Below are 144179 nucleotides of genomic sequence, written 5' to 3'. Positions count from 1 at the left end.
CTATGTACACAGAATGATAAGCAAGAGCAATAGTAAATAACTACGTACACAATGATAAGCAAGAGCAATAGTAGATAGCTACGTACACAGAATGATAAGCAAGAGCAATAGTAGATAGCTACGTACACAGAATGATAAGCAAGAGCAATAGTAAATAGCTACGTACACAGAATGATAAGCAAGAGCAATAGTAGATAGCTACGTACACAGAATGATAAGCAAGAGCAATAGTAAATAGCTACGTACACAGAATGATAAGCAAGAGCAATAGTAGATAGCTACGTACACAGAATGATAAGCAAGATCAATAGTAGATAGCTACGTACACAGAATGATAAGCAAGGACAATAGTAGATAGCTACGTACACAGAATGATAAGCAAGGACAATAGTAGATAGCTATGTACACAGAATGATAAGCAAGGACAATAGTAGATAGCTATGTACACAGAATGATAAGCAAGATCAATAGTAGATAGCTATGTACACAGAATGATAAGCAAGATCAATAGTAGATAGCTATGTACACAGAATGATAAGCAAGAGCAATAGTAAATAACTACGTACACATAATGATAAGCAAGAGCAATAGTAGATAGCTACGTACACAGAATGATAAGCAAGAGCAATAGTAGATAGCTACGTACACAGAATGATAAGCAAGAGCAATAGTAAATAGCTACGTACACAGAATGATAAGCAAGAGCAATAGTAGATAGCTACGTACACAGAATGATAAGCAAGAGCAATAGTAAATAGCTACGTACACAGAATGATAAGCAAGGACAATAGTAGATAGCTACGTACACAGAATGATAAGCAAGAGCAATAGTAGATAGCTACGTACACAGAATGATAAGCAAGGACAATAGTAGATAGCTATGTACACAGAATGATAAGCAAGAGCAATAGTAGATAGCTATGTACACAGAATGATAAGCAAGGACAATAGTAGATAGCTACGTACACAGAATGATAAGCAAGAGCAATAGTAGATAGCTACGTACACAGAATGATAAGCAAGCTCAATAGTAGATAGCTATGTACACAGAATGATAAGCAAGGACAATAGTAGATAGCTACGTACACAGAATGATAAGCAAGAGCAATAGTAGATAGCTACGTACACAGAATGATAAGCAAGGACAATAGTAGATAGCTACGTACACAGAATGATAAGCAAGAGCAATAGTAGATAGCTATGTACACAGAATGATAAGCAAGAGCAATAGTAGATAGCTATGTACACAGAATGATAAGCAAGGACAATAGTAGATAGCTACGTACACAGAATGATAAGCAAGAGCAATAGTAGATAGCTACGTACACAGAATGATAAGCAAGAGCAATAGTAGATAGCTACGTACACAGAATGATAAGCAAGAGCAATAGTAGATAGCTACGTACACAGAATGATAAGCAAGAGCAATAGTAGATAGCTACGTACACAGAATGATAAGCAAGAGCAATAGTAGATAGCTACGTACACAGAATGATAAGCAAGAGCAATAGTAGATAGCTACGTACACAGAATGATAAGCAAGAGCAATAGTAGATAGCTACGTACACAGAATGATAAGCAAGAGCAATAGTAGATAGCTACGTACACAGAATGATAAGCAAGAGCAATAGTAGATAGCTACGTACACAGAATGATAAGCAAGAGCAATAGTAAATAGCTACGTACACAGAATGATAAGCAAGAGCAATAGTAGATAGCTACGTACACAGAATGATAAGCAAGAGCAATAGTAAATAGCTACGTACACAGAATGATAAGCAAGGACAATAGTAGATAGCTACGTACACAGAATGATAAGCAAGAGCAATAGTAGATAGCTACGTACACAGAATGATAAGCAAGGACAATAGTAGATAGCTATGTACACAGAATGATAAGCAAGAGCAATAGTAGATAGCTACGTACACAGAATGATAAGCAAGGACAATAGTAGATAGCTACGTACACAGAATGATAAGCAAGAGCAATAGTAGATAGCTATGTACACAGAATGATAAGCAAGATCAATAGTAGATAGCTATGTACACAGAATGATAAGCAAGGACAATAGTAGATAGCTATGTACACAGAATGATAAGCAAGAGCAATAGTAGATAGCTATGTACACAGAATGATAAGCAAGGACAATAGTAGATAGCTACGTACACAGAATGATAAGCAAGAGCAATAGTAGATAGCTATGTACACAGAATGATAAGCAAGATCAATAGTAGATAGCTATGTACACAGAATGATAAGCAAGGACAATAGTAGATAGCTACGTACACAGAATGATAAGCAAGGACAATAGTAGATAGCTACGTACACAGAATGATAAGCAAGGACATACAGTAGTTAGGCAGATTCCTAGAATGATAAGGAAGAACACTACTAGATAGGCACATACATAGAATGATAAGCACGAACAGTATACCTTTCCACTTGTACATTGATTTCCACGGTATCGTTTATATTGAGGGTTGATGACTAATGATGGAAAGTTCACTAACATACCGCCAGAAACAAAGCTAAGTGGCCTCAGGTAAACAACATGTAATGTTTCATTTATTTACAGTCACTGAATTGATATTGTTCACTGTTTAATTAAATGGCACACCTTTCATCTTCGTTGCATGTTTTAAATTACTTTCTGCTTCTTTTGTCATAATCACTCCGTTACGTGGTCTGATAGAAACAATTTTCTACCACAGAGTTATTACATTTTGCTTGAAATACTACCTGATACCGACAGCGATAAGAATAATGAAGCCGGCTATTTGTGACTGTTTTGTTGCCAGCCGTCATTATCAGAAACTGGATTGTCTCGTTTCTTTAGTATGCCTGATACTGAGTGAGATAAACAGACCTACAGACTCAGAGACCCAGACACATACACACAGACACACAGCCCTGACACACATTGACACGCACATACTTAGGCACAAACACAAACACAGACACATGCATTCAGAGAAACACACACAGGCCAAGACAGAGGCACATACACACATAGACCCAGACAGAGACACATGCAGATCCAGACAGACAAGCATATACACAGACACTCAGACCCAGATTAAGGCACATACAGACAGGCAGAGACGCATACACATGGAGACTCATACACGGAGATTCACACAGACCCAGACAGAGACACATACACACAGAGACACATATACATAGAGACATATGCATAGAGACACAAACAGAAACCCAGACAGAAACACATACAGAGAAACACGAAGACACAGACAGAGACACAGACAGACAGAGACACATACACATAGACACATAGAGACAGAGACTCATACATACACACAGACACACTAATATACAGAGATACATATACATAGAGACATACGCACAGAGACGCAAACAGAAACCCAGACAGAGACACATACACATAGAGACACGCACACCCAGCCAGAGACACGCACATATACACAGACACGCACACATAAATCTAGACACACAGACCAAGACACACACATACACATACATAGATACACACAGTTACAGACACACACACACACACACAGACCCAGACACATACACACAGAGAATAAATATGCAATGAATAAATATAAGCCTTACGAGGACGTCGGAATCCACTAGTAATAAGTGGTACCGTTGCAATCCATCATATCAGTTTAATTCCACAAGTCGTAAAGATTCAATATGTTAGGTTTATTTCTAATGATATAACATCATGCGCAAAAAACATGCAGTTACCATAGAAATAGTGCTTACTCTACGGCACATGCTGTTCCATATGAAGTAATCTGACACATGTTTGATGAAAGTTCAATATACCGGGTCTGCAGTGACATACGACTCACCTCAGGTTGATTGTTAAGGCTTGAAACATCGTCCACGGCAAGGAAATTCTCCTGTGACACTGTTGAATGTAGGCCTTCTGATTTCCGAGACACAACATAGAGATGCACGAAATGCTTTAGAATTACTTCCATGTCTCCAAACTGGAATTAAGAATTCGGATAAGTAGCAGCCTGACATGGTTGGAGACACATGACATATTCATTGACTTTAATAGAGAATGATGAATGAGTTTGGTTTTACATCGCTTTTAGCAAGATTCCAGCAAGATTCCAGCAATATCATGGCGAGACACACGAAAAATGGGCGTCAGACATTGTACCCATGTGGGGAGTCAAACAGGGGTCCTCTGTGTAAAGGGTGAACGCTTTAACCACTAGGCAACTCACCGTCTGCAATAGAAAACAAATTTACCCAAACATGTTGATATAGACTCTCTCACCCAACCCTCCCAAACATAAACCTAAACGTCTAACTGCCACACATTTGAGAGTGTAAATCTACTAATTCATAAATGTCACTGTGACCATCGTTATCTTAGATGGGTGAATTTAGAAGCTGACGTACAAAAGAAAAATTCCTTCAGGAACCTTAGGATTTCCCCCCTAAAATACACGTAATTTTTAAATGCGACTTTATTGTAACAACGAAGTGTGACTTTAAACATATTCATTCATTCATTCATTCATTCATTCATTCATTCATTAACTGGCGGTGGGGTTGCCTAATGGCTAAAGCGTTGGTTGAAGACAAAACATGTTAAGTTTGTTATTTAAACAATTATACTCCTCCACTGGGATTCGACTGCAACTTGGAATTCGATTATCTCAGTCGTGATACCAATGCTAGGAAAGCAACCACGAGAGTATGGAATGATAGCAGACATTTGGAGGACATGCACATATTTCATATCACTGACAAAGCTGATTCAGGATGCATTCACTATGTTGACCTGTATCCTACGTGTTTGTACAGGCGAATAATTGACTAGCAGGTGCGTGTGTTTATGAAAATGAAAAACACTTGATGTCATCATTATTTGATACAGAAACACACTCACTTGAAATCTCTATCTGCTCTGGTCAGTGGTTCCTTGTTGATTTTGTCCTCTATATACCAGACCTCAGGTGCCCATTGCCGGTCATCAGAAGACTATCGACCACGCTGGTTGTGATGGGAAGTGTCTCGGCAGTCAGTGGACTCCCAACAGTGGTCCTAGCGGCCCCTATCCCGTCTGTCCCTTTCATCACGGGGTCCGGAGTGTGGACGGGAGCAATGGTATGTAAACATTCCATGTCGGGTGTGAAGCTCTTTCCAGGTGTATTTCGTGATGTTGCTGGAATATTGCTAAAAGCGGCGTAAAACCATGCTCACTCACTTCAATGTCGGATATATTTACAAACTATTAAATTAAATCTACAGTAGACAACAGTTATAATGGTTCAAATTGACCATGGATTTTGTAATAACCGTACTTCTTTTCGAATGCTTTTCGACAAAATTATACAAGTAGCCTAGCCTAAGTAGAGTACGTTATAAGCGTACTTGTGTTAAAATGTGGCTTACTATACATGAGTAAGTGCGCTTCTATTCGTGATTAGCGGGTGATTAAAACAAGGGGTGTTTGTCAAACGTTGATTCGAATCCAAATTTTCCACTTTCGTAAATTTCGGGGTGTGTTTCGATATTGTATAGTCTGTGATTTGGAGACCCGTGAAGGTCACGGGGTAGAACTGTCAGCAACCCATGCTTGCCGCAAAAGGCCACTATGCTTGTCGTATGAGGCGACTAATGGGATCGGGTGGTCAGACTCGCTGACTTGGCTGACACATGTCATCAATTCACAATCGATGCTCGTGTTGTTGATCACTGGATTGTCTGGTTCAGACTCGTTCATTTACAGACCTCCCCCATATATCTGAAGTATTGTTGAGTGCGGCGTAAAAGTAAACTCACTCACTGTGATTTGGCACACTCTGGAATTTCCCAAAACCATAACTTTCAACACACTGACGAAAAAGGAATTGTGTTCAAACAGATGTAAATGCATTTTATTACTGTAACTATTATAAGTGTGGTCATCCTCGGCACTTCAGGGTATTGTATACAGATACTATGCTGCGGCGCGCCATTCCGAAAGAAATGTATTTCAGGGATGCCATGTAATGCGTTGACATGCCAACTCCTCACTGCGTTAAGCGTCGAAGGGTCAGTTGATATTTTCTCACATACAGCTTATCCCCCAGAGTGTTGTTAAATACGGCCAGTGCTGACCAAGTCTGCATGTGACGGAACTACTCGTGTTCTTATCCACTCAGCGCTACCTCACAAGGCTATCTCAGCGCTGAGGCAGTTTAAGCGCGGCAGTTACGATATTCCTAGCGCTGAGATCACTTACGGGAAAGAGGAAAGGTTTCTTCCAGCGTTGAGGATGCTCTTAAAATAATGAGGGACGATGTGGATGGTCTCAGTTTTATTGGTTGCAGGTTATTTACTGTTAAGTGTGTTTGCGGAAGCTGCAATGAAACTAACTGTGATGGCAGTTATGGGACACGCAGGATGGTGCTGTAGGGTGAGATACAAGTTCCTACAGATGAACCGGAAATTTTAATCGGACTACTACTACTACTACTGCTGCTGCTTCTACGACTGCCACTACTACGACTACAACTGCTGGTCTACTACTACTGTTACTAATATTGTTACTACTACTACTACTGCTGCTGCTGCTGCTGCTGCTGCTGCTGCTGCTGCTGCTACTACTACTACTACTACTATAGCTACTACTATAGCTACTGCTGCTGCTATTACTGCTACTGCTATTACTACTACTACTACTGCTACAACTACTACTACTACTGTTGCTACTACTACCACCACCACCACCACTACTACTACTACTACTGCTGCTGCTGCTTCTACTACTATTACTGCTATCACTATTGCTGCAACTACTACTGTTGCTACGACTACCACCACCACCACTACTACTACTGCTTCTGCTACTACTACTGCAACTACTACTGCTGCTACCACTACTGTTGCTACTCATACTACTACTATTGCTGCTGCTGCAGCTGCTATAATTGGTACTGCTGCTGCAGTACTACTACTAATGTTGCTACTACTTCTATTGCTGCTGCAGCTGCTACTACTACTACTGCTGTTGCTACTACTACTACTACTGATACTGCTACTACAGCTGCTACTGCTACTGCTATTACTACCACTGCTGCTGCTACGTCGGGTGCGATCTGACTCCAGGTCAGCCACAATTACAATCGATTATCAAAGGTCATAATACCCTGGACGTGTGAGATTCGGAAAGGATATAGAACGCCACGGTGTAATTAGTTTCTTGGTGGTACGATCCTATCTATAAAGTGGCTCCTTGTCTACAAATGAATAATAAACATCTCGTACTACCGCGTATCGTGTAGAATAATTACTTTTTTCAGCTTGGCAAACATCCAACTGATCTTAATGGCGCACATTAGACGCCATTGACATTATATGGCACTGATGGTTTTTCGGTTAGCTCGTTAAGGGTCAATATGAATTTATAGAACAAACACATGAAGAATAAGTGAGTTTAGTTTTACGCCCTTTTAGTATTAATATTCCAGCAATATCGTGGCTGGGAACAACAGAAATGAGCATCAAACATTGGGAATCGAAAAAGGTCTTCGGCGTGACAAGCGAACACATTACCACTTGGCTACCCTACTGCCTCCTGTTTCGGGTTAGATTTAGTAAATGAAATATATCAATGGTGTTTTACGGCGTGGTCAGCATTCACTATTACGATGACCCGTGGCCTTGTTGAAGTTTCTTGAATTTTCAACGTCAACTCATGTGCATGTCTTTATTGCCTTCTGTGTATTGTTTTATTCATATAACATTTATAGCAAGAGACGACGAATACGGTGAGGCCCAATGGCGCATGTCATTCTATTTCTACTGCATTGAGGGTCGATGCTCATGATGTTGATTAGCGAACTGTTGTGTCTAGACTCAATCATTCACAGACTGCCGTCATTTAACTGTGTGTCGCGGTAGTTACATCCCCAAAATACACCCGAAACAAATAAACGAACAAATCCATCAACAGTAGCTCAAAGGAGGCAGACGGTTCTGCAGAGATATAACACCATATGTTTTCAAGTAGTCAACCACACAGACCCTGAAGTAAACAAACGCAATGTAGCCCATGAAAGTCTAGAATGTTTGGCAAGTTTAGATTTCCACAGCTTTTTTTTCTGAAAATGGAGAAAGTATCTGGTCTCTGTTTTTTGAATTACATTTAATTTGTAAACTTGTTTTTTTTATATAACATATGTTCATATTGGAGAGAGTTAATCTAGTTTCTTGTTAGCAATATTACAGTATCACCTCGGAGAGGGACATCAGAAATGGGCTCCAAACATAGTCCCTATGTGGGGAAAAGAAGCCAGGTATTCGGCATAACGTGCGAACGCGTTTACCACGGTGCTACCTCTTGACGGCTGTCATTACGTTTATTATCCAGACAGTCGCGGGCAGAAGAAAACGTTGTGTAACGAGAATATCGTAATTGGTATATGATGTCTTTGTAACGATTGCTTGTTTTTGTTTTGTAGGTAATTGTTGTGGGGGTTTTAGGGCTGGAGCTCGCCAAGGAAGCAATGAAGGAAAGGTCGAGGAAGCTGAAGTGGCTGGTAAGCGAGAAAGATCTTGTGGCAACGGTTGTATCGTATTGGATGAACATCGTTAAGGTTGTTTGCCTTCTCTGTGAGTGAGTGAGTAAGTGAGTGAGTGAGTGAGTGAGTGAACTGCAGAGGTTGGCCTCGTTAAAGCGTTACTCACCCAATAAAACGAGACAATGTTTCCTCACTGTAATGTTATATGGCTTGACAACTTACAGAATTAACATGTTGAACATTTACAGCGATCTTTTTATCGTTCAGCTTATCGAACATCAAATCTACGTGAGACACAAATCACCATTAAAAGCATTGCCAGCTTATCTCTTCATTTCCAAATCCGACTAACAAAGATGTGAAACAATTATTGATCTCTGACATGACCAGGGGACGCAACTCTGAACAGCTAATTGCGGGGCCTCCCACGACCGGTCCACCTGGGTACCAGTAGGGTTTTAGTAAATCTTGAAGGTCACGAAAAGCTCATTTCAATCAGTGTACGTAGAGACACTTAATGACCTTGGCAACATGAGTAAGTGAAATTTTAATCTGAGTTCAACTTGACCTTTAGAGTTCCCGTTACCATCGATAATATTCCATTCTGAAAAGCCAGGCACAAGAAGAATAGAGTCACTTTGGCCCGATCCAAGTTATATATAGATATTATAATCTTCAGCTCTTCAAAAGAATAAAATGCAGGGAACCTGAATTTCTATTTGGATAGGAAGTATAAGCATTAACATTTTTTCAAAGAGAGACATGTTATGAACGCACCACCATTTCTCTTTATCACACCTCTAAATAAAACCCATGGATGCACGTGCTCAACGTAGTAGCCTCGTACACATGCATTGGCGGTCATTCTTTGGACGATTTTCAAAAACAAAAGTCTTCACTGTAGACCATTAATTTTGACAATCATCTTGCATCAAAAAGTGTTAGTTTCTTGCTGTGTTTTTATCTTGGTTTGAAAATGAAAATCGTACACATACAAACTTCTCGTCATACACATTACTGTAAACCCAACTACAGTTATAGGAAAGCGCAAAGGAAAGTGGTGATGCACTCTGAAAACGTTCATTAACATCGTATCAATTTTGTACCAATCCGATATAACTCGCAATTTTATTTCAATCTTAAATCAAATATGAAGGTTTCCTAATTTTTAGGAAGAATATATCATTATCATTATGACTGACATTGAAGCCCAAAGTGAATATCACGATAAGAAAATAACAAAACAAAAATCCCCAACCCATTGTGTATTAACTTGGATGTTAGCTTGTAGCAGAACTCAGTGTGTTTATTACTCAGGTGCATCGGCTGTTGAGTCGTACAAGTTTGTCTTGTCAGATATTTAATATGCTCGTAACTTTAATTTCCGGTTCTGTTTCTAGTTTTCTTCGCTCTATATCCTACTACAAGACCTGCATTCCCCTCGTGAAACACCACATATAACTTAAATGATATTCTTAGCGGCATTTTAACCCAAGTTCAGTCACAAATAATTCAGATGTCATGTTTTGATAATGTTTATGTCTGCAATGTCCAGACTTCGTAGACATCAGATGAAAGTATTCTGGAGCTGATTAATGGCTTTGACAGTTGTTTCCATAGTAGCGACGTCTGAAAACGCATCTCCACCACAGTCAATTGTATCGTAATTCCAGGTCAATGGAGATCACGAATGTTAGAAATCCACTATCCTAGAGGTATCCGTACATGGCCAAACATGTCACACAGTGCTGGAAAGTAGGGTAGCCTAGTGGTTAAAGCGTTCACTCGTCACGCAAAAGACCTGGGTTCGATTGACCACATGTGTACAATGTGTGAAGCCCATTTCTGGTGTCTCCAGCCTTTATCTTGCTGGAATATGGCAAAAAGTTCAGTACCACTCGCCTTGTGTAGCTGTTTCTAAAGTAAACTCATAAATGCATGCACATAAATTTGACCTGATTATTCTATCAAACCAAATACACGAAAAACAGCCCCAAAAATAATGGTCTGAAAAAGATTTTCGTCCAATCAGAGAGTTTCTAAACGACACGCCTCCATTCTGTGGGGGCCGATGTCGGCCAATTATGCCTTGATTGTGCCGAGTCGACTGCTAATTGTTATTTCATAGTAACAAAGAACTGATAGGTACCACGTATTGGAATTGAATAATTACCAAAGCCAACGTAGATTTGCCAGTTTTCTTTAGATAAGTCTATGTACTTACGGTCATGTCTGTAGATATATCTGAAGTGCATTTCTAGCATTTGTGACATTCAAATATTTGGGAGTATTCAATATTCAGTCAGCGATTCTAGAGCCTGTGGCGTTTCTAATTGTTTTGTTATTAGTCTGGGCGAAAATAACTGGACACTTTAATGACGTTTTTCATAACATCATTTTGTACCCAATCAAAGCACACGTGAACATGGCGACATTTCCGTATGGGGACTAATTCAAAGATCCTGGCGCCCTGGAGTTCAAGCAAAGTAATCGAATATTTTCATCCGCTTTCTCAAAGTAATCATACAATTAGACTGTTGGGTGAATTGCAAATAGCCCTTGAATGAAAGGAATTAGAAATACATATAACCCCCTGTATGTAACCCTGGAGATTGGTCAACATGATTAAATTTGATGACGTTTTATTGGAAATTATAATATATTTTTCTTTAGATGTCTTGAACTAATAAAGTTGAGTGAAATGTGATGAAAATTATTTAGTGGGTTTTTCTATCCCCATGGTGTTTCTGCTTATTACATTGATGTTTCTTTAATTTACAGCGTATAAATACAGTAACGACAAAACAATGTCTAATTTCCGATGATTTTTCCAGGCTATTGCAGTGCAGGTTACATCAATTTTCACCACCCAGTTCGTTCTGCTCCACACAGCATGGAGTGTTTGGGGCCTAGTAGCATGTGTCACCAACCCAGACCCTGGTGCTCACTTCGCGGCGCAGTGCAACATCAACAACGCAGGCATCACCGTCCAAGCCGCATATGGCGTTATCATCGGAATTGGAATGGTAGTCGCTTGTGTACTGACATCCATCTGTTCCTCAGCTGTAGTGAAGGCCATAAAATGTACAGAACGGGAGGAAAGAACGGAAGTCGTCGTGTAATGAGGGGTCATCTCAAACTGTATCAGCATTTATGAACTGTATCAGCAAAAGGCTGCACAGCTTCTCTCTTGATTGATATCATGAGAAAAATCAATTGGTTTTCAGTGCGTGCGTGTGCGTGAGTGTGGGTGCGCGTGTTATGTTCATGTCTGTCCTCGCATTCAAAATGCGAAGATTCGTGCTCTTTTGTGACCATCACCGGGTTGTCTGGTCCGATCTACTATGATGCTGCCAACGACTAGCATAGGTTGCTGAGCAGCAATCCAAACCTGGAAACCATATGCAGCGTATTTGTGGTAATCAAGGGAGATAATTCTATTGCTCGTGTCTATCATTTAATGGATAAATTGACTCCATTATAATTAGTAAGGGCATGTAAATGCACAAACGCCACTTGTTTGTATATTTATTGTTTAATAACCTTACTCATAAATATTCCGGATATAAATAATCGAATCTGAAACAGACAATCCACTGATCGACACCATGAGCGTTGATCTACGCAACTGAGATACGATGACATGTGTCAACCACATCAGATCTTGTTATAGTCGTGTGAAACTTCAATGCCTTCAGCATGCACTAGTGCGTGGATATATGCGCTATATGAATATATTATATCTATCCTATATCTAAACTACGGAAATCTAAACTTGCCACACATTCTAGACTTGCACGGGTTTTCTTGGAAATATTTACTTCAGGGTCTCTATGTCAGACAAGACAAGCTTGGACTGCTTAACTCCCATTCTAACCTAGTTTTTTTTTCTTAAAATTAATCCCGAGCAAATTAAAATTAGCAAGTTAATCAGTTGCGACAAGAAGTAATCGTTCATAAGTAATGAAAAATATAAATTTGTATATGGTCACAAAGCACGCAGACTACAACATTGTGTTGCAAGAGCTCAAGTTGTTAAGTGAGATAAGGCGCGTGTTTATTGAATATTTTCTAAACATATTTCCATTTAGTTTCCGTTTTGATTTGTAATCAGAGCTGATAGACTTATGAACGAGTTTCAAAATAACATACATTCATAAACAACTAATCAACCTTTGTCTTGAGCTTGTAATATGGAGCTTATATTTCACTTCGTTTTAGATATAGCCGTAAATATTTCAATCTATGTAACAAATTGTTATACCTCGAAAGCGTACATGTGCGGCGCCTGCAAGATAAATGTAATAACAGCCAAGTTATTATAGTATTAATATGTATACTTTAGTTATACTTTGTCACAAACCAGCTATAAAATTGATTAAAAGAACCCAGGAAATGATGGCACAAAACGAATTCTACATTTTGTGAATTTCTTAACATATGTACTTCTATGGAATCCTAGAAGGGACATTGTCGCGTTGTCGACCTTACACAAACAAACCAAAAGCGGCAATATTGACTAAATTGTGAGTGCTACAACGCTATAATGTACCCCCTAGGATTCCATATACTACTGTACACTATTGCACTTCGATTCTTCACATAAAATAAAACCCCGCAAACATCCATCCACCCCACCCGTCACCTATTCTTGCATAACCCAGTGGCAGTGGGGTAGCGTAGTGGTTAAGGCGTTCGCTCGTCACGCCGAAGACCGGGTTCGATTCCCCACATGGGTACAATGTGTGAAGCCCATTTTCTGGTGATCCCCGCCGTGATATTGCTGGAATATTGCTAAAAGCGGCGTAAAACTTAATTCACTCACTCTTGCATGACCCATGGTCCTGCATTTATACGGGCCAGACGCTTATGTTTTAAAAATGATCTTGAGATTATTCCTTGATTTTAATTCTAAATGTGTAACTAGTAAAGGTAGCTCACGTAATAGATATAGCAATACATGCTGACAAAATTGGAAAATATTTGACACTTGTACTTCTTCTTGTATTAACAAATGTGTACCTTAAAAAACTTTGGAACTTATTCCACCTGAAAAATATTATTTTATTTGATGTTTGAATTTCAAAAATCGCATTTGCGATTCTTAGATGTCTCTGAAATTTGAAGGCGTTAATTTAAACTGGCATTGTTACTATTTTTGAGCTTTAAAATCATGTTTAGAAATATACATTTGAGAAGAAAGCATAAACAGCTTAAAATACCTCAACAGATAATGTTTTCAACAATTTATTATTTACTTTATTATACGTTATATAGTTTAATTCTTTGTGCGTGTGCTTGTTTAATGGCAATGGCCACTGGAATTGAACTGAAACAGAGTTATCGTTCTTGTCTAAAGTAGTTCTAGTCTTCCTACGCCGACATGAAATCCTGCATTTGACTGACACAACCAGTTCCGGACTAACACGAATGTGGGGCAATATGGCTGTATTCAAAGAGATGAGTTTTGTATTGGAGATCGCATTAACAAAGTTTACGATTCCTAAATTTAAGTAACTGTATGTCCAAATTTCTAACAGACGGACTAAAAGTTCCTTTGTACGCATTCTGGGACTGAAAGTCCAATTGTATCTTACGAAGGTCCCTGGATATATCAAATCAAAGTTTATGACTATGATTGTGAAGCTATGATTGAGATACATCAAGAACCCAGCAAGAAGCCTAACGGAATGTACACACATTCTAACGATGCTGGTTTGCTTCATGGACTATTTTGTCCCACGGTGGAATATGTCTCTGCTGTGGTTGTGTAGTCTGGTCTATCCCGCGGTCTTACATTAGTCTTCCAGTCACCGAGCTCATCTCTTTCCTCTGGCACTGAACGAAAATATAACGTACATTTGTATATCTGAAAAACACACGCTCCTAAAAGTATCAGGCATTCCAATCACGCTGTTTCTAATGAGTGAGTGAGTGAGTTTAGATTTACGCCGCACTCGGCAATATTCCAGCTATATGGAGGCGGTCTGTAAATAATCGAGTCTGGACCAGACAATCCAGTGATCAAGAACATGAGCATCGATCTGCGCAATTGGGAACCGATGACATGTGCCAACCAAGTCAGCGAACCTGACCACCCGATCCCGTTGGTCGCCTCTTACGACAAGCATAATCGCCTTTTATGGCAAGCATGGGTTGCTGAAGGCCTGTTCTACCCCGGGACCTTCACGGGTCATGTTGATAATGCGTTTCAGCGATCATTATGAGTTTGTTATAAAAACAGCTGTCGAGTTGTTTCTAAAACCCTGCAGTTCCTTTCCAATTTTGAATATCGCTGTGTATTTTTCAAATTGTCAAACATATATATGCTGTTGCTGTTTTTCAAATTTCCAATTGTAATTTGACAGAAAATCGAAACTGTATTCCTGTGGAAATTGTGCTGCCTTATTTGGCAACTAACTTGCTACTATACTCCAGCTACAGCGTATTTCCTGGCGATATCGTTGTGTACGTATTCTTGTGAAATACATATGTTATCGCTTTATGTAATAAACACGCTTTTGGCCGCTGGGTAATAATATGCATTGTTTGTCAGTAGCTTCATAGGACATGTCTTGCTATGAGCGACTAATTATTCATACCATCATAAATGACGGTGATTTTAACCATAATGCTTTTGGTTCATCCAAAACCCAGGCAGCCATGACATTAAACACTGATTATATCCATCGTGTTTATTGGCTGAAAGTTCAAACTGCGGTCCTATTAGGGTTTTAAACGTAAATGTTTGCTTTGAAAGGTTTTATTCCTTTGGCGTGCCAGGATGTAATGATTGTGGGTTTGAATATCGCAATCGCTCGGCTCGGTTTCGGTCTGGCAAACGCTTCCATCGTTTTGACCACCAGTGAATAAACTGCACACTTTATACTCAGTTGACCTCTATAAATTACTTTGCGTATGGCTAACCTGGTGATTTTATTCCCATTTAAAGCTTTCAATAATTTTGCCGTCCATTCTCGCACGAAGTCAAGCAACATGCCCGGAAGGAAACAAATCTCAGGTACAATCCAGCACCGAATAGTCGGCTGAGTCTCCGACTGGGCAGCGTGTGCTATTACTAGAAGCCATAACAAATCCACGTGGCAAATTTCCCATCTCTTTTCGCGTGCAACTATATTATCTTAGTCTTGGTATTGTCTCAGCTAAAAATCACTGGGTTCACACAGGCAGAACCGAGTTATATCCATTTTTATAACAAAGCAGTATTTAGGTCGATGTTCGTATTTAGAGAGGTTTCACAAACATGACTATATAGCAGAGGGCCTGGTCGATCAGATAACGGAATGGTTTGAGGTTTCGTATGTGACAAATATACGTGCATGCAACATGACATATTACCTCAGTTCAGATAACTATGAGTAAGTGAGTGAGTTCAGATGTGTGGTCACATCGGCAATATTACAACGATTTCGTGACTTAAAATGTTATTAATTGATATCAGTGGAATGGAATTGTAAAAACCTGTTATCACTAGGTTGTGACAGATAGAAACGTAAAACCAGTAATCACATCTAAAACAGTTTAACTGTAGAGTAAAACACAAAATAATAGGTTATTGCCAACAACTGAAGGTAAAGTACAGTCGGAAATAAAAAAAAATGTTTTAGGCTGTTACTCTGTATCCCTAAACTTTATACAACTGCAAATAGGATAAGTCGAAGTAACTCAGTTTGGTCTAACTGGCATTCAGTGGGATGCGTAAGATGTTATCCAGAAAAGCATGTTTTCGCGAATAGTCGGGAACAAATACAACTGCTGAAAACAATAGATCAGACTGCAGATTGCAATTAGGTCGCAGAGACAATCTTACGTGTGTCAAGCGACATTGCTCATGGCGGCAACATGAAACGATAACAGGATCTTGTAGCTCTGTCATTGCGATAGGTCGTTCGGCCGTTTGAATTACAGAGATCAATGAGTGATTTTAGTCTTCCGCCGCTCTCAGCAATATTCCAGCTCTATCAACGATCTGTAAATAATCGAGTCTGGACCAGACAATCCCGTGATCAACAGCATAAGCTGTTTGTTGATTTTGTTGATTTTTTATTGCACTCATTGTATACTGTTTGTCATTTAGAATAATATCGATGGTATAGTGTGGTAGCATGGGAACAAGGTAAATACACAGACCTGTAGTCAGTGTAACACTACACCCAATTATTAGTCAAGTCATTTGAAGTTTAAAAGTTTTATCTTTGAATGTTAATGGGTATGCCGATATTTCCAAGGCAGACATAACACTGGTTCATATAAATAATTGAACAAAACATTCTGCAAACATATCACAAATAAGAGGCAACAGATAAAGACTTATCTACATCTACCTACAAAAGTCACAGTTACAGCAAACCCAAACGCTTTGAGAACCAGTAAGGATGGCGATGGCCCCATGCCTGTAGGTGAGCCATCACTTCCTATGGTACTTCGTTAACACCAGTCAAAACGCGACTCATGTATTCTGTAAAGTTAATCGCGGTTAAACAATTTAGTCTGCAGCGCAATGCCTCACGCTGTGACGCCAGGCCATCTAAACTGTGGTGCATTAAACTTAAATGAAATTACTTTTAATTAAACTTGATTGTGTCGGTGGTGTGTAAATAGTCTGGACCGGACAATCCAGTGATCAACAGCATGAGCATCGATCTACGCAAATGGGATACGCTGACGTGTCAACCAAGTCAGCGAGCCTTACCATCCGATCCCGTTAGTCGCCTCGTACGGCAAGCATGGGTTGTTGTAGACCAATTATAACCAGAATCTTCTCGGGACAAGATACGTTATGTGAAGCTGACTACTAAGTCACCACCACTCCGATATTAGTATTAACGCTTCAGACGCTGATTCTAACCCGGGTCTAACCAGTGTATGAAACTCCTACAAAAAGGCAGGAATCCCGCAGTGCTGATAACTTAAAAATGTTGCCGGCCCCGTTACCATGTAACCAGCCCTGTATTGAATACAGGAAATTGAGATATTGTGTTAAAACAAAGGAATTAATGAATGACTTGTAGTGAGGTAAACCTAACCATGTGCAAAATCAAATTTGATAAAACCATTACTTGGTGGTCACTGTTAATTCATTTTGTGTCACTGCCATCAGAAAAGAACAACATTATTCATTGGCTGAAAGCATTCTCTAGACCCGTCACATGTAGTGTTAGATAAACGGGTAGGTTGGTCTGTGGAAGTTACAGTTTGATTGATCATGAACTATAAAGACATTATCTAGTTACCACAATTGTAAATTATTTTCGAAATATTTCCAGTAGTCAATGACATGGTCAAATATATACCCTTGGAAACAAGCAAGCAGCGGGCCGCCGGTCAGACGCTATTTCATGCACTCATCTAACCCGGTCATAGATTCGGGTAGCTATTATTGGTTTGTATTATAAGAGGATATGCACATTAAATGAAACACTGATACGTTAACACTCATCACGTTTCGCACGTGCGTTCCTTTCAATGTTCCAAGTACTGCGGAAACTTTGTGAGAGGCAAGTGCCCCTTCACAGACTGACCACAGCAGTGCAGATTGACAGCTTTGATGTTACTATATAGGGCGCAGACACATTTAAATTGATTTTCATTCCGATATATTGTCTGTTGACACAAAGGATCTCCTTAACTTGTAACATTTTGACCAGTATTCCCTTGGCGTTTCCTACAGGACTATTATTGCTTATATAATCGTCAAGTACAAATTCACGCAGACATTTCCGTCAGTGGGGATGTGAGACAGCTCATGGTGAAGATTCAGGTTGATAATAAAGGTCCCTTCCCCTTCCCTACACCCACCCTTATTTTGCCGTAAGCTAGGAAAACAATGAACCGGGTGTTTAGGATCGGGTCATTGTGTATCACCAATACAGAACGGTGTTCATGATGTCAGTCACTGTATCAGGTTACACAATCGTGCAGTCAAGCAGATTAGCATTGACGTAAATTGTCGAAACAATCTGCTTGTCAAGTAATAAGTGAGTTAAATTTACCGTCACCTTGGTAATATTTCAGCCATATAGTGAAGAAAAAAGGTTTTACATACACAATAAGTATAAGTAGTTAAATAATCAGCCATCGAAGGACTGTAAAATTAGAGTATCAACGATGGTGTCAAACTAGTTAGTAAAAGTAAAACTATTCTATTTACGAAGACAATACATTATGCAAATGGGCTATAGGTCACCAGCAACTGAAGGGACATATAACTTACAGTGCGTTTGACTACCTGTATGGACTGCTCACAAAAAAAATCAAAGTAGCACCATATAGCCTATATCTTATACGTTTCAGAACAATTGTCAGTCACAGATTCGTTCAGAGCTTGTTCAGACATATTCTACACAATTAGTGTTATATACGTTGTTTCAACTTCGGTGGTCAGAAAATGAATCTCAACCAAACCGGTGACTGACAGCTTGAGAAAACATCCCAGAATACAATGTTTTTGCTACATACTAATTCCCTTATTGTTCCTGTACCTTTCTCTGCGGGGATTCTCACTCTCTAAGTTACAGAGTGTGGCATGCCACTGAGCATAGACGGTTCTGATCCTAATGGGAACAATTATATACTGTCGTTACGTTGATAAATATTTATGGATAATCACTCATGTATTCACACGAGATTACAGAGATTTGACACTGGTAAAATACTGTTTAACGAAAAACCTCACAATTCAATTTCACGTCGAATCTTCCAGACCCGAAAATATTTTTACAACTTTCAGATATCATTCCACGAGTGCCCGGGGTCCTTGTAACTTCCTTAATCGTGACCTGATTAAATACGCAAATGTCAACAGTATTTTGGTAGACAATATAAATATTTGCATTTTAGTATATTTCACAGTTTCCCAAGTCGTGTCTCAAACCTAACACCTACAGATCCCACAGCGTCACCGTTATACAACGGATTTTCAACTTCTGTGTGAACTGATGTATTTAGAGATAAGTGAACGCAGAAATGGAAGCATTAATATGCGATCGTTTGTGAGTCAATTAGATGCAAGCATTGTCTGGAATCAGCAATATTAATTGACAGTTGACAATGCAGTTTTCCGATTCTCGTAGGAAACAATTTAGCTATTTTGGAACACTTCACAGGTGATATTCTACTAAAGTGCATGATTTTATAGCATTTAATTAAAAACCGTCAACCGAAAGGAATAATCAACATCGATTATCTCCCGATGCAGACTCCATGGGGCTATAACGCTAAATGGTGATGAAAGTAGGACCGTCCCCGTACAGACAAGCCAGACCCGACTTGCCACTGCAATTCAAGTTCGGTACATCCGGGTGCTACAGGTGCGTGATCGTTCTGTCACGGGTGAAAGCGCAGCAGGCAGGATGCATGGACTTCAAAGGATATCAGGTCAAACTGCACGGAACAGAGACAGGAAACCGACGTCGGGGTCGTGCTACGTCGCCACCATGGCGCTCACCATCTCGGTTATCTAAAACTATCCACTTGGTTGTATAGACATTACTTTCTTCTAAACCGGTGTAAAATTTCAAGCACTAGCGTCTATCTGCGAACGAGTTGAAAAGACAACATTTTCGCAACACATTTCTCGTCTATGCGTTTCTTTTTTTGGATAGTATCCATCAATGACATGTCATCATCTTTATCATTATCATCATCTTTATTTCCTCCACTAGGAGATTATTACGGAGATATTTACAGATGTGGACAGACGACAGACATTTACATGTTTTCAAAAGAGGTGTTAATAATTAAAGATTGGGTTTGGTTAGGAATTGCGGAACAGAGTGAAACACATGTATATGATATCATGTATCTGTTATAGGTCATACGTGTATGACATCTGCATGACGCCTGTCACTGTTCGTAGTTATGAATGGAAAGCTCTTTTTTTGATAGTATCCATCAGTGACATGTAATACAGATTCAATAAACAACTAGTACAGTACATACAGAACCTGACCTTTGTTTCTTAGTTTGAAGAATACTGTCTTTGAAGGGTATTTAGAAGTGATACACATAAAGACAAGAGTTTTTTACGGATGATAGCTTCTTTATTGTGAAGAGTCACGGCGTTTCGAAGTATGTTCTAACTTCTTCATCAGGCGAATGGAGCAAGAACATACTACGAAACGTCGTGACTCTTCACAATAAAGAAGCTGTCATCCATAAAAGTTCTTAAAGAATACTGTCATCGACGTAAATGGTTCATTTCACCTACTTCATACACGGCGATACAGCAAAAAATGGTATTAGCTGAACTATTAGGATGTTATTACATCTTTTTATGTTATTAATGGCGTGTATTGGTTCAGTGATCATGTATGTGTCTGATATGATCATTTAATCTGTTACGTAGATATCCGTTCGTTGTATCATAGTGTAGCGTATACTCAAATAAAGACTTAGGTGGAATCTTAAAGCTGAAGCAAATACAAGCGACAAAAAACTTTGAACATCCGTAAGAAATATCTGCCTAAGAAATGTCTGCACATTTGTGACTACAGTCTGTCTGCAAGGAAAACATACCGATTAATTTCACTTTAAACAAAATCGTAAACCAAATATAGTCAAAATAAGATTGCGAATCCTCATAATGTGACCTTCCCGACTGAAAATTTAAGTCAAAGAATTTTAGATGATTTGCACTCCTAATTTCACTTTATTCGATTTACTTTTTTGTTTAAACACCGTGCCATGTTCGGTTGCCCCCAGTACATTTAAATGATTTACTGAAAACTGAGAATTCAATCGATGTATACTCATTCTCTCAAGAGGATCATCCTGAGCTGTCTGCAGGAGCTAATGAGGTATGGAGGATATGTTACAGAATCACACAAAAATTACTGTCATCGAGTCCATTATCATCCGTGTAATAACTTATTACAGGACATGACAAGGTCCTGGAGAGCAGGACTTCATATTCAGATATTCCAGTTTACAGAAAGAAAATACATAAAAGTACATTTCAAGTGTAAGTGATTTTGTGTGATGTTTCATATGATGACATGGGCAGGTTATAAATATAATACATATAATACAATGCCATTTAGAAAGTGGTCAAATATGGAAGACGCGGTGTCTGAGCGGGTTAGGCGGCTGACTTTGTGTGCTGACGATTAGGTGCCTGACTTTGAGGCTGTGGGTTCGAATCCCGGATGGGACTCAACTCAAAAAAGTACTAGAATTTGTACTTTATACAAAGAAAGGGTAATCCCAACTATAACACATGTTACAAGTGCTGTGGTGCTTGTAATTGTTAACCATACCGCTATGCCAGGTCAAACAATATTAGCTTTTGCCACCATCCACATGGATACAATGGTGTGAAACTCATTTCTGATGTGACATACTGGATTGTTACTACAAGCGGTGTAAAACCTGACCCACCAACCAGGTTTTAGACGTGCATAGTGTTAAGCAGTGGAAGACTTAAAAATGATTCAACAAATATAGTGTTCCTGGCACCGTATCCTGGCCCTTATCTGACCACGAAAGCTTCCATGTGCTCTCACTGAAGGCTTTTTTTTTATTTTAAACAATTGTGCCCTGATTTGGTACTGATGGAGACGGCCAACGGCAGTGTGGACGTTCTCTGCCGAAACGCAAAGAAATCTGACCAGTTCAGAGAGTCCTTGTGCATGCTGCTCATGATTCACCGTTTTCCAGTGGTCCCTTCGCACGAATTTGTAATCAAACATAATTATGATACAGGAAAATATTTTCGTCACCATACTCATGCTCCTCGTCGACTTGGAAACAGAAGATAAAGATGAATCTGATTCAGATGCCAAGTCATTCGTAACTACTCGGGTCATTCAGGAATGCAGGTTACGGAAAGAGGCGAGTAGTTACGAATGATGTCAAGTATGAAATCAACCTTTCGTCATGGGCTCAAAAGGCACGTCCAATCAAAAGGAGAACCTTGAACATGATTTTAGTAATTAGTAGTGATGATCTTAAATTGTTTGAGTTTCATTTAAATGATAGATGCACGTACATTGCTTTTTCTTCGAGCAAAATTGTTTTATAATTATCGTAATTTACTGTTTTCGTACCTCAGTTGACACTACACAGATCATAATGAAATGATCATGTATGACCATCACAGATGACAATGAAATTGGATGACCATCACAGATGACACTTATTTCAAACCTTTTCATAAGATGTAGATGTTCTTGGTTGTCATCAATTACATCATAAGGAGGTATGCGTTCAGATATTTTCATAAGCATATGTCACTGATCGACAGCATGAGCACCGATGGGATACGATGACATCAGTCAACCAAGTCAGCGAGCCTGACCACCCGATCCTGTTTGTTGCGAGTCTTACAACTTATCACTGGTTGATGAAGAAACGCTTTGAGGAGATCCCACGTCAAATAATACTGGAAATGCATACCCAATAAATCCGCTTAATAAATGTTTCTTTAGGCTTGTTTAACGAGTCCTTTTAGGGCTTTAATCAAATGACACATTTGGTAAATAATACGTTTCATTATCTACATTAAGTTATCAGAGCATGATTAGACACAGACAAAGCCAGTGGAAACTTGTCACAATGTGATGATGACGTTTGATAAGCCACAGTGCCTATGTGCTCAGATTCTCTTTAATGGCGCAGTCGTGAGGTCATTAAGTTGAAAGCAAACTCCTGCATGAACGCCTCTCTCAAAATAGTCACACATAAAATTATATTATATACCTCACAGACTGAGAACTATTACTGTTATCAGCACCTGCTATGTTTGGTTGTCTGCTGGGGATGGTGTTTCATTACAGTGACGTACGTCGCTGAGTGTAATTAGGTCTGCATTTGTTGCCATCAGGTAACTGTGACTGTAAGAAGTAGTGCGCGCTAATGCTTTTGCTATCCATAACTACAAGACCCGTGACCCACGATTTAGATTCGGTCTTCAGCAACCCATGCTCTCCGTATCAGACGATTAACGGGATCGGGTGATCAGATTTGCTGACTTGGTTGATACATGTAATCATATCGCTGCTGAGTAGATGCAAGGAATGTTGCCTCCGATTATTTATGTACAGTGAGTTACATTTCACCCCGCGCTCAGCAATATTTCAGCAATACGACGGCGGTCTGTATATGTTCGTGTCTGCACCAGACAATCCAGTGATCGACATCATGAACATCGATCTTGGTGATATTGAACCAAGTCCGTGAGTTTTATTTAGAGACCGCCATCATATAGCTGAACTACTGCTGATGGTGGCATTAAATATACACAGAATACAATCGATGACTGACCATTCAGTCTCTAGTCTACTAGTCCAGCTTATATGGTAGCCAAGTGGATAAAGCATTAGCTCGTCAAGGACCACGGTTCGATTCCCAAGATGGGATGTGAGCCCCGCTCATGATGTTGACCATTATGATAATATAGTGAGATTGTCCAATATCTCGACTTGCACAGCAGTGTCGGCTACCCAGTGGTCAAAATCTGTCACGTGCCGCAGATATGTATTCCTATGTTAGTTTGGTTGCCTTAAAAGGCGACGGATCGGGTGGTCAGGCTCGCTTTGGCTGACACGCCACCGGTTCCCAATTCCGCAGATGCTCATGATGTTGATCACTGGACTGTCTGGTCCAGACTCGATTATTTACAGACCGCCGCCATATACATCTGGAATATTGCTAAGTGCGGCGTAAAACTAAACTCACTCACTGGTACCATATAATACGGCGTAAAAGCATACTCATTCATTTTACAGCTCGAAGAAGAAATACTTGTTTCTTCTGGCTGTCGTTCTGGAAACACGTATCTGACTATCGTTTCGTAAACCAGTAGCACTCTTGCTGCTCCTCGTGTTTTTTTCTGAAACCAATTTCACAAAAAACACCAGAACTTTAATGATGTAGAAATGTCCCAATCTCCATTTATCACCACCCAAAGCATAATGGTGTATTCAAATACCCTTAATTAGCCGAATGCCATTTGTCTGGCGAGTCTTCTTAGTGCTTGATAATGATCCATATCCCGAAGCTGAACACAAGTCCTCATAAACGCTGATTAAAGTGAGTCATTACATGGGGGAGCCGTGGAATGTATTGTCACACAATCTCGAAACAAATAATTGCAATACAGATCAGTGAAATTCTGTAATACCTTACAATCCGGGGGATTATGGCTCCTGAAAATGAAGAAATCTCAGATTAATATATTTTATTATGGAAGTGAAAGAACCGTTTCTTTTCTGTGAAATATGTCTCTTTCGGAGACTGTTGGGTTAATAAATTCTCCTGATTCACTGGGAGGGCTCTTAGTTGATTTAACTGCTTTTTTTGCATATTTCATATCTTTGTTTGTTTTTAGTTTTCAGGGTTTTTTTTATTGTTTTTTTTATTATTATTCATCATTTTTACATAGTAATAATAGGTGTTCGCGGAAGGTGAGTGTCTCCTGTCGCACAGGTCAAAAACACAGGTAAGTCAAATTGCACACCTGATGCGTTATCTGGGACAAATGAAAATGGGGGCACGTGACGGTTACGTCAGTTTGGGCATTTTCTACAACATGTGTACCATACAAATCTTTCTAAGACATTGATTTTTTTAACCTTGACCAAACCAGTTCTGAGAATAAATAAAACGAGACACTTTGAAATGACACCGCCTGCATGTGTAACAACTCGTGACATATTCCTGGTGGGAAAGATCCATCGAACGCCCTCGATTTCGTAACCATTCGCTTCTGTCTGGTTATTTCAAAAATGGGCGCGTGATGACGCACGCAATGGAATGTAGATAACGAGTGATTTTACGATTAATATGAAAGAGGTCGAAGTTTTTTAGACTAGTTTCTATGTCCTAGAGCGCTTGCGCTCATCGCCTCGCTTCCTGCAGCCATAAGAAAGCCAGTCAAAAAGTTTTTAAGGGAAGTAACTCTAATTTATTTACGCGCTCGACTATTTATTTATGACGAGGCATTTTTTACCATCTTAGTCAAAGAACATAACGGAAGTGTATATTTGACATTTAAGGCTTACTTTATGACAGTCTAGTGTACTGTCATCTTGTTGCTTTGGCGCATTTATTGAGGATTGACTTCCGTGACTTCCTGTTAAGTTCAGGGATCAGGTTCGGTGGTAGTAACAGGTGAGTAACTTTACTGAAATCTTCAGTAACGCTAAGGTTGAGCAAAGAGGCATAGTACGGTTTTTTGTGTTTAAGGTGGAACAGTGACAAGTGATACTTTCAATTTTATCCGGTCAATCATTGTGATAATGTGGAATACGGGTGTTGACATGACAGTCGAAACGCCTTTTTTCATACAGTATATTTAATGACAATTTAAGGGGATGGGGATGGATGGGGTGGGATGATGATGATGATGATGATTGTTATGGAGAAGCATGTAGAGCAGTACCATGTGAATGATCCTCCCTGAAATTCATATGCAACATAAGTGACACGTCCTTGCTTGTCATGTATAGTTTCAATGGACCCAGGCTTGCTGTAAGTTTTGACCATCTGTCGGAAATCTAGCATGTCTTGGGCAGTCGGATGGGCTTTATTTCACACACTGATATAATCCTGTTTTCTGTCTTACCCATAATTACTTCACAAAGATACAAGAACCTATATCGAAACATCGCATCACCTGAACATGCTGAATAAAGAAGTTGTTCATCCATAAAGTTTCTCCTTATGTATACTGTAAGAATCTTAAACTGACTAATATTACTGCCGATTTTTTGCTGCCGAACACAACTGCACATATCCAACCCATGGATGCAGGAATCATACGGCAAACATTGACTTCACATCAGGTGAGATCTCACATTGAAGATCTGATTTATCACTTTGAAAATGCCAGCGACATCACAAATCTGGAACTGTTGTTCAAATTTCAAGCAGCAAATAATAACTCTGCTGTCCACCAACAGTCATCAATCAAACCAAAGTGTTCGGATAAACAAAGTCTGACGGTACTTGCATAATATGCTGTGACAAACATGAGATTAACATTGATTATTTGTAATCATGTAATTGAAAAGCAAAGTGGAACGTAATTTTATGAAGCCAGGTGGTGGTAAGAACAACAAAACAGCATGGGCAAGGAAGTCAATGAGTAGGATGGATTAGGGTTTCTCCTAGTGGATGATTTTGTATGAGTGAGTTTAGTTTTACACTGCATAATGAGCAACATATGTCATATTTGGGATTTCACTTTCTTAGTAAAGTACAAATTCTAGTACTTTTTTTCGGTTGAGTCCCATCCGGGATTTGAACCCGCACCCTCAGAGTCAGGCACCTAATCGCCAGCACACAAAGTCAGCCGCCTAGCCCACTCAGCCACCGCGACTTACTAAGAAAGTGAAATCCCAAATATGACATATGTTGCATTTGACCACTTTCTAAATGGCATCGTGTAATCATGCATAATGAGCAATTTACCCATTGTACACGTTTCGAACTGAACCTATGTCTTTGGCATGATGAGTGAAGCTCTTTAAAAGATAAAATACTTTGAAACTGTAGCTTAAATGTTCAGCATCCGTATATAGGATGACATTATAGGAGCATAAATCAAAGAATGTGACATCTCATGACAATGGTAGTCGTCATGTATGCGACTTCTCGTGACAATGGTGGTTGTCATGACTGTGACACCTCATGACAATGGTAGTTGTCATTAATGTGACTTTTCATGACATCATTCGTCATCACAAATGTGACTTTCCATGACAATGGTAGTTGTCATGAATGTAACTTTCATGACATTGATAGTCATCGTGAGTTTGATTATACATGACATTGGTAATTGTCATGAATGACACGACTTGTGACATGGTAAATCAATGCTGCAGGGTGAAATGAAAAGAATATCTAAGAAAAAATTTAAGTTATATTACTAGTACTCCTAATCCAATCATCATTATCACATTAGTGCACCCTGGTATCAGTTTAACATGCAAAGCAGTTTACTGTTATTAGCTGTTACATTGAACAGTAGGGCAGTGGGGTTGTCTACTGGTTAATGTGTTTACTTGTCCCGCCAAAGGCCTAGGTTCAATTCTACACATGGTTACAATGTATATAATGTTTTACTTTTGAAAACACTTACAATCTTTTCTTTTCTCATAAGAAAGGTAAGATAGACAAGTTATGTATCAGTACTTCCAAAACTTTAATTTATGAGCCAACTTAATGCCACATATAGTATATAATATTATACACATATTAAGTTACTTTAATATAACAGGTAGCATTTAGTATGACATTTAAATGCAATAACACATTGTATGAATATACCAAAACTTATTAAAAGAAACAAATACAGTGCTTACAACATGTCATTGGTTGGAGTGTGTGCAGGCGGAGTATTTGCAGTGTCCAGAACTGCCTATCTGGCATTTTTTTACATATTTTGTATGATTTTTTATCATTAAATATGATTAGATGCTCACACAGCAGATTGTATGCCAATCGTGTTATATTGGTCAAAGGATAGTTTCATTCCACACTGTAGTTCAACCATCATTAGTGTTAGCATTTACTGTTAGTATTACCCATAATTGAGAATGTCCTTTTCTGTTCTTTCAATATTGTTTATCAATGCCATCATCACACATACCCGAGTCCTACCAATATATTCTGATTGCTTACAAATGGCACCAGCATGGCTGACAAAGTCATTGACAACCCTCCAGATTTGAAAATCCAAAATTTATTGAAAGTTTATTGAGAATTACACTTCCATCCCCGGAATAAGCAGGTCAACTGAAGGAGCCAAGTATTTGTATTGTACATATTACTGTGCAGACATTAATATGGCGCATTCAGGATCCAAATTATTTTGTTTATGAGATTATACACTTTTACATGTCAAAATACACTTTTTACACCATGAATAGACTTTTAAGGCATGTGGGGTAGGCAGGTCTGAATATGAAGCAAGGGTAACTCGGAGTTACAGCTTTACTGGACAGTTAGTCAGTCATGTCTTGGCTTGGGTTTAAAAATCATTTAAATTATACTGTCAACTTAATTATACATACAGAATAGGAGACAGTGAAGCATGATAAATATGGAGCAGAGTCATATCAGTCAAAGAGTGGTTTTATGTTGATTGTAGCAATATTCCTGCACTATAATGGCAAGGGATACCCAGTCTAAGTAAACTTCGTCTCATTGTATTTCAGTACACTCCACCACTGAGTGGTGGAGTGTAACGAAAAGTACCGAGGATAAGTTTACTTAGACTGAAGGGATACCAGAAGTGGCTTCACCTATATGTGGGGAATAGAACCCAGGCCTTCTGCATGATGAGTGAACAGTTTAACCAATAGCTTCCCTACCTAACTTCATCTACCACCAAAACAGAGTAATTGGTTTGTTGAATAATGCTTGTCAAAAACAGTAATCAGTGACTCTACTCATTTGTTTCTTGTGAAACCTTTAAGAATCAACATCCAGATGTATGTGAAATTTTTTCATCAAGATTTAAAGAAAAGGTATTAAGCTGAAAATGGGATGATGGGTTAGCCAATTCATTAAAGCTTTTGCTTGTCATGCCAAAGTCCATGGTTTGATTCTCCTCATGGGTACAATCTGTAAAGTCCATTTATGGTGATATTGCTGTAATGTTGCTTAAAGCTGCGATAAGCCCAACTAGCTCCCTCCCTCCCTCCCTCCCTCCCTCACTCACTCACTTGTTCGCTGGGTCATGTTTCAATTCATGAAGGTACTAAGGATATATGATATGTTAATCGTTGTTTTATGTTTTCAAATAATTAGAGTGTTTGCTATCCATGTGCATCGCTCTGTGTTTTAGTGATACCACAGTATGTCGGAGGGTGTGTCCAGCAACATGATGGGAGTGTACTCCTCTCTCAGCCAGACAGTGACATGGAGCTCGCTTCTCGTCTATGGAGTCATATTCGGACTGTCATATGGGTTCTACAAGATCATCCTGATGCCACATTTAACACCACTCCGAAAGGTAATGACTGGCAGGTTGTGTCTGCAGTTGACACAGATCATAGAGATTGATAGTCGTTCATTATATGTCGATAGATTATAGATAAACATCAGAGACATAACTTTGAGCAAACATGCCCAAAATATCTAAAGTAAATGAATATAATTTGCATTACTTTTAACAGGTAACACATTTTTGCATGGATTATGAACAATACAACTTCCTGAACATAATTTAGAAGCGAGCAATGAATTAAGTCCTAAAATTGCATATTGTTTGAGAAAATAAAACTTTATGTCTATCACAAAATGTAGATGCGATAATATTGATGACAATTTTCACACAGATGATCATTAATAATTTTCCCTATCAACAATGTTTCCTATTATCCTTTATTTTAGCCATTCCCATTGGCAAATGGGTTTTTGTGACACTTTTTGCAACAGCGTGTATATTAAAGGTCAAGGTTACCCTATTTGCAGCACCTGATGCTGAAGGAAACACAGTTTATATTTTGATGGATCAGAAATAATGAAAATATGAAATTGTAGGCTCAAAGTTTGTGTATATTTTCTTAAAGTTTAGTGTTTCCTTATCAACATGTATTCTTTCCAGACCTATGAGGATCACGATTAGAAATGGTCCTCATCAACACAAGCTTGTCATAACTGGCATTGGTTTGTCTGGCTCACTGTTAACGTATAGCTGGAATATTGCCGAGTCAGCACAGGAGTGTTAGACAACAAAGAAACAAACAATATCTATTGTTTTCAGGTACCTGGACGACCGTTTGGCAACATCATATTTGGAAATTTACAAGAGATATTTGGTGGTGAAAGCATTGATCCCTATGCCAAGTAAGTAACATTCAAGTCTGTAAGAGTGAGTGAATGATTTTAAAATGTCTCTTTGCCAAAACTGATACAATAGTAATATGACAGCAGTCTAAAAATGATTGAATCTACCCCAACTAATCAAGTGTTTGACATCATAAGCATTGACCTGTGTAATTGGGAGACGATGACTTGAACTGACCAAGTCAGCAAGCATGACCTTCCAATCCTGTCAGTCACCTTTTATGAAAGGCATGGATTGTGGGTTACCTCCTCTGGTCCTGGATCTTCTCTTGTGTCCGTCTTGCATGGGACATTTGGTTTCTTAGTTACTGACTGGGGGAGATCTGGGTTAAAATTGGTCTTCAGTAATCCATGTTTGTCAACAGGGGAAACCGGATGGGGTGGTCAGGATGGGATGACACACGTCTTCAGATCTCAGATGCATAGATCGATGCTTATGATGTTGATTGCTGGATTGTCTGGAACTGACTAGATTATTCATATATGGTTGAATATTGCTGACTGAGGCATTAAGCAACAAACAACTTATGGTCCTGGGCCCCGTTTCACAAAACTCTTATAAGCCTAAGGTCTCGTAACTTTTCTCGTAACATTCCTACTTCCTATGTTACAGTATAGGAGGTACAAATGCTACGAGAAAAGTTACGAGACCTTAGGCTTATGAGAGTTTTGTGAAAGGGGCCCCTGGTACTCGGTACCAGCTTATGGTCATGGTACTCAGCAGAATGAAGACAGACCAAGGATCTCAATAAAAAATGATAGAATTTGCATTTGGACTTGTTTGACTGGACTGGTTTTAGATTTATCATTCCAAGGATGTAATATGTTTTTGTTTAAGATGGGTGAAGGAGATGAACACAGGCATGATCAGGTACCACCACATTCTGGGTGAGCAGAGGGTGATGGTGGCAGACGCTGACGCCATGAAGCACATCATGGTCACTCACAGCAAGAACTATGTCAAGCCAACATTCCTTTTCAGGTCAGTGTGTCCTGAATCCATAATTATTCACAAATAACTTATGTTTGTGGATGAATGGTGAATGGCATAATCAACATGGACTTGATCTATCAAGAGTTAAATCCATTAATCGGCTGAATTCCATTGCATATTACAGCTAAGGTTGGATATTGCCATGATTGTCATGTTGTGATATATTGCAGTAATTTGACAGATATTGCAATGTATATTGTGATATATTGACTGGAATGTTTCTGTCCAAGTGCATGCATCATAATTTGATAATAGCTGTCTGTTTGTGATGTCATCTTCTTTGTTATTGTTACATCATGCTTTTTTCTCCTGTCTCCATTGTGCATGGCTGTGTGCCAGTAGTTTACAGATAAATTTGGAGGAGCCTTAATATGGAATGTTTTATTGAAGTATTGCTAAAACATTTAGCGAAAATAATGATACACATGTGTTTCATAGTCACCATTGTTTGCTCAACAGAACGTACTTCAATACAGTATGTTGTTATTGTTACTGTATGTCAGTGATTCATTCAGATTCAACTTCAATAGGAACACGTTAACTGTTGCAAAATAAAACAAAATCATGATTTATGTGAACAACTTGAGTTAAAAATCTCATATCACCTCCATTAACTGAGATCGATGACTAAAGTGTCCATGTATTGCATTCACCTTGTTTGCCTGCCAGATTCCTTATTAGTATGTGTTTGACAAATTTTTGAACAGTTTAATAATTTGGCAAGGCCATCCATGGCAATCTTGGACTGTCAAGTTTTGCTCATTCAGTCCCCTTACATTCTCTCACATCTGTCCCATTTTGTCCCCATTTCATAGCGTGAAAATGGGGCTGCCATGGCACATACTGTGACCCTAGCATTAGAATTGATCTTCAGCAACCCATGCTTGTCATAAGAGGCAACTAATGAGAGAGGGTGGTCAGGCTTGTGGACTCTGTTCACTCATATCATCACATACCAGTCACTTAGATCAATGCTCATGTTGTTAATCACTGGATTATCTGACCTCAATTATTTACAGACCGCCACCATTTCACATTCTAATCATTAATCTCACCAACTCACATTCTAATCATTAATCTCACCAGTTCACATTCCAATGATTAACCTCAGTAGATCACATTCCAATCATTAATTTCACCAGTACACATTCCAATGAGTAATTTCACCAGTCCACATTCCAATGGTTAATCTCACCAGTTCACATTCTAATCATTAATTTCACCAGTTCACATTCCAGTCATTAATCTCACCAGTTCACATTCTAATCATTAATCTCACCAGTTCACATTCTAATCATTAATGTCACCAGTTCACATTCTAATCATTAATCTCACCAGTTCATATTCCAGTCATTAAATCTTAACAGTTCACATTCTATTCCATTCCATTATCATTAAGTCTCACCAGTTTAAAGACATATTTGTCAACTATTCTCAGTATGGCACATTCCACACACTAAGTCTCCATAGTTAATATTCCTCTGATCAAGTCTCACTGAAACATTTTACTAAGCCTCACAAAAGAACCATCAAGTACCTTGATTATTTCTCAGTTTCCAAGTCTCCTGAGCATTGTGTCCTGAATATATGGACACAATATTTTCTCAATTGATGTAGGCACAATGCATTATTCTTACTGTGCAGACACAACATGGTGTTCAGATGGTCACACAAGAAGTGCATCTTTGTTTTAACACAACATGTTGTCTTGCAGACTGTTCACAAGAGTCACTGGTGATGGTTTGATCAGCTTGAATGGCGAACAGCATCTAGCTCAGAGAAAACTCTGCCTAGGAGCATTCAAGAGTTCATTTCTGAAAAGTAAGTATCAGGGACTTTGTGTCTAGTGAGATTGCCTCACGAACACTGCAGACTCTGCAGGGAAGGAGGCCATCAGACTGAGGGGATCTAATGGGTTTTATATGCTCTTACTGGCAGCTAATTTAGCCTGTGATGGCAATACAGTACTTTCAGAGATACATCTTTTTTCTTTCTTGGGCCATTGTTAAAAAAATGTTGGTTAATTTTGTCATACATGTGTATTTTTAAGAAGTGTTGCTTGATATAACTGTTAATTCTTTTCCATAATCGTAAGAGTACACTGCTAAATGTATGGTTCAGTGTATGGTTCCAACTATACTCAACTGAATTAAAAACTTGACATTTGTTTAAGAGAATATCACAATGGAAGTAGAGGAACAGAGGTCAGTAATGAGAGTGAGACCTTGGGGACAGGCAGTGACAGCAACACATCTCATCCTGGACAGGTGAACCTGTTGACAGGAAGTCATGACCATTGGTCAATGAGTACTTGACCACGTCCTCCCACTGTATGTGGTCTTGCAAACAATGTTGCTCTTTCAGACATGATTCCGGCTATACAGAAACATGGTGAGGAGCTGGTGGACTTCTGGGCCCAGAAGTTGAGTGAAGATGACGATACAGATCTGGACATTGGGGATGACATGAGCAGAATGGTGAGTCCTGGATATTGTAGCATAGTTCAGTAGAACAACAATATTTAAATAGTGAAGCACAGTTCTGTGGAAGACAGTATTTAGTTATTTAAGCACAGTTTGTATTGAAATGATTTAGCACAATTCAGTAGAAGAAAAGCGTTTAGGTGTTGCAGCTTAGTTCAGTAGAACAAAGGTTTCTAAAACTGAAGCACGGTTCAGTGGAATAACTGAGTATCTAAACATTGAAACACACTTCAGTAGAGTGAGTGAGTGAGTTAAGTACTCAGTAATATTCCAGCTATATGGCGGAGGTCTGTAAATAATTGAGTCTGGACCAGACAATACAGGGATGAACAACATGAGCATTGATCTGCGCAATTGGGAACCGATGACATGTGTCAAGCAAGTCAGCGAGCCTGACCACCTGATCCCGTTTGTCGGCTCTTGCTACAGGCATTGTCGTCTTTTATGGCAAGCATGGGTTGCTGACAGTTCAGTAGAAGACGCGTTATAGTTTCAGTTGGACATTTGTGTGATACACTGTAGGTGCACGTGCATCCAGATTCCTTCAGTAGACATGTCATGGCTACAGACTATTGCATGACATGGGGGTAAATGAGATAACACTGTGTTAATCTTGCACTGCGACCTTGTTGTTGACAGACATTGGACATCATATCAGAGTGCGGATTTGGATACAACACTGAAGCACTTCACAAACCAGAGCAGAAGGGATGCCGAGCCTTCACAGATCTGCTGTATGGCTTCAAACCAAAGTGAGTAGACATCTTGACAGCCTCTGTCATGTAGTGCATAGAGTGCCTGACTGGAGAGTGCAGTGTTTGTGGTTCAGTCCTGTAATTGTGGTTAACTGGACAGAGTGTCTGAAGGTGAGTGTGGTCAGTGGTTTGATCTCAGTTCTGTATTTGGGGCGTGCAAGTGAGTGTATGCCCAGCGACTGATGGTTTTTCTGGATGCATCTCAGTGGCAGAGCACTATGGAACTACTCGCACACACTTACAGTCTCACACAAACTGTCTCGCTCTCAGACTTAGACATGCAGAGATTTTGACACACATTAACACACACAGACTTACAAACATAGGGTTGGTGGGTAGCCTATGGGTTAAGGCATTTGCTTGTCACGCTGAAGATCCAGTTTGACTCCCCATTTCTCTTGTCTTCTGATGTGATAATGCTGGAATATTGCTAAAACCCACCTTGCTTAACTGCAGTGTGACTTTAGCTCCATGCACAAGACCACGGATAAGTAGCTATAGATCATCACATGTTGCAGAACTATCAGAGCCAAAAGCAATTCTTTATTTAATATCTTATATCACTGTACACGTGGTAAAATATGCCACTATAAAATATCAACTTTAATTTAAATATTTTTATTTTTTATTCAGCGTTTTGCGGATTTTTTGGCCTTGGTTAAGCCGTCATCTGCCATCTGAAGAAAACAGAAAGTTTGCCAAGAATCTGTCTGTGACAAACAAAATGATCCAGGATGTCATTAGCAACAAGCAGAAGGCCTTAGAGGAGTGCTCAGGTGATGACAGGTTACATTAGCTGGAGCATCAGGTGTCTGACCCATTGATAGTATGTTCTTTGTTGCTTTCGGTGCTTGAAAGCTATTGTCCTGATAGTTTATTGTTTGCTGATGGAGACACCAATCTTCGAGTTATATTATGGCAGCCTGTAACTTTTTGAGCCAGGACCCATCCTCGAAAATCTCCAGGATATACATTGTGATAAATCCCAACTAATCCCTTGGCTGGCTTTATATTCAGTTAGGTGTCTATACTCTGAAGCTGAGTGTATCAATCACAACTCACTTTCGTCTCTTGAATTATCAAACTGATAATTTGCAGCACAAACGATGCAGAGGTACTTTGAAAGAGGTAGAAAGAGCTTTTACATACAGTTTTGGACCTCTCAATTTGTCTGTGTGATTTTCCTCAAAATCTGAGGTGCACTGCAAACAAATCTTTGCAACTGTGGCCACTATCTTTGTTGACACTGGCAAGTTCAGTTGTAACAGCAGCTTAGCTCCACTGTGGGAATGCAGAGCCAGCCAAGGGAGGTAAAAAATTATTGGGATGCATCCAGGGTATAGTGGAATTTTATGGTAACATATACCCTGAGGAGATTATCGAGGATGGCCTGGACTAGGCAATCCAGTGATTATATGACAGTGATTAATGCTGTTGGGATAGGATAACAAGCATCAACCAAGACACCAAGCCTGACCTACCAAGCCTGTTAGTCACCTCTTATGACAAACCTAGGTTGCTGAAGACCCGTCTAACATAGGTTTTCATGGGTTGTGGAGTTTTGTGTTCAAGTTCAACAAATACAGAGGCGTAGATAATACTTAGACCTCATAGACCTCATGTTATAATTGATATTTGAGAAATAATATGACCCCATAATCAGTAGGACAGCTAGATCAAATTCAAATGCCATCTTAGTACTCATAAGTGTTTTGGCCACTACACCTGCATCTACTTTGGATGTCCTGGTTCATTTGTTAACACAATACCTCTGCTAAGAGAAGGTGGTAAATTCCTAAGACCTCTGGCCCCTTCACGCGTTATCTTTCTGTGATATCACTGATATGATTTTCACCATTACAGATGAGAGTAAACTCTCGGACCTTCTCAGCATGCTGCTGCTGGCTCGGGATACGGAATCGGGGGAAGGGTTGTCACGGCAACAGCTGAGAGATCATGTGATGACTTTCATGTTAGCAGGTCATGAGGTGAGACGTTCAGAGGTTATCCTCCCAAAACTTCCTCATCCAAAAACTTCCACAGCTTATAACAACAACTGCAGACACTTTGACATACTGTTACGTCTGTCTGTAATGGTTTAGCCCATCTATCAGTAATGAATACACTCATTTAGTAGTAGACTGTACATTTAATTAAGGCATAGTTATTAACAAAACCAGGATGTAATTCCCATTATCACTCACTCACTCACTCACTCACTCACTCACTCACTCACTCACTCACTCACTCACTCACTCACTCACTCACTCACTCACTCACTCACTCACTCACTCACTCACTCACTCACTCACTCACTCACAAGACCTTGGATTGCCCTTGGATTCCAAATGATGGATTGCAAATGTGTCCGAGCTTGTGGCTATGGGTGCCAACAGTCTGTGTAGAGCACGACGAGTTGGGAGTTTCCAAAACACCCTAATAAAGGAAACTCCACTCAATGTGTCGAGGCTGGCAAGTTTGGCTGGACAATAAATGAAGTCTTACACCCTCAGAGTGGATTCAAACCAAAATATACCCATAACATACCTCTAATAGAAGCCCATTATAGAACTATCATCCTGTTATGTTGGAATTGTGAAAATCACAAATGAAATTTACTCTGTTAGAAATTTATGTATTTTTCCTTTTTCCAGACCACAGCAACATCAATGACATGGTGCCTCCTGAAACTATCTCAATCTGCTGAGATTCAGAAACGGCTTCGTGATGAGGTCACTGCAGTCTTGCCTCCAAAAGGTCAACCAATCACTGTAGAACACTTGGAAAAGATGCCATATTTGGCATGTGTTGTCAAAGAAACATTGCGGTGAGTAGTAGTGGTGTACAGACACCTGATGAGGTACACCTTCATCCTTGCGGCAATTGCCTTATAACCCTATAATTGTGGGTCAGGACTAGGTCTTAGAACCCTAAGATTGTGGGAGAGGACTAGGTCTTAGAACCCTATGATTGTGGGAGAGGTCTAGGTCTTAGAACCCTATGATTGTGGGAGAGGTCTAGGGTTTAGAACCCTATGATTGTGGGAGAGGTCTAGGTCTTAGAACCCTATGATTGAGGGCAGGGCTAGGTCTTAGAACCTTACGTTTGAGAGGCAAGATTAGGTCTTTGAACCCATTAATTGTGATGTGAGCAGATAGAGTGTTCTGGTGTCATGGGGACCACCTCCCAAGTGGATTGAGTGATACCGGGACTCACTCTCTTTTCTAGTGGATTGATGGTTTGATTCCCTGTATTTCACAAACCTGCATCTCATCCAGCCTCTCCCCATAGCAAGCTTTGATCTAGCTGTAATAAAGTTCAGAGTAGCATTAAACCCAAATTGACCAACCAGCTGACCAACTGTCCCACCCACTCACACACTGTAAGTGATGTCCATCTTTCCATGGTAGATTGTACCCAGCTGCTCCGATGACATTCAGGACTGCAGTAAATGATGATGTCATCAAAGGTCACTTCATCCCTGCTGGCACCATCATCAACATCCAAGTGGGAGCCTTACACAGGTAAGGTAGCAGGGGGAAGGAGGGAAAGAGGGTCTGTGAGGTGTAACATGTGAGGGAGGGAGCTTGGTATCACGCCACTGTTAGCAGCATTCCATAATATCTTAGTATTTTACAGATTGGGCTGTGATCTGCCAGCACAATAGACTTAATCTGGCTTTCCTCCTGCAATATGCACACTAGATTACCGTTGATAACCATCTTAAACCCAACTCACTCATGCAGTTTAATGCTACTTTTAGCAATATTCCAGCAATATCATGTTGGGACACCAGAAATGGGCTTCACACATTGTACCAATGTAGGGAATCAAACCCAGGTCTTTGGTGTGACAAGCGAACGCTTTAACCTTTAGACTACCCCACCACCCACACTCCTGCAGGAGAGAAGCCACAGTTGAAGAGTCTTCAGATGTTTATTATTCTGCTCTTTACTCATAAGTATGGTTATGTGAGGTGCATGCTGACAGTGCAGTTTGAACATCTGGAAAATAGCTAATACGTTAATGGCCATCAAATCAGATATACATTTCCATTCCCTAGGAACCCGGCCTACTGGACAGATCCCGAAGAGTTCAAACCAGAACGTTTCATGGATGACAGTAAGGTCAATCCATACTCCTGGCTGCCCTTTGTGGCTGGTCCCAGGATGTGCATTGGATACAAGTTTGCCCTGATGGAGATGAAAGTTATTCTGGCAATTCTATTCCGAGAGTTTGACTTCAAACTCTCAAACCCAGAGCAGATTTACAAGAAACGACAAAGAATTACTATGAGACCAGAGCCTGCACTTAAATTGAAGGCAAAGGTTTTAAACTAGTCAGGTTTTCCATATGGTCCTTGAAGGCAAAGGTTTTGAATATCCCACAAGGTCCTTTAACAAGTGTTCCAGTGTTCACAAAGGTCCTTTGAGGTATAGATGAGGACATGTTTAGTTGTCTTTCAGGTCATTGAAAGAGTATTTCAGTATTCTACAATGAAAGCACAGTGTTCAAATTCAAGGACCTAACTGAATAGTATTTTACACCTTGAAGGCAACGGTGTTGATGTATTCTAAAAAGAATCAATATGAATCAGACACAATACTCAGTGCCTTCTTGCCACAATGAAAACCTGTTCACATGAGAGAAATACTTACAACACAGTACATATTAATTACCTTCAACCTATCGTTTGCAAAGTTTTAGTAAGCAAGATTATCATGCCTGTCCTTGGAAAGACTTATTGTCATCACCTTTTAAACAAATAGGTAACTCGTTCTTGTTGCACTTTGATATACTGGATCTGTTAAATATTTTGTCTTTGTGCAAGTTGGCCCCAGTTCAGCAGCAATGATGAACCTGTCATCAGGATAATATCTGCTAATGTCCAATGATGAACTCGTCATCAGGGAAATACCTACTTAGATCCAGTCATGAGCCTGTCTTAAGGAAATATCTATTTAGTTCCAATGATGAACATGTCATCCGAAAAATATCTGCTGTGATACAGTGATGAGCCTGTCATCAGGGAAATATCTATTTAGATCCAGTCATGAGCCTGTCATCAGGGAAATACCTACTTATATCCAATGATGAACCTGTCATCAGGGAAACATCTATTTAGGTCCAATATGAACCTGTCATCAGAAAAATATCTGCTCTGATCCATTGATGAACGTGTCATCAGGGAAATATCTACTTAGTTCCAATGATGAGTCTGCCATCAGAGAAATATCTGTTTAGATCCAACGATGAACCTGTCATCAGGTCTTCAAGTTGTCCATGAGAAAATGGATCAATGCTGAACCATTTCTACTTTCAAACATGCCACATAACTTTGCATCAATGGTTAAACTAGACTAATGTACAGTCTCTGAATGTAAATAATTTTGATAGTGACCAGCTAACCCATATAAATTGAAAAGGAGCCCTATGAAAAGTAACTGCTGGTGTGTGCTGAATTAGAATTTTCAATGCACATACAACATATGTCTGTGTGAAGAACTAGAACAAACTCCTTTGTGTTCAGTATTTGATGCATCAGTTTTATCTATATTGTACTTGCTGGTTGCCTGCTGAGTTTCACTGTGTTCTTGTGCTAAATGATCATTCTAAATGAAGAAAGAATGAATAATGATTTTGGTACCCCAAGAAGTAAATACTTCTTCACATGTGCCTTTTGCGGTTTTGTTTTCTTTTTAATGCTTATATGTAGCAAAGTTTTCTCATTAATCTCAGGAAATGTGAAATGAAATTAAGCAATTTTATTATACTAGATGGTTTGAAATTGCATCTTCTAAAATATATTGATGATGATGATGATGATGATGATGATGATGATGATGTACAGATTATGATGTACTAAGTCTACACCATAAACTTTGCTCAAGACAGCTTTAATATGTGTTCACATGCATTACTTTGTATAATATTCTTTAGTGAAGTGACCAATAACAGTTCTACATCATTGTACCCTAATTAGCACACATATATAAACTGAACTTGTTATGTTTGTGTCTTTTTGTGGTAAAATCATACACATTTCATGCTTTTGCAGTTGTTGTTGAAAAACATTTAGATATTTAATTTCAAGTATAATTTTATGTCTATGTCAATAAAGCAATTATATATTCTCAAGACTATTGTAGTTTATCAGAGGGGTACACTGTCTAGACTACCAGTTGTTCGACTTCCATTTTTATGGAAGTTGCAGTGAGCAGGTTAGGTGGCTGACTTTGTGTGCTTGCGATTAAGTGCCTGACATTGAGGGGTGTGGGTTTGAATCCTGGATGGGACTTAGCCAAAGAAATACTAGAATTTGTACTTTACTAGGAAAGTGTAATCCCAAATATGACCTATGTTACACTCTTGTAGTTAGTAACTGTTAATACCTTCACTGTGACATGTGTCTTTACAGTCTAAACATACATTTGGTACTCTGGCTAAGACTCAGAAACTGGTGTTGTACCTTCTTTCCTAATGGCACATGAACTGATGGTCGGTCAGCACTGCTGACTCCACCTTGAGCATCCAGGGTTCCTTTGTTCCTGCTTATATGGTCATAGAGATTGGTGCTGACACCAGCATTGAGCAGAATTAATGCAATTTAAAACCATAGCCGAGTCATTGATTCACCACCATCAACTAGCGAGTAACAACAATGTGAACGTCTCTCCTACATCTCCTCCTCCTAGGAAGACACGTGAAGGTCCGGGGTAGAATAGGCCTTCAGCAACCCATGCTTGCCATAAAAGGCTACTGTGCTTGTTGTAAGAGGCGACTCACGGGATCGGGTGGTTGGGCTTGCTGACTTGCTTGACATATGTCATTGGTTCCCAATTGCGCAGATCGATGCTCATCAATTATCGTATCCCTATTTCGTAGATCCATGCTCATGATGTTCATCCCTGTACTGTCTGGTCCAGACTCGAATATTTACAGATCGCCGCCATATAGCTGGCATATTGCTGAGTGCCGCGTAAAACTAAACTCACTCACTCACTCACTCCTAGGAAGAAGATGAAGAAAATAAAGTCTGTTCCTTCAGGTGGCAAGATGATGTCTTCGACTTTCTGGCATTGCAAATCCTGCTGGTGGTCTCCAAGGAAAGGTTCGAGTCTGAAGGATGACAGATAAACAGGTTACGTCACTGGAGTTGTAATTGCTGTATACTGATTTGACTTCCTAAAAATTTTATGACTATGCTGTTTTTAGGATACGAACGTAACATCATTGTTGCAAAAGAAATTCAAATAAACATTCGCTGTGTACCAAAGTTGGTAGCAATAACAAAGAGTGGATTGGTTTAGTTAACGGATTGAAATAAATCAAATGTGTGCTTTAATATCATAGGTAAAAAGACATCACATTATTTCATGACATGACTAAATATTGAGAGAATATCACTATTTGACTGGCTATGCTTGTCGTAAGAGGCGACTAACGGGATCGAGTGGTCAGACTAGCTGACTTGGTTGACACATGTCATCGGTTCCCCATTGCGCAGATCGATGCTCATGTTGTTGATCACTGGATTGTCTGGTCCAGACTCGATTATTTACAGACCGTCGCCATATAGCTGGAATATTGCTAAGTGCGACGTAAAACTAAACTCACTCACTCATTCACTATTTGACAAGAGCTCCCCGGGCTGTTTTCAAATAACGGCATCTGGTGGGCATCCACCGTTTTTATTGTTCCATTGTCAGCAACCATTATAGAAACAAAAACGGGCTGACACATGATTGTTGCTAAAAAGGTTGGGCAAGCCCTCAATACTATCTGAATTTAAAGCTTTGCAACCTGTCGCGTTAACACGAAACAAGTGGTTTGCTACGCGCCTGGTTGTTCAGGTTGAAGAATTTCTGTCCAAGAGGACAGCTACCCAGTTCCCACGTCCGCCACGGGCAGTGAAAACAGACAACTAATTCAGAGCCAATTCCACCAACATGCACGTCATCCTCAGCAAACTCTCCTAAATATTAATTCTCCGGATGGACATTTTAACTACCAGGCCGTATAGATTATTCCGACTACTTTTCCTCTGTTTGTCAGTTATTTGCGAGAACAGTTCCCCAGCAGTCCAAAGTTAAACTAGATGCGGGATTGCATGTAGAATATGGCCGTGGTACAGCAGACTGAATGAATGCAAAATGACCAAAACGTCTACGGAAATACGAATTGGAGTCTCGGGGCAAACATGGTAGCAAACTTAGCATCAAACCGGTGTAGATGGTGTATGGTGACGGCGTAGCAATACTATATTGGGCTTGTAGGAAACCTGAATGCTCAGCTCTACCTTGATCAAATCATTCAAACCTTGTCATCACTTTCGATAACCCAAATCCCATGGTTTCATGTTTCAACGCCAGATTACATGAGGCTCATGCTGAGTATTACGATGAATGATGACATTTCTTGGCTGTTTCCCAAGAGAGCAGTGAGAGATTAGATGAGCTATCAGATCATCTGCAAGAAACGCCAGAAAATCTTCACTAAACAGTGACTCACCAGTTCATAATTCAATAAGCTTCCATCTGACGTCAGTCAGTTCATGACATGACTAAGACGGTCAGCCATTTCGCGTCATTTTGTGTAACAACCCAATATACTTCAGACATTTCGAGAAATTTCTCCTAGTAACTTATTTAACTTAATCTACAAACGTGGATCACAATTTTAACATCACTTATTATCACTAACAGTTAAAGCTATTGTGGCAGAGACTGTTGCACTTCAGACTGGCTTTGAAGCATCTGCACCTGTTTGTTTGACACTTGTTGAGTCCAAAGCGGCCAAACCACACAAACCTCTGTCCACCACATATGGATGGAATTTCACGAGATGGCTGAGGTGTATTGATTGTAGTTACAAAACGTGACACGAACTGGCCCATCTTCTTAGCCATTTCAAGAAATGACTGAAATTTTGAGTCATTTCATGAAATGACTGATTTCCCAACCTGACTGCAACATATTCACATGAAAAGCATGACCAATCGTGCTGATGAACATTTTGCTTAACATTGCATCGATTTGCCCTTCACTGCAAGACAAGGGGAAATTTATTAAATTTCATATTTCAAATATTTCATGTCTTCCATTATACCCCAATACCACAGAAACTGGCTGTTGGCGTCAGAAAGGGGGTTTGCAGGCAAATGGACCTACATCTGATCTTGTCTAGCAGCATAGCCCAGGAGAAAATTGCTGAGTTAAATGTTATCACTGGATGTTCAGCAGAAGTCAAATGTCATGTTATAGAAAGTTTGTTTTTACAGCCGCTCTGTCACGTATTCTGTATGGGTTGTAGTCAACAGGGCCAAAGGCCAAAAGGGCCAAAGGCCAAAAGGGCCAAAACTGAAAAAGTCAAAAGGGCCAAAGGAACATCAAAAGTCCCATAGAAGTCAAAAGGGCCATGGGCATAAACTATGTCATACAAACTAGTATATATTTTATATGTTTGATTTTGTTAATACTTATTATTATTTATATTTGTGTTAATTTGTAAACAGTAACAAAAGTAATAATGTGTAGTGTGATCATCATACACTCAACAGTTGAAATGAACCTGAAACTAATATTTGATATGATGATAGATCATGATACGGACACTGAATTTGAAATGTTCGTCTTATATAGTATTCTGAGTATTGAGACCAATCACAACTAATTAAATTACTCACTAGTGTAATATTGAAATCTCACAACAAAAAATAGAACGTTAATCTTGTTTAGATTAGTGACTAGTGTCTCACATACATGACTCTGTTTAAACGTCTTGTAGTCATTACAGAAACAGTTGTATGGTTGATTATACTCATAACACTTAACCACTACTGTTTAAGGTCACATGCAACCCAAAAAATATTAAAAAATCAAGCATAATTAAAACACAATTGTAACTTATTCATGACATATAGTATACATTGCCGCTTGTGATAAACAAATAAACAAAATCATAAGCGTACAATCGAGATTCAAAAGTACAATATTTTGTACTTGGGCTTACTTCCGTCGAAACGAAGCCATCGGGAGACCGAACCCAGTCATAGCGGGTGGGCGTGCACTCAAGTGTAACGACGGCTTCCGATTGGCTGGTTCATTTGATGATACGCTGAGGGCTCATTGTATGTTTAGATTACTGACTACTTGTAATCATCACACAAACAGTTGTAAACACTTAACCACTCTGATATTTTTTAAATCAAGCAACACTGAGACACTCATAAGGTTAGGATGTTTAGGATTAGAACTACTGCAAAAACTTGAAATGAATTTCTTTTAATCTTACTGTTTTCTAAACGTTTGGCCCTTTGACTTTAGTCGGTGGCCCTTTTGACTTTCCTTTGGCCCTTTTGACGTTTTCAGTTTTGGCCATTTTGTCTTTTGGCCCTTTGACCTGTTCCCATTCTGCATACAAAAATTTACATTGAATGTTCAGTGCTTCTGGGTTTCGCGTGTTTTGTATTTCAGCTGCTTTCAAGGATTATTTACTCAATAGGCATACTCGCTCGGTAATCTACGTGTGCAGTAGTCCTTCGATCGTTAAATGTCACCATATACTGGCATTCATAAAATGAAGAAGTTGAGAAAGTTCATTTATATGAGTGTAAATTGGTATGGAATGTTAGACGAGGTACGTCAAGCCGTGCTTTAGTGGATGGCAGATTGCCGCTATGTACTTCCGGTGTCGCCCGCATATATATTGCTGGAATATTATGACATGTTATATTCTTATGATAGTCAGGACAATATGAATGTGGGTAACTATCATTAGAACGACGTTCCTTTACCTTGGTCTAGGGCATGTTTGGTTATATCAATTATCCGGTAATGAACACTTATTAACTGCAATCTTATTGCAACGTTAGACCGGGGAGATTATGGAGATCATCCCTGGTTAGACAGACAATATCCAACGAATGTTGCGCCGAAGTCTACGTGGTATGTCAGCAATTTTGTGCGTAGAAATATTAAAACATCACGCTTAAAATTATATGTGAAAGACGTGTGTGTGATCGAGGTGGTGGGCCATTGATTTTATACATGATATGCAAGAGGGAGATCACTTACTTTGTACGTAAAGTACTACAGCCAAGCCCTATCTGAAGTGCTAAAGTACTGAATGAAGGAAGTCTAGATTTCCGCTGATCTTCCTGGGGCTCCTTTTCAATCTATTAAAATCAAAATAATATATATTCAGAGACTATGTGTTACTCTGCTGTTGCCATAAATACGCAGCATATATTTTTTGCACAGGACATTTGGTTTGCATGGTATCGAATTAGGAAATTGACGCTGAAGAAAAAAAACTATGATTTTACGGCTACTTTTGACAATACCCAATGAAAAGAAATAGCATGTCAGTGTGACATAGTTGAATGACTCATTCTAGAATTACTTCCCCTTACCAAAGCGGAAGTGTCTCCATATTTATAATAATTTTATCGGAATTCGGTCTAATTCGCGTATAGAAATGTTACGGTCGTAATTTCGGACAAGTGCACGGATTCAGAATATAGTTCTAAGAGGTATGTAGTGTTTATTAGGAGCACCTTAGAGATATATGCTGCCGGTAAATGTAGACGCGCTTCGCCTTTGTTAAATAGTTGCCTGATTTCAAAGGCAATATTTTGACGCAGGCGTCCTGTCAGACTACAAATACCTCGACTATTAGGCCAGTCGAGCTTGATTTGGTATTGATTTGGTATAACTGTACTCAAAGCATTGCAAGTCTGGTATTCGTATTTAAGCAGAATTGGTGTTTTTTTAGAAACATATGCATGGGAAACATGATGATGATGATGATGATGATGATGATGATGATGACGATGCTTATTCATTCAGTCGTCAGTCATCAGCTGTCCCACAGACAAACGTAATCTGTTTCATGTCTGTATCTCAAACATCTAATTTTGTTAAAGCACAGTTTCAGAAGAGATCTTGTAGTCCACAGATACTTGCTATGTACCCCACCCATTGCCAGTGCCAATCATGAGTCAGGTCTCTCACTCGTATTTTACCATGTAGATTGCCCTAACTACATGTTATCGTAGTCACTTTATCATTTTAAAGTCTGTGTACATATATAAGTGTGATAATAAGAATATCAAATAAAACCCCCACAATTAATATTGTTATCCCCTGCAACATGTTTTGCGGGGATTATTACAGAGCTCCATATAAGACGCGTATTTGCATATTATCTTACCTCACGCATGAATGTTGCTTTCTGATTGACTAAATGCTATTCTGTTATTTTCAATGTACCCCGCTTACAGGCGATGTATTATTTTCCATGTACACTGAATTCCGAAGTCTTCTGGTGTTTCATGGTAGTTCCTCGAGGGCTCGAGGAACATAAACAAACCTTGAGGGTACATGAGCCCATGGCCCCCTCGTGACAAGTGAACAACTTATATTGTACTCATTGAAAATTACATTTGCTCAATTAATTAAAACAATACAAGTCTGTGAGTATAAAAAATGCATAACAATCACTTCAAACCCAGTAGGTCTGTAATACCTTGCGTACATTACTCAGTTACCTAAACTGGCTTGCGTATGATTAATTGTTGCACCTAAACCCTAAAACACTATTAGCTAATGGTAGGCGATGCCTATACATGCATACTATTATAGCCGTAGCCTCTGTCCGGGGTTTACCCTAATAGTCACATGACTTCCATGTTGAGTTGAAGAAATGGCAATATGACAATTACTATAAACTTTTAGGCTATAGAGATGCATTTATATTTGTCTATTTATGAGAGTTAGGTCCCCAATAAGGGCAAGAAACTCTTTGTAGAAGTGCTCAATTTTTTAACTAGTGGTAGTATACAAAATGCTAGTTACTCCACAAAAATGTAATTACTCATGCATAAGCAGGCATGGGAGTAAATACCCAATAGCTTGAAAAACTATCTGGAGCTTGGTAATAAAATGCGCTCCGCATGTTCGCGCGTCTGTGTGTCCATGCACATTTGTCTTTTCTGGAGCAGAACTCTAAAAGCATTCAATATTTCTTCACCAAACTTGACATATAGATTGCTCTTAGGGTGTACTCGTGCCTTTTGGTAGATTTGGAATTCTGACTAAAGTATTTTTGGCGTTTCCATGACAACAAGTTTGACTTTGACTGAAATTTCTGGTAGATCTAGTGCTCTTTTGCGAAGCAGAAATCTAAAACTGTTCAGTATTTTTTCACTAAACTTGGCACATCGGTTGGTCTAGCGATGTACTGGTGCCTTTGGTAAGTTTTGAGTTGTGATTAAAATATTTTGACGTTTCCATGGCAACAAGTTTGACATACACTGAAGTTCATGGTTGAACTTTTGAAACCTTCATTACTCTCCTTCTACTTTTCTATATACATACCAAAGTATTTGGCCTAATCATAACTTGTAGACATATTCATTAAGGATATTTTGCCATTGTAGCATATATTGATGACTTTGTCTTCTTTTTTTTGGACATAATTTTAACGTCTTTCAACTGTTTATGTCAGGACTGCTAATTTCATTACTAATGTACCATCAAAATGTATCACGTGAAAGGTTGGGTTTGGAACAGTCTTGAGGAACCCATGCTTGTCTTAGGGGCAAATATAGCAGATAGGACTAATAAGGCTTAAAGAGTTTGTTGAACTTGAAGTATGTCTGTAAAAATTGCATAGATCAATACCCACAATGTCAATCATAGGATTGTCCAGTTCAGAGTCATGTATTTACACTGTGAAATTACAGCTTGCCATCATGGAGATTGGTTATTGCTTTGTGTGGTGTTGAACAACAAACAAGCAAAACAAAAATGTCAGAGATTTATGCTCAGATTATCTATTTCAAACATTTTGCGTAATATCAGTGTAATTATTTTCGATTTTTGAGGTAGGGTAAGTTGTCATGTAAAATAGAGAGCTAACTGAGGCATGTTCAGATGGTGATATTGAGCTCTAAGTGTCAGCAAATGTCACCAAACATGTTAGAAATTTCAAGGTAGGAATTACGAATATTTTAGTTAATCATGTCCAAGAAAATACTGGGAAGCACAACCAGTCTAGTGATTCAGCCATTCTCTCCTCACAATAAGAGCCAGGTTTTATTACCCTCGTCATGCTCATGAGTACAATGTGTGAAGCAAGTTCACAAGTTCATATTTTGAATGACATGTTATTAGCTGAGTGACAATTAAAGTTTATTAGCCAAAATTTAATGTAAGTTGCCTTATAAAGTTTCAGTTATTGTTCATATTATGCAAAATTTACTAAGTTCCACTATTAGAGATCACTATGAATAGTGGCATTCTGATGATGGAATTACTAAAAAATAATTATCAATTGTAAAAAAAACTTCTTTTCGATCAATCTGAATTCTGTTGTTTTAGCATGATACAGTTGAGTGAAGTAAACTAACTATAAAATTTGACGATTATTCATGAACAAACATGCGCTCAACAACACTATTTTGTAAATAGTCCTTTGTTTGTTGATTCTTCAGTTCAACTAAGTTCATAGATAACAGACCATGTTAAGCAAAAATTGTTCCTCCTAATTAAATTATGGAAGCCAAAGCATGTGACCGAGGATCTTAGTTTTTTGTTTTAATGACATTTCAAAATATAGTTTATGATGCAGTTCTGTCTATAATATGACCATTTAATTAAATTTTTATTGTGTTCATTAAAATTCTGGCAATCTGATTGGTTAACTGGGAACATTTCTTTTGATTTCATTTCTTAAGGAATCTAAAAAGCTAAGCCACAAAAGAATTGTGCAAACTGTATGAATCCGCGTAGCAGATTCTTACAAAAGTTTGCACACTGGTTTTTAGTTTCATACCTCAATGCAACGAAAGAAACACACAGTCAATCCTTACTTGAAACAGGGACAGATTCATTTAGTTATCATGCATTCCAAAATAAGCACCCTTGACAGGCACATATGAAACGTTGTGTAATTTAATTTCTTACATTTTGAGTGAGTGAATATGGCATTACAGCACCTATACCTCTATTCCTTCCTCACAACTGGGGACACCAAAAAGTTGTGAGTGAACTGGCCGCACTTTTGAGTAAAGTTTGAGAAACGCAACAAAATAATATGAAACACTTAAAATTTGAGGTAAAATTCACTTAAATTAACTCATTCAACACTACAAGCCAGAAAACTGTTCATGCATTACAGTGTCTGAAAACTCTTATTATATATATTGTATCTCAAGCAGAAAGAATTTGTGAATGGCTTGTTTCCTGGTTTTGGATGACATCAGTTCTACTTCAGACAATTCAGTGTGTTCATAGGTACGATTGCTTCCTTCTCTATATGGCACTATCAGGAAGTGTGTTTCAAGCTTGTGTACATATTTTCAGGCTTTGTGTGTATAGTTATGGTGTTAGGAACTTTTTGCCACACCCAAATGATACACAGAAATGTTCGTGAATGCTAGCTTTTCCTTGTGTTCATCAGATACGGTGACATATTGCACAAAGGTCTAGATAAGCTGGGTATTTTTGATGTGCACAAAAAATGTTTGAAACTTTTATAATGGCTGGCTAAGAAGATCTATAAAAGGAAATATTTTCATTGGGAAAAATTATGAATGATTATCAGTCTGAAAGTTGTGTCATCGATGATGTTGATGAACAATAATAATAAATGTGAACTTATAACACATATAATGCACCTTTTCTGTAGACAAGGCCCATGCGCAAAGCACTAACAAGAGGGATGGATATTATACATGTATTCAGTGAGGGACTTGTATACTATGATCATGATGATATCACACATAAATTATGGTGATGAAAATTGAAATAACATCTGCTTTTATTCAGACAATAAAGTTAGGCTTTGAATTTATGGGCTGCTATGATATATTCATAATTAGTAATCCAAGCCAAAATGTGTAAATTTCTTTAAGATTTTTCCCTCTGCAGTATTTATCAGTAATCATGGTAATGAATTGATATACTGGTAATGGTTGTCAGTCTCGGGGATGTATTTTGACAGCCCGCCCCAAAACTTATACAGTGGAAGCTGTCAAAACTGGCATCTGTCCAATCCTGCAAGTTGTCAACACCGGCATAAAAATCTCAGTCCCATCTGTAGTTTGTACATTCAACATTAGCTCTACAATGTGGCATTTTGTTTAAACCAGATTATTTCTTCAGTCCCAAAGAGTGCCGGTTTAGACAGCTTCCACTGTAGTACACAAAGCTGTACATGATTACCTTATGTCTAAATTTCAACTTTCATATGTGTATTTGTTTACAAAGCTCTATTTACTGATAGAAAGCAGTCATCCCATATACATGAACACTAGCAGTGTGTATTAATGCATAAAAAGGGATTATGTTGTTTGCTCATCTCGCTGTTGTAACCTTATGCAACATGTTCCATACTTTGGACAGCATATGATTAGAAGTTGTTTGAACCCCATCCTCGATATCTTCAGGCTATGCGTTCCGATTAATCTCCACTATACACCTTGGATGCATCTATGGCTCAGCCTGATGAATTTCTTACCTCAGTTGAGTGTCCCAATTGCAACTAACTTAAAAAAAATTAGCAACACAAATCATGCAGAGGTACTCTGAAAGGGATGGAAGGAGTTCTTGCATATATTTTTTGGGACCGGTCAGTTTGTCTGTATGGTTCCCGCAAAATCTAAGTAGCACTGTGAACAAATCTTCGCAGCTGTGACTGCCGTCTTTGTTGGCTGCTGTGATAGCCAGCAAAGGAAGGTAACAGATGCATCCATGGTATAGTGGAGACTTGTCGGAGATAACGATAATGGGGTCCGGTGGTCAGGCTCACTGATTTGGTTGAGACATGTCCTGGTATCCCAAGTGCATTGGTAGATGCTCATGTTCTTGATCACTTGAAAGTCTGCTCCAGACTCGATTATTTACAGACTGCCACCAGATAGCTGGAATACTGCTGAGTGATGCATTATAAAACTGTAAACAACCAAACAATAAGTCATGTGAAACAGTATGTTAACAGCTGTTGAGAACAATGTTTATTTATTGCTATGAAAATGCCCCAAAGAAGTAAAGGTATGCTCACAAAAAGCTATCAACATCCAATCATTAAAGTGGTTGAATTCTTGATGCATCATCATCTTAATAACTCTGCATGGGCTGGCATGGTTTTCTTCTTACTCACTGCCAGTGTGGACAGACAAGTGGGTTGTTCAAATTATCAATATTGCTGTATGCTCACAGTAGTGCATTACTGTATGCTAACAGCAGTGTATGACTATATGCTAACAGTAGCATATTACTGTATGCTATCAATAGCTTATTACTGTATGCTAACAGTAGTGTATTACTGAATGCTAACAATAGTGTATTTCTGTATGCTAACTGTAGTGTATTACTGTATGCTAACAGTAGTGTACTACTGCAAGCTAACAGTAGTGTACTTCTGTAGCCTGAGAGTAGTGTATTACTGCATGCTAACAATAGTGTATTACTGTATGCTAACAGTGGTGTATTACTGCAACAGTTGTATATTATTGTATACATGCTAACAATAGTGTATTACTGCATGCTAACAATAGTGTATTACTGTATGCTAACGGTGGTGTATTACTGCAACAGTTGTATATTATTGTATACATGCTAACAATAGTGTATTACTGCATGTTAACGATGGTGTATTACTGCAACAGTTGTATATTATTGTATGCTAACAATAGTGTATTACTGCATGCTAACAGTGGTGTATCACTGCATGCTAACTGTGGTGTATCACTGCATGCTATCAGTGGTGTATTACTTGCATGCTATCAGTGATGTATTATTGCATGCTATTAGTATATTAGTACTGTGTGCTAATAGTAGTGTATTACTGTATGCCAAGAGGGTATGTATCAGGGCTCCAGATAATTTTTCAAAATCAGGAGTACATTTAGAACACTGAATGGAATTTAATGGTGTATCAGTAATCTTGTGTTTTGTTTCACATATATGCACCACAGTGTTGCTATTCTTGGGTAAAGAAGTCAATAAACAATAAAACATTACATTTTTAGATAAATATTTTTTTCCCTATCAATTGTGCTTACTTTTTTTCTGTACATATGCCCATGCAACTTTTACCTGGAGCCCTGATATATGTAAAGGTACCAGGCAAAAGATTTGGTGTAAGTCTACATTGCTAACATTAACAATAATGTAAATATAGATTCATATGATTATGAAGGATTGCAGTCCAGATTGGTGGAGCCATTAACATGCCATAGCAGGATGTAGATCAAGAGGCTACTTCCTGTTCTGTAAAACCTCAATATATACTACTTTGGTCTGCTGGAGAAGGAAGTTTTTGGGATTGGATTATTTATGATGATCTATGATTCAATGACATGTTACATGTTTAAGCTTAAAATCGATATGACATTTTTGTGTTGTTAGCATGGATAGGAACTGTTCATAAATTATAGCTAGAGGGTGTGACTATGATTTTTGTAGAGTTGAATGTGCAATGTGAATGACCCTCCTCCTCCCCTTCCCCCCCTAAAATTAATGTAGAAAGTAATACACTATTGCTTGTCATGTACAAAATCAAACCCCCCCCCCAAAGATATGTACTAACTAGATGACCCCCCCCCCCCCCCCTCTCAAATTTAAACATAGTTATATGTTATTTAGGTTTATTAGATTCTCATTAGCCATGTTGGGTATCAACAGTTTTATAGTTTTATATTATGAAGACCTATGAAATATGGATAAGAATATGGATAAGAATTGGTCTTGCCGCATGAGGTTTCTGAAAGTATCGAATTGCCAAGCTCGCTGACTTAGAAGACACAGTCAGTGTATCTCAATTGCATTAAATCAATGCTCATGCTGTTGACCACTTAATTGGCTGGTCCTTACTTCATTATTTACAAACCACAGACATGTAGCTGGGATATGGCTTAGTGCTAAGTGTTCACGAATGGGTATCAAACTATCCGGTTTTTGGGTCCTGTCAGTTTCAGATGTCTGGGTGATCCACTGAAAATTCACCTGACCTGTAGAATAAAAATTAAACACACATTTCAGATTTCAATGTTTTTAGTAATTGGAATTGAAATTATTGACTAAGTAAACTATATAAACAGTAAACAAGTGTGACATGTCACATGTATCAACTTCAGTCAAAGTCATTGTGAAATATACAATCAGATACTGGGGCCAGCAGATTGTAGGCTTCCATTGGATTATCGGCGAATCTGCCAGATTTGTTGTTTGCTATTCATGAACATCGAGTGTAGCTTGAAGTTCACTCATTCACTAAATCAGTTGGAGGTCACTGTGAGCTGCTTGAAATGAGTAAATACCATATTCAACTGTTTGTTGTTGCTTTTAATTTCCCAACAGACATCATCAAGTTTATCATATTTGCTGGACCGCCCAGTGAAATAGCCCATTACTGAAATAATGGAAATTATACTCTCATTGCACTGACTGTCCAGCACTAGAATATATTAACAAGAGATGCAAGTGACTTAAATAACATAGGTTAAAGGTTTACACTGTATGTGTCATATTTACATCAAGATTCCCTTGCCTTTGACTTTCACTCAGTTTCAGGGGCGGTGGGGTAGCTTAATGGTTAAATCTTCCACTGGTGATGCCGAAGACCCGGGTTCAAATCCCCACATGGATATAATGTGTGAAACCCATTACTGGTGTCCTCTGCCAGTGTTCCCCTGGAATATTGCTAAAGCTCTACTCACTCACTCACTCACTCTCACGCTTAAAAAAAAATTGAACACTATGACTTTGAATTCTTCTGTACAAGTACTACTACATTCCAGGCACGCCAAGCACAATGTCTGTGGGGGCAGGTGAGAAGATCACCTTGACTGATGCTCTACAGAATGTGGATGTGCTGGACGAGCTCCACCTGCCGGACCAACAACCATGCATTGAAGCCATGCCACTGTCTGTACACTACCGTGCAGACTTTGACACCAACTTCGAGGACAGAAACGCCTATGTTACAGGTGTTGCCAAATACATTGAAGAGGCAACGGTTCATGCTGATCTGGTAATATGTCTTACTATGCACATTCCAGGTTAGAACTGGGCAGTGGGATAGCCACTTGGGTTTTATTGCCCTCATGGGTACACTGTGTGAAGCCCATATCTGTTGTCCCTTGCCTTGATATTTGCTGGAATATCGCTAATAGTGCAGTAAACTAAACTCAGTTAGAACTGCTATACTTATTTTTGTCATAAGAGACAACTTTGTGGATTGGGTGATCAGGTTAAATTACTTGATGGATTCTGTGTCGTAGTGCTTGACTATGTGAATTGATGCTCTCAGTAGTGATTACTGCTTTGTAAGTTTTCCCTTGTTTTATTGGTACACTATCATGTACCACCCATGATTTATTGGTACACTATCATGTACCACCCATGATTTATTGTGGCAGTCTCATGTACCACCCATGATTTATTGGTACACTATCATGTACCATCCATGATTTATTGTGGCAGTCTCATGTACCACCCATGATTTATTGTGGCACTATCATGTACCCCCCCATGATTTATTGTGGCACTGTTGTGTACTACCCATGCTTTATCATGTTTATTGGTACACTATCATATACTACTCATGATTTATTGTGGCACTATCATGTACCAGTACTACCACCCAGAATTTATCGTGGCACTACCATATACCATCCATGATTTATTGTGGCATTATGATGTACCATCTGTGATTTATTGTAGCACTATCATGTACCACCCATGTTTTATTGTAACACTATCACCTACCTACCATGTTGCAGAACAAGCTGCTGGAGGAGGGTCAGGAGTATGCCGCCATGTTGTACACCTGGAGGTGCTGCTCTCGAGCACTGCCACAGGTAACATCTCCTTCACCATCACTGTAACCACAACAGTTTTACATTACAAGTCATATGTAAACAACAATACAAACATTTGTTGGTAATCATGACGTGAACATTACCTCTTCCTTAGGAGATAACAGGGCTGTTGATTGTAGATTGAATTTGTCAGAGAACACACAGCATGACTTTGCAAATGTTTACTTTAGATATAGGATTGTTCCACAGATGTAGCCTGTGATGATCTGGCTAGCTATTCTCAAAACGTTCGTAGCCGTACGAACTTCTTAAGCCCATTCTTAACACATTGGCTACGATCAAAGTTAAGAATTCTTAAGGCTAAGAACGTTCCGAGAATAAGAGCCCAGGAATTGGTCTTCAGCGAAACGTGTCTGTTGTAGTAGGCAACAATCATTACTTGAAAGTGATGATTGACCTTAGTAGAGGCAAAGTGTTCCACAATATGTTCCCTTTGAATGTTTTGTTTCTGCCATGATTGAATGTTTTGTTTCTGCCAGAAATTGAAATTTGAAGCCTCTTTTAAATTTCTTGTGTTGTGTGTGTGTTTGTTGCTGTCCAGGTGAAGAGCAATGACCAGCAGAATCGTACACAGATTTACCAGAAGATTGTGGAGGTTTTGGAGCCACAGGTGTCTAGACTGACTGACTTCATGCACTTCCAGGTATGTTGTTTGAGGGGTTGCAGGTGTGTAGGATGTGGTGCCACAGGTGTGTAACTTCCAAGTATGTAGGATGGGGAGCCACAGGTGTGAAAAAGTCCAGATATGTAAGATTTGGACCCAAAGGTGTGTGGTAAACTTCCAGGTTTGTAGGATGTGGAACCAGGGATGTTTAATTCTTCAAGTACGTAGGATGTGCAGCCACAGGTATGTAGATTTATGCATTTCGAGGCATGTGGGTTGCTAGTGGAGTGGCAGGATTGTAATCTCCCAGGTATGCAAGCTTTAAATGCACTGTAGACCATGCACCTAATTCCAGCCGAAGGATAACAACATGCAAATGTTAATCTTATGATAAACAATTTTCGCTGTACTTTCAGAAAAGAGCCATTGAGCGATTTTCTGATGAAGTTCGTCGTTTGTGCCACAAGGAAAAGAAGAATGATTTTGTGTCTGAGGCCTATCTGCTGACACTTGGGAAGTTCATTAACATGTTTGCTGAACTGGATGAACTGAAGAACATGAAGGCTAGTGTGAAGAATGACTATTCTGCATACAGGAGGTAAGTATGTCAGGCATGTCATGTAGATCATGTATATAACACATTAACATGGCAGTGATCATATGCAGCAGTTACATGACAGTGTTGTGGTTGGATGAATTTTTCATGAATATGCCTTATTATACTCTTGCCGATGACGATGATGACGACTATGATGATGAAAAACTTGTTGTAAGAGGCATCTTATGGGATTGTATGGTCATGCATTTCATGTCAGGATGGATATTTATGATGACAAATCACAGGATTATCTGGTCCAGACTTATTTACAGACTGCTGTTATGTTTCTTCAGTATTGTTGAGCAAGATGTTCCATAACAATAACAGATAGCAGACAGATTCATGAGCTGACTACATGTGACTTTTCTCATACTGCAGAGCTGCCCAGTTCCTCAAGGTTATGGCCGACCCAAATGTTCTACAGGAGTCTCAGAACCTGTCCATCAACCTGGCCACTCAGAACAAGATCAGGTCCACAGTGAAGGAAAACTTGGCCCAGATCCCTGGCCATGAAGACCTGCTAGCAGACATTGTTAACCTGTGTCTGCAGCTATACGAAGCCCAGATGTTCCTGGAGCCCAGTGAGAAGTACATGTTGGTCAAGGTAGGTGGTCATGGTCATGTTAGCTAGGTTATACAGGGAGTGTGGCTTCCCTGCTGGCTATTGGCATTCATATTTGAATATTTTTCCAGTAACCTGGGATTGTTATCAGTGGTGATGAAATCGATCAGGTGGTCAGATTCAGTGACTGGCTTGACTTTTTCATCATACTGAAATTTCCATCATGGCTCATTATATAAACCACTGAATTATCTGGTCAAGACTATTTATGTCCCACAATCATATAGCTGGAATATGGCTGAGTGGCATTCAACAACAAAATGAATGAACACAAGACCCATGTTCTTGTTTAGTGAGAACAGGTTTATTCGGAGGCAAAGTGGATGAAAGAAAAAGTTAAGAAAATGATGTAAAATGCACAGTAAGTTTGAAATGTGATGTCTCTAGTCTAACTGACCATCTGGAAGCTAGTATTCCCCACATTTAATGTAGGATTTGTAGATAAAGTGTATGCTGCAATCAACATTTTGGATGTGGAGTAAAGAGTTTTGCTAAGTGGTTCTATATTCTAAGTTGTATGCTTTTCTTGGGGGTAATATGATCTGATATACACCTTGTTGTAGCAGTGTTATCCCTCGCCTGCCAGCTTGGGTAACATTGCTCCACAGAGGTGTACATCAGACTGTATTATCCAAGGGAGAACGATACTTATTTATCTTACGCCTATGTTAAATGTACAAATAATGTTTTATTTTTTAACTGGCTCTTGACTGGATTTTTAGAATCAGTGAAACATATTCTGACAAGCTTAAAACAGCTGTGAAAATGGTTAAATTTTACGCTTACCTTACTATAGGTCTTATGCATATTACATCAAGCTCAGCTTAGGAGAGATCAGACAGTTGTTGATTCACCATTGTCTGGAATGGCTACGTCATGTATTGATGAATGTACAGAGACGGAAGTGGCGTGATGCCCACTTCCGGGCAAGTAGAGGTAGATAGGGAGCATGCAGAGCTTACAAACACAAGGTGTTCTTATCTACTTTCGAGGCCTTCAGTTCTGCCTTTCGTGGCAAGTCGTCTTCGTGGGGCAGTGGGAAGTGATGTTGCATTCGATGAAGGGAGTGCATTCATTGTGCCTTCAGCAGAGGACGTGGTCGTGGCAGGGCTGATCCCGATAGTCAGCACTGTGAGCAGGAACGTCCTTGGAATGACCTCAGGCAGGTCACTAAAGGCCAGGTAACTTAAAGATGTGAGCCACCGTGACTGGGACCTCCTGCCCTCAGTCTTGCCAGGACAGGCCCAGCTGGATAGTCCTGGAAGATCCATTCGTAACAAACATCCTGAAGACCGAATACAAGTTGTCAATCATCGTGTCGCCGCCTCTGACTACAACACCCCAGTCATGCGTGTTTACTCCAGACCAACAATCACTGGTTGCACACAACATTAAGACTCTGTTAGACAAACAGGCTGTAGACACAGTGCTGGAGCCCAGCAGTTCCCGGGGGTCTAGTCACCCATGATTCTGGCGCCCAAGAAAGACTTTGGGCAAAATGTGCATGATTCACAACATGGCAGTTGTCAGCAACCTGTATCTTCTAGAGCTGCCTCACTTCCGGATGGTATCCCTGGAACAATTTCGAGCCAAGCTTGCACCCAAGGTCTGGCTGACAAGCCTCGGATGCCCACCTGCATGTGCCCATTTACCATTGGAGCAGATGTTTCTGTTAGCCAGTATCCTTGACGACAATGGCATCACGACATGGTTTTCAGACCTACACTGGCTTGCTGACAGAAAAGCGCAACAGTTAACAGAGCGGCCTCACCTACTCCTGCATCCTCAGTCGCCAACTGCACCCCCATCCATCTCAGTTTCATCTGCATTTTTGGACCATTTACAGAAAGTACTTAAGGTCAAATGGTTTTCCAATGTGAGGCTAAAGTTATTGTTCACACTCATCAAGTTTCCACAAGATTTGTCTATGACGATAAGTTGACATTTTTTTAGACGTTTTGTACACAGAACTCCAAGGACCCGTGAAAAGATTCTCAGTTCATTGCAGAGTTCCTCCTTTTCTTCAGGAAGCCCCAGCATGTAATGGGCAGCTCTTAACTCTGTTTTGGTAAGTCAAGTGTGACAAGCAGATATCCAAGGTGCCAGTGCTTATCATCTTGATCAAAGCTTTCAAGGTGGAGGATCAGAATGTCAAGTTTCATCCTCCCTCTTGGGACCTTAACATTGTCCTTGGGCATCTGTGGGTTCCTCCTTATGATCCCATGGACACTGCTTCTTGTGAGAACCTTTCCATAAAGACAGCTCCTCCTGGCACTGGCCACACTGGCTAGAGTTAGCGAGATTCACGCACTGGATGTCACCAGGGTGCGTTTTGAGTAGTCCTGGCATGGTGTTCACCTGGAACTTCTTTGGGATTTCATGGCTAAGAATCAACTGCTAGGACAACCAGACATAATGTTCTCCATTCTGTCATTATCTTCCATCTTAGGACCCACGACACTGAGGAACTAATGCGTTGTCCTGTGAGGACTATTAGGAGTTGAGGGCTATTAGGAGGTATATTGCCAAGTCAGCACCCAGGTGGCTGTCTTGTAAGAGAATATTCATCTTGTTTTCCACTGCAGCAAAGGGTAAAGTTAATAGAAACACCATTGCGCTCTGGCTAAGTACTTCCATTCTGGCTGCTTACAATGCATGAGATCTTTCTCATCTTTCAGCCAATAATCATCACAAGATTAGGGCCTTGGCCTCCGCATCGCTTTCCATAGGAATTGCACCATTCCTCTTGGTATGTGGTCTTTTGGTTGTAGGACGATCCCAACACAGCCGTCCTACGATTGAATTTGTATGCTTAAGACCTATGGTAAGATAAGTTTATAATTTATTAAAATCGAAATATTTTAGATGTTTAAATGCTTACTTTACCATAGGGTGGCAACTCACTCCCAGCGTGGAATGCTCCTCCTCTCTCTGGGCTCTTTGGACCTGTCCAGTAAAAGTGAATTTTTTGGATAGTCCACGCTTGCATGGGAGGGGAGTTCCTGTACATTTGTTGATACATTAGGTAGCCATTCCAGAGAATGTCTGTCTGATCTCTTTTAAGTGGAGCCTGAGGTAATATGCATAAAACCTATGGTTAGGTATGTATTTCAATACCTATAATGTTTAGATTTTAATAATTATGTTTAAGTAGACTGGCAAATAATTCAATGTATAAAATGGTTTAAATAAAGCAGTGATAGTTGATGAAATAAATGTTTACATAGTGAACTCCAAATCAGCTACAGTAAAATACTTTTATAATGAACTACAAGGGACCACTGAAATTAGTTCGTTATATCCGTAGTTGGCTATTCACGAAAATCCATTGAAAGAACAATAAAACACACTCTACAGTACAACACATTCCTGCACAGTTTATTCATACATTCATTCATTCATATAACATTCTTTACAATACAAAGTCAGTAATCTTACACAGGCACCCACCGCGTTTCCGAAAATCGATAAACTAAGTCTCAGTTTACTATCCAACCCCCTTACCATTTATCCTGCAAGGGTGCATCACGAAATCACGGTGAAGTGATCGAAAACTGGACAATTATGCACTCGTCACTTGCCGGAAGTATACAAAGCTAGGTTGTCAGCGATGGGCTTTATGGCCTTTGGCAATCTGATTGATTAAAAATGCAAACTACAACTTCATGTGGGTGAAAAAACTGGAGTGTGTTTTGTATAGTATTCCCAGAAATTATCATTACGTTTATTAACTTCTGGCGTTTTACTTACATAAACATGTTAAAACATCATCCTTTTACAGTCTCAGTCTTGTTTTAGTACTTTGTTAGACCTCCTCGCTCAGCAATGCATGCCTGAATACGCCTAGGCACACTACCCATCAAAGTTTGTAGGTAATGGTGTGACAGGGTATCCCAATATTGGACCACCTCGGCCTTCATATCTTCAATATTTCTCAGTCCCTTTTGGTTTATTCTGTCCATGACTCCCCACACATTCTCAATTGGGTTTAGGTCTGGGCTGTAACTGGGCCAGTCTAAAACTTGAACATTTTCGCCCGACAACCACTGTTTTGTGTAGCGCGCAGTGTGTTTTGGGTCATTATCATGCTGGAAAATCCAATCATCTTCATACAATGTTTGTGCTATCGGAAGAAGGTGACCATTTAGAATGCTAATGTATCTTTCTTTTGTCAAGTTTCCCGTGAAAACACACAATGGCGTCACTCCGCGAGCCGATATGCCACCCCACATGTGAAACTTCGGGCTATGTTTTGGTCGCTGGTAGATAGGTTTGACAGTATCTTTGGTCCAAATTTTCACACAATTAGGGAAAAGCCAAACAGAACTTTCATCCGAAAAGAAAACATTATCCCAATCTTGATTTTCATGAGCCCGACACCAGTTTAAATGTGTTTCCTTTTGTGCATGTTTCATCAACGGCGAGGGAATTCCACGTTTTTTCACCCAATTAAGTCTCTTTAATTCCTGCCTAACTGTTTCATTGCATACCTGAGGACTTCCTCTGCTAATCATTTCATTTCTGATGTTCTCAACACTTTTCAATTTGCCCCTACTCACAATCTGCCCAAGTCTTCGGCGATCCACAACACTGAATTTCCTAGGCCGACCTGCCCCTGCTTTGTGCTCTATCCCGGTTCCTGTTTGAATATTCTTCAAAGTTCTGTATACTGTAGACAGAGGAATACCATGTCTACAAGCTAACACTTTAGCATCAGCCTCACCCCTTTCAAAATCATCTAGAATGAGCTTTCTTTTCTCTCTTGCTGTAAATTCTGCCATGTCAACACAGGAAGCCGTCTGCTCAGACAAGGGAGATAACTCTTGACGTAATGAGCTGCCTTCTAAGCCTTCAAGGGTTGTCTCCCTTATTTAGTATGCTTAGTGCATAGTGAAAGCCCTTTTTCCAATCTTAGCATCATTAGAAAAAAACCCAAGATTTTCTCAATAATTTCTGGGAACACTGTACACAAAGGTGTTAGCCAATCAGACTGCCGGAGGTCGTAAAGCCTGGGAATGAAGGTGGGGCCTGGTCTGTTTCATCACTGTTTGTATCGTCATCATCGCATTCTGAATCAACTCGGGATATTCTGTCGCGCTGATCGGGAACGGCCTTCACAATGTCGATTGAGTTTGCTCATTTGACTATTCACACCATTAATTAGTGTTAACTGGGATTGCCGAGGATTTCAAAGTGAGCATCGGTAACTGGCACTGACACTGATTGAGTTTGCTCAGTTCGTTATTCGCACAGTTAATTAGTGTTACCTGGGAGTTGCGGGGATTGCAAATCAGTTTGCTATAGACGGTAGGTTCGTTATAGAAAATTGGTTATTCACGACTTTTTTATATGATAACATATAGTGGTTTATTTCGGACTTTTAAAACAGTTCGCTTTGTCCGTCAGTTTGTTATATCCATGTTCGTTATAAAAGAATCCTACTGTAATTGAATGGTTTTCACTGCATGCGTCATATTATGACATGATATGATTGTTAGCGATACAGCTTCTCAATGGAGAGCTTGGCATTTACTGTTGCAGCGGGTAACATTTTTTCCATCTGGCTCTCTCCCGGGAGTAGTGACACCCAAAATTGTGAAAACATCATTGATGAATGAAATAAGAATATTTTATGAAGCTAAGACAAAGACTAACTGATTGGCAAAGTGAAACTGATTACTCAGTATTCTAGGAGAAATTCTGTAGGTCACTAGGTAAGTGCTCTTCAAGACTCAGACAAGTATTGTATTTTATTTTGAAAGTGTGAAATGCTGTTTCAGGTGATGGCCTTTGGGCTTTTCCTGATGAACTCCAAAGAAGGCATAAATATCTACAAGATGGATGCCAAGAAGAGAATCAACATCAGCAAAATAGACAAGATTCTAAAGGTGAGCAGGGAGATGCATGCTCCCGATCTCTTAGTACTAATGATGCTTTACAGTTTACAGTGATGAAAACTGATTGTGTGGTACTCTTAGTCTTAAGGAAAACCATTTTCAATGGATAGTCAACTTCCTTATTGCGATGGATGTTTCAGTGTAGGTACAAACACATTATCAAGTTTTGATACCAGTGTATTATGACTGAAAAGTCACACTCAATGCAGTAAAGAGGTTGACTATTTTACGAACTTGAAACTTCACCAATACAGCTTCTGAAATGAATAGAAGTCTTAGTCTTGGTTCAAGTTTCATAGTGTTATCATAATTGATTTGGTATTATAGAAAGGCCACATTTCTAAAACCTTTATTGTCACCTGGGTATTTGTGTGCATACACTATTCAGAAAGGTTACAGTGCCATACTTTGCTGAGGTTGCAATTTGAAGGAATTTTGGTTTCATGAAGTCCCTATATGGAATTTTTTTCAAATCAGAATAGCGAAAAAAAAATATGAAATAACACAATAATACATATCCTCATCCCAAACCTCTTATTTTTTTCTGTGTGTGTGTGTGTTTCGGTGTGTTTCGTTTTGGGAGGAGAACTCAAAACCGTTCTATATTTTTCTGCAAAACTTGGTAGATATTTCAGTCAGAACCTGAAGTGGTGCCTTTCGTTATTTACAGGTATTTGTGATTTACTATTTTCTCGTTTTCCATGGAAATGTTTTGGACTTAGTCTCAAAATGGAGGGATGGGCTTCGTTTCTGGAGCAGAACTCCTTATATTATGACCTTATCGTTTTACATGATGACCTTATATCCGTATGTAATCTCCTTATATTATGACCTTATCGTTTTACATGATGACCTTATATCCGTATGTAGTCTCCTTATATTATGACCTTATCGTTTTACATGATGACCTTATATCCTTATGTAATCTCCTTATATTATGACCTTATCGTTTTACATGATGACCTTATATCCTTATGTAATCTCCTTATATTATGACCTTATCGTTTTACATGATGACCTTATATCCTTATGTAATCTCCTTATATTATGACCTTATCGTTTTACATGATGACCTTATTTCCTCAAGTGATAGCTACCTCCTCACATGATCACCTTATGTCCTTACATAATGTCCTTAACTCTTTATATTATGACCTTATATTTTGACATGTTGACCTTATCATTATATCTCCTACGTGTGAACCTTTTCACTTGACCTCAGTCTTATCATTATATTATGACCATATATCCGTATTTAAAGACCCGTTCTCTTCCTATGTAAACCTTTTCTCATTACATTATCACTTTATCTCCTTACGTGATGTCCTTATCTCCTGATATTATGATCTTATTTCTTTACATGTTGACCTGAACTCCTTATACGGCGACCTTATCACTGTCTCCCTGTATCCATGACTGACCATACTGTTTCATACTTTCTTTCTTTCAGAAATTTGAATCTTCTTGTTCACATACTGTCAATTTATGTCAAACGCTTTAGCTTCCAGTATATATTGCAGTGTAGATGCCAGTATTACAGATATTTACATATTTATACCAATGCCTAGGGGTAGCCTAGTGGTTAAAGCGTTCGCTCGTCACGCCGGAGACCCAGGTTCGATTCCCCACATGGGTACAATGTGTGAAGCCCATTTTCTGGTGTCCTCCACCGTGATATTGCTGGAATATTGCTAAAACTCACTCACTGTACCAATGCTGTAATGATGAGCTTATTTCCAGCAACTGGAAGTTGTGCCACTGTATGGAGACATGCAGATAGCTCCATTCCACTTCATCAAGAATGCAGCGGTGTTTGAACCATCAAAGTGGCCATGTTGTGAGTCCAGCCAGCCCAGCCCACAGTCCAACCTGCTGGTCAACCTTGAGGCCATCCGAGAAGACCACATGCAGTTCATCAGCCAGCTGTCTCGTCACAGCAATGAGGTCAGCACAGTCAGTGGACACACAGAACTGTAGCGTTCAGGATTTAAACTGGTTCCTGATATTGTTGAGAGTATCCATGATCACTGTCTTAATTGACTATTGGGACTGAGGGGTCTCACTTCCTTGGCTGATACATGTCATCCTATCCCAATTGTGTAGATCAGTGCTTATGTTGTTGATATTGGATTGTCTGGTCTAGTCTTGATTACTCACAGACCACCACCATATAGCTAGGATATTGCTGAACGGGGCATTAAAGAGCAAATAACTATCAAACCAACCAGTGCATTTGTAAGAGCCCCTCTTCTTGGCCATGAAATCAGTCACTTTTTCTTATTCTTTCAGAGCGTTACCTTTTTTCTATAAATATGGTGGCTGGTGCTAAAAAATTGTCATTCCATTTATTTGTGAAAATGTTCTTCCCATAAAAATTTCTAGTTGTGTGCTTGTTTCAGGCTATCACTACCACTAGGGAGAGTCCACGGAATGACACGGAAAACAAGGAACTGACAGACTTGGCGCTCCGTGGATTACAACTACTATCAGCCTGGACACAGCAGGTCATGGAACTGGTCAGTAGAAATGCCTTGTAGTCAGTTGCCATGACTTGCAGTGCCACCTGTGAAGATAAGGGTTAGAGTCGGTCTTCAGCAACCCATGCTTGTCATAAGAGTCGACTAAGAGTCGTGTGGTCATGCTCTCACACTTGCTTGACATACGTTATCATATCCCAAATGCGTAGATCAGCGCTCATGATGTTGATAACTGGATTGTCTGTTCCATTTTTGCTTAATTACAGGTAGTGGCCATACAGCATATGACATGAGTGTGGTGTTAAACAACAAACACTTGCAGTACCACTTTGTATTGCATCAAGATCAGGATCATTTCACCCTATTTTATAATTCTGTAGTTAAGGGATATGTGTTAATATATTTATATATATTTATAGACATGTAAAGAAGGCAAATTTTGGTTAAGTATTGGCCCTGAAATATTGTTGAGATTAGGTTGCTGAATGTTCACACTATCAACCACCAGTTTCCTGGACTCAGACTTTAAAGTTACCTGCAGTGTACATGATGGTGTACAGACAACATGAACTCATTCAATGTGTTGTAATACTTGCCATTTGTCTCCAGTATTCCTGGAAGCTGCTGAACCCTACTGATCCTCGTCAGAATCCCCTTTGCCCACAAGATGCCGAAGAGTATGAGAGGGTAAGTGGTGTTATATTCTAAGTTGTCTACCGTGCAAGTTCACAGGATGCTTTTCACTATTCACAGAAAACTTCACCTATTCCTTACCTCATCTTTCCTTCATGAATCCTATTAAGAAGGTTTTTGACAATTGAACAGTTGTTATTGAATTTTTCAGAGGATTCTACCCATAGTGCTCTTGACAGTCACATTAGGAAAAAATTGCAAAATGTTTTATTCCCGTTTGGGAGATCTAATTGTTTTTGAAGCTCACGTAGAGATCAGATCTAGATAAATAATTGCTTGTACTGACTCTCCGATACAATCCTGAGCAGAATGTGTTGTTATTCAGTCCACTCGGTACAACTACAGCAAGGACGAGAAGTTTGCCCTGATTGAAGTGATAGCCATGATCAAAGGGCTGCAACTCCTGATGGCCAGGATGGAGTCGGTTTTCATGGATGCCATTCGGCGCCACATCTATACAGAGTTGCAGGACTTTGTACAGCTGATACTCAGGGAGCCACTCAGGAAGTCCATCAAGAAGAAGAATGATGTCATCAAAGTGTGAGTAACCAGTTGGAGTGAGTGAGTGAGAGAGAGTGAGTTAAGATTTAAAGTCACATCAGCAATATATCAGCCACATCATGACTAAAACTAATTCTAAATTCATAATACATACATATAATATATAAAACCCTGTCAATGAGGACAGTAAAAATTACTAGATTATCACAAAATGATTTAAAGGCTAGCACATGTCATTAAAAGAAGAAAAATATTTGGACAATACAGTGTAAAATTAGTCTACAGCTCGTCATCAAGTGAAGTCAATCACCATACGAGGGACCATGGGGACTTACAGTACATTTTCTTCCAGCATGAACCTTAGCTGGAATTACAGTATCCCTTCACTGTGCTTCAGCTGTTAGCAATTTAGACACAGTCTGCCTTACATTAAAACTGCTTGGATAATAGAGTATATTATGTGGTACTGGGTAATATCTGTTTGTTCGTTATAATATGCTTGTGGAGATCAGGAGTTGCAACCCTTTGAAGAATCATGACTTGTGAAAAATAATGGTTGAGAGAAGTATATTAATGGATTACATGGTCAGGCTTGCTACATTCCTTGATGGGATAATATCATAATGTATGTATTAATGGTCATGATGTCTAGTTTGTCTGGTCCAGGCTTAGTTACTTACAGGCCACCATCATAAACAGGTATTGCTGAGGTTAGCATTTCAGCATGTCTCCAAACAAACAGATGTTTATAATACTGTGTTCATCTCATGGTTACCGCCTTCACTTGTCACACTAAACACCTGGGTTTGATTCCCCACATGAACACAGTGTGTAAAGCCCATTTCTTTTGTCCCCATCATGATATTGCTGGAATATTGCTAAAAGCAGCATAGAATCATTCTCACTCATTAACCTACTTGGAAGGATCTTAAAACTTGTTTTGTTAAGAAGGAACCAGGGTCTTTGAAATGGAACCAGTATGACATTATGCTGCTGTAACAGATGAAGTTGTTTTGTATCAGAAAGTAAAACATATATAAAATGATCCTGTTCTTGTGATTGGGACTGAAAAAGACAACACTTTAAAATGACCCACAAATATACAGGTTAGAACTGGTCTTCAGCACTTGATCTGTGTTTGAAGAGGATCCTATGGCATCGGATTATCAAGCTTGCTGACTTGGTTGACACGTCCTTATCATCACATGCACATGTCCCAGTTTTGTGGATCACTGGATTGTCTCCACCAGACTCAATTATTTACAGCCAGCCACCATATGGCTGACAAAAAAATAAATGAATCTGTCTGATAACAGTTTGTCCTATTTGTGATACATGTTTGAAGTCATTTTGTGATGTTTCTGTGAGAGTCATATGTTGTCCTGTGTTTATTGACAGGATCATCATGTCTGTGAGAGACACGTGTGCTGACTGGCTCAGGGGAGTTGAGCCCCAGGAAGATCCCGCCTTGCGGGGAAAGAAGGACCCGGATGATGGATTCCACATCAAAGTCCCCAGGAGGAATGTGGGACCCTCTACCACACAGGTAAACACTTTGATGTATTGCAAGGTCTGTTTCAACTCATGTTCTTGCATGAGATGCGATATTAACCCTAACATCAGTGATGCTTAGATACTATGTAGTTGTATGAGTTGTAATATTAAGCACAGCAACTTTAATACATAGATATATCATAAGTTCTGGAAAAACTTCTTGAATATCTGATATCAGACTTGAATAAATGATTCATCTTGTTCAGACACGTGAAGATCTGGGGTAGAATAAGTCTTCAGCAACCTATGCTTGCCACAAAAGGCGACTAACGGGATCGGAGGGTCAGGCTTGCTGACTTGGTTGACACATAGCATCAGTTCCCAATTGTGCAGATTGATGTTCATTCTGTTGATCATTGGATTGTCTGGACCAGACTCAATTATTTACAGTCCGCTGCTATATTTATTGTTGAGTGCTGCCTTAAAGTAAACTCACTCATCTTGTTCATGGTTATTGATGTGCTTAATCTTTTGGGTGTCACCGTTGTGCCACTTTCCTCAGTGACTATCAGCTGCTTTAGCAATAGTAGATAAATTAGGAAGTGTTGTTATTGTTCCATGTGTGTATGACAGGTGGCATATGTAGGGCAGGTATGGCTACCATTTCTTGAACACTTTGTTTAACTTTTCGTAGTGATTCATAAACTGTATGCATGATGTAGTATGAAGTCAGAATGAACTCCCTGTAGAAATTTCTTTTGATAATTTCGTCTCTTTCACTGACCGCCTCATGTCTGTTGTTTTACAGCTGTACATGGTACGCACCATGCTGGAGTCACTGATCGCAGACAAGAGTGGCGGCAAGAAGACACTGCGGAAGGACATTGACATCCAGCACCTACAGACGATTGACAGCTTCCACAAGACTTCCTTTTTCTGGAACTATGTGCTCAACTTCAATGGTAGGTGCAGCAGACATGAACACCAGTAAGGAAAATATGATACTCATACATCTTGTTTATGTTGTATTCTCCCCAGGGAGCTGATAATACAATTTGAATGTGCTCTTACTTCTCAACCTTTGAAAAACTTTCATCACCGATTGCGAGCATTCACCTGACCACCATTCTTCCTCTTTGTTAATATACAGTTATCAGTAGTTTCCAAGTGTTGCATTTCTTGTGAAGACATGACCCTAATTATATAATGTTGATTTCAGAGTCCCTGTTCAACTGCTGTGATTTGTCCCAACTATGGTACCGAGAGTTCTTCTTGGAGCTGACAATGGGCAAGAGAATACAGGTGGGTCAGGTTCATCCTCTGTGCTCAAGGGAACTTTATTTACAGTCAGTCCACAAGTGGATGAACACTTGAAATGACATCTCCTTAGATATAACAGGACATTGGTTCAAGTTGATGCTCAAGTTCATTTTTTTAACCCTATGTCTTACCTATTCCAATATGCCTTCACATTTCTTGTAATGATCCTGTAAGTTCTGTCATTTTCTTCTTTCCTTAAGATCCCTCTTACAGACTGGGAATTCTTAGAGATTTTATAGCCTGTGCCTGATTTGGAAAATTGCAGCATTGTTTTATCTATAAGATGGGGTTTGTTTTGTAAGTTAATTTCCTAGAGGGAGGAAGATACTGTATATCACTTCAGTTAATCATGAAGAATTGGCAGATCGGTGTGGAATGTGATGTAATGCCAGTCCTTGTGGTTGTACATCTACAGGTTCGTTTTGCCTGGTAAGCGCAGGATTATTTACTGTCATGTTCAGTGGAATGTTTAAGTATGTTTATATTTGTGGCGTAGTTCCCAATTGAGATGTCGATGCCCTGGATTCTCACCGATCACATCCTGGAGACCAAGGAACCTTCCATGATGGAGTGAGTAGACTATTGTAACTCTTCCACTCACCGACTGGCTCTTTTTGTCGTAATGCACACCAGTGTGTTACATTGGCCCTGGCTATTGCTACAGTGCATAGAGATTGTGAACTGAACATCAATCAGTTAGTGAGAAATATCAAGGTAGTATGCATTGACTGTTGACCTTTGAGTTCTCACTCAACTTATGTTGCATACTCCCAAGGGAGCCGAAATGAAACTCCTTGGACCGAAGTATATTTATAGGGCTTTGAGCATGTTTACATATAGTACATGCATGAGTACATATCGACCTGAAGTGTTTTAAGTGGCAGGTTTGTGCTTAAGATTCACTAGGCTGATATGTCGTGTACAGGTACATCCTGTATCCCCTGGACTTGTACAATGACTCTGCACACTTCGCTCTGACCAAGTTCCGGAAGCAGTACCTGTATGATGAGGTGGAGGCTGAGGTAAGTGACACAGGGACCAGTTACTTATCACAAGAGTGCACACTGTGCAGGTGACATGAATGTCCCATGTTTGAGGAAGCAGATTATAAGTTCCTTGTCACATCTAATCAGGAAGTTTGCATGTGTTCGAATATTGTTATGTGAAAGTGCAAGGGTTAATCAGACACAAGTGTAAACACTTTTTACATGCTTTTGGTGCATGTTTACATAAAGATTATATTGCACTTTACATGGGCGCAAATTTATATGGCAAAGTCACGTATGGACTTGTATGTTTTTTGGTAAATTTCTTTCATAATGTGCAGTTCAATTTGCCTCAATGGAGGATTAGTTAAAAACTGAAAAAATGTAGCCATCTGTACAGATGTTAAGAGAAAGAAGGGAATGTCTTTTGAAATTGTGAAATCTTATTATGTGTGACTATGAAATGCTAATACTCTGTTTCTTGGCCAGGTGAATCTGTGTTTTGACCAGTTTGTGTACAAGCTGAGTGACCAGATCTTTGCCTACTACAAGCATCTTGCAGGAAGGTGAGTACTGGTTCTACATGTTCCCTACTTTAGTATGCTTGCTTAGCTACAACTGTCTAAAGGGTAAGTGGGGTAGTCTTGTTGTCAAACTACTGTATGGATAAAAACTGATAGTAACAGCTTTCAGCATACAAAAGTATCAAACAACACTGCATGGTCTTGTCACTGTTGTGAAAGGCTGTGACTATTCACCTAGACCTCGATTTGATTTTCGATATTAGACCCTCAATTTGATTATTTTCGATATTAGACCCTCAGTTTGATTATTTTCGATATTAGACCCTCAATTTGATTATTTTCGATTTGTATCTTCATACAAATATAAACATCAGATTTTATTTAACTTTCAGCGTTGGCTTCTTTTAGTGTGAAATCCATTGTGAACTTGGTAATATCTACCAAACAACAATTCTCATTGGATAATTAGCGTCAACCAATCATGTTTCATCTTACTTCAGTGCTTGAAACAGTTTGAGTTAGAGTCAAAATTACATTCTATGATAGTGGAAATAATTTAAATAGATATTCAAATGCTGAATGGAAATGTTGGTGAACCAACATCTGAACCAGTATTGATTGGTCTTTTAGTAATGTTGTTGCAAAGTTGATGAACAAATGTCTAATCAACATGGCTCATGACTTCATGTACCGATAGTCAAGTCCTGCTGCCACTCATTTTTAATTTGCTTACAAATGATGTACCACTAAGGACTAACACCTGTAATCGGCACAGGCTCATGACCTGCTTTCCACATCTCTCCTGCAATGTCTATCCCATTTTGACACCCTGTATTTGATGCAGATGTATTACATTGCACTGTCACTGTGACAGAATTTACAAACTACCCCGGTATGACTATTTTCATCTCTAGTGGTACTGTTATTATTAACAACATATATGCAAACCTCAATGTTCAGTTTGCCCTTCTCTCTCTGTATGTTCATTTTTCCCTTCTCTCTATGTATGTTCATACTCCAGTGAGCTCATACAAAGTAAATGACAAATCTTTCGTGATTTTCCTTATCAGGCAATTCACTAAATGGGACCTGCTCCTATTATCAGTTTCTCCAGTCCATGCCTACTTATAAACTCAAATTGTTTGGTGCCAAGTTCTTTCAGTATGTAGCTGCTACCCTCTCAGACTTTCTGCTTCATGATCTAAAACTAGTATCAACTCTGCCACTCTTCAGAAACAGATTCAAAACAAACCTCTGTCAACACTGTTTCATAAATCCATGCATTTACTTATACATATGAATTGTGACTTATCAGCGTTTTGAGCATTGCTTTTGTGTGATGGAAGTCAGAATTATATACATATTGTTATTATTAACCATGGTTGTATTCTTGTAGCATTATGCTGGACAAGCGGTTCCGAGCCGAGTGTGCCAGTCAAGGGGCCAAAATATTCTACCCAGTGGCAAACCGCTACTCAACGCTGCTCAAACAGAGACACGTCCAGGTAAAGTGATAAGAGGATTCATGTCTGTTGTTGTCATACAGCCCAGCAGTTCTTGCTTCTTGCTGGTTCAAATCCCAACATGGGTAGAATACAACTCATAGTACCTGGAAATAGTACAGTCTCATAGTACAGGGAAATATTGTTGACTGCAAAACATATCTCTCAAGTGCACATTTCAGAACTGTTTTGTGTTTGAGGACAAGTTGTGTTTAGTTCATGTTTAAACCATGTCTTTATCTTTTAGATTATTCTTTTGCATGTTTGTTCACTGACTTTTGAAATAAGTAATACTATGACACCTATTTTTACAGATATTAGGTCGTTCATTTGACTTGAACCGTCTAGTGAGTCAGCGACTGAATGCTGCACTACAGAAGGCCTTGGATGTTGCCATTTCACGGTTCGAATCCCAGGACATCACTGGTGTTATGGTGAGACCACAGGACAGAGAGATTATCCAGTTGATATTTCATGTGTTTTGAGAACAGTGAGGTAGCATCCAGTCTAAGTAAACTTGTCCTCAGTACTTTTCGTTACACTCCACCAATGAGTCTTACAAAACCTTAAGAGAGGTCGCGTCAGGTAACCTTTGAGATTGACCAATCAAAACACAGCTTACCAAATTGCGAAAGTGCACATTCGCACATACCTTATGAACACGGCGTACGTACAGCCATGACAACAGTGAGTAAACAGTCGCTGAATATAGTGTTTTAGACAATATTCAAGGATGTTATCTTGCGGAAATATTAACTAATGGTAACCATGACAACAGAAACCCCAAAGCGTATATACTGCAGGTCAAATAACTGTTATATGTGGATTTTTGTTTGTGGAGAGATCTGTGTCGGTGACCTGAATATTTTGCAAGTCCCTCCGGTCCCTAAATAGTAGCCGTTGTCTGATTGGTTAAATCTATTTAATCGTCTCGCATTTGATTGGTCTGTCATTGGTTGCTCAAAGGTTACCTGACGCGATCTTCTACTAGGTTTTGTTGGACTCAGTGGTGGAGTGTAACGAAATACACTGAGATGAATTTACTTAGACTGGGTAGCATCGAGATTAGAGCATTCACTAGCACCAATGATACCCAACATGGATACAATATGTAAAGCCTGTTTGTAGTAAGCCCTGAGATAAACATTGTTAAAAGCATCATAAAACCATGCACACTAATTCATGCATTCATCAGTACTCGCTGATTCCTCAAAAGCTTAAATAGACAAACACGGATTTTCCTGTGTCTGTCTTATTTCGACTCCTCAAGGAGGTGTCCCAACATGGGATCTGGTGAGTTGCAGGATTCAGGATATTTCCACGAATGTAACCAATGGTGTGTTACAGATGACAGTATCTGATTGCTTGATTTGTAACATTGTTGTAAACAGAAGAAATTGTCTTCAGTTCCGACACATCTTATAATGAAAACAAAATTTGGGTCAGTATACCCGTCTTTGTCTAGGACTCATGAATATCTTCTGTTAACTTGTCTAGGACCAAATTTACAGTTTAGATATTTTCACACCACTGTAGGCCCTATGACACCTCACATTAAGACTCTTGGGATTATGCAGTTTTCAATTCCATAATCTCAGGGTTGTTTTCCTTACCTGTGCCAGGATCTGCTTATCTTGAACTCAAGGTTCTCCACTTGTTCTACACTGAAATGACAGAATTTTCATTCAGTACACAGACACTTTTATGTATCATGTATTTTTCAGGAACTAGAAGGTTTGATAGAGGTCAACCGTCTGTGTCATAAACTCCTGTCCGAGCTGGTCGTACTCAACGACTTCGATGCCATGTTGAGTGAGGCAAACCATAATGTGTCCGCTCCTTATGGGCGGATAACTCTGCATGTCTTCTGGGAACTCAACTATGACTTCTTGCCAAACTATTGTTACAACGCAGCCACAAACAGGTACGTCCCAGTGGGACATGACAATGAGGTCACCCCGACTGTTTGTCTCTATATGGGTTCATACAGAACATGTCCACAGTATAACCTGTAGAGATGTCAACCATTTTGACTGAAAAGTTGTTTTCTTATGCTTGTGCCCAAAGTTATGATTTTGATCCACACATAAATGTGTCTAAAATAGCACAGAAATTAAAACTGTAATGCTGTGGATAGTAAACTGTTGTCTGCTGCTTAGGTTCAGAGACCTATAAGGTCACGGGATAGACTAGTGGTGAAAGTGTTTGCAAGTCACACTCAGACGAGGGTCTATTCCAAACATGGGTTCAGTGTGTTAAGCCCAATTCTTATATACCCAACTATGATATTGCAGGAATATTTCTAACAGTGGCTTAAAACCATATTCAGAGAGACGTATAACGTGTAACACACATGATTGGTAAAAACCAGTCTGATGTGGTGCCACAGGTTTCATATGACCATTGCCCTCAGCCTTTGTACAGTGAGGTGTATAGATCTGAGGAGAAATATCATCCCAAGTATTTGCTGTATACATGTGGAACATCAGTTACTTAGCAGTACTTTTGAGCTACCCAGTGGAAAGAAATTGCCAGTGACAATCTGCACGCATGCTGATCAAAGTCTCCAAGTTCTTGTCATCTCCAGCCCTCTCGAAATAACTGATCATAGAATCCATATAAGCTCTCATTTGGCTGACAGTATGGGGAGGTGTTGGTTGTGGCTTATATTGTTGATGTAAGGCCGAATGAAGCAAAACCAAGTGTTATAAGGTGATGTGTTACTGTTAATTAACGTCCGGAGAGTGAAGCACTGGATTGATGAATCAATAGTTATAAAGTTTACAAAGTAAAGAAGATACATTACAGCTATCTACCATTCGGATATTGTGGCAATCCCATCATTGGGGTCCGGACTTACATGTGAGCTTGTGTTTCAGGTTTGTGAAGACTCGGCTGCCATTTGTGACTGATGCCAAGCGGGACAAGCCACTCAACCCTTCACAGTATTACATCTGGGGGACAAAGGTCAGTCAGGTCTCTTCATACAGGAGGGCTGCTGTTATCTGTCACAGAAAATGCTTTCGTGAAATGATCAACTGTTATGAATTAAACGGATATATGGCATCATCAGAAATTATTATTGCGTTTGAACAGAATTAAGCAAAGTCATTTACCATGTTGACCAAAATTCGAAACTTTCTTACTATTAATCTGCCGCCAAATATATGAATGTTCAGACTGTGGATCAGTGGTATGTCTGGTCATTGGTCTGTGATCCATGAAGATTGGGCTAGCATTGATGTTCAGCAACCCATGTTTGTAAGAGGAAACTAACAGGATCGTGCTAAGTTAATGTTAATGTATGGCGCTTACGACTGTCTTGGCGCTAAGAGAGCTTCGAAAATGTAGTCCCTGTTCTGCAAAAGTTATCATAGCAAACAATTGTAAGTCCCTTACTTAACATAGACCTACAACAGTCATAGTGCTAAGGTCTCTTTTTGAAATGGGGCTGTGAGTAATATCACACTACACTAAGGTTTAATACTAAAAAAAATATTAGGGATACCAGCTTCTTTTATTACTTGAGTGCGACATTTCGATGCAGATTCTTGTATCCATAAGATTTGCTCAATATTGTATGTCTTGACTTCTAAAATGCCACTGAAAGAGGTTACACAAAGGTTCTATTTATTCACAGTGTGTTGTATTTCCAGGTACTTAACACCTCCTACACGACCATCTACAGCCTGTATGCAGGGTTCATCGGTCCCCCACACTTCAGGGCAATCTGCCGACTCCTCGGCTACCAGGGCATTGCAGTCGTCATTGAAGAACTGCTCAAAACTGTTGAGGGCTTCGTAAGTAACCAGTGCTTCAAATCTCTGTTGGGAATCCAGCTTAGAATAGATAGATCTGCAGCGACACATGCTGTATGTAAGAGGCAACTAAATGAAATGGATGGTCAGTCTTTGTGACTAGGTTGCTTACAGGGGCAGCTAGGTAGCTTAGTAGTGAAAACATTCATGACAAAAACCGGGGTTTGATTCCCTACATGGATAAAATGAGTAAACCCATTTCTGGTCTTTGCTGCTGTGATAAAGCTGGAATATTGCTAAATTTTGTGAAACCATTCTCACTTACTCAGTGTATGTGAACGTCTTGTTAAACAACATTTACATATTTCTGTGATTTTGCACCTGATCCTTAGCAATGTCCAGGTTATACCACATATATGGATGGTGATATAGTATATACTCGGAACTATCTAGGATATCATGTTATATGACTGAGAGGGTACTACCAGGCCCAGGTTATAGAAACCAACGTTGGCTTTCTGAAGCCTTGTTGCAAACATTTGTTGTCCTTAACGGTTTTTGAGATAAAGATGTGATATGTTGTGTTGAACAGCTGAAGGAGACAACGATGGAGTATGTGCGGACTTTGATGCGAGTGATGCCGGAGAGCTGCAAGTTGCTCAGATACGACTATGGATCTCCAGGTACTTTCCTTTCCTTCGTGCATGAATGTAATCTGTTATACTGTGTCTAGATCTCTAGAGGTCCAGCAAATAATTGTCCCTTTTCAAGGAACCTGAGACTGAAATATTCTAAAAAATTGCAGACCCAGTCGAGTATGAAATGAACTTAGATGTAGTGAAGCAGGTCAAATGAAAGAGTTTAAGTGTGTGACATGTCAATATTTGACTTAATAAGGGTTCCTCAGACTAAGAGTCTTCAGGTCTTTGGTGACCAGACCCCTCCCCCCTCGCCTGCAACCACACACCACCACCCACATGTTTACACTCACTCAGGGCATTGCAGTCGTCATTGAAGAACTGCTCAAAACTGTTGAGGGCTTCGTAAGTAACCAGTGCTTCAAATCTCTGTTGGGAATCCAGCTTAGAATAGATAGATCTGCAGCGACACACCACACCACACCACACCACACCACACCACACCACACCACACCACACCACACCACACCACAACACAACACAACACAACACAACACAACACAACACAACACAACACAACACAACACACTACACCACAACACAACACACTACACCACAACACAACACTCACACTCACACATACACACAACACAACACACACACATAATGAACCCCATTTATGATCACAAGTAACCATGGACATATATTCAAAGTGTTACTTGCCTATTGTTATGAGTTGACTGAGCATCTGTGAATCCCACAGGTGTGATGGGGTACTACCAGGCCCAGCTGACAGACCTCATTCAGTATCCTGACTTGAGGACGGAGGTGTTCCAGAGCTTCAGGGAGATGGGCAATGCCATTCTGTTCACACTGCTGGTGGAACAGGCACTGGTAAGTTATAGCAGTAGTCTGTCACAGAAAGTGTCATGGTGTTGACAACTGTCTGTGTGCCTCATAGAGACACGCTGAATAGAAACGCAGATGTACGCGTACAAGATACCAGTAGAGTATTGCAGACTAAATTCATTCACCCAGTGTCGGCCTCCTAGGATTATTACTTTGGTAAGACTCTTGCTTGTATCCCATCTAAATTTTAACGATTAGAAAATATTTCCTTGTTTGGCATGTTTAGAAGTTGTATGTGTCTTATCAGTTGTGGAATATATGTTCAGGTGATATGATTTGACCAGAATGAAATGTAAGTGGGGATATGGGCAGAAGTATTTCCGCACATTTGATGTTTGTGGCATAATGACAGTTTTATGAAATGTCTAAATGTGTGAACTTAATTTTCATGAAGCAAAATGTTACATCTTTTACTTTATATTAGTAAATTTTACAATGGTGTATGATGTATTTATATGCAATTGTGGATGAGAATCCTGTTATATCCTAGAGCATATTTGATGCACTGCGCAACTGCATCAGCCAAGACTAAAGGTCACGAATTTAAATTGTAAAAGATGATTAAAAGACGATTCTTGTCAGCATTGAGCCTTCTGACTAAGCTGATCTCACCTTCTGTCACAGACCCAGGAGGAAGTGTGTGACTTGAAGCATGCAGCTCCGTTCCAGAACATCATTCCCAAACCGTTCATCCATGTCAAAGGTAAGCCATGTTTAGTAATTCATGGGGAGTTTCCAAAAGGGGAGTAATCACCAACCCTCAGTTAAAAAGTAGGTGATATTCATTTGCTAACCATTCCTTGCCTAAAATGATTCATACACAGTATCACTCACAAACTCATTTTCACAATCACCCATGCCACTACTACTGGTTTTACAGATGCAGAAAATCGGAAGAATCGTGATGAGGAGCTGAAACAAGCAATGAAGCAGCTGGAGAAGAAGTATGCGGCACTGCAGATCGTGTCAGTCATCAAGAAACTGGGGAACCAGACGGTCAGATATTGTCACTTTGCCTGTCTTCACCACATCACTACTTACCATATACACTCTGTACATCCATCACACTCTAATAACCGTACAGAAATAATTATTGTAACGTGCCATGACAGTTAAGTAATCTTGTCACCACAGATACCATGTTCAGTCAAACCATGTTTATCCAGACATTTTGGTTACACTTAGGAATTGTTTGGATAGCAAGGTGTAATCCTAAAGATGATCCTGAGTGTGAGTGCATTTTAGAAATGTTGCTGTCCGAGACTTGCAGCTCAACTGGTATTTCGCTGAGACGATAGCAAAGTGAAAAAGAATTTTGTGTCAAAGAACATGATGATTTAGGTTTAGTTTACAGTGATCAAATGCAAATTCTCAATAATATCTTGCTGACAAACATCTCTTGCCTCATGGTTATAGTCTGTCCCTGAACAGTAACTAAGTCTGAGAGGCTTTGTATTGGAGCAGTCGCATGTTATAGAAATAGCACAGCCATTACACAGATGTAATGTCTGTCGTCTAATAGAGATGTTTTTCTTAGAAAAACCAAACATAATGATAACTAAATATTTTTCGATCATTCTAACGAAACAAAAAACATGAAAAAATCAGTTATCTTCTGGCATTCATGTATTACAGAACCATAACCTAAATTCATGAATAACCTTGATTCGTTTATTGCAGTAATTATCATGCTAGCTTGTATATGACGTCAGGAAGCGGTACTTTTGAGGTACATGCAAAAATGTTCCAAATATTTGCATTACATATAGCTACTCTAAATCTAATTATCCAGCACTGAGAGAAATAGCCAAAGTTCACTAATACCAGCATTTCCAAATTTTATTTGTACAAAATATGAAGTTAAAAAGATACCGTTAGCTCCAGCTTTCTCACTTTTCGGTGTCTGTTTTCCTTGGTGTCTGTACTTACTGCAGTTAGCTGTTGCACATAGAGGTATAAAGTCACCAACTACATAATCCATGATTCAAGGCGACGTCACATTTTTCTGGGCACAAAAGTGACTGATGAGTACAAATGGCTTTGGTAAACAAACCTTTCATTCATTAAAGGAATATTAGTCATTTTCAATTCGTGGTGTCAATGAATGGAATAATCAGTACATATACAGAATGAAATCACCCATTTTCAATATGATTTTTGTTGCAGTTCTCTTATATCCACGAATTAAGGTTTCACAAGTATAGTCAGTTGCTGTACTAATATGGACCTGGCAATATGTAATTCCTTCACCTTTATAGACTTTTAGGGCATAGAGTTTTGTGGACCAGCTAATAAAAGATACAAAACCTAGAAATGAGCTAAAGCTTATTGACAAATTTTTAAAACCTAAGCAATCAGAATTTGGCCAAACAAACAGTCTGCAAGTATTAACTGTATTCTTTCACTGACCTTGACCTATATTTACTTCAATGATGCTTACAGCAAGCTGACATTGCTGCGGAGGGTGACCTGTTGACACGAGAGCGCCTCTGCTGCGGACTGTCCATGTTTGAGGTCGTCCTGAACCGCATCAAGTCCTTCCTGAATGAACCCTTATGGCATGGCATGCCTCCTGTCAACGGCGTCATGAACGTCGACAAGTGCACCGAGTTCCATCGCCTATGGTCAGCTGTACAGTTTGTGTTCTGTATGCCTGTAGGGGAGAATGAATTCACTGTGGAGTAAGTGTGGACTTGTAAACTCTGGATTCAGAATTTGTCATTTATGGTGATATTTCTTAGTGTCAATTTCCATTACATTTAAAAGATTAAGTAATTATCTCAAATTTAGGTCTTGTCTGTAATGTTAATATGCTGAACAGCAAAAGAAACACTCAGACTTTTTGTCAAGTGTTTAAATATAAGACATAAACATGAACACTTTCTTTTATGAGATTTCATTTTTTCAAAACCTATAGAAAGAGTAATAAATAAAATTATAATAATTAGAAGAAAATTAATCCAGATTTTAGGTTGCAGTTTGATATTCAACCATTAATATCTTTTAAGATTGATGGTATTTTTCTACTGTTGATGCCTTTTTAGAGAATATTGTGCTGAATAATCCCCAAATATGAAACAACAATTCTTGACTTACAGTTTCCTCCCAGTAACATAGTGGAAAAAATTAATGGCTAAACCACTCGCTGTGTTGCCACTGACAACTGGCATTGATACATTATCATTGTATAGTAACTTTAATCAGATATCTTTCTCTGTTTTTACCAGTTTTCACAAATGGTGAGCGGAAGGTTTGGAATCTGAAGTGACCTAACACATGATATTGCCAAGTAGTGTCCGTGCTGTACATGTTAATGCAGGTACAGTTCCTTGGACTGGCAGCAGTGTGTTGATTGTGTTTTCTGGGTTCCAGAGAGCTGTTTGGTGAGGGTCTGAACTGGGCTGGATGTACGCTGATCATGTTGCTAGGGCAACAACGGAGGTTTGAGTGTCTGGACTTCTGTTATCACATACTGCGAGTCAACCGAGTTGACATGAAGGATGAAAATGTCAAGGGCATTGTAAGTATGACTCTGCTTGTTGATCTTGTCAAAAGTGTTGATGTGTCCTGACTTTTTACTGTTATTATGTGATGGTGTTATTGTTTTGTGTGATTTGTGATGATTTATTGTGTTATCACTTATGGTTTTATTTGGTCATTGTTTATGTTTTTATTGTGTTAATGTTTATGGTGTTATTGTGTTATTGTGTTACGGTTTATTTCTTTATTGTGTTATTTAATGTTTTTTATTGTGGTATGATTTATAGTTTTATTATGTTGTAATTTATGGCTCTGTTGTGTTGTGGTTTTATTGTGTTATGGTTTATTGTGTGATGGTTTATTGTGTTATGGTTTTGTTGTTCATTATGTTTTCTTGTTTTGAGTTACATCAGTCTAAGTACACTTACATTGCGTTACATTGCTTTAAAGGTTAGCTAACAAACCGCAGTAGGTCACGTCAGCTAACCTTTTGAATCGGCCAATCCAAACATAGCTTACCAGATAGTTAAAGGTAACATTCGCTCATACTGTTTTTATGATGTTATTGTGGGATGTTGTTCTGGTGGAACGTTGTTATATCTTACCTCATTACCTGATAGTCTGATCAAGACATCAGTGATCTTGGTTTAAAAATGATGCATACACTCATGCAATAATTGTTTTTTTCAGCAACTGAAGAGAATGGTAGATCGCATCCGCAAATTCCAGATCCTCAACAACCAAATTTTCTCGGTTCTAAACAAATACATGAAGACAAGTGACACTGAGAGTATGCCAGTGGAACATGTTCGCTGCTTCCCACCGCCAATCCACCAGTCACTCGCAACAACCATCTAAGTCACTGGAACATGGGGCACCTAGTGGATGAAACTTCAGCTCATCAACACACAGGGTTTGATTTCCAGTGTCAGTGTTTTGTTTGGTGTCCTAGCTGTGATATAGCTAGACTGTCACTGGAATATGGGGAGCCTTATGGGTGAAGGGTTAGCTCATAGGGTTTGATCCCCAGCATCAGTACAATGTTTGTTTCATTACCGATTCTTTGTTCCAGCTGTGATATAGCTGGACTATTGTTGAAAGCATCATATATGTAAACACACCACGTACACTGCTGCATGGTAGAAACATCAGGCAGTCTGTATTTCTCAAAACCAATGACCCTTCTAAATGTTGATTATCTGCTTGATAGATAATTGTATACCTTTAACACAAAAATGATGAAGTCACCTTAAGTATGCACAAACTGACAAACAACTGTGAGTGTAAGGATATTCTGATGCAGCAATTTTGTAGTATGGTATGATGACCATCTGGATTATTTAGACAAGGAATATGCCATAAGTGGTAAGTCAGTACAAGTGATCTGATTAATGGCAAAATTATTCTTTACATGCTACCCAGGTGAACGTTGTTTTGTAACCAGAATGGACCAACTGAATAACTGAACATTTGACACTAGGAACGCTATATGAGCTTCTTTCCCACATTGGGAGTACTCGTGATCAGCCAGGGACTCATACCTTCTTTATATACTATGCAGAGTGCCACAGATCTTTACAGTCGGTCGGAAATATTTTACTTCCAGTTTTAGACCACTGTAATGGGCTGTCGAAGTTTAAGTTAACACAGCGCTTCATTTATACTATGAATCAAATTATGGACGGATAGAATCATTTTTTGTTTTATTTGGTTACAAGGCTGTCTTTATTGAAATAATTGTGTAAAATATTACACTTTTCCCCATGTTTTGTACATCCTACATGAAATCAAGGTTTTCAATATACTCAGCTTAGTATCTACCTAGATACTGTCTAACACTGATAGTATCTTAGGCGTATACTTGTTTTTCTTTTGTTTCTGTCACTATGAAATATGATGCTATGGTGATTGTATTTCAATATGGTTTCCTGGTGATTTAAGGTAATATTCATGAAATCATGTCCTCGAGTTCTCTGCATTCATGATCAAGCTTGGGCTTAGTAGATATTTCTTCATGTTGTAGACAACTTGCCATTTACAAATCTCCAGCTATTTCAGAAGTTTATTTTTATTACCTTTATGTGCTTAAATAATTGCGTTTCATATGGCTATTTGTGGCTTATATATGTTTGAAACCCAATCCGAGATCTGATATCACATTTGATGTGCCAATATATAATAAGAAATAGAACAGAAAACATTAATCAATGTATTGATGAAGCTTCTCTATATGTTTGGTGTGTACTTCTGATGGACCATTTTCTCAAAAAATTAGGGGAGATTACTCTAAACATCACTTGCATCATTTGAATATTACTCCCAAGTGAACTAGAGTGTTTGTTGGTCGTTCACCTCCATTATATTATGTTATTCACAGATGAAGGTAAACTGTAGTCTTCAAATTTGGGGTATTATTTTGTCCATGTATTTATTCTTGTAAATTATTTAGCTTGTTCTTCACTTCTTTATCAGTGATTGATTTTCTCATAATTGATTGCCCAATGCTTGTTATTCCAGTGTCATATTTAGCATATAGAGATTTTCTCATAATTGATTGCCCAATGCTTGTTATTCCAGTGTCATATTTAGCATATAGAGATTTTCTCATAATTGATTGCCCAATGCTTGTTATTCCAATGTCATATTTAGCATATAGAGATTTTCCAATACAACATCATGAGACATCAGAAAGAGTTTATGTAGTATTTTCTATTCTCATCACTTTACAAGTAAGCTGTCCATAGATCCATTTTATGCAAATTACCTTCTCAAAATTGGTAGATTAGTAGTAAGACAGAAAGTCACTGTTTGTTCAGAAACATACTGAGTTCATCTTGTTTTAACCCACTTGATACCAGTCAAACAATCAAACACTTCATTTACATGTTTCCACAGAGAATTAGGTTTTCTTTGAGACATACAGAAGGAATTATTTTGTACTTTATGATGGTGATGAAGTCATGTTGTCATCAGGAGAGGCAAGTGCAATCAAATGTCAGATACGGTGGTTTATAAGTGCATAGATGAAACATGCTACTTACCTCATTGATGTTGATTGTATGTGAATTTCCTGTCTGTGTTTAATATTGCCTGTCTGTTCATACTACAAGAACAGTATTAGCCTGCTCTGCTGAATGGTACCTTAGATAGGTCCAGAGACGTGTTCAGAACCGTGAGTGTCCACGAACGCTAGTGAGTGTTCCATCCTGAATGCCTGTGTCTGTTCAAATGCCCCAGCACACACATGAACCATCAGCACAGCTGCTTGCCAAATGTACCAAGATTGCAATGATGTTTTAATGTTATTCGTCACCCCTCGCCCCTTTCTGTAACCTCCAACAAGAAGACTTGTCTGGGTGTAACACAAGTTGGTCATGAATGGTTTAATGTACCCAAGTGCTCGCATTTGTGCAGGGCCGATGCGAGCGCTCATGGGAGGCAATAGCACAGGTGCTCATGGTTCTGAACATGCCTCAGCTGTGCCATTATTGTTTGAAACCCAAATTCTGGTTAATCAGTCAGCAAGTTAATTGTTCTTGGGATCTGACCAAAGGGTGAGATGTCTATGACCCTGTTATGATTCATATGATTGCAGCCAAAATTTTCTACATGATAACTACTAAAAGACAATTTTCCTTAAAACTGTCATTTTCTTATTCTCTTCACATTTTTCAGATAATATTCATGGTTGAAATTCATAGCTCCAGCATGCCTACAAGATATGATTATGCTTGAATACTATATTTTATATTCTTTTGTTTTGCGTTAAGTTTGAATAGGCTTATACAGGTTTAGATAGCTTAGTCTTCTATGCATAGTTGTGTGGTAGCTAGTATCTGTGATAATTCAGACATGTTGACTGGCTCAGGGTGGAACGGCTTGGTTGTAGGATCTTGTAGTGTTGCTGTGCTTGTCTTTGTGTTATGTTGTGTTACCTCTCACAAGAGCTTTATTTACTTTGAGAAACTAGAAAAAAATATGCTGGATGTTTAAGGAGATGCTCTGTGAATGTGAGAACTTGAATTTGATCATTGTCTGATGTCCATTTCTCAAAAAGAGTGTAATACACATGAAACACAATTTTCATATTAGAATAACTAAGTAAGAGAAATATCTATTCTTAAGAATTCACATGTTATTTATGCATGATCAGATATCCATGTGAAAGATATTTTGGTTTCTTTTGTAGAAATCTTTGTCCATGACGGCATTTAAACCACATACACTTGACTTGTTTTTCTGAACAAGATGAACCTGATTCTAGGCCAAGGAAGTATGACATTGACCATTATGCCTGTTGCATGTGGTGTCTTGGATGAGCTTGCAGGTTGATATTTGCTGTTTGGAGTAGACTAGAAATTCTAGGATTTTAGCCTCAAGTCCACTGCCAATGTACGTGAAAAAAATTCCAAATTGGAATGAAAATTGCCTATGTGATGTCTGGGTCATGAGCTTTACTGATATCAAGACACATAGGCTTTAATGGTTAGGTATACATAATGGAATAAAACCAAATTATAGCTGTGATGTTAAAAATGTTTGAAAAAGCTCGTTTCTCCAAAATAATTATTTTAAAAATATTTGAATATTGCATAAACAAAGTTCATGACTTGCGCACGGAGTCATCTTAGTTTGGAATGTAGAGAGATTCCTGGCTAGATTTCAGTGCTTATATTGACCTGAAGCATTGCTTAATGCCACTGTGTACAGTGCAGTCAAGGAGTTGTATTTTGTAATTGCTGATAGGTAGTACACTATTTTGATGGCAAAATGTTCTGTAGTATCACCAAGGTATCAAGTAATCTGTTGGATGTTCTTCATGGGAACATTTTCACTATTGTACAGTTCATGATGCTGTTTGTACAGTTTTTTTCTGAGTAGAAATCATCCCGTTTTCAGATTATCAACATTTTGTAAAGCCTTTTTCCTACCATTGAATTTATGCGCTATATCATTGAATAAACATTTAACAAATAACTTGATGTTTTGTTTCTACCCCACATGGGTGCAGTGTGTGAAGCCCATTTCTGGTGTCCTCAACCATGATGTTGCTGGAATATTGCTGAAAACATCATAAAGTCATCTATCTATCTATCTATCTATTGAAAATAAAACCCTGTTGAAAAGTAAAGACTTTCAAATTTGGCCAAAAAATACCTGTTTTTGGAGGCTAACTTGGGCTAAATTAGCGTTGGCATTTCTGCAATAAGTATTGAATGACCATCCTTTTGTTTTCTGGACTTATGTTTATTGTCTTGACCACAAAGGTTTTAAGAACATTCTTAAATGTGGTGCAAAACCCTGCTCACTCATTTGTTACATTTTAGTGTATATTAAATATATTCATAATTCTTGTAGTGGACAGAGTTAGACTAGTGACTTCAAAGGTTTCATACCTGTGAAGATCCATGTTAGAATTGGTTTTCAGGAACCAACCCGTTTGTTGTGAAAAGTGATTAATGGGATCGGGTGGTCAAACTTGCTGACACATGTTCATGCTGTTGATCACTGGTTTGTCTGGTAAAGATCGATTAATACAGATCACTGCCATATAGCTGGAATATTGCTGAGTATGGCACAAAAGTAAACTCACTCAGTGATTTTGAAAATGTAAAGGTGAGCAAAATACAACACGACTCAACATTTTGTTTGGAATCCATTTTATTGATAAACATAATCTCAGAAATCAGTATTGAAGAGCCCTGACACGATGTCCATATATTCAAACTTTTGCCACAAACTGATTACAACCAAATGGACACTATATGTTAACCCTTGGAATACTCAGACTGACTGTGATTATTTGTATTCAACAAAATATTTCATACCAGTGGTGACTTGTTAATTCATATTTGCTCTATTGCTAATGTCTGTTTGTTGTTCACTGTTGAACCAATAAATTCTAGCCTGTCAGGGTTGATGATGTGAGACAATATTTAGAAACAAATAACTGCAACTAAGGCTTGTCTGTCCTAGAACTACATTTAGCAAGTTAACAGATACATATAGTTAAATGTGCCATCACTGGTATCTGTCTAATCCGGCACATGGTCAAAACAAGCATAAAATTTTAGTCCTGCCATTTTTTCAACAATATTATGATCATTAAAATATTGTCGAACCCAGCAGCTGCCTATTCCACATTCCGACATGACTTTCCAGTCACAACGAGCATAACACTGTCTAAACTGACATGGGTTTGAGCAGTGCAATCAAGGACCCATAATCCAATACACTTATTACTCCTCTTGGGATGCTAGATAATCAGGAAGTAGTGATTGTGCGGTTAATAACTGTTTCCAGGTAAGTGATGTGCCAGTGAGTAAGCCATGTTGGCAAATGATCGTCACTGGCTAATACAGCACCCTGTCTGAATTTTATTTCTGCCCCATGAGGTGCTGCCTTAGACAGGTTTCATTGTTATATAACTAATCTTGACCAGAAAATGTGAAAAAAATACAACAGCAAGAAGCAACAAAGACATTTTCTGCCATACTTTCTTTAAAAAAAAAAGAGAAAGATGCCACATTTTTAACCAGTATCTGTAAACACAAGCTGAAAAAATCAATTTCAACTTTAATAAATTTTATATGGAGGCAAGAAACTTATATATACAAACAACATGGAAATTGTTAAATGATGACGTTTATGAATATCAACTTCTGTAATATGAGAAATAAGGTTTTGGGACTATAATCCTTAAGATTCAGAGCACAGTCAAAAATGTCACATTCCTCATCTGATGGTGTAAGAAAACACCACAAAACAACTCGGTTAAGTAAGAATATATGTGTACTCTTAAATGTTGTGTTCCTCAACTGAAATTGATATCTATAAATTTTCCTCTCTGTGTATGTGTATATCACTGAATGCCACTCAAGGGCTTGCTGAAAACTGTTATCACTTGGGTATTATATGCTCCGAGTTCTTAGAGTGTCTAGACTGATCTTGTCTGCAGTGACATCAGGCTTAATGCCTACAAAGGGTTGGAGTGATGTTTGAAGCAATCTTCTTTTCCTTTGGTAAATTAGGAAAATTAACATAGAAATTCTGACCATGCATCAGCCACCAGCTGTATCTGACCCTCAGGGTAACGAGAACAGGAGAAACTAGCGGCATGAGAACTCCTTATACTAGCAACAACACATATACAGGGCACAATCTTACATCCATCACAACTCATTTAATTATGTGATTCACTCTATATCACTCAATATACTCAAAGAAGGTGGTTTGAAATTGTTTTTCAGAATTACAATTGAGAACTGATCCAGAAAGAAAACTCTTTGACATAGAAGAATTGATGCCCAAATATAACTCTTATTTTGTGTGTCTTGGTATGGCAATTTTGGGAAGCATTAAGGCAAATGCCATGTTTGTTTTTAGTACACCTAGTTGTCAAAACTTGTGCCAACCTTTTACTGTTAGAGCCGTTTATTTTTACAATGTAAGTATTTCTCTCTTGACTAGTCTTATACACATCAAATAATAAGGCATTAGAACATGTGTAAAAGGATATGATGGGCATACAAGTTCATGAACAAATGCATTATTGGATGAAGACGGACTATTTGAGGTCATAGAGTAGCCCTATCAGCTGTGAATAGATTCACACAAGGATTTAAAATGTTGGATTCAACAAAAGAAATACAGAACTTTACACACAAACACCTCATAATGGGGAATAATCCTCTCAGTGAAGATAAATCCAGGTGATGACCATGGATTAAAGTGGATTTAGATTAAAGGATTCAATGCATGTCAACGTTCAATATATAGTCCACAGGCACAAAGGAAAGGTGAAGTAAAACACAAAGCAAAAATGTAGAATACAAAGAGAATCTGTATACAATCATGACTCCAGACAGTATAAGAAAAACAGAGTTTATATTTATCTCTGATCTTTTACACTCCTGCACATTACAAGTTTTACATAGACAACTTTCATACAAATATTATGAAATACATTCACTCTGAGTAAATATGGATTCTGGTCACTCTTGCCAATTTGCACACAACGAATACCTTCCTCATCAACTTTGTACACGTCATAATAAACAAATGTGTATCGCATGTATGCCGGCCGCTCAGTGGTTGAGAAAATAGAGGAACTTGTTTGATGGAAAGCGTGATCATGCATTGCATATTTCAGATGGGAAGTCTTTCCATGGCATTTTGAATTTCTATTCATTTTCAAATATCACAATTACCAAGCTCATAACTTAACAATATGTGAATGAAATAGGTTTAGTAGGGCAAGTTTAACATGACACACATTCCACTTAAAGTACTAATTAAGGCAGATACTCATAAACTTGTCTTTTTTTAAAAAATTCAATTCATCTATAAATATCATTTTTACTGTCACTAAATATATACATTTGTTAGTTTGAATTTACTGGATTTGGTGAAGTACAGAAGAATCCATTCTCTTGTAACAATGTGTTAAAACAAATATTTAACATATTCAAAAATATTAAATATTGGATATCTTTGAACAAATATGTTTAAATTTCACACAAAGACCACACAAGCTAGTTTCACACTGCGTTTAGCAATATTCCAGCAATATCATGGCAGGGGACACCAGGAACAGGCTACACATAGTGTACCCATGTGGAGAATCGAACCTGGGTCTTCAGCATGACAAGCCAACACTGTAACCACTAGGCTACCCCACCATCCCCTCAAATAACTTGAACCTGTCTGACTGCATCAGCCCTCAGACTAATCTGTACTCTGGGGCAAGTGAGTAAGTGAATGGGTGATTGAGTGAGTGAGCGAGCATTGTTTTACAGTTTTACACAGCTTACAGAAAAATTCTACTAACAGTTTGAGAGGGTACACAGTATTAGCCTTCCCACTGCATACCATTGTAGAGAATCAAACCTAGGTCTTCTGCATGAGCACACACTTCAACCAATGGGCTACCCCACCAACCATTGGACAAGTAGCAGTAACATGTATCAGAATGAACAGTGTGAGGGATGACAGTGTGAAATAGATAAAACTTCAAACACATTTATGGTTCATCTGTGAAAAGATTGTATTTTACTAAGCAGTTAAACCTCATCATCTTGAACTTAGGAATATCTCAAGCAACAGCTAGTTTGCAATGTGTACTGTATTTATCAATAAATGAGTAAATCTCTCTTCATTCTCAACAACCTATGTATCATCTTGTAATAGTGACATATGACTAATATTCCACAATTCACCAAGGGAATCAATCCCGGGTTTTCTGCAAATGCTTTAACCACTAGGCTACCACACAGCCCCCTATAAGCACGGAGACTCAGTGATATTCCCTTTGAATCCTTGACTTCTATATAGAAGACAACAGTATGATGTGTCTGCAGCCTAACTGACTGAATATCATATTTCACCTGGTTCAAGATAATGAAGACTCTCATCTGAACGATGAAACTGACCCATACTGGTCAGGATAAGCTAGTGATCATGAACACTTTGTGGGACAATTTTCAGAAAAAAGACTGAACTAACACTTTCTTAAAAATAACACAAAACATTCATGTTCCTTAACTTGTTTTGTTCAGCATGCTGGGATAAAGCTTCTGATGGTCACAAAAAACTGAACCATTTCTTATATGTTTCCAGTCAAAAAAGCCACTTGCACAACACAACACACCCCAATCAGATCACAATCTCACTGAGATCAGCGCAGCACATACAGATACGTATTGACGCTTGGTAACCATGACAACCACAACACACATCTGGATCACTGAGCAGGTGCTGTAGCTGGTGCGAGACGGCTGACAATCGAGATACCCTTGTAACAGATGTTGCGGAAGAAAGCAGGGCACTGGGGCTTGTTGCACACATACTCCACCATCATACGCAGCTCCGTGAACAGAGTCCTACATAAAAAATATGAGATCAATCAATTCACACATAAACTATCCCAAATATCAACATATGTTAAATAACTGAGGTTAATTGCAAGAGTAGCATTGAACTGAACTGGGATAAATAGCATGAGTTAAATTCAGGGAGTTAAAGTGAATAGGTGAGTTAAACTGAGTGAGATGAATTATGTGAGTTAAAGTGATTGAGTTAAATTGAAAGAAACTGAGTTCAAGTTAAATTGAGTGTGTTTGAAATAGGTGAGTTAAAAAAAAGCGAGTTAAATTAAAATTACAGTGGGTTTGACAAAATAAAGTTAAAGTGAATAAGTTAAATTGAGTGTGTTGATTTAAAAGAGTTTAATGCCATTCAGAAAGGGATCAAATGTAACATATAGTCTAGAACAGATCTTAGTACTTTGTCTATCTCATCTGGAATTAAAATCCACAATCAGCCATCTAGATCCTCAGTCACTCAGTCACTGGGACACAACCTACCTGCAGTAGGGGTTTCTCCTGGAGGAGTATCTCAGTGACAGGAAGCGATAGTACACGAATGGCAGGATGAGGCTGGACTTGCCACTGGAAGAAGATATGAGAACAAATTGTGTGAACATGGTGAAGAAGCATATATATATTCTTCAGGTTTTCGTCAGCTCTAATTGGAAGATGAACCAGCTGTGTTTGGTAATTTGAAGTAGTTCTACCATAGAGTAGACACCTCGTATTTTCATTTGCAAACAAGCATGCCAGTAAAATGTCTTAGGACATCATGGAACTGTGCAACCTGGTAACACAAATGATCCTCTTATGAGAAATCAACTTGAAAGCCAAACGTCGTTGTGATGCACTTTTGGTAGTAAGATCCATCTTGTTACTATACATATCTTGATCATCAATCAGATTGTCTTGATTGCTGCAACTTTGCAAATGCAAAATACATGGTAGGAAAAATCTGACTGGTCAGTTGGGGAGGAAATAGAAGGGACATAACTCAAAAACAACATAACAATAAAATCATGAAATACCAGCCTTGCTTGGCAAAGGTGGAAGCTGGACTTCTATTGGCACTTAACCCTGTTGACCCAGGATGATGGTGAGACATACATTTCATCAATATTGCCATTCTCACCTGAAGATCATGAGAATGATAGCTGGCATGAGGAAGATTTCGTTACATGCGATGAAGCGGAGAATATTGATCTGCTGAGCCTCGAGCTTGGCGATCATGTTCCTCAAAAACTGCATTGAGCTTGGTCCCATGAGCTGCAACAAAGATGAGTGAGATGGGGTCACTTTAAACACTATTCACATTACATCACTGAGTGTCAGCTGATGCTGAGAGAGAACCCAAAGTGATGCAGGTATTGTAGACATTCTACTGTACAGTTCTGCAAAGACATTGATCCAGATGAAGTCTGAAAATAATCGGATCTGGACCAGACAATCCAGGTATCAGCAAAATGAACATCAATCTGTGCAAATGGAATATTATGGCGTGTCAACCAAGTCAGCGAGCCTGATCACCTTATCCTCCTAGTCGCTTAGTACGACAAGCATGGGTTACTGAAGATCAATTCTAATCCGGATCTTAATGGTCCGATGATGATGATGATGATAACAGAATTAATTAATCCATGAAACCTTGTGACTACTTACATTGAGGATTGTCTTGGTGTAGGAACATGCGTGCAGCAAAGCAAACAGGAACACCGGACACAATGCCACTGGTACATGGTCAGGAAACAAGAACTGTTGGTACTGACAAGCTGAGTTGTGAATGTCAACAATACATATGAAGGTAACCCATTTCACTACTCAGGCTGTTATGATACACTCGCATATTCAGTGAATCGAACCGTAGACCTTCGTGAATTCAATTTCTTATTTGTGGTCACCAGAACTAAATATGAATGAATATTTACAATATTTTTAATGGAGCATGTTTTAATTAAGCCCTTATGTCCTTTTTCCAAAGTGAGATATGCAAGAAAGGAATATGTACTAGCATTGCAATAGTGCAAGTCATGTTAGTTTGCAATGGCTGTACATGGCACTGTGGTTTATAACTATTGGTTTATTACAAATTAGCCACATATTGTACTAGTTGCAGCCCTAATCACTACATATAACTAGGCACACAACCAAAGCAACTGGGATATGATGACAGATGATAACATTTTTGGGGACAGGCAAGTCAAAATTTGTATTTAAGCCCATAAGTCATAGTCTGATTCAATTTCAAATCGTCCTCAACAATACATTGTCTTAAACTGTCCCATTCTTGCTGCACATCAAATACATACCGAAGTAGTGGTAAAATGATATCTTCAATATGGCCATTATAGAAACCATGTATTAAAGCAACTGGATTTCAATGAATTCATTTTCGAGACACCATATACAGCTTAGATATTTTGCACAAGTTTCAGTTCGATTTGACTTTTGGGGAATATGTTAAAAATCCCACTAAGAACAAATGGACAACTAAACATGGGGGTGTGCAGCTCAATTGATTTGCCCTGGTCAACACTGTGAAAAACAAAATAGCTAAAAATGGGTTGAAGCAGGTTTGTAAAGGATACTGGTGATGGGGAAACTGTTGATGAAGATGATGGAGAAGAGAAGGTAGTGGCAGCTGTCCTCCATGAACAACCGTCCCAGGAACTCCCGGGAGAACTGCACTGTTGGGATCCGCTGATGTAGCCGAAGAGCGCTGGATGCTGCGCTGCTGATGAGAGCCCTCTGGTAAAAGCTGTATGGGTTGCCACTGCATGGGGAGATAATTCAGATTTAGACCAATACTTCAGTTCCAAATTAACATTCACTTCAAAATCTAAGACATGAATTCAAATATTATATTTATATTGCTTTCTTTATTACAAGTCAGCAATCTAACCCACCTAGCCACCTCAGATTCCACATAAGTGGGTTAGAGTGATAACTATGTGTGTTTGCGATTAAATGCCTCACTGTGTGTGTGGATTAAAGTCCTGCATGAGACTCAAACACCTAAAGTACGAGAATCTTTACTTTACTGACGATCCAATACAACATCTTGCATGTCTCCACATTCAAAAACGTAAGTTATATTTGCATACCCTGTGAAAAGGTACCTGGAACAACACAATCTCCTACTTACCCAAAGAAAGGCAGTATGTAGAGGAAGGTGCAGATCACTGTGAAGATCCTGGTGAACCAAAGACCAGCTTCCACTTTGTTCCCCATCATGTGGGCCTGATGCAGATCAAATAATACTCAAGGCTAATGTTATATATACATTAAAGCAATTCAGCTATGCAACAGGGACTACTTTCTAGCTCTATTCATCAGAATCATGTCCTTTTTTTCAATTATTACACACCAGCATTGTCAAAGTTTGTGAGATGATGGCTTCTTGATGCCTAAATGAAACATGGTGACAAGATGTCACATATGAAAAACTGGGAAGTTTGCTTAAGAAATCTATTCATATGAAATTTCTAATGTTCATTATTGAATGAAAACACATCTTAAAATCCATTAATTCAAGACTGACCCATCATAAAAGATCACTCTAATGCACTTCAGTATCAGCATTATCATATTAGGAATACATAACATTTAATGCCAGACTCAGATAATTACCTCTATGGCACAGCCAATGAGCATGTCTTTGGTGCTGTTAAACTTGCCAGTAATCAAGGGGCGGGCCATGACTTAAACCCATGAGTATTACATTTTCAACCCAAGTGAAACAATTTTGCACGTCAAAACTGCAGTGCCTTTGAAAACTTGGCTGCAGATACCTGACAGAGAGGACAGCCTGACAAGTGACTTACAGATGATACCTACCAACACTGGGTTTCCCTGACGTGGTGGTTCCCCTCCAGCAGTGCCTGTGCTACCTGAACCAGCATTCTCCTGATTCTCAGATGAGTCAGCCATTCTGAATTATGCCTGATGTGAACAAAGACATGAACAATAATCCAAGACCTGGTATGTTTCGTGCTATCGGGTACGAACAATTCATACCTCTGGGTTTGACCACTCACAAAGTCCACATGGCCTGACCGGACTACCTCCATAACAACTAACCTAGGTATCATGTATACACTTAAATCTATGTGTATAGAGGTCAGGCCCCCTAATTGAAGGAATTACAGCAAATTTGAAGGAATTGCATCTCAAATGTAAACAAACGCAGCCCACTCGCGAAACAGTTGCAGCCATATTGGCAATTTAGCGGTAATAACAGAATCACATCGGCCATATCGGAAGCAATGTCGGTAATACTTGAAACACACTCGGTCGTCTTTGGAGATTTTTCGGCTCACATCCGTGATTTGTCGGTCGCGAACAGAAACTCACGCAGCAAAACATGGCGTTGTTTGAAGAAGCACCCGTCTCGGTGAGTTTTGTTTTTAGTTCCTACTATTACATTTTTATACTTATCCATCTTTGACCACCCTTGTTGAATGCGTTTAGGTATGAGGTGTTGTTGGGGCTATAGCTTATTTTTTTAGGAAAAGACAGTCACTGCAGAAGAGTGTCACAAGTCATGCCCCTGGAGGTTCAGATGTAAACAACCTTTCTTCGAACAACGCCATGTTTTGCTGCGTGAGTTATGGGTTTGTCATGTGTACTGGTGTGTCACATAATGGGTGTGTCATGTGTACTGGTGTATCTCATTATGGGTGTGTTATGTGTACTGGTGTATCACATTATGGGTGTGTCCTGTGTACTGGGGTATCACATCATGGGTGTGTCATGTACTCGGGTATCACATTATGGTGTGTCATGTGTACTGGGGTTACACATTATGGGTGTGTCATGTATTATGTATACAGGTGTATCATCTGTATGGGTGTGTCACATGTAACCTTGTATCAAGGATATGAGCATATCCAGCGTATGAGTGTATTTAAGTATGTATGTATCACATGTACAGGCATATCATGTGTATGTGTATATGACGTGTACACACGTTTCATTTGCATGGATGGATTAAGTGTGCTAGTGAATTTTCTCATGTTCATGATTTGAAACCCAGACAATAAAGGGGGTAGTTTATGTAATATGTAAACACTGTCACATCCAGAATTATGTGATATCAATGCTGTACCAATAATTACGAATACTGACACTAAATCTACAATTTATTACAATGTTTCCAGTTATATATGTTCAATGGATTAGAGTATTTCATTTAGAGCAACTGACTATCAACTGCAAGTCTACACAGAAATTTGATATCTATTTGTAAATTATCTAATAAATAAATATGTCATGGTACTTTTGAGTTGACATATCATTACTTAAGATTTCCCATCAATTATTCCCATCAAGGCATCAATTAATGATCACTTGATTAAGTCCACTGTAAATCTGTATTGATATTGTAGTTAATCAGAAGAGTTTGGGGCCTGAAATATGATGAGAAAATACATTTCCTAAACTTATACACTGAAGCATGCTGAATGGTTTTATATCATTTCATCTGCCTGTCATGTACATTAAGATATAATAGGGCTCAGCATCCCATAAAGCAATATTCCAAGCAATTTTTTTCTCATATATCATGCTTTATCATGACAAATAACATAATTACAAGCCTAGCTCTGAATATTTTACATCACAAACTGTGATACATACTGTAGTATGATAAAAAAGTGTCACGTTACAGGTCTGCATATTTTACATCATGACTAGGCCAGCAATAAGATGCAAAGAAACATCTTAAAACAATAAGACTTCTGAATCTGGAACTGCTTCATAGTGTTTCGTTACGGTCAGATGCCATTTTTTGTCATCATCATTCAACTGTCTAACTCTCTGTGTATGCACAATGGACAATTTTTTCAGTGAAATTTGATAAAGAAAAGTATAGAATTTCTGCAATCTGCATCAGATTTATTTGTTTAAAGGGGCAGCAAACCCACACCCAATCTCACAACCAAACCAAAGGATTGTAAAGGGGCAAGGGTGCCCAATAAAATGCCTGTGTACCATAAAATCTGCTGAAAAAAAAGAAAGTAAATTCATACCATGAGTTTCGACACCTTGCCTTCTTCATATGTCCTTAGAGTACAAATATCACCATATGCTACTTACTCTTTGGTTTAAATGTATGGGGTTTATTATTGTTTCAATTCAGTTTTAAGGAACATTTAATACCAAATAGGTTTATCATTTTACCTAACAAGCATCATCTGGTATATTATCCTTCATAGAAAAAACGATCGCGGAACAAGAAACCCAAAATGAAACGGTGGTCTTCCAAAAAATATCATCACAATTGCTTTTCTATTCGGTATCAGCTGCTACAACCATGTGTTTGCTTATCCAGCATCCTCTACAGATGTGTGAAAAATGCGAAAACATTCGCAAGAGGGATAGCTGACGAAACATATATAAAAGTACATAATTGTGAAAGTGAAAATTGAAAAAGTCCTAACCATCTCCATGATGGCCATTCGATTTCTATCATGAGTGTTTTAAGAAACTGATCACCAGGTCTATATTTTGTTTGGGAGATTATAACAATTACAGAACAGACACAAATTTTACAATTACCTGTTTCACACAAAGATCAGAATTAATCACGACAAAGAATACGCCAGAAGGATTACACGAGCAGAAATGTGATTTGCTTAATTCATATATTACAACTCTTTACACTACTCGTACATTTTCGTGAAGGTTAGCTCTTAACCGACTCCTCCCTGAGTCTGCAAAGAGTTTACACCTAAAATACGATGTTTCTACCTCATTTCGAAAAGATCTATGCGGAGTTATTTCCCTTACACCAGAGGCCCGACTTGGTGTCACTAACACTTAACAGATGTAATGAAGATTTAAAAAGTAGTTACTTATGAAATATGTTACACACAAAACACAACAGGAGACATAAAAGCCATAGATAAATCTAGCATATCTGAGTTGTAGAAGTGAAATGGTTTTATCCTGATCTATATCGGACTGTGAGTACCATATTTCGTCACCCGTCCGTTAATGAATAGAAGCTGGTTTTTAATAGCTGATGTGTGTAGATCTATTTATTGGCGGACAGACGAAGAAATGCCCGAAGCCAGAAGTCTGTGAGCCTAAATGACCAGGCAACGCGTGGGTGACTGTAATTTTCCCCTCCAGTAACATCATGGAGGGGACACCAGAAACTGGATCCATACTTTACCCATTTTGGGAATCGAACCCGGATCTTCAGCCTGACGAGCGAACACTTAAACCAATAGGCTACCCCCACTGCCCGAGCAGGCAACGAAGATGATGTTACAGTGTACTTTGGACTGTAGGTGTAGTAGACTTATCAAAACAGACTCGATTGTCAATACCATGCATGACTATCAGTATATAACTACTGTACGATTTGTCCTAAGTATGTGAACTTGGAAAAAGATCGAAACCAAGTGAGAAATTTGGGCGGTCGTGTGGTGTGTGTGTGTGTGTGTGTGTGTGTGCGCGCGCGCGTGCGTGTGTGTGTGAGAGAGAGAGGGGGGGGGGGAGAGAGAGACAGACAGAGACACACACACACACGCGCACACACACAGAGAGAGACAGAGAGAGATGCGCAGATACGGAACTTCCTTATTTCCACCCGAAAACTTTCCCCCAAGGAGCCTGACCTTTTGAGTTCATGGTTTATGTGCAGGCACATTTCTTCGAAGTGGTGGATTCGCCCTTGAGTACTTACAGTATTTTGTAACCTTAAACACACAACAAAATACACACCAAAAAGACAAGATCGTTTCCACGGTAAATGGAATCAATGGCAGAAAGGCAAAGGTTGACAAGACTTTGGTGTTGGTACTGATTGTTCGGAAGCACGGCGCCAGGTTGTTGTAAGATATTTTACGCGCGCTTCTGATTTCTCATGTCGTAGATGGACAATGCGCGATGCATTTGAAAAAAAGTTTGCATGTTTAAATCCAACCAGAAGTAACATTTTCAACGATTAGAAAAAAATGTTATACCAGAAACTGCTGAAAAGGTCTCCTCTATGGATTCACACCGACAACTTAAATTGCGAAAAAAAACCTGGTTGGGGTTGGTTCTGGGGTTTTCACAGATAAAGACGTGTTCTTTCTGTCTCGAAAGCAGACACCATTTTGTTGCTGACGTGGTTGTAAGTTTCGGACAGCTTTAATTACTTGTCACCACCACCACCACCACGACCACCAAAATCATCAACATCATCATCGTCATCATCATCATCGTCATCGTCATCGTCGTCGTCGTGAACATCATTATCATCATGGTGGTGTAGAACGCCACCTCCTTGTGGCGTATTGTTTGGCTGTTGTCTAACGCCTCGAATTCTCGCCGTTGACAACAACGGTCGCAATGTATAACCAATGTTTGTGTAAACGTCCAATCGACCCCGACATCTGATAATGTGATGTATTGTATTAATATATTTATAAATGCACTGTTTATAAAACATAACAGTTTACTTACCGGAAGACAGTTTACTTACCGGGCGGAACTTGTCGCAAGAGGAGACCAGCTTCGATGGGGTGGCCATTGCATACATGTCACTGTGTGGCTGTTATTGTCGATGCTCATGTTGTCAGTCACTGGATCATCTGCTTCAGATGCCATTATCGGCGTTATGTAGTTGGAATACATCTGACTTTGGGGTGAAACAAACCATACACAAATTATGTCGACTTTACCATGTACCTAGCCGTGCTCCAAGGCTGTACTGAACGGTAAGCTTGGTCTAGTGGTACAGCGTCCAGCAGGGGAGCTCAAAGTCGCGGGTTCGATCCCTGCCCAAGTCATACCATACCTGGCGCTCGGCATTAATGGGGACAAGGACTGGTCGGCTCTCAATCACTATAATGTTGCTGAATGGGATATTCATGCTTAATTGCAGCTTGGTATCTCACTGAGCTAGCACTATAAAACCAGCTTACATCTGGCCTAGTACAAGGAGTCACACATAAACATGCATGCCATATGAGCGAAATATTCTTAACTACGCGTACGCTAAGCCCCATTTCGCCTCACCTCCTTACATCTCTCCGTCTGTCATTTATCCTCCTAACTGTTTCATGACTATAGTTTTGTCACAATTACCTTCACTTTTGAGTGTCTAATTCCAGCTATCTTCACCTGTCTACGTGTGCATGTCATGTTCTCCGATCCTGTCATTCATCTGATGAATATATAAGGTAGCCTCGAAATAATATGCATATATCGCAAAAGCACGTCATCTGTAGTCATTCGTTGTCAAATTCTCTTTGATAATTCCCTATGATCTCAACTGTATACAAAGATAAACAACCAATGAAAAACCGGTTAAACTCTAGCAATATCAATATAATATTCTGTTTCAATATTCCTGTAACGATTTTTGAAATTAGACTGCAAAATCTACAAGTATATTTATATTTCCACGCGACTGCAATGTAAAAATCTAACAACACAACTGTGCTATAGGTCATAAAGCCTGAAATATTGAATAAACTGTCTGTCTGTCCTTTCAAATTAACGTGCAAGTTCTTAATGACTGTAGTTATAGTGAAGAGTGTTGAAGCGCTTGGTCGTCACGCCGAGCACTCGGGTTTGATTTCCCGCATGGGTACAATGTGTGAAGCCTATTTCTGGTTTTCCCAGTCGTGATATTGCTGGAATGTTGCTAAAAGCGGCGTAAAACCAAACTCAGTCAGTCAGTCAGTCAGTCAGTCAGTGTGTAAGGGTAGTGGGGTGGCCAAGTGGTTAAAGTGTTCGCTCGCCACGCCGAAGACCTAGGTTCGATTCCCCACATGGGTACAACATGAGGAGCCCAGTTCTGGTGTTCCCAGTCGTGATATTGCTGGAATATTGCTAAAAGCGACGTAAAAGTAAACTCACTCACTCTTACTGGGTGTAGAGACTCTCACATGTTACTCTCTCCTGGCAATACGACTGGGTAAGCATAACCTGCTCCGATCCACTCCCTCCCACAAAGTTTCCAAGTACAGGCGCTGGGCATTCACCAGTCATGTTACAATGTCGTGCAGTGTGTTGGATTCTGACCTTGAACGGAAGTGCAGTCGTCTTGGATTGATGACCTTTACGTTGCCCTTAACAATACTGGCACTGGAGTGAGCAATTATAGAATATGAATGAAATAACATGTAGATGTGAGGTACATGTTAAGTGGAAACGAACAACCCGTTCAGTTAGCACATTGAAGAGGTTTCCCACTAATGGTCATGACTAATGGGTCTCAGTGTAATGTGGAACCCTCCGCAGACCTACTCCTTCTAACAGTGGTCTTATTGTGATGTAGAGCCAGCCCACTTATGGGTCTCCTATCAGAAGGAGTAACTGGTTTCTAGCCACTTGATATCTGACTAACGGGTCTTCTGCCACTTGATGTCCGACTAAACGGTCTCCAGTTATTTGAAGTTCGACTAACGGGTCTCTAGCCACTTGAAGTCCGACCAACAGGCCTCTTGCTACTTAATTTCCGACTTATAGTCTATTAATCCTGCCAAATGGTCTTTCATGGTGGGCACCCATCAGGGTCTATAAGGTCTCTTTCTAGAGATTCTCCTACTGACAGGGGCCCAACGGACGGGTGGCCTACTGGCACAGGTCAGATAAACGGGTCCCCTGCTGACAGGGGTCCAACAAACGGATCTCTTACTGGCACAGGTAAGACAAACGGGTCCCGTACTGACAGGGATCCAACGGACGGGTGGCCTACTGACGGAGGTAAAACAAACAGGTCTCTTCCTGACAGGGATGCAACAAACTTGTCTCCTACGGCGGAGGTCAGAAAACGGGTCTTCTACTGACGTAGGTCAGACAAATGGATCTTCTACTTACGGAGGTGGAGCAAACGGGTCTTCTGCTGACAGAGGTGAAACAAACGTCTGCTGACGGAGGACCAGCGGGTCTCCTGCTGACGGGACCCGCCAAAGTGGGTTACTACTTAAGAGGTCAGGGACTGCTCTAACCGCAAACCGTCGCATGGTGGTTTTTCCTGCACTTACACACATCATAACCGCAGTGGCATAAGTACTTAGGATTTTAATTGAACAATCCAAATAGCGCATTTCCTTTCGCATCTCAATACATGGGAAAGCGTGCTACTCTCCAAATCACCCCGTTTCTATCGCAGTGCTAAATTACTATCAGATTTCCTCTCATAAATCATCGTAGCTCGTATAATTGATACGGAACTCAATTACGTAATGCTAACTTCTGAAACAATATCTATTTTCGTAAATCAAATTAACACGGGATTCAAGACATAATTCCCACCAGTAGACCGATTAAGACAGTACCAGGGAGCCAATTATATTTACTTCCGTGGTTATCTCCCTTTGACCGAAAGACGCAGAATATGTTGACTGCAGCGTTTGTCTCTCTGTATGTATGTCTCTCCGTGAAACTGTACCTGGCCCGACTGCTTGTTAGGTTGCACTATGCGCTATGCGGCGTGTGTTCCAGTCTGTATATATGTCCAAGCAGACTAACACCTTGCCTATCCTTCAGGAAGTCCACGAGCCTGTCCATCTCCAAGTTGACCGGCCCGCTTGTCAGTCCACCCCAAATCGTCTTGTGGGCATGTCTGCCCGTCGTAGATTCACCTCATCCGTATGATCATCCTTCTCCATGTCGACTCGCGATCGTCCGCATATCTGACAATCACTAATTCAACATGTCCACCTTTGTTTCTATTTCTAACTTTAATGTATTATATTTACGGCAACTTTAAGCTTTAACTACCCAATTTACTGACAGCATATGCGTTCATATGGTTGTATGACAACTTGCGTACAGCACCGTGGACGATATTACTGTTGTTACAGTTTATTTCACCACACACCAGGGAGTGGCTACAGGTCAGCAAGGATCATATTGGGTCATCGTGACCCAATAATAGTCGTCACCGTACTGCCTGCATCTTTCAAGGCAAGACGCTGGACCTGCAGAGTCGGCTCCACTTGCAAAATCACATTTTATTGTAATGTTTTGTTCGTTTTAGTCGTGTGCTGATGAATAGGTCTGCATAGTGTATAATTTAACAGTTACTTATGTGGTAACTTTAGCAGTTTGTACACCATACATACACTAGCACAAACGGAGAGAGAGAGTTGATTATTGTAACTTACTCTCTCTCTCTCCTCCCCTCACAAACACAGTCAAAGGCATACTGGCCTTTGTTGCGCGCACACACACTCACACATGTCGTGTCCTTTTGTACACACACGCACTAACACACGCGCACACTCACATAGAAAGATAGACTAAGGCTTAGTCTCTGAATATATACAATTTTGATAGTAACAGACAAACCCATTTTAATTGAAAAAGAGCCCCAGGGAGACCAGAGATTCCTGAACCTGAGGAAATCTAGACTTGCTTCATTTAAGGCTTTAGCACTGCAGAGAAGGCTTGGCAGTAGGCATAAGTATGTGGTTCAAAGACTGTGAGACAGATTAATACACAGACATACTGATCTCTTTTGCACGAACGTACACACTATTCCTCACGTCTCTCACGCACACACTATTCCTCACGTCTCTCACGCACACACTATCTCTCACGTCTCTCACGCACACACTATCTCTCACATCTCTCATGCACGCACATGCGCGCGCGCGCGCACACACACATATATTGGCCCTGTGTTGCTAAAGTACTCATGGTTGTAACATCAAACACCAGGAAGCCAGTATGCCAGAGGGAACGTCAAACAAAAGGAAGCCAGTACGCCACAGGGAACGTAAAACAACAGGAAACCAGTACACCACAGGGAACGTTACACATCAGAGACCAGTACGCCACAGGGAACATCAAACAACAGGAAGCCCGTATACCACATGGAACATCAAACAACAGAAGCCAGTACGCCACATGGAACGTAAAACAACAGGAAGTGAGCATACCACAGGGAACGTCAAACATCAGAAACCACTATGCCACAGGGAACGTCAAACAGCAGGAAGTCAGTATGCCACAGGGAACATCAAACAAAGGAAGCTAGTAAGCCACAGTGCACGTCAAATAACAGAAGCCAATACGCCACAGGGAACGTCAAACAGCAGGAAGTCAGTATGCCACAGGGAACTTCAATCGTGATGTGATTCATAGTGTCAGCAACCATCCAGCAACCATGCACGAAGAACTAGGGTCGAGCCACTTGATGGCCCCTTACGTTTGTTTTAAATCATTAAAACCCCACTTTGTTTGTCAGTTTGAATTGCACTTGGGCCTGTGTAAAGCAAATTGCATACCTACAAGTACTCTGGCGGCAGAGAGTCCTCACAAGGGTAAACCCATTCGGCAGCTTCAGTCATGCGGGTTTCCGAAGCGCATGATACATGTGGGGTATCTAAGATAAGTGACTTTCAGAACACCAGCAGTGACTGGGTACACGGTAGGATGAGATGCTCTTCTGAATGTTAACATTCTACTGTCTCATTATGTGTAGGTGTAAGTGCAGATCGTCCTCAGAGCAGAGGGGCAGTGGGGTAGCCTGTTGGTTAAAGCGTTGGCTCTCCACGCCGAAGGCCCGGGGTTGATTCCCTCATAGGTGAAATGTGTGAAGTGCCGTGATATTGTTGGAATATTGGTAAAACTTAACTCGCTCAGTAACTCAAGGAGCTGAGACTTTCATGAAAATGTGTCGAAAAAAAAATGAACAAAAGATTGTCTTTGACTGAGGTAATCCTTTTGCGATGTAGATAATGGATGGGGCAAAAATGTATTTTGTCAAGGGACTTGCAAATGGTTTCATTTTCTCTTGATGTTTGAAAAATTGTCCCCTTTCGCTCATTTTTATTATTCTTATGAACTGTTTTTGAAATCTTAGTCACAAGTAATAACAAGAAAACGTCGACAGCTTAAACCTAATTCACTCATTCACTCTTTTATGTGTTTTTCAAATAGAAAATATTGTTTAGATGAAAAGAGAATTACAGGAAAAACGGAAAGAGCGTCGAAGTAGAACAAGGAAGTTTGCTGTTCTTTAGTTTGAAAAGGTGTCCATTTCAGGATCTTTGGCACTGGCACTTTAACCGATTTTGGCACCGTGAATGTTCAGTATAAACACGTTTCTTTACAGCTGAAAGAAGGCTGTTCGTTTTTGGTACATGTTTTAAATGCGCAACTGCGATTTTCTAATTATATTACAGTTCGTTCGTTGCACAGTTAAATGCACTAATATTAAATAGTAATCAATACATTATTCTAGTAACCAGATTACTATTAATGACCCATATGACTTAGTCAGTAAGCGGATATGTAATCTTCAGAATAAGTGCGTCGTATTTTAAGTATGTTGACCAAAGTTACATTTAAATCATTGTCGAGATACACTAAACTTATCAGAGTTATTTCATAAGGATCGATATAAATAATGAGCAAATATCAAACATTTGCCTATTAAGCGTGTTTTATCCAAAGTGCACCGACTGCCAAGGCGATCATGCTCTCTACCCATAAATCATTTCATAATGACGGATAATCAGATTATTCAACATTTACACGGCGTTGTCTCCTGCCCTTAAAATGCCATGCTCAAGGACCAACTATCACCCACGTCTCGCGCACAGTATGTAGAACTACTTATTGAAACGGACACACAATTTACTGCTTTTTATCCAAAATGACCTAAATGTTATAGAAATGGCATGTTTACCACCAATTCTGACCTCTTTCAAGTAATTTCTCTAATTTTCATCTGCCACAGTCTCGATAAGAACGCCCATCCACTCCGGGAAAGACTTGTCGTTATACCGCATATTGTTTCCCGTTATAGTTCTCGTGATCTCGCGTGCTCTAAGGTCAAGGGTCAAACTGTCTACGTGCCGTGTATCCGTGCGCGATTGTTAGAATGGTCTTCATGGCGCACGAATTCACTTTCACACAACATTCGTTTGATAAAAAATGACAGAAGTAAGGGTTTTCTGCTGTGTCTCATAGATAGAGCACATTTTTCTTGCAGTTACGTGAGAGAAACGAAAGCAAGAAATTGATATCCCGTGCCAGCGATTAGTAAGACTTATCATTAGCGTAAATGTCTTGGGCCATATAAAATTCCAAACCTCCTTAGCCGTTTCGTCAACACGGTAGACACAGTAACCGGTTATTGAACGATTTATTGTTATTATTTCGAGCCAGACCAATTATATTTGAATCATTATTAAGCAGTATGGGCTTAAAAGACTTTTTGTCCGTGTGCATTGTTTAAATAAGCGGCACGTGCAAGATGTGTTTGAAATCCAAGATGGACGATGAAGGTGTGTTTGTAATCTCAACTTTTGTTGTATGATTAGAAGACGAGATTAGTAAGGTAATTGGATTTATTCCAAATGGCGATGCGTTCTCTCTGCTGCTGTTGCAAGTAACACCACTATCACTGGATGAATATGCTAAAAGGGTGTACGTTTGTGTGCTTGTTTGGGTGGTTGCGTGATTGGTTAATTGGTTGTTTTGTTGGAAGGTTTGTTTATTTGTTGGCTGGTTGTTGCAGAACGTTGGACGCAGACATCTTCTAGCCATATAACAGTTCTCAGTAAATAAGAATAATACTAAGGGTGCAGACCGACAGGTCGCCAGTGATTGAGATAACGACATGGATGATGAGAGGCCTGATGCGATACAGTGATGATGAGCAAATTAACGAGTCAGTCCATTGGATACCGTTAATCGCTTCTGACGACCAGCAAGGGCTACCCAGGACCAATTCTAAACCACATCTTCAGGGAACATTTTAGTCTGACAAACAGATCCTGCAGCAAATATATCCAGTAAAGTCCACGCAAGTCTAGAAAATGTGGCAAGTCAAGATTTCCACTCTGAAAAATGAAGAGAGTCTCAGGACTCCTTTTCATTATATTTTTTACTATGCACTTTTTTCTGTAAAATGTGCTCATTTCAGAGACTATTTGTAAGTCAAGGAGCAACTGTAAGGAGTCTTGTTTGTAATTTTTTTATAGGGGTATAGAATTTGGTGAAGAAGAGAGGGCAGGGGTCAAGATTCACATTTGTGACCTTGAAGACAAACATATTTTTTAGAGGAACATAGAGATGGAAACAATTAATTATTGCTTGGCTATGTGTCAAAAACGTCACACCTGAAAACCAGAGATTGATGGTGTAAACAAACGCCCCTGAGGAGTCAGCTACCATTCTGAGGCCTGTTTTGTAGAGACCGTTCCAGAATCGGTATCTCCTCGGTGTGTAACTGGCTTTCGGGATTTAACCTTCCTTAAAACCTTCTGATATTCCAAGAGAGCTTGGTTTAACCTTGTGTAAGACGTGTGAACACCATCACAGGTATCACCTGGTGTGATAATCCTGGAAAATTGCGGCGTAAAACAAAATGCACACACTCTTGATAATCTGTTATGGAGAATCTGGTGAAGGTTGAGCAGGAACTGGGCTCCAGCATCCCATGCTTGTTGTGTGAAGCGAATAACGGGATCACGTGGTCAGGTCAGTGTATGTCATACATTTACATAAATTTAAATAAATTCAATGTATGTAATAAATTTAACAAATGGACATATCTAAGTAATAAACAATCAAAAGAAAAGGAATGGTTAAAAATGGAAAAGGTATTCAAATGTGAAAATGACAGCTCCCCATGTCCGTTAAGAACCCTTCCCAAAACCAAATTACAAACCTGATTTAATTAGGGGCGTGGTTTACATTATTAGGAGTGTTATTATGCAAACGAGCTACATTTCAACACCACTTGTGTCGATATAACTCTTACATAAATCTTTCACGCCACATCTGAAGGACCACCGTTTAAGTCTCAAAGACCTCTCAACATTGATAAAACGTTTTTTAACGTTCCTGTTCTTTTGAAAACTGTATGTTTGAATGCGTTTATTGTGGGACGCAGCCCTGTGTTGATTGGCTACAACTCGTGAGTATTTACGTGCCTGACACCAACCATCAAAGGAAGGCGAGTTTATTCATGTTTTGAATGGCTTTTTCTGTGTGTCTGAATACACTTTGAGAAATAATTACGTTATTTAACCAGCCGTATAAGCGGTGGCAATGCTGAGGCTTGATGGTGAAGCCAGACGCGCCTTCTACTAAAGACTTCCAGGTCGCCAATTCCAACATTTGCTTCACCAAAAAATCCCGACAGAGTCAATCCGTAAATGAAAAATTTGGGAGAATCGGTTTGGCAGATTTGTTTCCCAATAATATTGCCTCTTTGATTACCGCGTATTGCATGGGAGGACGGGACAGAAGCGATTCCATGAAAGTTGAAACATTCACAGATCAATAGCATGCGGCCTCCTACTGCTTCAATGGAAGTAAAATACGAACGTTTTGCCTTGAAGTTAGACCTAATCACCAGAGCCTCAGTCAAAATGAGCACTTCGCCTCTATGTCTTAATAGATTTTTCTATATTATTGCCCCGGTACGCCATTTTGTGTATTCCGCTTTGCGTCTAAATCGGTCGCTTGAGTTACTAGGGTTTTTCTCAAAGCAGTGCATATGGTTTTGAATAGTCGCTAATTCTTTTCAATTATCCCTGTTAGACTCCCATATTACCACGTGCAAGGACGCGCAAATTTGAGAAATATTTAATTTTTATGATAGAAGGGGATTCAACGATTTCCCAAGGCAATAAACAACAGACGCCATTGCTATTGTGAAGACGAAACGACGCTAAATGAGTATAGAGCCATCTCTCTAATGTCCCGTTGCCATTCCGGAATCTGTAATGGCCGAAACGATCTGGAATGGTTCGTAGAATAACACTTGCCCGCTGCGAGGAATGTTGATTAACGCATCACCTCTTGATGAATTGTCAATTTCCTAATCCAATCCATAAATGTGTTGTTTTTCAGAAAACATCGACAATTCTCGTCACAACCTAAGCCACTGGCGGTACTTGAATGCGAAATCTGGTCAACTCTCTTAATCTACGTTCATCGAGTCAATAAATTCCTAGCGCTGGTCACTTAAAACTGACACCAGCTAGAGAAGGGGTTTCTACTTTTCAATATCGTAATAAACTTTTGTTTGATTTATCATGAAATTAGGCAGTTTGGGAAAGAAGTTCCGACATTTGTGTAAAGTGTTTGAAAAAATACATCAATTGTTTGTACTATATGTGATGCAAGTGGCTGTTGGGTATCTGCCTTTACCTACTCGCTTAACGACCCCCCACCGTAGTGTATTCTGGGCTGAATGTGTGGTACATTAAAATGTCTCATATGTCAAATCAGTAATTTCTCGTGTAGTTGTTAAGAGTAAACGTCTGGAAACACGTTGAATAATTTTCACATTATCGAGCTAGCCATGTTTACTGTTGCTCGTCTGTCAATCATATATTTTCCAAGTAATTTGTAGAAGTAGTTTTTATTGTGATACTAAATGGACTGCGTGAACGCTGGGGTTCAACGTTCACCAAATGCATCTGCTGATGTCATCTCCGGATTAGAAAGAGACTTATTACATTATCTAGTAGTTTTATGATATGAATTACATTAAACTGTTCCAGTGGCCAAAGACCTGGTACCTGGCATTTAATTCTGGCATTTATGTTGCAATCAAACCCATGTATTAATCAGAGACACTGTCTATGTCATTCGGGAGAGAATTAACCTCTAGTTTGAACGAACTGTGCTGAATGCCAATCGCCTGTGTATGTCCATTTATACTGACCGTTCAGTGTTTAATTGTGAAGTCAAGAGTAGGTCCTGGGCGAGAAAATCCAGTGATTGACGTCATGAGCACCGATCCACTCGATCCGCATACGATAGCTCACATCGGCTGAAGCAACTCAGTCAACGAGTTCGGCCATAGTTTGGATCGTATTTTACAATTTCTTAACATTTTTTTTGTTTAACAATAAATATGATGAGTGCTTTGCGTCAAATCAGCCATATTTTAGTTGTAAAGTGTCGACATACACATGAAAGAGAAAAATACAAGCATGTTTCTGTCACACCAGCTATATTTTAGTTGTAAAGTGTCGACATACACATGAATGTAGACATACAGTCAAATAACTTTGTGTCGAACTGACGGTTGTGTCGAAGCTGAAACATTAGATTTCCTCCATTAGCCGGGCTGTGGGGGAGCCTAGAGGTTAAAGCGTCCGCTTGTCATGCTGAAGACGCGGGGTCGATTCCCTACATGGTTACAATGTGTAACGCCCATTTCTGGTGTCTCATGGCCACGCCATATTGCTAGCGGCCTGAAGCCATACTCATTCGTTAGATATCTCCATTAGCTATCATTTAAAAATCGGGATAAGTCAAAGTAGTCCATAACTCTCCTCATCTTTGACATAAAGGTGTTCGACTATCAACCACGGCTTTCAAATCACATTTCAAACATAACCATAATCTACCTGTGTTGTTTTGAACTGCCACTGTGGTGAAACCGTTAACATTATTTTGATAGGAAGGTTCATTTTCCGGTGAAGACATTCTGTAATCGTCCTAAGATATTTTGGTGTGTCCATGTACGTGATTAATACTCTTAATCTTCCTAATGTATAATACAGTCCCACCAGAAAAGTAGCTCCCGGAGAAGTAGTTTTATATTGTTTAAATTTGAAACAATATCCGGCCTTGTCTTTATCGCACACATTGCAATGCTCCTGAAAATGTGGCTTTACAGAGAACCATTGTACCACGCGCTTTATTTGAAATTAATTGCAGAATTTTATAGAAGGTTTTCTCCCATGATGAACTGAAAAGGCTTGAAATTTAAATTGCATATTTCTTTTATACGTCAGAAGACTTGACGATGTGTTATACGACCCTTCCTCTCGACGCAGATAAATATTTCCTCCCTACAACGTACACCGAGGCCAATCAATAGTCTAGTGTATAAACTTCCAATCATTGTCACCACAAAGCTCACAGGAGATTTAGAGTTACCTCCCTTTGTGCGTAGACGTCAATCAGTGAGAAGAAAACTTATCGATTAAGTCGTATAAATTGATTCGGTTATATATCGTGCTATCGTAGTGTATGATAAACACACCAGACTTTTGACCGACTTCCATACTTTATGTGGTTCCATGAAAAGATATCGTCAAATTATAGAATGACACAATAATATATTTATGTTAAGGCCGCACACAGGGAAACCCATGCAAGTTTTGTTTTCTTCTATTTGTTTACTGTTCCTTTGTAAACTGTAGACATACACATTTGAGTGTGAACTCAACAATAACTCGATAGTTTGCAGCGATTTCTTTCGCGGAAATACCACATAAAAGCATTGCCGGAAACTCTTATGTATATTTATCTCAGTTAACGCAAAGAAACTCTAAGACCTATGTATGGCCGAGGGCGTGTGTGTATGTCAGTTTGAGGTATATAGACGCCTAGTGGTAACAGTTTAGTCAGTTTCGAATCCAATTATTTTCGAATCCACACATGAATTATTTTGACATCCTCCGTCGTGCTGGAACATTATAAAGCCGTAAAACCACTATCAACGAGGCTCAATTTCGTAGTAGGGAATCGAACCCGGGACTTCAGTTGACGCTTTAACCACTGTGCTACCCGTCCGTCATGTATGACTGTCAGTGTTCAACACTATTCGTTTGCGACGAGCGTACGCTCTGACCACTAGGCTACCATACCGTCCCTTCCAATATAACGATAAAAAGATCATTGTGCACACAAGTGCATATGACACCCAACATTTAATACAACAAATTTTACATTGCAGTTTAAATCCTCAAGTGTAAGAACTGGTGGTCTGGCAGCATAAGCCGTAATTCGTAGTGCAGAATTAGTCCCTTGATCGTGTGTTCGGATCCCAGATTCGCACTGATCATGATTCCACGACAAAGAGATATGACATGTGACAAAACGGAATTACGTTTGAAAGCGGCATAACACCTGTCTGACAGCCCATACCCTGTTAACTTTTGGTCTGGGCTATCAATTTTTTGTTTAATTTTGCCATTTAAGGTATAACATTCGGGTTGGCTATTTTTCAAACTTATTTCTTCAAACCCAGATCACTTATTCATCAACCAAAGCCTATAAGTTAAACTTTAAAAGTGGACCGCCATGATCTCTTGGCCAAAAGACCAGCAGCTGTTAATGCGCTTGCTAAGTTATCATTGTGAACGGAATTAACCATGGCTTGTCGCCATCACCTCCAAGTGGTCCACAGAGTGTGTTCAAATCTTGTCTATCCCTGTACAATGTTGTGATAGAGAAAACAGTACAAGGTTAACACGGACGCTTATTTCTTAGGGGACACCTTCTTTATGAGCCAAGGTGCTGAACCGAAGGTTATATATCCAGATTCGCTGGAATCGACTGCAGCAAGAAGTCTTGAACAACCTGCCGTGTCTCAGTATACATGCGACGACGTGATTAAATGCCAACATTTCATTAGATAATATCATCAATATTTGACCACCCTGATCAGTGTTGATGATTTCTGTAGAAAGTCTACTTTCGGTTTCTTTCACACTGCATAGTTTAAGTCTGTATATATACTCACACGCTATCATCTATCGACGGGCCTTACAACGCCCTGTTCGTTTATCATAGAAGCATTCGTTGTGACAGGTGCTCTTAAATGGCCACATATAATTTATAATTGCCGGACGCAAAGTCAAGAAGGTGGCTGCAGTTACGCCCCTTGGAGATTTCCGGGCTCATAAATGGCTGCCCGCAGAGGAGTTACGTCCCTTAGGTGTATCAAATAACGGCATTGATTTACAGGCCAATTTTCTCGCGCAAAGGCTAGAATTCGGCCATGTTGCTAGTTAGTCGACTTCATTAGTGTTTATTTGAAAATAGGAGGTAATATAGCTTTAGTGGCCTTCATCAATTGTATGAATATTGTGTTATTGGACATGACCATGTGACCATTGTGACCATGTGAGCAATGTGACCATGTAACCAAACAAAAACAAACACGAAACAAACACAATCAAGACAAAGTAAACACACAAAACAACCTTGTACACAAACAAGATGATACCCACAGGGTAGTCTGTCTCACAGTCCCGGAACCACATTATTTCCCTCCCTACAATGCTAAAGACTTAAATGAAGCCAGACTAGATTTGCCCAGGTTCGGGAATATCCAGATCTCACTGGGGTTCCTTTTTAATTTAAATGAATTTATTTTACTATCAAAATTACGTCTATTCAGAGATTAGGCGTGAGTCTACTCACAGGGTTACATTTAGGAGAAAACATCATGTGTTGACCCATTTCCGGGGTTTTGCGATGTTTCTACGTGTCAATACGCAGTGAATAGTCTTACAGTTTCTGGGAATCAGATACCATTTGTCATGTTTTTCAACCAATCAGATTACAGAACACAGTGACTTTTGGTTTACCTTTACAAATAAGCAAACACTTTTTAAAATTTTTATGAATTATGTAAGGGTTCGCTTGAATAAGTATTAAAATGTGTTCTCTTCAACACTCGCAACTCTAAAATCTTAAGGAAAACAGTCTTTCAGGTCTGCTTGATTTTATATTGGACACACGTCGTTTGACAAAAGCAGATTGTCAGATGACATGTTAATAACGACAGAGGTAAGGCATCATTTGTTAAAGATTGGTATTGACCTTCGAAATCTTGCAAGGAAGAATGGTATTTGTCAGTGATGTGCCTAATAATTAAAATTACCAATACATCAAAGGCAACTTGCAATTTTCACCTGGGATAAGAGCTCTTATCGTTTTAACTCCCCTTCTCATTTTAATATGTAAAACTCCCACAACTGTAAAGCTATATAATCCGACTGTCTCTGGTTATATGTAGAATTACATTGCCAGTGAAAGACTTAAGACATCTGTATTTAATCATGTTGCCTGTACTTATTTTGTTTGTTTGTTTATCACCAGACCTGGCAATATTCTGGCAATATGACATCTGTCTGTAAATAACTGCGGATTAACCAGACAGTTCCAAATGTGACACCACAAGCATCCATCTATACAACAGGAATCTGAGTGCTGTTGTACAAGGCCATCATACGCTAAGGTGACCGTGAGTCTTTAATACAGACTTAAGGTAGTCTTAGTGTTAGGCTGCTGTGTACAACGGCACCCTGAGCAGCATTCAAGTCAGTGACCCTGACCACCCTACCCCGTTAGTCGCCTCCTGCGATTAACATAGATTTATTCATAGCGATTCTAACCTGATTAAAATAAATATGCCATGGTTCCAATTTTCTGGCTAAATATGCACTCATAACGCCATCCTCTAATGTGTCTGATCTTCAATAACCAGCATGTCGGTGCCATATAGCAGGATTAGAGCTGTTAAAAACCATCTCTTACCAATCGTTATATACAGAAAATCTTTAAAAACTCATGCGTAGTTCTACTTCGAAAATATTCCGACCGCCATATTTAAAATGCCAGAGGGACGTTCTTCATCGGACCAGTGTTAGGTTTGTCTCCAAGAACATGCATGAACCTCCTCCCGGAGAAACATCAGGAGCCTCGCAGACATCAGTTTATCCTGATCCATATTAAGCTTGTCAATAACCTATTCTATGACGGCATGGTGGCGACAGTCATCGTGCTGTTTACCGTTTTGTCCCCTGCCTGTCATCAGAGTACAGGACGACGACCATTAGAACCAGTGTTGAGTTAATAACTTCTTTATTATAGAAACTCTTAGGGCCTCGGCAGACAAATGTGGTTAAAAAATCGAGCTATTCGCGACATCCGAATACTGGCGGATCAAAGCCGGCCATCTTGACTTGATTGTTGTCCGAACAGACGCCTTGCCAGAAACCAAGGTGGCTTAACGCTCTCATCCTCTCAAATCCCTCCTACATAGTCACATTATGCTGCCCATGAGATGGGGTTGGTATTAGACAAAATAAGTCATGGAGAAAATGAAAGTAGCGAGACGGAAAAACTACAGAATTTATCCAAATCTGCTTTAAATCGAAAATATAGAAAAATAATCCAACGAGGTTTCCTTTGGGAAAGGTTTTCTGGGTTCATTAGAAGCAGTAATTGTTCATCTTTCTTCGGGTTGGAATAAAGGCCTCTTATGATGGCGGGTCATTACTGAGTGATATTTATGTAAAACCCGAGGCGAGCCCCAGCACAGTGACCGCTCTCTCCGTAAATCACTCTCGCGTTATCTCGTTTAATACCAGTTATGACGAGATTTAAAGTTCTTAATCCGCGACAATCACACCGCCATTTCCAGGTGTGACAGGAACGCTGATGAACATGTGAAAAATGTAATTATGAGCTGTTTTTATCTGTTAGCATTGCTTTAGGTTACGATTGCAAATTGAAAAGGACTTTGTTTTCGCCACGCTAACTGTAAAACGTATTAAAAAGAGCTACAACTTGTCAAATTTGCTTGATGGCGGAGCAAGGCATCAGCGGAAAAAGGCATTGAATGAGTTTGGAAAATGATGACGAAATTGTTTTATCTGAAATGACAGAATAGATCGTGACAGGCGACATTTGAACGTTTAGTCATTGAAAATAGGCTAAGAGATGTCATTTAACAGAATGAAAGGATTCATATTCCTTTTTGTTCATTTTTATTGATGAATTATGTCAACGCATAAATGTGTTTTTTGAAAGGTTCAAGAATTTATTGCCCGGTTGTTTAATGTGTGCATAGTTTTGTTAAATCAGTGCAGAGTTATGTATGCATACAGATGTTCTTCTTGATTTTGTGAATATTTCCGATGAAATTATTCACCACAAGTACGGTGATATTTATATGTCAGATAAATGTATGAAACATGCATTGATGTTCTTCTTTTGCTAATTAGGTTATATATATTCAAATTTTCCAATAATAAGTTTTATTTGAAATGTCAATTTTGGTTTAATGAAACTTTATTTTCATTTACAACAATAGCAATATTAAATAAACAGAAATATATGTTGCTGTATTTATAGCCATACAGTTTATCTTTAATAAATATAGCCAAACAAATAAACAACTACATCTGGTTGTTTGTATACTATTTTGCGTTCGTACTGATTTGTATTATTCTGTAATTGCCATGGAGCGGTTGGGTAGCCTCGTGATTAAGGCGTCTGCGCTTCACGTAGAAGACCCGGGTTCGATTCCCCAAATGGGTACAATTTGTGAAGTCCATTTCTGGTGTTCCCCGCCATAGTATTGCTGGAATATTGTTAAAAGTTGGGTAAACTCACTCACTCATCGTCTAAGGCTTAATCTCTGAATATGTACAATTTTGATAATAACAAAAGAACAAACCCAGGGAGACCAGAAATTCCTGAACGTGAGGAAATCTAGTCTTGCTTCATATAGGTCTTAGCACTTCAGAGAAGGCTTGGCAGTCGAGAACGTATTATGGTTCAGGCTCTGTGAGACAGACTAACTCACTCACAATTTTTGCTATATTGGTCTTGTATATGTCCGTACAGCCATGCCACTCCTGAAAAGCCTAATGCCAGAAACTAATCAATCTCAATTGCCCACCGAAGTAGATTCCTGCGACGTAAGAAGCGACAGAGAGGCGAACATCTAGTACCCGCTGAAAGAGGGAGCATATCCTGGTCTCCCTTTCGTATCTGTCATTGGCATAACTTGATTAAACGCCGTTATTGCTTGACTGGGGCAGTGGAGTGGTCTTGTGGTTAAAGCGTTGTCTCGTACGCCGAGGGCCCGTTCGATTCCACAAATGGATACAATGTATGAAACCCATTTCTGGTGTCCTCCGCCGTGATACTCCGCCGAAAACCATACGCACTCACTCAGTATTGCTTGACGCCACACAGCATTCTTCCTTTCGTCAGACGATGTCCGGTCAAGGACAATAAAAGAACAGTTATTCCCAGTTGAATTGTTCCTCTGATGCTTCATCTATGAAGGTCAGAAATATTTCTGGATCTTCACGCTGTTGATCACTGGATTGGTCCAGATTCGATTTCATACAGACAGCCGCCATGTAGTTAGAATATTGCTCAGTGCGGAGTAAAACTCCCCCACATGCACAGGAACTTAAAGGAGACTCATGAGAACTATGACCCTCTATGATCGTTGGGACCACAGGCAACTACCATTGAGTTAAGGCGACCTTGTATCAACCGTAGCGGTAATCACTGCACTGGGTCGTGCTACCTAATGGTTGATAACACGAGCACTGATCCTTGATCCAGATCCACAAAAAGCAACATTAATGAGACTGATATACACCAATGTTACGATGCAACTGTATGTTATGTGTGAGTGAGATATGATTTTATGCCTCTTTTACCGTTATTTCAACAATATCACGGCGGGGGACACCAGGAATGGGCTTCACACATTGTGGGGACTCGAACCCGGACCTTCGGCGCCACGAGCGAAGGCTTTAACCACTAGCTTTCCCACTGTCCCTGTTACGTTGTGAACACTCAGTGGTCAGGGAGTCTGGTCACACACTGGTAGCAGTGGGTGATTCTGCCAGCATGGTAGAGATATGTGGCCCACATAGAGGAATACAACAGGTGTAGCGAACCAAGAGTAGGGAGTCAACAGTTTAGGTGTCCGGGCTATCCTAGTGTAGTGACGTACTCTCATTATGTAGAGCCGTACTCTCATGATGTAGTGACGTACTCTCATGATGTAGTGACGTACTCTCATTATGTAGAGCAGTACTCTCATGATGTAGTGACGTACTCTCATAATCTAGCGCCGTACTCTCATGATGTAGAGCAGTACTCTCATTATGTAGAGCCGTACTCTCATGATGTAGTGACGTACTCTCATAATCTAGCGCCGTACTCTCATGATGTACTGACGTACTCTCATGATGTAGAGCCGTACTCTCATGATGTAGTGACATACTCTCATGATGTACTGACGTACTCTCATTATGTAGAGCAGTAGTCTCATGATGTAGTGACGTACCCTCATGATGTAGCGCCGTACTCTCATGATGTAGAGCCATACTCTCATGATGTAGTGACATACTCTCATGATGTAGTGACATACTCTCATGATGTAGTGACGTACCCTCATGATGTAGAGCAGTACTCTCATGATGTAGAGCCGTACTCTCATGATGTAGAACCGTACTCTCATGATGTAGAGCAGTACTCTCATGATGTAGTGACATACTCTCATGATGTAGTGACGTACTCTCATTATGTAGAGCCGTACTTTCATGATGTAGTGACATACTCACATGATGTAGTGACGTGCCCTCATGATGTAGAGCAGTACTCTCATGATGTAGCACCGTACTCTCATGATGTAGAGCCGTACTCTCATGATGTAGTGACATACTCTCATGATGTACTGACGTACTCTCATGATGTAGAGCCGTACTCTCATGATGTAGTGACATACTCTCATGATGTAGTGACGTACTCTCATTATGTAGAGCCGTACTCTCATGATGTAGTGACATACTCTCATGATGTAGTGACGTACTCTCATGATGTAGAGCAGTACTCTCATGATGTAGTGACATACTATCATGATGTAGTGACGTACCCTCATGATGTAGAGCAGTACTCTCATGATGTAGAGCCGTACTCTCATGATGTAGAGCCGTACTCTCATGATGTAGCGCCGTACTCTCATGATGTAGAGCTGTACTCTCATGATGTAGAGCCGTACTCTCATTATGTAGAGCCGTACTCTCATGATGTAGTGACGTACTCTCATTATGTAGAGCCGTACTCTCATGATGTAGTGACATACTCTCATGATGTAGTGACGTACTCTCATGATGTAGAGCAGTACTCTCATGATGTAGTGACATACTATCATGATGTAGTGACGTACCCTCATGATGTAGAGCAGTACTCTCATGATGTAGAGCCGTACTCTCATGATGTAGAGCCGTACTCTCATGATGTAGAGCCGTACTGTCATTATGTAGTGACATACTCTCATGATGTACTGACGTACTCTCATTATGTAGAGCCGTACTCTCATGATGTAGTGACATACTCTCATGATGTAGCGCCGTACTCTCATGATGTAGAGCTGTACTCTCATGATGTAGAGCCGTACTCTCATGATGTAGAGCCGTACTCTCATGATGTGGTGACATACTCTCATGATGTACTGACATACTCTCATGATGTACTGACGTACTCTCATGATGTAGTGACATACTCCCATGATGTAGTGACGTACCCTCATGATGTAGAGCAGTACTCTCATGATGTAGAGCAGTACTCTCATGATGTAGAGCCGTACTCTCATGATGTAGTGACGTACTCTCATGATGTAGTGACATACTCTCATGATGTAGAGCCGTACTCTCATGATGTAGTGACGTACCCTCATGATGTAGAGCAGTACTCTCATGATGTAGAGCCGTACTCTCATGATGTAGAGCCGTACTCTCATGATGTAGAGCCGTACTCCCATGATGTAGTGACGTACCCTCATGATGTAGAGCAGTACTCTCATGATGTAGAGCCGTACTCTCATGATGTAGTGACATACTCTCATGATGTACTGACGTACTCTCATTATGTAGAGCCGTACTCTCATGATGTAGTGACATACTCTCATGATGTAGTGACGTACCCTCATGATGTAGAGCAGTACTCTCATGATATGGAACACATGACGTATCTTCCATTCACAGGTACTGGAGCTGACATTGTGTGGAACTTCGTAGCGGAAATACGGACGCTGAGTAACCAACAGCCAATGGTTGCAGACAATACCAAAATACGCTATCGTGGTCAGCGGCACCGGCTTGTAAGATCCATGTTGTGTAAGTGAAGTGAACGAACCATATCCACACCATATGTCATTTTCTTGTTGAACAAACCGTAGCATTATAATATCACACTTTAGTGAACACATCGTATCACTACAATATGACACTTTAGTGAACACACAGCATCACTGCAAAATGACACTTTTTAGTGAAAATAAAGTATGACAACAACATGTCACTTCTAGTGAACGAGCCCTATCACTACAACATGACACTTTTAGTGAACAAACCGTATCACGACGATGTGACACTTTTAGTGAACAAAACGTATCCCTACAACATGACACTTTTAGTGAACAAACCGTATCCCTACAACATGACACTTTTAGTGAACAAACCGTATCCCTACAACATGACACTTTTAGTGAACAAACCGTATCACGACGATGTGACACTTTTAGTGAACAAACCGTATCCCTACAACATGACACTTTTAGTGAACAAACCATATCCCTACAACATGACACTTTTAGTGAACAAACCGCATCCCTACAACATGACACTTTTAGTGAACAAACCGTGTCACTACAACATGACCGTATCCCTACAACATGACACTTTCAGTGATCAAATTGTATCCCTACAACATGACACTTTTAGTGATCAAACCGTATCCCTACAACATGTCACTTTTAGTGATCAAAACGTATCCCTACAACATGACACTTTTAGTGATCAAACCGTATCCCTACAACATGACACTTTTAGTGATCAAATCGTATCCCTACAACATGACACTTTTAGTGATCAAATCGTATCCCTACAACATAACACTTTTAGTGATCAAACCGTATCCCTACAACATGACACTTTTAGTGATCAAATCGTATCCCTACAACATGACACTTTTAGTGATCAAATCGTATCCCTACAACATGACACTTTTAGTGATCAAAAAGTATCCCCACGACATGACACTTTTAGCTAACAAACCGTGTCACTAGAATACGACACTTTTAGTGATCAAATCGTATCCCTACCACATGACACTTTTAGTGATCAAACCGTATCCCTACAACATGACACTTTTAGTGATCAAATTGTTTCTTACAACATGACACTTTTAGTGTTCAAATCGTATCCCTACAACATGACACTTTTAGTGATCAAATCGTATCCCTACAACATGACACTTTTAGTGATCAAACCGTATCCCTACAACATGACACTTTTAGTGAACAAACCGTATCCGTACAACATGACACTTTTAGTGAACAAACCGTGTCACTACAACATGACCGTATCCGTACAACATGACACTTTTAGTGATCAAATCGTATCCCTACAACATGACACTTTTAGTGATCAAATCGTATCCCTACAACATGACACTTTTAGTGATCAAACCGTATCCCTAATACATGACACTTTTAGTGATCAAATCGTATCCCTAATACATGACACTTTTAGTGATCAAATCGTATCCCTGCAAAATGTCACTTTTAGCTAACAAACCGTGTCACTAGAATATATGTCACTTTTTATGGATATGCATAATGAATAACACCCGAAATAAGTTACAAACACATGCGTCATATTATTCAACACTACCTGTATGGGTTAGTCAACACTGACCGCATTCTGCATCTATGTGTGTTACAGCACGATGGAATGATTCAAGATTGTGCTCTGTCAATGTCTTAACGATTTCCTTCATCCGATATCCCCGTGAAAATACGTGTAAGAATTGATCTTCAGCAACTCATTCTTATCGTCCAAGCCGACTAACGACACCTGGTGCTCGGGCAAGCTCCATTGGTCGTTATATGTGATTTAAATCACGTGATTGTCTGATCCATACTATATTATTTACAGACAGCCACCTGGAATGTTTCGGAAACAAACCTATACGTTCACAGTATAAATGTTCTCAACCGGAAGATACCATATCAGTCCTCCTGTAAACTGTACACCTTTCTCCTTTACATCTAGTTTGTTTTGTTTCTGTAATATTTATTGCCTGACTGAGCAGTTGTGTTATATCGTTTATTGATATAGCTGATCAAGAAGGTTCACTTAGATTCCCAGATGTCTTGTAAGGGAACATCGTTCATGTCTTGGAGCTGCAATTCATATCGAAGTGAACATTTCTACAATGGATGATATGCAGAACTGGCAGGAGGTTAACTGTGAAGAATATTGGTATCCATTTCAGGATTTCAAAACAAAAATATGTGTAACGCAATTTATATTCTTATTATCTATAATTTACACTGATTGCATGGTCTATATTGATCTATCAAAGATTTCAGATACTGGTACAAAACAAATTATGGACTTTAAGAAGTCGTTGAACTGGATCAAGCTGTCAGGACAGCGACTATACAGATTGAATCGTACTGAGTAGGGAGTGCGGCTATCAGAAGAGGATGAGTGCGTGCGTGCGTGCGTGCGTGCGTGCGTGCGTGCGTGCGTGAGTGAGTAATCGATCATTACCCGCTCTACAAACCGAATAACTAAACCAAAAATTGTCCAAACCATGGCATCAATAGGAACACGGAAAAATCAACGATCATGTAGATTACGACTTCAAGGATATACTTTTAACTTCCACATTAACTTCCACATTAACTTCCTCATTAACTTCCACGCTATCAGAAACATTTCCACTTTCTTCAAAACCCCTATACACTCCTATAATGCATTACACAAACAGTTACTCAAATATTCAAATCGCACCTATTCCGACAATTCTTGTCGCTGTAGGTATGTCAGCTTCTTGGCTCTGATAATATCCTATCGAACTGATGTTGCAAAAATATTTTAGATCCGACCTGCTTAAATAAAAGTTTTTACTTAAAACATCCTAAAATAATTAGGTTCCCGAAGGCAAAGATGCTTCGAAGAAATATGTATAATGCATGATGCATAACGTTGCAGTGTTTCTTATAATCAGTTGGAGAGTTGTACCATGTTTCTTGTTACTATTGATTGCGCTATCCTTGATACTGTTGATTGCGCTATCCTATTACCAGTATCAAAACATATGGTGCATCTATGTGGCGCACTCTCTCAGAAGTAGGTGTACCGGTATAGTCGGTCTCTACCTCGCAACCCCGTCTTAGCTCAAGGATCGATCGTCACCGACATCAACTAAAGATGAGAGGCTTGTAACGATCCAAGGTTCTCGGCAATGTTCACGAAATGGATTGTGAATTGCAATGCTGCAGGAGAACCGTGTTACATTTGAAAACGTTTGCTACAAATGCAACATGTTGTGTTTTGAAAACCTGGACATGTTGTTGATTGCCAACAATACGACATACCGTATCCATTGTTAATGAAGGTGAAATAGGAAAGAAACAAAAATGAACTGTGTCATCTTAGAGATAAAAACCTCACCCATTGCTCAAGGTATGGATAGCTATACATATAAATACAAAAGCGTATCTGTATTGTTATAATCTTGTTAAAATAAAATATCATCATGAATGTAACACATATCTAAAGCCACAAGAAAATATGACTCATTGCATTTCAGTGTCCAAATAACAAGCAGTCGTTTTGCATGTGCCTATATAGTCCGAATGTAAAAAGGACACATACCACACAGTTACATTATTTATGAAGAAACAGTACTTCCGCATTAAAACGTTAGAAATATTTACCTCCGAACGCTGAAACACCGTGAGGAAAACATACAAACGTATGACATCCTACCTAAAGTTTATAAGACATATATGTATGACACTCTAGTAATAGTGTCTAAGAAAAATACGTATGATAAGGCAGTTATAGCCTACAAGAAATGCATAGATGATACTCCACTCATGGTTTATAAGAAATGCATAAATGGAATTCCACTTACAGTCTATAAGAAATGCACGTATGATATTCTGCACATAGCCCATAAGAAATGCATGTTTGATATTCTGCTTATAGTCATTAAGAAATGCACGTAATATATTCTGCACGTAGCCCATAAGAAATGCATGTATGATATTCTACATATAGCCATTAAGAAATGCTCGTATGATATTCTGCATATAGCCAATAAAAATGCATGAATGATATTGTAGATATTGCCAATAGGAAATGCATGTATGATACGCCACTACTTGTCTGCTATAAATACATGATCAATTACTAATTATGGGGTTTCTAAGAAATATACTGTGTACATATGAAACTAGCATATAATCTGAAACAAATAATTCCATGATACTCAACATACTGTCTATAAAAGACAAAGGCCAGTATTTGAAGGACTTATACCTGGGACCTCAGAGTCTTCGAAAACAGAATCCATGAAAGGAAAATCACTATACATATACTATGCATGAAACATGTGTGGTAGTTCACATGTTTTTGGTGCTAGACACCACATTCAGTAAATACGACACACATTTGAATGATACTCCATATTCATTAACTTATATAAACCACATATTTGTATGACACACCACATATAGTAAATATGATATTTATGTGTATGACACTTCATATTTATCAATTTATATGAAACATATATCTAGGATACACCACATTCAGCAAATAGAACACATATTTGTACGATACACCACATTCAGTACACATGACACATATTTGTATGATACACCACATTCAGTAAACATGACACATATTTGTATGATACACCACATTCAGTATGTATGTATGTATGTATGTATGTATGTATGTATGTATGTATGTATGTATGTATGTATGTATGTATGTATGTATGTATGTATGTATGCATGCATGTATGGCATGCATCCATTCTACACCACATTAAAGCCATTAAGAGATATATCTATGATAGACTATATAACGTATGTAAGACATGTATCTATGATACACCGCATAGCCTACGCACGACATGTATGCATGATACGGCACATTTAGCATGTAAGACATGTATGCATGGTACACCACATTTAGTATGTAAGGCGTGTATGTATGTTAAACTGCCTCATGTATGTAAAACATGCATGCATGAAGAAACAGATTAACTATGTAAAACACTTACACTACACTGAACATGTAAGGCACACATGTATGATACAACACATATATCATGTAAGAAAGTGGCATGTGTATGGTAGCCACAATAGAACCGAGGAAAACATGTATGCATGATTCACCTTATTTAATATGCAGGACACGATATACATTTTGGGAGACATATGTACGACACACAAAACATGCAGGATATGTCCGAAGTTAACGTTCCATATAAAAGACTTACTGAACATGGAAGAACACACACACTGAAACCTAACTCCAAAACTTTTATTCCAGAGTAACGAGGAATTCAAGATCATTGGTAAGTAGTAGCGGTTCCTAACTAAGTACAGTAGATTACTTTTGTAACGAACACGGATATAACGAACTGACGGCTGTAGCGAACTGTTTTAAAAGTCCCGAATTAACCTCTGTATATTATCATATAAAAAGTCGTAAATAACGAATTCTCTATAATGTACTAATGGCTATAGCGAACTGATTTGCAATCCCAGCGAGTCCCAGGTAACACTAATTAACGGTGTGAATAACGAACTGAGCGAACTCAATCAGTGTCACTGCCAGTTAGCGATGCTCACTTTGAAATCCTCGGCAGACACTTCCAGTCACTCATCAGAGACAGATCCGAGGTTAAATGAAAATCTGCTCAGTTACTGTTTTATTTTCCTTAATGCTTCACATAGCGCGTAAAATATAACGTTTCGTAAATAGAAACGACAAAACCATTTCCGCAGCTTTATGGAATCTCTGCTAAAAACGAATCGACTTTACAATGTTGTCCATATCATGAGTCTGTGTTTGTTGAAGCCCATTCAGCAGTATTACAGCTATACGACGCGGTCTGTTAAAGTTCGAGTCTGGACCAGACAATCCAGTGACTGCCAATACAAGATACGATGACAGAGCATGTGTTTATAAATCAGTGTTAGAAAATGAACACACCAGGTGTTTGCGAAAAGGCATCCTGCTCCACCGGTGGAACCTGTCATAAACGTATGCAAGTCTTGTCAACTGTTCACCAAAAACAACTCGGAATTGTACGATACCAAAAAGGGAATATGTATCGGACACTGCATATGATCATCAACACGCTGAACCTATCCTGCTTAATTAGAGACAATCGTCACAAACACACGGCAAGGCAAGAAAACACATTTACAGTTATATTTGCATGAGGAGGTGTTTTTGGGTGAATGGATACTTATCTTCTTTCCTTTCCGTTTACACTTAAATCCCATACAATGGTGATTCGTATTAAAGCTACTTTGTGTAAGAAAAATAATTATAGTTCACAACCTCATGAATAGTTGCTGATACAAACGTAAATTCTACCATGACTTCAGTAAATACTGGATTGTGACTGGTTAATCAAAGTCATCCAGAGGTATATAATCACGTTATATACCTCTGATTTTCCAACACGTTAAGTATTTGTTTAAAATCTGAATAACACGGTAATGGTAGAATGGAGATAAACGTATTTTGTTGGAAAATCAGCGGTATAAAGCGTTCGGTTTTAAATCAAATTTAGAGCTATTATAATTTCGTTATATACCTCTGATTTCCCAACACAGTATGTTTATCTCCTAAGTATTACACAGATAAATATATGAAACATACGATAGTATGATTACTACTAAAAGTGTAACTATGTACAAAATGCATTGGATAAGGTTAATGCCTATGAATAAAGACAACGCATGTAAAGAAGAAAGATGATGCATTTAAAGAATAAGGATGACGCAGGCATAAAACAAAACGGTAAGGGTAATGTGTATAAGGAAAAGGGATAATGCATACAAAGGGCAAGTTTAAGGAACACATAGAAATGTGTTAAGGAACACATAGAAATGTGTTAAGGAACACATAGAAATGTGTTATACACAAAGAAGGTTAGTACGTGGTAAGAATAAGAAGGCATGTAAAGATAATGGATAGTATATGAAGAAGTGGGATAATGCATAGAAACAAAACGTTTATGTATTCAACAAACATACGAGACCAAACCCACTACGTATAGTTATAATTCTTTACATGAATAATAAATGAGAGTCACATATGAGAAATAGTATGTATCAGACAAAAGTTACAATATGGACAACACACAATAGAACGATCCAACACAACTATTGTGGAAATAAATAGCACATGACATACATACTATAGAAACGATTCAAGGACACTTGCATTTATGGAAACGACCCATAGGACACATACATATGTAGAAACGATGGATAGGACACATACATTAACATTTATGGAAATGACGTGCATCACACATACATTTATAGAAACGACGTAAAGGACACTTACATTATAGGAATGACGTAAAGGACACTTACATTATAGGAACGACGTATAGGACACATATGTCTACAAGACACTAATATTTATAGAAATGTCATATAAGGACACATGCATTTATAGAAACGACCTATAAGATACGTACATTTATAGAAACGTCAAAGAAGGATACGTACATTTATAGAAATGACGTATAGGACACATATATATCACCTTTTCACAAATTCATATCCATGCATAACGACCAACAGGTGAATACGTCATGATTTTTCATAAACTAAATTTTAATACATTACCCATTCCCTTTCAAAGTCATTACCACAGCTTGTGGTGAGTCATTCAAAATTTAAAGTCACATCGGTAGTATTTCAGCCATGTCGTGATTATAGAAGATGTAAATATATACATTAAATAAAAAGAAACTTATATACTTACCTGTCTGCGAAGGACAGAAAAAGAATTAGAACATCACAGTTGGAGGTTTAAAACTAGCATGCGACTTAAAGTATATACTGCTTAGGACATTACAATATAAAACATGGCTACAGGTCACCACCTATTGAAGGCAGATCCCCATACTATGAACCATGGGGACTTACAGTACCTTTGCTACCTGCATGGACCCTAGCTGGATTTACACCATTCCTTCACCCACTGATGCTTGTAGTGAAATCTAGACATTATTTAAAACAACAAATGTTCTACGACTAAAACTGTAGGTAGAAACTGACTTTGAAAGGTTTGGGAGTTACTTATTACTTAACATAGAAACAATGAATAGTAAACAAGAAACAAATGGTACTTTCATACCACAACAAATACCACCACAACAACTGACACCCTACACATCACTGTAGAAACACATGACATACTCTTAATTTTTTCTCATATACATTTGAAATTTGTTCTAATGTCTTCAGGGGAGGTGGAGTAGCTTAGTCGTTACAGCGTTCGCTCGTCAAGCCGAAGACCCGGGCTTGATTCCTCAGATGGATACAATGTGTGAAGCCCATTTCTGGTGTCCCAGCTCACTCACTCACTCACTCACTCACTCATTCACTCACTCACTCACTCACTCACTCACTCACCCGCACACTCTAATGTCTTGTCTCTGGTAGACACGAGGGGCAAGAATAAAGGTGCATGGTGAAAAACAGTTTAAGTCAAGGCATTTAACTGAAATCTATGAATATAAATTACTTGACGGATGATGGCTAGTTCAAACAGGATGCCGAAGATGATGAAACTTAAACTTTAAAACTTGACCCCTTTTGCGAAATGCGACAATTACTATTACAATCGAGGGCGTTTGGTCGCACCCGGTCGTTGGCCATGCATAAATTTGAGCGAAACCAAATTAGTATTTAGTATACTAGGAGCTATTTCCTCAGATTGTTATTCCACATGAAGCAAATGGAGTCACATAAGCCATAAAATCAATTTTCCAAAACTTTAACACGACAATTTGTAAGTTTTCCTTTGCCTAAAGGACGTCATTTTCCGTTAACGGGAAAGTGACGTTCACGCGGCACGTGCAGCACATAATGACGTCACACGCACGAGGTGATTGTTTACGGAGGTGTATGCCTACTGGCTAGGTGTCAGTGATCTCGTACACAGAATAAAAGGACCATTCGAGCTATTGGAGACTTCCCATCAAACTAGGTAGGAGCCAGCCCTAAGCACTGTCAGTAACAGGACATTATTTGAAGCGAACTTTTATTTGTTTTTGCGCTTTATGTTGAAATGAACTTGAGTCACTTCAAGGTAGAAAAAAAATATTGCCTTTCCGGACTGTTCTGTGATATTGTTTTTATGTAATGATTCGAATATTTTTCCTCCACAGATCAAAAGAATCGCCGTCAAATCTCATTTCAGAACGTTGGGATAGCCAGGGCATCCCTCAATTTGCCTGAAACCGCCACCGGCCCTTTCTATTAGCGAAGTTCAGACGTGTGATAATATTTCAATTCCTTTTATTGCAAGCAGCCAGCGAGACAATGGATAAATCATAATGCGGTAACAAAAAGATATTGCTCATTTTACTGCCGGATAACAGGGAGGCTTTATAGCTTCTAGGCCCCCAACGATTTCTCCTTTATTTATGCGACGAAGCCAATGCGTTTGGTCCAGAGGCGAATGGTCGCTCGCTCCTTGAAGGTACTCTTTATAATCAACTTTCTTCGTTTCGGGAGTTTTTCCATTCCTATCACAGTCTGATTTCTACCGATTTCTGAAAGCGGATTCTTTTATTGGCATTTCCATTGGTTTTTATTTCCCTGCCAAACAACAAAGGGAAAATGTAATTAACTGATCCTAGAATCAGCCTGTCCTTTATGGGTATTTACGTCTTTTCCGAGACGACGAACATGAGGTTTCTTGTCCATGAACTCTCGCTACTGAATACTAGAAAATTGGGGTTTAGTGAAAAAGTCAAGTGGGAAAGCGGATTTAAGGGTATAATTATATTTTTTCTCTCTGGAAATACATTGAAGAATGTCATACTCTTTGACACAAGTTTAAAATTATAGTTATATTTATAACACAATAATAAATTCTTTGCCATCATACAACGAATAAACATAATGTCGCCCTTTTTTCTGGTTACTAATACTTGTGTTGTATAGAGGCATATGAGCTGGTGAATAAAGTTAAAATATACACACAGGATTTATAGGATGTAAACGTCTTTTCCTTTCACAATAGTGGAACAGTTCTCTATATGCTCTGGCTATTCAGTTTGATTTCATTTCATAAACTGATTATCAGATTTGTGACGTATTTCGCCATGCGCTGATATGAGATTATTAACTAACCACAATGATTAACAGTGCGCCAAAATAGTAAATTCTTAAAAATCATTCCTGCAAACTCCTCATCTTTGTCACATTGGCAAAACATGGTTAACTCATCAAACCGTTTCCTTTAAAAAGCAGCTAAAATCGAGAGAAAAAGTGATAATATTTTATCCTGGTATGATTAGAATGACAATGAAGCAAGGTGTAGCAATCAGTCCTTGGTCTGATCAACGGATTCCGATTAGCTTATGAGGAGTACGTGAGGTCCCTTGTGTCTCCTAGATCAAGCCTTCGGCCTCATGCCGCGAAATTCCCATTTCAGTTCAGATATTGTATTTATTCCGCAATGTTCGTCCTTAAAGTTAATATTTTGACTGGTGATGGGGGCACCATTGGATGTCACCTCGGTGTAGTTTATTGCAGGCTTTAAATCAGGGCCTAGCTCTGTTACAGCCGCCATCTTTGCATGACACGTGACCTATAATGCGTGAATGAATTCAAAATTAATGTTTCTTTCAAATTTGAGGTGCTTTTCACTCCTTTCTATTGATCGACTGAGGTTTTATTTGTTGCTCGATGAAAATAAAACAGCCAAGATAAATTGGCGAGTCGTTATCTTGGTTTGAAAGGGGAACAGTTCCAGCCATGCTTGAAAAGATTTCTGAAAGACGTGGAATTAGCAAGAATGGGATTAAATGTCTTAAGATTTATAGTTGTTGAGAAAATATTATCGTTTAACAAAAATATCAGATTGTAAAACCTTTGTTTCTTTAGCAAGATGAAAGGGATTAGGTTCACTAAGTGATCATATTTTAACAAATCATCAATAGCGAAGAATTGCATGAGCAATACAAGACTGTGATTTGTTTCAAAGTCGTGTTCACAAGGGATTGTCGGTGTTTCTGTTTTCCTTTAAGGAACGCACAATTTTTTTCTTCAAAAAGCCAGAACTATCTATTGGTAAACATTTACTTGTGGAGAATGGAAACAGGTTGTTTGAATTTTCATTAACATAAAAGACACACTTGTGCATAGATTTTTATATTAGACAGCTGTAGATGAAATCAAACCTTATCAACTATCAGCTATACATATATTGTGAGTGTAAATACGACTGATATTGCTTTGTTGTTATGATGGATAGAGAGGAGTACGTCATTTCATCATTGTTCACCAAATACCCTAACAATATGATCCACACAAGCCTGACTAAAGCACAGGGCAAGTCAAGTGTCAGTGTTCACTCGTGCGGTACATCAGCTCCCTGGGGAATATACATACACTCATAAACTTACGCTATAATTTATATGTTTAGTGTCTGTAAAGGAATATAGTTTGATCTGCGATGACATTTCCAAGTTTTATTAGTTCTCACGACATTTCTGAGTCAGATTAGAAAGTTGAAAGTAGAACAACATTTATAAATACTTAAGTTTGTATGCTGATAGATGTTCGCTTAGTACGCGAAAACCTTGCTATGCTTCATAAAACGGCTTAATGCACATATTTCGTTTAATGTTTCTGTGGCCAAACATAAGGGAAGACTCAAAGACGTATGATCAATCAAAATAATGTTGCTACATGTTTATCACGCCAAAAAGCATCTAATGGTGAGCATGTTTCTAATGACGATGTTATGCGCTTAGATGTTGCAAATTAGTACAGGATGCTGATTAAAACACATGCAAACTCTCTGTCACCCTTTGCAGGAATCAACCCACAAATAAAGTCTTTTGACGACGATAATATCTCATGCAGGCCAAAGAACATACAGAATGCATTCAGAACTGATTAAATATCCTCTTCCTACATGTAATTACATACACATACATTATTCATTTATTACTGATTTTTATAGGAACACGTGTAGGATGGGGTGAATTTATTTGAAGATCATTCTTAAAGAATATTTCATTGAGCTTTTTAACGCCTCTCCTCCCCATCGAATTATTTCAAAGTTTGACACCAGTGCTTCAAGTCCTACCCCTACTGGAGAACACAACCTACATAAATTGACGGTATTTTATGCATAGTTTCACCCGCAATATTTAATATCCATTAGAAACATCAAACGGTGGAGGAATCTTTGAAATGAAAACATCAAAATTAGTTAAAGTCGCGTGTGGAACAAACATTTTCTGGCCCAGTTGGTTTTGATTAAATTCGAGCTTCAGGAAAGCTTGACGGTTCAACTGGAGGTATAAATAAAAACTCTACATTTTAAGATTTCTAGGGGGCTACGACTGTGTCGGAAACCGAGGCACTTCCTTTGATCTTTGCTACCCTACTGCGCGAGGACCTGCCTCGAGTGCGCATGACCGGAAAGTAGCAGTCTCGCGCTCTCCCATCACCTGCGCGCATTGTCGTCTGCATCTATAAACCATCCTGTAAAGATGTAGAAACTCACTGGTCTGCTCGCGGCGCGACACGAGATGGGTTTACGGGACTTACTTCTGTTTAGTGAAGCACACCCATACCCGAAAACCTATCTCCTACTGAGAAGAACGCAGTACATTCATCGTTTCATGTGGCGTCGTTCGCTCAGTTATTGTCGTTCCCGCATGCGCCATTGCTCTGATGGGCTCTGTTCACTGGGGACTGAGCGTCACAGGTCCTGTGTTTTTTTCAATGCACGATGCACTTCTTATGATCATGCAGCTCTTTAAAGATTTTTACCACAATACAGCTCGGTGAGGCAAACTTAAAAGAGAATCATCATAATGGGGGATTCTCTGGAATTATGTGGAGGAGTCAGTGTGGTTAGGATTCTGAAACATGTGTTTTGGAGCTTTCGGATGTGTTTTTGTTGTTGTTTTGTTCTCAGTCAGAACGCTGTTTGGTTGAGTTGATAAGTATGACGTGAGGCATAGCTTGTTTCACTGGGTTCACGGGGGGGATGAAAGCATGTTGTTCATAGTCCCAATTTACAATTTTGTGAAATATCGAGTATTGGTCAGTCATTTTACTGACTTAATATTTAGTGAAGCAATCAACCAAGCTCCAGGGTCTGCAAACGTGGTCGTGTTTTGTCAGTGGTGCAGTGAGCCGGTGGTGAAAATGTTCGTTTGTCTCGCTCGGATCAGAGTGAGGTCTGGAGTGGTGACTGGGTTTATGGTTATAGTGATGTCTAAAAGGGGTACCGGAGTTGAACTGGGCCCTAGAGTTGTGGTGATGTTTGGAATAAGTCCTGGAGTTGAGGTGATGTCCGGAACAGGTGCTGGAGTTATGGTGGTGTCTGGAATGGGTGCTGGAGTTATGGTGATGTCTGAAATAGATCCTGGAGTTGTGGTGATGTCATCTGGAAGAGATGCTGGATTTGTGGTGATGTCTGCAATAGGTGCTGGAGTTGTGGTGATGTCTGGAATTGGTCCTGGAGTTGTGGTGATGTTTGGAATTGGTCCTGGAGTTGTGGTGATGTCTGGAATAGGTCCTGGAGTTGTGGTGATGTTTGGAATAGGTCCTGGAGTTGTAGTGATGTCTGCAATAGGTGCTGGAGTTGTGGTGATGTCTGGAATTGGTCCTGGAGTTGTGGTGATGTTTGGAATAGGTCCTGGAGTTGTAGTGATGTCTGGAATTGGTCCTGGAGTTGTAGTGATGTCTGCAATAGGTGCTGGAGTTGTGGTGATGTCTGGAATAGGTGTTCGAGTTATGGTGATGTCTGGAATTGGTCCTGGAGTTGTGGTGATGTTTGGAATAGGTCCTGGAGTTGTAGTGATGTCTGCAATAGGTGCTGGAGTTGTGGTGATGTCTGGAATTGGTCCTGGAGTTGTGGTGATGTTTGGAATAGGTCCTGGAGTTGTAGTGATGTCTGGAATTGGTCCTGGAGTTGTAGTGATGTCTGCAATAGGTGCTGGAGTTGTGGTGATGTCTGGAATTGGTCCTGGAGTTGTGTTGATATCTGGAATAGGTGCTGGAGTTGTAGTGATGTCGTCAGGAATATGTGCTGGAGCTGTGGTGATGTCCGGAATAGGTACTGGAGTCGATGTGATGTCTGGAATAGGTACTGGAGTCGATGTGATGTCCGGAATAGGTACTGAAGTCGGTGTGATGTCTGGAATGGGTGCTGGAGTTATGGTGATGTCTGAAATAGATCCTGCAGTTGTGGTGATGTCATCTGGAAGAGGTGTTGGAGTTGTGGTGATGTCTGGAATAGGTGCTGGAGTTGTGGTGATGTCTGGAATTGGTCCTGGAGTTGTGTTGATAACTGGAATAGGTGCTGGAGTTGTAGTGATGTCGTCAGGAATATGTGCTGGAGCTGTGGTGATGTCCGGAATAGGTACTGGAGTCGATGTGATGTCTGGAATAGGTACTGGAGTCGATGTGATGTCCGGAATAGGTACTGGAGTCGATGTGATGTCCGGAATAGGTACTGAAGTCGGTGTGATGTCTGGAATAGGTACTGGAGTCGATGTGATGTCCGGAATAGGTACTGAAGTCGGTGTGATGTCTGGAATGGGTGCTGGAGTTATGGTGATGTCTGAAATAGATCCTGCAGTTGTGGTGATGTCATCTGGAAGAGGTGCTGGAGTTTTGGTGATGTCTGGAATAGGTCCTGGAGTTGTGGTGATGTCTGGAATTGGTCCTGGAGTTGTGTTGATAACTGGAATAGGTGCTGGAGTTGTAGTGATGTCGTCAGGAATATGTGCTGGAGCTGTGGTGATGTCCGGAATGGGTACTGAAGTCGATGTGATGTCTGGAATAGGTTCTGGAAGTATGGTGATGTCCGGAATAGGTGTTGAAGTTGTGTTGATATCTGGAATAGGTGTTGGAGTTAAGGTGATGTGTGGAATAGGTTCTGGAGTTGTGTTGATAACTGGAATAGGTGCTGGAGTTGTGGTGATGTCCGGAATAGGTCATGGAGTTATGGTGATGTCTGGATTAGGTACTGGAGTTGTAATTTCTGGAACAGAACTGAAACACAGGGTCTGTGTTTATGGTGAAGTCTAGATTGGTGATGTCTGTAGTAATAGCTGGGTTTGTGCTGATGTCTGGAGTACGTCTCCTGATTGTGGTGACATCTGGAGTAGGGTTTGACGCAATGGGGATGTCTGAAGGAGAAGAGGTTACAGTAATATAGTGATTATGTTTCTTATCATGTCACTATGTTAATATTCTTTTTGAACCGTATTCTAGTTATATCTCGGTGCGATAGTCTGAAGTAGAAGGAAAGCCAAACGTGTTGAAACCTGATGTTGACGGACCTAGACTTGTAATCAGGAGGGACCCGGATTCGACTCCACAGTCACAGGTTACTGACGCCCTCAAGGGACAAGACTCGTGAAGATTCGGGTTCGAATATTGATTATCAGTGACCCATGCTTGTCGTAAGAAGCAACTAAGGGGCTCGCTAACTTGCTTCACACATGGCATCGGTTCTTGTTCTCACAGGTCGATGTTCATGCTGTTGATCACTGACTTGTGTGGACTAGCCTCGATTATTTAGTTGGAATATTGCTGAGTATGGCGTAAACCTAAACTCACTCATCCACTCCCCCAAGACGTAGTGACAACTCTGTACCGTGAACAGGTTCACCCGTGTCCCGACCATGTCCCTACTAAAGGATGTACTCAAAGGGCAAACATCCGCGACAATAGTCACCTTATGAAGCCATAAGAGGTTCGCCCGAACCTCCACTCTATTCACCTTTAGATACCGATTCCACCTGAAGAGGCAATGAGAATACCAATACCGATTCCACCTGAAGAGGCAATGAGAATACCAATACCGATTCCACCTGAAGAGGCAATGAGAATACCAATACCGATTCCACCTGAAGAGGCAATGAGAATACCAATACCGATTCCACCTGAAGAGGCAATGAGAATACCAATACTGATTCCACCTGAAGAGGCAATGAGAATACCAATACTGATTCCACCTGAAGAGGCAATGAGAATACCAATACTGATTCCACCTGAAGAGGCAATGAGAATACCAATACTGATTCCACCTGAAGAGGCAATGAGAATACCAATACTGATTCCACCTGAAGAGGCAATGAGAATACCAATACTGATTCCACCTGAAGAGGCAATGAGAATACCAATACTGATTCCCTCTACAGTACCATTACTCTTTTGCGTGTGGAGAAGATGCTTCTTCCAAACTCACATCCCTGCGGTCACAACAAACATAGTCAATGAACTACATAAATTATACTTAATCATAGCAAGTAATGAACAAAAATTCAAATTAACGAAAAACTCAAATAAAAACACCAAAAATAAAACAAATTGTGATTGAGTTATGCGTGTTTCCTTTATGGGAGTCTATTATCTCGCCATATTGTGTACGTAACATGGTCAGATATACACGAGATTACGAGACATCATACACGGATTTGAATATTTAAACCAGCATCACAGTCATTGTGGTTAGCCAAAGTTTTCCAACTGTTTATGTTAAACCCAAGAACCCAAGGGGCACTAGGGTACAAAACAATGCCATGCGCTTAGCGTGCAATCAAGCATTTTACGACCGCGTTTAATATCGCCATTCACAAGCAATAATAAGTAGGTTCGTTTGCTACAACCATATCGCTGTCGCAAAGTCACATGACACGGAAATCGATAGGACGCAGGCGCAACTTAAGGCACTCAACTGCGTACGATCTGAGCGCTATTTTGTAACATTACAAAGTGCTCGGTTACTGATTCATGATAAGATACGAACAAAACTGGATAGACCATTCACTAGAGTTTTGTCTCGTGGAAAAAGCATTTTTATTGCTTTTGGTGCGTCGTGGATATTTAGAGCGTCGCAAGGCAATAAATCCGTACCGATTCACTCCAGAATCGGTTTAGTAATATTAAGGTTAAAAGTTTGGGGATAGTTTATCTTTTTCATCAGGACCTGAACAGCCAAATTAACATATGACACAAATTACATAAATGTGCGAGATAATATTGCCTTGAAATAGGAATAACTGTGTGTTAGAATAACAAGGATATACAGACATCCAATTCCCCACAAAGCTTAACGTTGTTCTCATGTTGATAGAAATCCGAATCAATTTAATTAATGTTCTTCATAGTGTTATGAGTAAGGTATATCAACCCTAAAATCAAATCTACCCCCATGCATTACAAAGAGAAATCACAACCTTTTGGTTTCCCTAGAACAGCAACTTTTTCCAAACGTGTCTCCGAGCGCATTTAGACGCACATTTTGTTACTCTTTATTTACTTTTTCCTTAATGAACACCAAAGATCAAAGCCGACGAAACCCGGGGGTCATATAGAACAGCGAGAGATGTCAGCAGCGGGGTGATAAGCAGTTAGTAGATTGACTGCCTCGCACGTGCGACGTGCGAATAGAGAGACTCATGCTTTGCGTGCAATAAGATCGGGAATAAATCTCACGGTTATCGCAAACTTTACACCGGCGAAACTGAAAATTCAAGGCATTTGCAAAGATAGAAATGCTTAAGAAAGGAGAATGGAGTATAATTCTGTGGATAATGAGATTGTGAGGGGACGAATTACAAATTTATAGTTTTCCAGCTGTTTGAATGGAATTGTAAATTTTCTCCTCCGGGCACGGTGTAAAAAATAGTACAGGCATTAAGCAGCGAGCTGGTCCTTTTCTCTTCGCGCCGGAATAAATCACAGTCAAGATACACCTGAAAGGAGGAGAGCGGTTGTGTATATTAGCGTAAATTATGAGGAAAAGTTTGATATTAGCTCAGATCCGTCATGTTTACCAGTCTCTCCTTTGGTGAGTGACGAAAAACGATTCGATGTGAGCACGCGCTGTAAAATAAACAAGGATGGCGGAGATAGCGGATGAATACGTAAAACAGATGTTTGAAAATCGTCATAATGGAACTTGTAATGAGACGAAACATTTGTAGATCATATAAAGATAATCACACGGTCTCGATAATCAGCCAGATGTTTATACACATAATGTCGCTTTTCTCTTCTGTATGCGTGCCGTCATTCACCACTCTCCGCTTCCACCCTTCCGCCTGCCCAGAGTCCAAAATAGATCGGATTCAAAACCTTTATTTCCCCCAAATCCGGTCTTGTCAGTTTGTTATATGATAATTACGCATAGGTTTTATTTATTCCAACATTTCTGTGTGATAAACAGTCGCAGGGGGCTGATGAAAGAGAAGTGTAGATCACGTGACCTTGGGTTCTCTGGCAGCTGTTTTGACCACGTGCTAGGTCTCCACTTCAACCGTGTTCATTTCCCCTCGTGCACACATATTATATAAGTATAATTGGAAAATGTGAAATATTTTAGTTATTAGTAGCCCAGCCGGAGACGATCATTTCAATCTTGGAAACACATGGCCTGCCTTTTAAATAACGAGAGACGATGCGCAACAAGTCTCCTCAATGGTGGTCACGTTACCAAGAAAATGTGTGATTAAAGAAATACATTTGCGCATCCGCTGAAACGAATATGTTTACTTCGTAGCTAATTCATCGAGAATGATAATCACAACATTCCTGTTGATAGAGTCAGGCTTGAAACGGAAATGTCATGGGAGTTCTCATCCTTTACATGATCGTTTCGAAGTACCCAAACTAATTAACGCACTCCCAGGCTAGTCCGATAGCCTCTGGCAAGTAAAATTCCAGTCGGGCCAGTTCATAGGGAGTATTTGGCCCGACTGGTACGTTCAGTTTGGAAATAAATCACTCTCAACCATTTGTTAAGTTACAATGCACTTATAAATTTATTCAATAGCACGGCCTGATAAAGTTTTGTTGATCGTATTAGCTGCTTAATAATGAAACTCGTGTCATGTCGACAATATTTTATTCTTATCTATTTTTTGTATTTTATTGCTTAGTTTATACATTCAGATTTCGGGTTAATTATTCTGTGGGCTAGTAACTTTCAGGCATAGCTAGCACGACCGGCTGGCAAAGTTTGGGAACTATTTCCCACGCTCGCTGACTCATGGCATTGGCTCATGATGTCAGTCACTGGATTGTCTTGGCCACCATCGATTATTTACAGTAGGCGTCATATAGGCGTTGAATCCGGCGTTAAACAGCCAACACTCGGGGGGTTGGGGGATTCTAAACTGAAGAACGTAATTTGACCTCACCCTCAAAGGGCTGATGAACGAATTACTAGAGAATTGAAGACAAATAACTTATTTTGGTAAGAGCTTGAAACAAACGTTTTTGAAGATATGTGCCATACTCTTCGGTTCGCAGAGTTCGTCTGGAAGGCAGTTTTCAGGAAACAACTTTGCGCAAGACTTCAATAATACATGGTTAGGCACTTCAGCATTTTGAACCCAACTTCAGGTAGTTGACCTCGACTTTGAAGTTCAAAATGAAAAAGAAATCATGACAACGTTAAGTGGACCGAGAATACGACATTAAGTAAAAGAATACGGAAAGAAGATCAGACTAGCTATTTTCGAAACGTTCGCAACCCTACGAAGTTCTTAAGCCCCCTCTTAATACATTGCTTACGACCAAAGTTAAGAATTCTTAGGGCTGTGAACGTTTCGTAAATAGCGGCCCAGGTTTAGATAACATTAAGAAGAATATTTGAAAATGCTGCCGTCCTCTTAGCTTCGTTGCTTTGTTTCTGAACACTGGCTACATTATGTGGTAGCTACTTACGATCCAATGATTCTGTAATACTTCAGGAAAGGCCTGTACCATGCAAGGGCTCAGGGCCGTGTTCTACAGGAACGTTGTCGCTACGGTGGTTTTTTGGTTATTGGGTGTTTAGTACCGGACCCAGTAATACTCCACCAACATGGCGGCGGTCAGTAAACAATCGAGTCTGGACTAGACAATCCAGTGACCAACAACATGAGCATCGATCTATGCAATTCTAATCCGGATGGTCACGGGTTTCATCGCTGCGTAATCTATGTTTAAGAATGGGTTTTAAGTTTACCTTAGCGCTGAGATCATTTTGTGGGACGCGATCCAGAATGTGATTGACAGACATATTAACATCTCACGCAACATGTATTCCGACCGATACAACTTAGGTGGGAGTATAACATAAACTTTCTGTAGAACTCGTATCTGTGTGTGAATGAGTGAGTTAGTCTAGCTTTACGCTGTTCTCAGCAATACTTCAGCAAAATCACGGAGAGGGACACCAGAAACGGGCTTCACACATTGTACCCATGTGCAGAATCGAACCAGGATATTTGGCGTGCCGTGCGAACGTATTACGCGTACCCGGCTTTCCCGTTTCTGTATTTAAACTATACACTTAACGATACATAAGCAGTACGTAAGCGCGAGGGTACAGTATTCGACATTCAAGGTTTCATGGCCTAGCCTGGGGTGAGGTAAGCTCAAATAGGATTGGGCACTGCGTTAAAAATATGTCATATATCCCGACACTTCTTGAAGCCGATAATACAGGACCAGAACAACAAAAAGAAGTACCATCTTGTTTCACTGCATTGGACGCTAATAATTCCATTGAACTGTTGTATACGTGAATGAATTATCATGCATTAAACATTTAAACACTGATCTCCTTTTGTGTCAGTTAACTTTCTTGCTATTAGTTTTTAAAGTATTCAAACGCTTTGTAAAGACAAAAAATATTAATATGATAAGGAACTTAGTTGCTGGTTTACTACTCAAAATATTTTAAAAAATAGAAGATTGTGTGTTTCAGTAATCACAGCTATAATACAGAAACAAGAGACAAGAAAACAATCATGGGTTCTTTAACTTCTTGTGACTGACATGTGTCAAATGCGCATTGCATGTTTGGTGACATTACAGACACAAAACAGATCCATGATTAACTTCACACATGCTGTATTGCCTAAGACATCTGAACCCAAACCAGGCTGTCTGTATTCCTAACTGTATTGAATGTATTCATATTCGTCGTGTGCACATGATGTTCACGAGTCAGACGTTCAACAAAGACATTTCTGTTAAAAGTAAAATAATAATAAAAACATTCTGTAAAATTAAAACTGTCACTTTATGTGTGTAACATGCATTAGTTAACAACTGCAGCTGCCGAAGTACAATCATCTCATACAAGGGAAAATACCTCTAACGCATATTGTTCTGTAAAAGAGTTTGAACAACTGGCTTTTTCACCCTCGACTTAGCACGTTTGCGACCGCGCTGGTTTATTATCTTTATTGTGGGTTTTTAGTCCGAAAAGGCCCACAGATACTAAATAGAGTTAATGATCTAAAACGACGGTTTTCAAGCAAATCGCGCACGGCTTTGACCTGTTACTTAATCGCGCGCAAACACAGATAGACATTCGGCTTGAAAAAAATCCGTAATACACTCTCATCGCATAAACACACCACATGTCAGAAAATTCCTTCACTCATATATTGTCGAAATGAACATGTGCTTTTCACGCGCCTTGCCACCCAGTAGAAATTGACAACGCCATGCTAAAGGTAATTTGATTTGACAAAACCAAGTGACGAAGTAAACAAAGCGGAACTGAAGATCGCGCGGTATATGCTACTCGCGTGTCGGCCTCGCGCGTCGTATCCTGCCACATGTTCGCTGTTAGGTTTTGATTTATTTAACTCCGTTCCGTTTGTTTTCTCTAAGTGAGGAAGAACAACAAATGGCGAATTAATCCTTGATCAGATAACGGGAACCAGACTCCGAAGGTTTCGGCAGATACTTCACAGAGGTGTGCCCTCTCTCCCGAGGTTCCGCTCATTGCTACGGGACGTAGAGTCTCAGACCGATTCATCTCTGTGTTTGTGCGAACGCTGACTGTACACTTTAAATTTGTGATAGGCCTTTGTTGTTTAGGTTTCAATAAATAATTTATTGTTTGGAATCACAGTGTATCATTTTCATAGCACTATACTTTCTATACCGTTTAAAATTCCCTGTTTATACAAAATATTATATATAGAGAGACTCTACATTAATCAACTCGTAAATCGCTTGAAACGATGTTCGATTATAGGACTAGAGAATCTGCTCCGGTTATTTGAATTTGGTTGTGTAAAGTTTTTTGTTTTTGTTTTTTCCCTGTGTGTTAAATCGTTCGCCCTCTCAAGATGGACACCCGGATTTGATTTCCCGCATGTGCACAAAGTGAAGCCCGTTTCTGATATTGCTGGAATATTGCTAAAAGTGGCGTAAATCCCAACTCACTGACTGACTAAAGTGTGTGTGTGCTGCTTAACCTCCAATTCAACAACATTCCAGCTGCATGAAAGTGGTCAGTAAATAATTGAATATTGATCATACAATCAAGTGATTGTGTTCAGTGACTTGCGTTTTACAGAAAAAGACAATCCTCAGTGGAAGACGTCTATGGCAAGCCAACACTTGAAGCACTACTCTATCCATGTAACGGCGTGCCTGCTTAATGTGGGATGAAAGCCAGGAGCAATGCAGATCTCGGACGTTTACCACATCGGTGAAAGCAAGACTATGATGCAGATAGACCTGGGAACTTAATCGGAGCGAACGGGGATTCAAACTCACTATCATATTTTCCAAAGGGAGGTAAATCTGCACAGCGAATTGCAGCGTCTTAGATTATTAAAAATAGCCTCAGTGTAAACTGAATGACTGGGTTGAGTTTTACTCCGATTTCAGGAATTAATCCAGCGATATCACGGCGGAGGACATCAAAAATGAAGTTCACATTGCACCCATGTGGGAATCGAACCCGGGTCTCAGTCTTTGACGAGCTAACGCGTTAAATACTATCTCCCTCGACCGCTAGGTAGTATAAATGAGTGTTTACTGGCAGTCAGCATGGCAGACAAATGAGGGAACCTTCTCAATCCGGAAATGTCCTGATTATCAAGAGTCCAGAATGATGCATTACTATCACTGACATCTCATATAATGGAAACAAGTAAGCGTGTTTTAGCAGAAGTTGGAGTCAGTGAGTGAGTTTAGTTGTACGCCGCATTTACAGCTAAATGGTGGAGGTCTGTGAATAATGGAGTCTAAACCAGGCAATCCAATGATCAACAGCATGAGCATCGATCTACGCAGTTGGGAATCGATGAATGTGTCTACCAGGTAAGCGAGTCTGACATCCCCAAAATCTGAATTAACAAGGTTTCATTGTGCATGGAAACAGTTTCAACGCGTGCTCATACACACAATAAAACGTAAAAACTCTTTTTCTTTAATTCGCAAAGACTAGGTTTTTTTCTAAACCTAGTTCTTAGCTACGCGCCCCCCACCCCCCATCGTTCTTGTAAAATTTCTGCTACCATCTGTATGGCTGTGTGTCTTCAAGTGTCACGTTGTCAGCCATGTGGTATTAATTGACGCATCCATTTTGAGAGCTGCAAATGTCCAATTACGACCGACATGTCGTAGCCATGTTTTGTACGTTTTGTTCATAAAATCCAAATCGCCCATTGTCTAAGATTACAAATCATGATTCTTATGCGACTTCTGACATCCTTTTTCTTATTCTGCTACCTTTGTCATTATCACACATTTATTGCCTTTTAGGTTATTTTTCTGTTAAAAGACCTCATACATTTGGACTTACCTTTATCTCGGGCCATAAACCGAGATAACTACACTCCCTGTAGAACTGTGGTTTATATCGCAACATGCATTTAGAAACGGATTTGAGGTTGGGGATTCGAATCGTTTGCATGTTTCTTTTGTTGTCGTATAAGGGTCCTGCTTCTATGTTTTGTCTGCCTGTGACTTAACATAAAAGGCCTAGCGTCTCAGTCTACATAGGTCTGGCTACCGCAATATGTGAATATACGTTATCCTCCTACCAAGTCTTAGTGTCTCTACTACTCAGTGTATATAAGTGTCTCTACTACTCAGTGTATATAAGTGTCTCTACTACTCAGTGTATATAAGTGTCTCTACAACTCAGTGTATATAAGTGTCTCTACAACTCAGTGTATATAAGTGTCTCTACAACTCAGTGTATATAAGTGTCTCTACTACTCAGTGTATATAAGTGTCTCTACTACTCAGTGTATATAAGTGTCTCTACTACTCAGTGTATATAAGTGTCTCTACTACTCAGTGTATATAAGTGTCTCTACTACTCAGTGTATATATGTGTCTCTACTACTCAGTGTATATAAGTGTCCCTACTACTCAGTGTATATAAGTGTCTCTACTACTCAGTGTATATACGTGTCTCTACTACTCAGTGTATATAAGTGTCTCTACTACTCAGTGT

The 144179-nt window shown here is 39.4% G+C and overlaps 4 protein-coding genes across 4 annotated transcripts; 2 read left to right on the top strand and 2 right to left on the bottom strand.

Annotated features, from left to right (window-relative positions):
* Window positions 1-25379: 25379 nt before the first annotated feature.
* LOC137273932 (uncharacterized) lies at window positions 25380-40702 on the top strand. The gene is made up of 12 exons (XM_067806839.1): window positions 25380-25646; window positions 29329-29496; window positions 30250-30332; window positions 31171-31314; window positions 33041-33147; window positions 33691-33803; window positions 34449-34561; window positions 35198-35340; window positions 36428-36552; window positions 37219-37391; window positions 37975-38088; window positions 38628-40702. Exons 2-12 carry the CDS (start codon window positions 29341-29343, stop codon window positions 38902-38904), a joined length of 1548 nt encoding a protein of 515 aa, XP_067662940.1. The 5' UTR covers window positions 25380-25646; window positions 29329-29340; the 3' UTR covers window positions 38905-40702.
* Window positions 40703-45961: 5259 nt separating this feature from the next.
* On the top strand, window positions 45962-86434 carry LOC137273931 (cytoplasmic FMR1-interacting protein-like). Its single transcript, XM_067806838.1, has 29 exons — window positions 45962-46097; window positions 54372-54604; window positions 55356-55433; window positions 55996-56097; window positions 56475-56656; window positions 57035-57260; window positions 63059-63166; window positions 64916-65119; window positions 65575-65691; window positions 66262-66339; window positions 66671-66885; window positions 68245-68392; window positions 69149-69302; window positions 69560-69642; window positions 70157-70230; window positions 70586-70682; window positions 71136-71212; window positions 72567-72675; window positions 72987-73106; window positions 74397-74596; window positions 75552-75639; window positions 76329-76472; window positions 77023-77113; window positions 77832-77962; window positions 78602-78680; window positions 78858-78973; window positions 80420-80658; window positions 81350-81497; window positions 82148-86434. The coding sequence occupies exons 2-29, from the start codon at window positions 54386-54388 to the stop codon at window positions 82313-82315; spliced, it is 3795 nt and encodes a 1264-aa protein (XP_067662939.1). The 5' UTR covers window positions 45962-46097; window positions 54372-54385; the 3' UTR covers window positions 82316-86434.
* A 666-nt stretch (window positions 86435-87100) lies between these two features.
* On the bottom strand, window positions 87101-98037 carry LOC137273930 (transmembrane protein 33-like). Its single transcript, XM_067806837.1, has 8 exons — window positions 97879-98037; window positions 95158-95262; window positions 94466-94560; window positions 93909-94093; window positions 92983-93050; window positions 92456-92589; window positions 91822-91905; window positions 87101-91338 (listed from the first exon to the last, which is right to left on the bottom strand). The coding sequence occupies exons 2-8, from the start codon at window positions 95248-95250 to the stop codon at window positions 91200-91202; spliced, it is 798 nt and encodes a 265-aa protein (XP_067662938.1). The 5' UTR covers window positions 95251-95262; window positions 97879-98037; the 3' UTR covers window positions 87101-91199.
* A 35040-nt stretch (window positions 98038-133077) lies between these two features.
* On the bottom strand, window positions 133078-143535 carry LOC137271889 (mucin-2-like). Its single transcript, XM_067804276.1, has 4 exons — window positions 143520-143535; window positions 135703-136071; window positions 134935-135096; window positions 133078-134801 (listed from the first exon to the last, which is right to left on the bottom strand). Exons 1-4 carry the CDS (start codon window positions 143533-143535, stop codon window positions 133078-133080), a joined length of 2271 nt encoding a protein of 756 aa, XP_067660377.1.
* Window positions 143536-144179: the final 644 nt, after the last annotated feature.

Source organism: Haliotis asinina, chromosome 2 (genome assembly GCF_037392515.1).
Source record: "Haliotis asinina isolate JCU_RB_2024 chromosome 2, JCU_Hal_asi_v2, whole genome shotgun sequence".
NCBI lineage: Eukaryota > Metazoa > Mollusca > Gastropoda > Lepetellida > Haliotidae > Haliotis > Haliotis asinina.
This window is presented reverse-complemented; position numbering and strand designations above follow the sequence as displayed.

Excerpts from the sequence above, each read along its gene's own strand:
- LOC137271889 (XM_067804276.1), bottom strand. Across the intron at positions 135,097-135,702 it reads TGCCTCTTCAGGTGGAATCG|ACATCCCCATTGCGTCAAAC; the intron begins GTATCTAAAGGT and ends CTTCTCCTTCAG. Across the intron at positions 134,802-134,934 it reads TTCCAGAAATTACAACTCCA|ATATCAACACAACTTCAACA; the intron begins GTACCTAATCCA and ends CACCTATTCCAG.
- LOC137273931 (XM_067806838.1), top strand. The coding sequence starts at position 54,386 with ATGTCTGTGGGGGCAGGTGAGAAGATCACCTTGACTGATGCTCTACAG. Across the intron at positions 56,098-56,474 it reads CTGACTTCATGCACTTCCAG|AAAAGAGCCATTGAGCGATT; the intron begins GTATGTTGTTTG and ends CTGTACTTTCAG. Across the intron at positions 66,340-66,670 it reads ATGCCGAAGAGTATGAGAGG|TCCACTCGGTACAACTACAG; the intron begins GTAAGTGGTGTT and ends GTTGTTATTCAG.
- LOC137273932 (XM_067806839.1), top strand. The coding sequence starts at position 29,341 with ATGTCGGAGGGTGTGTCCAGCAACATGATGGGAGTGTACTCCTCTCTC. Across the intron at positions 35,341-36,427 it reads GGCCTTAGAGGAGTGCTCAG|ATGAGAGTAAACTCTCGGAC; the intron begins GTGATGACAGGT and ends TCACCATTACAG. Across the intron at positions 37,392-37,974 it reads GTTGTCAAAGAAACATTGCG|ATTGTACCCAGCTGCTCCGA; the intron begins GTGAGTAGTAGT and ends TTTCCATGGTAG.
- LOC137273930 (XM_067806837.1), bottom strand. The coding sequence starts at position 95,250 with ATGGCTGACTCATCTGAGAATCAGGAGAATGCTGGTTCAGGTAGCACA. Across the intron at positions 94,561-95,157 it reads GTCAGGGAAACCCAGTGTTG|GCCCACATGATGGGGAACAA; the intron begins GTAGGTATCATC and ends GATCTGCATCAG. Across the intron at positions 94,094-94,465 it reads TACATACTGCCTTTCTTTGG|TGGCAACCCATACAGCTTTT; the intron begins GTAAGTAGGAGA and ends CTCCCCATGCAG.